The sequence below is a fragment of the Henckelia pumila genome, chromosome 4 (genome assembly GCF_033568475.1).
Source record: "Henckelia pumila isolate YLH828 chromosome 4, ASM3356847v2, whole genome shotgun sequence".
Lineage (NCBI taxonomy): Eukaryota > Viridiplantae > Streptophyta > Magnoliopsida > Lamiales > Gesneriaceae > Henckelia > Henckelia pumila.
Window position 1 is genome coordinate 205444530 of NC_133123.1, and position 144179 is coordinate 205588708.

The 144179-nt window shown below is 36.8% G+C and overlaps 6 protein-coding genes, 2 long non-coding RNA genes and 1 other non-coding gene across 12 annotated transcripts; 6 read left to right on the forward strand and 3 right to left on the reverse strand.

The window, feature by feature from the left end:
* The first annotated feature begins 8119 nt into the window (after positions 1 to 8119).
* On the forward strand, positions 8120 to 12221 carry LOC140866130 (chaperone protein dnaJ 10-like). Its single transcript, XM_073271031.1, has 10 exons — positions 8120 to 8277; positions 8796 to 8896; positions 8968 to 9027; positions 9605 to 9687; positions 9818 to 9980; positions 10069 to 10198; positions 10421 to 10579; positions 10698 to 10870; positions 11046 to 11126; positions 12020 to 12221. Exons 2-10 carry the CDS (start codon positions 8810 to 8812, stop codon positions 12107 to 12109), a joined length of 1026 nt encoding a protein of 341 aa, XP_073127132.1. The 5' UTR covers positions 8120 to 8277; positions 8796 to 8809; the 3' UTR covers positions 12110 to 12221.
* Positions 12222 to 22810: 10589 nt separating this feature from the next.
* Positions 22811 to 26050, forward strand: LOC140867736 (uncharacterized). 2 transcript variants are annotated; one of them, XR_012145251.1, is made up of 4 exons: positions 22811 to 22945; positions 23584 to 23737; positions 24922 to 25179; positions 25925 to 26050. It is a non-coding gene; the product is annotated as an uncharacterized lncRNA (long non-coding RNA). The 2 variants fall into 2 exon arrangements; XR_012145250.1 differs by having other exon boundaries at positions 22874 to 23737.
* Positions 26051 to 28691: 2641 nt separating this feature from the next.
* Positions 28692 to 32643, forward strand: LOC140867178 (uncharacterized). 3 transcript variants are annotated; one of them, XR_012145068.1, is made up of 5 exons: positions 28692 to 28900; positions 29070 to 29251; positions 30118 to 30248; positions 31466 to 32093; positions 32287 to 32643. It is a non-coding gene; the product is annotated as an uncharacterized lncRNA (long non-coding RNA). The 3 variants fall into 3 exon arrangements; XR_012145069.1 differs by having other exon boundaries at positions 31466 to 31626; positions 31941 to 32643; XR_012145067.1 differs by having other exon boundaries at positions 31466 to 32643.
* Positions 32644 to 42626: 9983 nt separating this feature from the next.
* On the reverse strand, positions 42627 to 45596 carry LOC140862657 (uncharacterized). The gene has a single exon (XM_073265687.1). The coding sequence runs from the start codon at positions 45594 to 45596 to the stop codon at positions 42627 to 42629; it is 2970 nt and encodes a 989-aa protein (XP_073121788.1).
* Positions 45597 to 51614: 6018 nt separating this feature from the next.
* Positions 51615 to 57291, forward strand: LOC140866150 (serine/threonine-protein phosphatase 7 long form homolog). Its single transcript, XM_073271055.1, has 6 exons — positions 51615 to 52035; positions 55167 to 55926; positions 56020 to 56135; positions 56216 to 56303; positions 56391 to 56825; positions 56922 to 57291. The coding sequence occupies exons 1-6, from the start codon at positions 51863 to 51865 to the stop codon at positions 57066 to 57068; spliced, it is 1719 nt and encodes a 572-aa protein (XP_073127156.1). The 5' UTR covers positions 51615 to 51862; the 3' UTR covers positions 57069 to 57291.
* Positions 57292 to 71733: 14442 nt separating this feature from the next.
* On the forward strand, positions 71734 to 80047 carry LOC140865053 (uncharacterized). Its single transcript, XM_073269550.1, has 7 exons — positions 71734 to 72094; positions 72313 to 72424; positions 72555 to 72729; positions 77962 to 78668; positions 78747 to 78893; positions 78966 to 79031; positions 79114 to 80047. Exons 1-7 carry the CDS (start codon positions 71787 to 71789, stop codon positions 79633 to 79635), a joined length of 2037 nt encoding a protein of 678 aa, XP_073125651.1. The 5' UTR covers positions 71734 to 71786; the 3' UTR covers positions 79636 to 80047.
* A 3210-nt stretch (positions 80048 to 83257) lies between these two features.
* LOC140862658 (uncharacterized) lies at positions 83258 to 86247 on the reverse strand. Its single transcript, XM_073265689.1, has 4 exons — positions 85508 to 86247; positions 84904 to 85066; positions 84062 to 84205; positions 83258 to 83944 (listed from the first exon to the last, which is right to left on the reverse strand). Exons 1-4 carry the CDS (start codon positions 86245 to 86247, stop codon positions 83258 to 83260), a joined length of 1734 nt encoding a protein of 577 aa, XP_073121790.1.
* An 8247-nt stretch (positions 86248 to 94494) lies between these two features.
* LOC140870236 (small nucleolar RNA snoR60) lies at positions 94495 to 94566 on the reverse strand. Its single transcript, XR_012147206.1, has one exon. It is a non-coding gene; the product is annotated as a small nucleolar RNA snoR60 (small nucleolar RNA).
* Positions 94567 to 117306: 22740 nt separating this feature from the next.
* LOC140862659 (uncharacterized) lies at positions 117307 to 117702 on the forward strand. Its single transcript, XM_073265690.1, has one exon. It carries the CDS (start codon positions 117307 to 117309, stop codon positions 117700 to 117702), a length of 396 nt encoding a protein of 131 aa, XP_073121791.1.
* The last annotated feature ends 26477 nt before the right edge of the window (positions 117703 to 144179 follow it).

Sequence of the window (144179 nt, forward strand, 5' to 3'; positions counted from 1 at the left end):
AAAACATTATAATCGAGAACAATAAAAAATGCCACCTAATCTATCATAAAATTTCATAAAATGAACAACATTCTTAGTAACATACGTATAAAGTGGATATTGGTAAGCAAATAAGTAAAACTATCGCAATTCACCAAATTAAACACAACCTCTAAAATCATAACAAAATCTCAAACAATTCCATCAATCGTGGATTCCGAAGATATTTCTGCACATTTTCTGCCTAAACTCACAAAAACATCCATCAAGCTACAACATATGAAGATTAGATGAAAAAATTTCTTCTTGTATTTACAGAAACCCATAACGTAAGATTGTTTGGACCAAAACAATTCCATCGATTGAACATTTTAAACACGAACACAATACATCAAGCTGTGACAAACTACTATTCGCCCAAATTTTATAATATTTCAAATCAAAATTCATACCTTCAAATATACGAAAAATTTACTGTGAGCAGTGGACACAAAGATTGATAAATTTCTTCAGTCAACACAGATCTACAAAAAAACCCAAGCCGATGGATTACTCGTTATTGGTTGAGGGAGAAGGCTGGGGAGAATCAAGAAGAACAAGGGAGGAAAAGTACCGATCGTTCTTATTTCGAACATTATTCTAAGCTTTCTGTTTCTTTGTTTATTTGAAAAATAATAATAGAGGGTATTTTGAAGTTTTCAAGCAAATTGGGGGTAGTTTGGTAAATTGGTCACAAATAAGGAGCTTAAACAATGTACATACAATTGTCAGGGAGTTGAAATATAAAAATCTTTACAAAGGGACTGAGGAACAAGTTATGAAACGCATACTACTAAAAACTTTTTTTTTTTAAATAATACTATAAATATACGCCCATACATATATGTATATAAAAATAACATATATTTCTTAAATAACCTGAAAAATATTAAATAAATAAATAAATCCTTAAAAATGTTTCATGCATCAATTTAAAATGATAAACAATGCTGCTGAAAAATCTCATATGCGGAATAATAATAAAATAAAACATGTTTCAAAATTCCATCATAATAGACTAAATAACTGCGACGGTCACGGGGTCCACTGCTCCGTGAGCTCATACGTCCTCACCACCGGTAGGAGCTACATAAATGTCATCATGCTCACCTGCACCATATAAGCGTAGTGAGCCTAGGGGCTCAACATGTCTAATCCTTTATAACAAGGTTAAAAATAATGCATCACGTAGATACTAATACATATACATGTACATGAGCATGCATGGAAATATTTTTCATAACATAAATGTTGAATCATAAATCATAAACATAACATAAATTTCTTCATCATACATAACATAATTGAGCATGTCATAAACATAAAAACTGAGTATGGTCATATCCATGAATGTGACTAATAACTGTGCCGACTGATCAGTCTAAAAAAATCATCGTACGTGGCGGTGGATAAATCCACCTCTATGCTGGTAGTAAACTACCTCTGTGCCAGTGGTAAAACCACTTCTATGCCGGTAGTAGAACTACCTCTGTGTCAGTGGTTAAACCACTTCTATGCTGTCACATCACTTCAATTTCCATAAAAATATTTTTCATGCTCAATTCTTAATCATAAACACATCATAAAATATTTCATGTATGTGTGCACTTAAAATATGTCCGTAATATATATTTAATTAATTTTAATAATAAATATACTTTTACTTAAAATAGAATTCATGCATAAAAATAATTAAATATATATTTCGGACTTAGTTTATTTTCATGGGTTGGTCCAGACTGCTGATCTCTCTACTAAACACCTTAACTGACTTAAAGCCTGTTAACTAACATAAAGCCCATAATTAAATAATTAATTTTTTAAAATTTTAATTTTTACTAAAATAAAATACTTAAATATTATTGGGCTTAAATAAAAATATTTAGGCCAATTAACTAATTAACTCATATAAACTCCTGGACTGGCCCAATAAAATCACTGACTGGCCCAAAAATTCCTATGGGCCTACGAGCCCATAAAAATCATTGGGCTAACTTAAAAATAATTTTGAAAGCCCAAATAAAATTATTTGGAAGCCCAAATAATTTTATTTCTAATTAATTTGGCCCAAAAATCAATTAAAACATAAAATACTTAAAAATTAAATTACTCGAGCCCGGCCCACTAAACCCGGACACACCTGACCCGACCCACCATGACCTAGACCCGACCCAGACCCCCAAACCCGACCCGGATCACCCAGACCCGACCCAACCCCACCCACAGCCCAAACCCGTAGCCCCCCCCTCTTCCCAGCTCTCCTCGGCCGTGAGCAGTAGTTACTTCCGGTGATTGGCCGGCCAACTCCGGCCACCACTGGCCGAAGTATTACCACAAACATCTAACCTACTCCTAGGCGGTTCTAAAAAGACAAGAATCAGCCCAAACGGTGGTCCGAGGAAGGAGAACGAAGCCTTGCAACAGGCTGTCCCCCAGCTCGCGCCCAGCCCTGAGCGGCTGCAGTAAATTCGATCGTTCTCCCTACTCCGACCATATTTTTCTGTGAAACCACTTCTTAATCCTAGCCAACATCTAGGGGGTTCAAACCCTTTAGACCTCACCCCAAACCATGTACTGAGGAGGGAGAACGAAGCCTTCTCCCTCAGAACCCAAATCTGCGCGATCTGGTGCACTAGAGGAGAAGTGCTTCGTTTCAGACCATCCATGGACAAAACCAACAGGACCACTCGACCACAAGGACCCTAAGACATGCCCTCAGATGTGGATTAGCCGCCTGGACCTTTACCATGCATAAAAAACGTTATCATACTCATGAAAGATCAAGCAAAACGTGAGAAAAAGGAAAGAAAAATACCATCTGCATATAAGTCTGAACAACAAACATATATACCACAAACTTTCTGCTGTAAAAACCAAAATAATAGCTTATATGGTGTTGAGAAAAGAATTAAACATGCCTTTCGTAATTTTCCTTGAATAACACGCGATTGCGGGAGCACCGGGACGAAGAACGAGCGACCAAACTTCTAAATTTCTTGAAGGAACGTCTATGGGATCTTGGGGGTTTTTGGATCGTGAGAATGGGGGAGGGAGACGGCTGATGGGGTTTGGAATAGATTAGGGAGTGTTTTAGGTTTAAATTTTGGGTAGATAATATATTAATAGTAGATATTACTCAAAATAAAGATATTATACCTTAAGCAAAATCTTTAAAACTCTTAAAAATAATAATAATCTGATACTAAAAACCATTATTCCGAAATTAAGACTTGAGGGATTTTTAAATATTAATAAAAGTCAATAAAATGACTTATTTTGGCCAAAAATTAATTATTAAATAAATATATAACTAAATACTAAAATTTTCTTGACAAAATACCTTAAAATAAGATTTTAAGGCTCATAAACTCATAAAATATTTTTGGGTAAGAATTTTGGTATCTCGTCCGTCCATGGTCCCGTCTACGCGATCAAAATAATAAATATTCTCAAAAATCCAAAAATACCATAACTGCGGGTTAAATGATAAAATAAATTTAAATCATGCATATAATTCACATAATAACACATAAATGTCATTTAACCCAAATATAAATTTTTAAATAATTATTTTCCCTAATTATGCATGCGAATTTACGTATTAAAATTTTCGGGTGTTACAATACTCCCCTCCCCCCCCCCCCCTTAAATTGAATTTCGTCCTCGAAATTCGACTGATCCAATTCTAATAACGGAGTTCTTCAAAATCCACTTCACTAAACCAACTATCACATATCTAGTTCCCAAGTTTCGGTATCCCAAAAGTCATGCTTCTGCTGCGCACTCTGATAAACCAAATATTTTTGCTTCACTAAAGGTTCCTTAAAAGAATAAGTTAGGGCATACCGGTGATCAAAGAGGTGTTTGGGTCTGCCTCAGCTGCTTGTATGACAAACACCCTCCCTGTGGTGCTCTTCTTCCTGGGACAATTCATGGACATGTGCCCCGGCTCCTTGCAATGGAAACACACATTCGACCCACTCAGGCACAGACCCGAATGTGGTTTCTGACACTTTGGGCAATTGGTACTCCTCCTGACTTAAGGGCCCCGCCCCTCTGCTGCTGTTGTGGCTGAACCTGCTGACTCTGCTGGTTAAGGTCCCTAGTTGGCCCTGTGAACTGTTTCTTCGCAGATGACTGCGAAGATGGTTGATAGGATTCCAGCTGGAATTGTCTCTTACGCTGCTGTTCCTTTTGTATATCTCTTCTCCCCTCCTCAGAGCGCAATGCTCTACTAACGGCAGCCTCATAAGTGGCGACATCCAACATACGAACGTCATGCTTAATGTCAGCCCGCAATCCATCAACAAACTGCCTCAGTTTATCCGGCGCACTGTCAGCAATAAGAGGCACGAAACGACACCCTCTCTCGAACTGGGTGATGTAATCCACCACAGTCTTGTCCCCCTGACGGAGACTCATGAACTCCCGGATCATGCGGCTGCACACATCCTCAGTAAAATACTTGGTATAGAACATACGTCTGAACTCTATCCACGTCAAAGTAGGTAGGTTCACGCCCCTAACAGCGCCTTCCCACCAAGAGGCTGCATCCCCTCTCATCATATACACCGCACACTTGACCCTATCAGCATCTGTAATTCCCATATAGTCAAATATAGACTCCAATGATCGAATCCACCCCTCAGCAATGAGCGGATCAGTGGTGCCTGTAAACTCCTTTGGTCCTTTCTTCTGGAACCGCTCAGCTACATCCTCATCGTGTGTGAGCCTAGGACGAGTAGCTTGCTGCTCTAACAAAGCAGTGATCCCTGCCATCATGTTAGCATTGGCCTGCTCCAATGCTGAGAGAGGGTTCTGCGGAGGTGGAGGTGGAGGTCCTCCGCGTCTATTCATCTGTCTGGGAGGCATTCTGTACCACCACATATTTCTTTACGTAAATCGCAATGCATAACTAAGGGTTTCAAAAGTCTTACTGAACATGAAATACTTTAAATTAATACATAAGCTCCTTCTAAATCTTAATAAAGCATTTAAAACTTACAGACCGGTAGCAGGATTTCTGAGCTTCACGTGACAGTAGACACCCTCCAAGGACCGTGCTCTGATACCAATTGAAACGCATACTACTAATAAAATGCGGAAAAACTTTTTTTTTTTTTAAAATAATACTATACATATACGCCCATACATATATGTATATAAAAATAACATATATTTCTTAAATAACCTGAAAAATATTAAATAAATAAATAAATCCTTAAAAATGTTTCATGCATCAATTTAAAATGATAAACAATGCTGCTGAAAAATCTCATATGCGGAATAATAATAAAATAAAACATGTTTCAAAATTCCATCATAATAGACTAAATAACTGCGACGGTCACGGGGTCCACTGCTCCGTGAGCTTATACGTCCTCGCCACCGGTAGGAGCTACATAAATGTCATCATGCTCACCTGCACCATATAAGCGTAGTGAGCCTAGGGGCTCAACATGTCTAATCCTTTATAACAAGGTTAAAAATAATGCATCACGTAGATACTAATACATATACATGTACATGAGCATGCATGGAAACATTTTTCATAACATAAATGTTGAATCATAAATCATAAACATAACATAAATTTTTTCATCATACATAACATAATTAAGCATGTCATAAACATAAAAACTGAGTATGGTCATATCCATGAATGTGACTAATAACTGTGCCGACTGATCAGTCTAAAAAAACCATCGTACGTAGCGGTGGATAAATCCACCTCTATGCTGGTAGTAAACTACCTCTGTGCCAGTGGTAAAACCACTTCTATGCCGGTAGTAGAACTACCTCTGTGTCAGTGGTTAAACCACTTCTATGCGTCACATCACTTCAATTTCCATAAAAATATTTTTCATGCTCAATTCTTAATCATAAACACATCATAAAATATTTCATGTATGCGTGCACTTAAAATATGTCCGTAATATATATTTAATTAATTTTAATAATAAATATACTTTTACTTAAAATAGACTTCATGCATAAAAATAATTAAATATATATTCTGGACTTAGTTTATTTTCATGGGTTGATCCAGACTGCTGATCTCTTTACTAAACCCCTTAACTGACTTAAAGCCTGTTAACTAACTTAAAGCCCATAATTAAATAATTAATTTTTTAAAATTATAATTTTTACTAAAATAAAATACTTAAATATTATTGGGCTTAAATAAAAATATTTAGGCCAATTAACTAATTAACTCATATAAACTCCTGGACTGGCCCAATAAAATCACTGACTGACCCAAAAATTCCTATGGGCCTACGAGCCCATAAAAATCATTGGGCTAACTTAAAAATAATTTTGAAAGCCCAAATAAAATTATTTGGAAGCCCAAATAATTTTATTTCTAATTAATTTGGCCCAAAAATCAATTAAAACATAAAATACTTAAAAATTAAATTACTCGAGCCCGGCCCACTAAACCCGGACCCGGACACACCTGACCCGACCCACCATGACCTAGACCCAACCCAGACCCCCAGACCCGACCCGGATCACCCAGACCCGACCCAACCCCACCCACAGCCCAAACCCGTAGCCCCCCCCCCTCTTCCCAGCTCTCCTCGGCTGTGAGCAGCAGTTACTTCCGGCGATTGGCCGGCCAAATCCGGCCACCACTGGCCGAAGTATTACCACACACATCTAACCTACTCATAGGCGGTTCTAACAAGACAAGAATCAGCCCAAACGGTGGTCCGAGGAAGGAGAACGAAGCCTTGCAACAGGCTGTCCCCCAGCTCGCGCCCAGCCCTGAGCGGCTGCAGTAAATTCGATCGTTCTCCCTACTCCGGCCATATTTTTCTGTGAAACAACTTCTCAATCCTAGCCAACATCTAGGGGGTGCAAACCCTTTAGACCTCACCCCAAACCATGTACTGAGGAGGGAGAACGAAGCCTTCTCCCTCAGAACCCAAATCTGCGTGATCTGGTGCACTAGAGGAGAAGTGTTTCGTTTCAAACCATCCATGGACAAAACCAACAGGACCACTCGACCACAAGGACCCTAAGACATGCCCTCAGATGTGGATTAGCCGCCTGGACCTTTACCATGCATAAAAAACGTTATCATACTCATGAAAGATCAAGCAAAACGTGAGAAAAAGGAAAGAAAAATACCATCTGCATATAAGTCTGAACAACAAACATATATACCACAAACTTTCTGCTGTAAAAACCAAAATAATAGCTTATATGGTGTTGAGAAAAGAATTAAACATGCCTTTCGTAATTTTCCTTGAATAACACGCGATTGCGGGAGCACCGGGACGAAGAACGAGCGACCAAACTTCTAAATTTCTTGAAGGAACGTCTATGGGATCTTGGGGGTTTTTGGATCGTGAGAATGGGGGAGGGAGACGGCTGATGGGGTTTGGAATAGATTAGGGAGTGTTTTAGGTTTAAATTTTGGGTAGATAATATATTAATAGTAGATATTACTCAAAATAAAGATATTATACCTTAAGCAAAATCTTTAAAACTCTTAAAAATAATAATAATCTGATACTAAAAACCATTATTCCGAAATTAAGACTTGAGGGATTTTTAAATATTAATAAAAGTCAATAAAATGACTTATTTTGGCCAAAAATTAATTATTAAATAAATATATAACTAAATACTAAAATTTTCTTGACAAAATACCTTAAAATAAGATTTTAAGGCTCATAAACTCATAAAATATTTTTGGGTAAGAATTTTGGTATCTCGTCCGTCCATGGTCCCGTCTACGCGATCAAAATAATAAATATTATCAAAAATCCAAAAATACCATAACTGCGGGTTAAATGATAAAATAAATTTAAATCATGCATATAATTCACATAATAACACATAAATGTCATTTAACCCAAATATAAATTTTTAAATAATTATTTTCCCTAATTATGCATGCGAATTTACGTATTAAAATTTTTGGGTGTTACAAGTTATGTTCTTGTTGGGAATTTATTGATAATTTTTCGATATTTAACGGCAAGATATAAATAAAACAAACAACCAATGAGTAAATTTGTACTTGATTTGTTGTTTTATATATATATATATATATATATACAGCTGACGCCAAAATCAACGGTCTACCCTAAGGCCGGGCAAATTTTTCCTTGAAGAAGATGGCAATCCAACATTCAAGAATCCAGCTTCTTACAATGAATTATTTCGAATTTCCACGGATCGAAATTCAATCTTGTTAGTGATTTCTTATTGCCTCACCATGAAATCTGAACCCGCGACGAAATTAATGTGAGATTCATCAAAATTATAAATTTTTCTTTTCGCGGTTTCGTTTTTTTTTTCTTCTCAATTCGTAATCATTTTTGGTTGTCCATACTCTTGAATAAATGTACGTTCTTCAATGCAATAAGGGATCAAGAATTCTGGCAAGATGGTTTTTATTTTGGGTGAAAAATTACACGCAGTTAGAAATTTTTTTGCCTTCCCTCGCGCATTTGTTTATATGAGTTTCCAAAGAGTAAGATTAAAGGGTTATTACGCATAAAGCGCCATTAGAATGCAACTATCCGGTCCAAAACCAAAAAAAACCAAGATTGGCAGTATCAAGTGTGCTTGATGAGCCAAAAAGCTCAAGCCAAGTTTCAATATTAATATGATAATGATTTAGTATCCACTATGCTTAAGCTTGTAATACTTAATGTTAGACCTTAATGTTTCGCCAAGTTTCGATCTTTTAGAATATCGGTTCACATACTTGAATAGTTTTGTGATTTAATTTTCGATTTGGTTATACTTTTTTCCCCTAGGTGAGAGATAAAACATGGTTTTGGATAAAGAGTATTATGATATCTTGGGTGTTGGAGTGGATGCCGCACATTCCCAGATTAAGAAGGCCTACTACCTGAAGGTGATCTTTTGGGTTGAATGGGCTTCCATTTTTAAACATTTTTTTGATTGTTTTGTACTTTTGAGTTTCAGGCAAGGGTTGTGCATCCGGATAAAAATCCTGGAGATCCCGAAGCTGCTAATAATTTCCAGGTAAAATGAATTAAGTACACTAACATGCAGCTAAGTTATAATCTGATTCCGGTTCGCTTACCTCTGAAAAATTATTTTGTATGCTCCCTTAATCCCAAGAATTTAACTCGGTCATAAGTTATTGTTGGGAGAGATGACCAACTCTTCTTTATAGTTTTCTGGCTTAATGTGGTGTGTCCATGAGATGGTGGAAAGATTAATAAAATTGTGAGCATTAACTTGTAATTCTAGAGAGAAATGGATACTACACAATAGTTATTCATCTTATCTTGAAACTTCTCAAGTTGATGTTAAGTAGCAATGTATACAATATGAAAAATAACATTAATTAGATGACTAAAAACGACATAAGGATACGTGCAGCGAGCATTAATAGTCATAGACGGAGGGTCCCGAGTCCTAGCTTTGCCCCCGAGGTAAGTGAAACTGTTTATTGCGAGTTTGCTTAGATACTGATTTCTCTAAGAATCTCCTTCTTGTGAGATACTTTTTCATATATTAGGCTAGTTTTTTAAGTTGATTATTCATGTTATATTATGGCAATTATATGCTTTCATCGGCTTCTATTTGTGTGCAGGTACTTGGAGAGGCTTATCAGGTACTTAGTGATCCTGGAAGGCGTGAAGCATATGATAAATATGGGAAACAAGGAGTACCCAAGTATATAAGACATGAAAGTTTTAGAATTCATTTGACATATGGGAGTGCTACTTTGATTAAAAAAAAAGTAATAAGTTATAAACATGAAGAATTTATTTATTTTTTTGTGTTTTTTTTTCTTTTTATCCAGCGACTCTATGGTTGATCCGACAGTTCTATTTGGTATGATGTTTGGAAGTGAATATTTCGAGGATTATGTCGGGGTGCTTTCATTGCTTTCTTCGCCACCCCCTGAATTTGATCCAGGATTACCCCCTGAGGTTCTGCAACCCAAACTTGAGAAGATAATGAAGGTTTGCAACAAGCTTGTTCTTGATTTTTAGGAAATATTTTGGTGTGTGATGCTTAAGTGGTTACTCGCTACTTTTGATCTACACGAAGGCAATGCAAGATGAGAGGGAAGAGAAACTCGCAAAAATTCTGAAAGATCGTCTTGAATTATATGTTAAAGGTGAAAAGGACGACTTTGTTGAGTGGGCTAAATTAGAAGCTCAGCGTCTCTCTCATGCTGGTAAGCCATTTTGCTGCCGTCCTGTCCCATAATGTGTTTGGATGAGTTTATTAGTCATAGGACAGAGTAGCACCGAAAGTTGGCTGACATTGCAACTGAAAACCGAATTAATTGGGGGACATTCAGTTAGTGTGGTGGAAGAATTTTGAAACAAATTTTGAGTGAGTCTCTGAGTGAAAATTTTCTAGTTCTGAAAGAGCAGACACATTTTTTAATCTCCAGCTTTTGGCGAAGCCATGTTACATACTGTTGGTTACATCTACACAAGGCAAGCTGCGAGAGAGCTCGGAAAGGGTAAGCGTTACATGAAGGTACCGTTTCTAGCCGAATGGGTTCGGGACAGAAGGCATTCCAGAAATACCCAGGCTGCAGCAGCTCAAGGTGACAATGCCCTCCCAAAAAATCAAATTTTATCTATCATCTTTCTAAAATCTTAATCTCTTTAGCCCTCTCTTTTGGAAGAATTTTAATTTGAAGCTGGTACATGTTGACATTTCAGCTGCTGTTTCATATATTCAACTCCGGGAGGAATGGAAGAGGTGTAAGGACGAAGAGAATAAAGATGAAGGGATTACGAAAACCGCTGAGGAAATAAAAGATGCCATGTTTGGTTCTTTCTGGCAGATGAATGTGGCAGACATAGAGTTTACCTTATCTCATATCTGTCAAATGGTAAGTTTTGTTCAGTCTTTTGCAACTTTCAAGACATTGCAATGTGGTTGAGGAAGTGTTAATGCATTTCATGCAAGTCTTGATATTTATTTAGCGGTTTCATTTCGGAAGTAACAGCCGAGTTGAGCACATTTGGGGTGCAAATTCTTGACAAGATCTTGAAATATTGCACCAGGTTCTCAAAGATCCTAGTGGTTCCAAGGATATTCTCAGGTTAAGGGCGAAAGGGTTGAAAAAACTTGGGACGATTTTTCAAGTAAGTTATTTCCAGTGAGTCTAGCACATATCTCATTGTATAATCTGTATTATTACAATTACCTTCAAATTATGTCATTGTTAAAATAAAATCACAAAAATTGTCACTTAAGTTGGCATGTTTTTGAGTTTTCTTCTCCTAATTAGTCTCAATGTGGTCTTATTCCTACACATTTTTTTTTTCTTTTTTCGCACTAGTAGTTTTTTGTTTTTAAGTGTTGACATGAGGCTGGACATATCAACAATATATGTGTCATGCTATCAGACATCATTTAACTGCATGTCAAGTCATGTTAACAATATCCGACGTCATCGGCTACATGTCTGTACATTTAGTTATGTCCGCAATATTTGATGTCATCCGGAAGCGTTGAAACTCAGTGTTCTAAATCGCGCCGTCTAGGCGTTGGACAGTCACCTACCACCTCCATTTTTGCAAAGGTGACTTCTCTAGGTGTTTCCATATTACTAGACCGCCTAGGTTATTTGAAATTCACTATATATATATATATAATTTTGACCCGGGTGCAGGATGATCGCAAAAAAACAAAAACAAAAGCCACTAAAATCTACTGGCGAGTTTTAGTGTTCGCTCACGAAAATCTTGCACCAAAACTATATAAATGTCATGAATTTTGAGTTTGAATTCGATACAGAGAAAGTATTAGAAATATATAAAGATGAACAAAAAAAATTAGATATTTAATCTTTAAAAAAAAACCGCCTAAGCGGCCCTAGACGGGAATGGTCACTCGTTTACCGTCTTTCGCTTTATAAACACCTTTAAAATACACGTTACGTTTTCCTTCATGTGTTATGTTAATGTTGCTTTGTTAATATTTATTCTCTTTCTATTAAAGAATTGCCTTTTACATATTTTCCTCGGTTCTTTAGGGTGCTAAAGCAAGGTACAGTAGAGAAAACAGCCTACGACTTGAAAGCACCAACTGCACAAGTGGGGTTACTCTATTTAAGCAATCCTAAGTTGAGGTTATTTTTGGATGATGTAAGTATTCAAATTTTGCATTTTGCATTTTTTTTTTATTTTTAAATTTTGGTTTTGGTTTTTCCCAATTACACCATTTCCAATCCTATTGACTAGATGATATTATATATCCTTTATTGGAGTATAGTTTAAAAAGGTCGAGATTCGTTTGATTCATGTTAACTGCAAGTTGCATTATTCTGAATAGTTTTAAAAAATGGAGTTTGATTCATACTAACTGCAAGTTGCATTATTAGGAGATTAAATTAAATGTCGAAAGCATCACTTGTTAGTTGTTACAGTCAGTAGAGTGCTTGAAAAGTAACACATATTACTATACGATTCAAAAGTTTTGAATATAAACCGTGTGAAATATGTGTCGTCCAAGTGATTATATTTTTTCCAATGCAACATTTTACATGGATGATTTACAATTCCTTCCATTTTGAAACACCATCTGATATCATCTTTCATAAAAATAAAATAAAATAAAATAAAATTTATAATTAAAATACACAAATAAAGTTTCTTGAGTTGTGCACATCTAGATTAATCTATCTGGTAATGTAATATTTGTTTCACAAAATTTAAATCGAGGGACTAAATTGAGTCGATATAAGAACAGATGACCAAATTAGGATGAGGTCTAAAATGAGGGACCAAGTTGGGAATTATCCCCCCATTTTAGCATTACTTTTGACTAAATGATTTTTTTTATCAGTTATATTTATAAAAATATTGTTTACCTAAATAAAAATATTTTATAAGAATTCAACACATGTCATATTAATATTATTTTTTTAAAATTTAAACACATAATAAAAATTCTCGTTTATATATAATTAAAATGTGAAAGTTTAATTTTAAAATTTTAAAGTATACTTAGTAAAAATAAATAAATATTTGTTAACAAAAATCAAAATTTTACAAAATAAATATTAATGATGACAATATGTTTTAAATATACATTTTTTTCAAACATAAAATATTTTCAGAATGAACTCATCTAGGTTTGTTAATATAATTGAAAAACCTTCATAAAAAATAATAAAAAGATATTTTTATTTATGTTAACCAATATTTTTATAAATATAACCGATCAAAAAAATTTCATTTAATGATTTTAATTTTTTATTTTCGTCTCCTTAATAATTTTTTTGATGGACATCAAAAACGAAATTTAAAATTAAAATTTATTAATTTTGAGAAACAAAATTCCACATTTATAATAAATAAATTATAAGTTTATAAAACTATTTTTGTGGATTTTTTTATCTCAAAATTGATAAATTTTAATTTTAAATTTCGATTTTGATATTCATTTTAAAAATTATTAAGGAGACAAAAATAAGAAAAGTAGAGTCATTAAATGAAATTTTTTTGATCAGTTATATAAATATGTATAAAAATATTTCTTAACATAAATAAAAATATATTTTTATTATTTTTTATTTTATTTATTATAAATTTTATTTTTTAATTACAAAGTTGTTATATCAGTTGTTGACTTATTTTAATTTGTTTGGATTTATGAAGATTTTTCAATTATATTAACAAACCTAGATGAGTTCATTCGAAAAATATTTTATGTTTGAAAAAAATGTATATTTAAAACATATTGTCATCATTAATATTTATTTTGTAAAATTTTGATTTTTGTTAACAAATATTTATTTATTTTTGCTAAGTATACTTTAAATTTTAAAATTAAACTTTCACATTTTAATTATATATAAACGAGACTTTTTATTATGTGTTTAAATTTTAAAAAATAATATTAATATTGTATGTGTTGAATTTTTATAAAATATTTTTATTTAGGTAAACAATATTTTTATAAATATAACTGATAAAAAAAATCATTTAGTCAAAAGTAATGCTAGAATGGGGGGATAATTCCCAATTTGGTCCCTCATTTTAGACATCATTTCTGATTTGGTCTTCCGTTTTTACATCGACCCAATTTAGTCCCTCGGCTTAGCAGGTCATTCTGTTCGTTTTGACGTTTAATTAAACGGATGGACCAATTGCGGAAAAACGACGAAAATCGAGGGACTAAATTGAGTCGATGTAAGAACGGAGGACCAAATCAGGAACGAGGTCTAAAATGAGGGGAACGAATTGGGAATTATCCCTGAAATATATATATATATAATATATATATATATATATAGAGTTTTGCTATGTCGCTCACCTATCATGCCCACCATAATGTGCCTACCATGAGGTAACACTCAAGTCTCAACTATTGGATGCATAATTCATTACATTGGATGCACAATTCATCACATCCAATGATTGATGGACATCTCATGTTGGGCACATTAAGTGGGCATGATAAGTGAGCAGCATAACAAAACTCTATAAAATTTAAATTATGGTAAATAATGTCATATGAGGCGTTCCTAACATCATTTTAAATTGTTAATACTATTCTAACTAGAATAATCGCACACAAGCGTCGCGTGTATAAAATCATATAATATATTTAATATTGTATGTTATGTATAAATATTATTTTTTTGATAATATTTAAATTTATTTATTTTTCATTTATAAAATAATATAAAAATATATTTAAAATTTATTTATCAATTTATCTTATCTATAATGTTTAGTTGAGAAAAATATGAAAATTTGAAATATAAAAATTTCAAAAAAAAAACAAATAAAAATAAAAGTGTAATATTTATATTACATAAGGGTAATTTTGGCAAATGAAAAGATGGTGTCTAAGAAAAAGATTTTTTATATATGGAGAGAGATATATTCAAATACATTGTTCACCTTCACAATCTTATATCTCGACCAATCTCATCAATTCCGGCAATCAAATATGCCTACTACTACAAAGTTATAAAACATATTTTAATCCTTTCAAAAAAAATAAAACATATTTTTAATAATTTCTAATTAAATAGTGGAAAATAATAAAAATAAAATGCGCAATAATTTTTAAGTGATAAATAATTAATTTAATTGTTATTAAAACTTTTGTAGTTGAACCATATATATTTATCTGCATGCCAATAATCCATTTCTATCCATCAATTGTTTTTCAACCTAAAAACGATACTTTGATTTATGAATTTTACATTTATATCCTCGTGTTTCTTTAAGCTTTCCACCTAAATGAAAGCTTCGATAGCTTTTTCCACCATTTTTTTTTGTATGTTCACGTAATTTTATTTGTTAACTTACTATTACAGTTAATTCCCATTGACTTATTCCAATAAATATTCATTATGTTTCGTTTTTGTGTTTTCGATATTCACATATCAAATTTAATTTAATAACAATAATAACTGATTGATGATTAATAATGATAACAATAATGAGCAATAATTAAACTAATTAAATTATAATTAAAAATATATAAAATAAAGAATTATTGATTAATTTATAATAGAGAACAGAACGTGTTTCTGATGCTGCTTCCAACAAGAGATGACCCGAGTCATTGTCGGCGGAAGATTGATGTTTATTAAGATTCAACTAGTACACCGGTCGTCTCAGGAGGTTCAGGCCTAATCCCTCTTCGGATAATTTTTATTTTTTCAATAAAAAGACCGTTGCCTCGTGAAAGGAATTTTTATTCCTTGATATTCTCGGCCCTGTGAATATTGCATATTATTTATTTAATTTTGCATTCTAGACAATTAATTAGATTTGGTAAATATTCTATGATTAATTCAAAATCTATGTGGAATATATTTATCATGATCATTTATATCTTGATAAGGAAAGTCTTTGAAATATTCTTATATGATATTATCATGATATAATTTATATGATTAAATAGAGTTTTATTCCTACTTATAATTGTTTTCTTATTCTTGTAGAACTCTATTTATGAAAATCAACTTTTCTTGTACTCTTGTCTATTTAAAGGGGATTTCCACGCACAAGTTAATAGAGCTTCAGACGACAATTCACAGAGCATTCATTGAAGAAATCCGATTGAAAAGTTGAAGGTTTCTGAAGATATTTTGCAATCATCGTTATTACTTGTTCCCGTGTTGCCGTTGGTGTTGAAGACATCGAAAGACAACTCTGTGGGAATAATGTCGTTTGAAGATCTTTACTGTCTCTTCAAATTTAGGCTACGGGAGTTGCATCTATTTGTTTTACTCTGATTTATTTAGGATGCAAAGTTTGATTTCTCAATCTGTTGAGAAATTTAGGATTTATTGATTTTTCGTAAAATCACTAGTATTGCTTTGTAAGACTGTTCTTACTTTTTTTTAGTGATATTTAGCCCTAAGACACCCGCACGAGTTTTTATACTCGTGCAAAATTATTTACTTGTGTTTTATTTACGCTTTAATTTTCGCTGCACTGTGTTGTCTCTGGTGTTACAACACCAAGTACAACACTGTCTGTTTTACACAACAAACTGCGTACACATCATTTTTCACGTGGCATCAGAGCCACCACTTGACTTTACTAAGTGATTTCCTGGTTATTGTTACAGGTTTGTTATGGATACTCCGTACCCCAATGTTGCAATTCGTCCACCAATTTTGGATGGAACAAATTACGGCCCATAGAAATTGAAGATGAGCATATACATTCAATCCATTAATTCAAGGGCTTGGCAATGTGTTCTTGATGGTTGGTCACCGCCAATGAGGGACGATGAGATACCCGGATACAAACCAAGAGCACAATGGACAGCTAATGAAATCTCTTCAGCAAATTATAATGCAAAAGCCATTAATGTTATTTTTACTTCTGTTGACATGAATATGTTTAATCTTATTTGTACTTGTGTTTGTGCAAGGGATGCTTGGGACAAACTTCAAACTCACTATGAAGGCTTGACAAATGTTAAGAAGACAAGGATGCGTCTCCTAACTTCAAAGTTTGAGAAATTGAGAATGGAGAAAAGTGAGACCATCATGCAATACAATACTAGATTGAAGAGCCTTGCTAATGAAGCATCTGTTCTCGGTGATCCTATCTCCAACGAACAACTTGTGTGCAAAGTACTTCGTTCTATCCCAAAAAGGTTTCACACTAAATTTTGTGATGAATCGAAGGATACATCTATAATGGGTTTGGATGAATTAATAAGTTCTTTTCGCAAATATGAGATGGAGATGGAAGTAGAAGATGAATATAAAGGTAAGTCTGTTTCTTTTCAAGTGTCTAATGATACTTACAATAATTTTTATGAGGTGAAGCAGGAAGTGAAGAAATCTGATTTGGGAGATGATTCAATCGCCTTAATCACAAAGAAATTTGGTGATTACCTTAAGGTGATGAGAGAAAAAAAGAAAAGTGAAAAAAATGCACAACTTTCAAAATTTCTTAGTCTACCTACATCTGAGAAGCCTAAAAAACCAGCTACTACTTGAGAACCACGACCGAAGTATGAGAGTAAGAATCAGCCCTCCAGTAAGAGTTTTGATAATGTTCAATGTAGCGAATGTAAGGGATATGGGCATTATGTGAATGAATGTGCCAATCGTCTTTAAAAAGGTATGAACACCTCCCTGAGTGATGAGGATTCTGAGGAAGAACGGGAAAAAACTGAATAGGTAGATCTTATATCTTTTACTGCTTTGCTGGAAAGTAATAAAAATTTTCAGATAAATCCACTCGGTTTTGGTTTCCGGTGTTGCAACACCTGGGCGCAACACAGTTCAAAAATCTGTTTGTTTTGTGGCTTCAAACTTTGATAATTCCAGTGATCATGAAGAACAGGTAGTTGAAGTATAAACTGTGAAAGGTATCCAGAAACTCTATGAGGAGTTGTACAATGACTGGATCAAGAGGAACAAGTTAAACACAACTCTCTCTAGAGAGAATGCTGAATTGAAAGTTGTTGTGGCTAGGCTGTAAGTTATCATAAGCAAAAAAAGACCTGGAATTTGGGCTGTTAAATACTGAACTTGAAAAAGCAAAAACAACTCTTGCCAGATTTAATTCAAGTTCGAACAAACTTAATTCTCTTTTAACTATGGACAAAGATGATAAGTTTGAACTTGGTTTAAAAACAGTGTTTTTAAAATTGGTGAATCTTCTAAATCACCAGTGTTTGTGAAGGAAGGTAGCAACCCTTTGAACCATCCTTCAGTCGCTTTCCAAGGTAAGAAACCTATTTCTGAGAAAACTGTTCCTGTCCCAAAGCCAAAACAATGGAAGCGTCCTTTTGTTTGTCATTACTGTCTCAAACCTTTTCATATCAGGCCATTTTGTCGTAAGCTCAAAAATGATTATCTTTTGTGGGAGTCTAAGCAGATGTTGCCTTCCGTGTTGCACAACACCAAGCGCAACACTGACAAAAAAAGGACCCACAGTAAAGAAAATTTGGGTACCAAAGTTTGATGTTAAGTGTTTTGTTATTTATACTTCCTTGAAAGCTAACACTACAGGAAACTGGCATTTTGATAGTGGAAGCTCCCGTCACATGACAGGTTTGAAAGATCATATCACGGACTACATCGAACAAATAGGTGGTAGAGTGACCTATGGAGGTGGTGCAAAAAAAATAGAATTGTTGGCAAGGGAACACTCAATGTGGAAGGGTTTCCAAAGCTTCATAATGTGTTACACGTTGAAGGACTTAATGCGAATTTAATCTCTATAAGTCAACTGTGTGATGATGAATTGCATGTGAAGTTTGATAAGAATACTTGTGAAGTTTTTGATAATGCTAATCGATGTGTTATGACAGGCACAAGATCAGCAGATAATTGCTACCAACTCGGTGAGGAATTGGCTTGTAGACACTCAAAAGTTGATGCTTTTGATATATGGTACCAAAAGCTTGGGAATGTGAATTTCAAGACTTTAAAGAATTTGAGTAAGCTTGAGGCTGTCAAAGGACTGCCAAATCTAAAGTCTGGTGTTCCATACATCTGTGGTGCATGCCAAAAAGGTAAGCAAACCCGTGTGTCGCACCCCATGTTACAACACTGTGAGACAACACGGTGTCTTGAACTTTTGCATATGGACTTAATGGGTCCAATGGATGTTGAGAGTTATGGAGGTAAGAAATATTCTTTGGTATGTGTAGATGATTTTTTTCGTTTTACATAGGTGAGATTTCTTAGAGAAAAGTCAGAAACTTTTGATGTTTTTAAGAAACTGTTCAACAAGATTACTAACTTGCATGTCTTGACAGTTGCAAGGATCAGAACTGATCATGGAAAGGAATTTGAGAACTCATTTTTTTCTTTTTTGTGTGATAAGAAGGACATTTCACAAGAGTTCAATTAATGATCAGGACTATGACCATCATGATCAATTGGGATTCTAAGCGATGGATTTACTTAAGTAAGTTTTCCTGTAAGAATTGAAATATGATTATTGGATTGTTAAGTAATGACAATTTTCATCAGGACACTGAGATGACTTATAGTGAGAGACGTGAACTGTGATTAAGACTAGACATGGTGGAGTATATTTTTAATGTTATTCTGGAAGTCTTTTGTACTTCAGAAGGTTATGGAAATTTACTCAGTCTAGATATCATTGCAACAGTTACGTTAAAATATAAATTAGTGTAAGTTTGATAACCTTGACAAGATATTTGATCTTATTGGTGGATAAGAACTGTGATGGGATAAGTATTTCCTGACTAGGAACATTTTGCATTAGAAGAGTTTGAGATCTATCAGATTATTGATCTAGTTAGTGTTTGACGGATGTGATGAGCCTGCTAAGTTACAACATGGATTCGGCAGTGTGAGAATACATTTGGATAGTGAAAGTTGAGCACTTAGTTGTTCATGTTTGTTTTGAAATAGTTAGTTAGACTGGTGCAAGATTACCCAGTGACTAATTGTGACTATCGTCTAAAGCAGTCAGAGATAGACGTAGTATGCTGGTTCAGCTTTTGGGTTTCCTTCTGCTTAAGAAAAGTTAATAAGAAGTTTTACTTTTAATTTATCTGTGGTAGATATAGATGTTGTAACCCCGTGAAGGGGGAGGTAAATGTTCTTGTATAGAAAGAACGATTTGAAATTGTTCATTACTTGGTGATTTGGAACTGAACTGTAAGATTTCTAATCATCGAAAGAAACTGATATGATGAGTACTGTACTCAGATATTCAGTTCTTATAAATGTTTCTCTAGTACTTCTGAGATTTCAGTGTCACAAATTGATCTAGCAAGTGTTTGAATTTCAGTGGATACTAATAGGATAGCATAAAGTGTTTATACATGGAAAAAGGATAGCAGCTGATATCTAAATTTATCAGGTCTAGAGGGATTGTTGTCACTGATTTTTCGGGATGTCTATTGGATGCGTTAGTCCATTATTATGTCTGATTCGATGGGATCGAGTCAGGGGTTAGCTAGAGTTTTTTGATTTAAGGACTTTTCCAAAGAGGGATGAAACAGTTTTGTTAATCTAGTAGCACAATTCAAAATTCAGAAAGGAATTATTATTATCCATGGCAGGATAATCAATATTCTTATCTTCAAGTGTTATCTCAAGTTATGATATAGATGTCATTATATTAGTACTAGGGATTGTATTAATCGACTTGTGAGTCAAAAAAATATAAATTGATATTTCCAAGAAAAAGAACCTGAAGAGTTCACAAAATCAGAATATTGTAGACAACGACGTTGTCACATGTGTTATGACAAGTGTTAGTCATTAGTATGATAATCCTTTCGGTATACAAGGACTTGTGTACTCAGTTCAGGTGGAAAGGTATAAAGTGTTGCGTTTATCAGTATGTTTCCTAAGTATCGAGTGTAATCAATAGATCTAGATCGAAAATTGACAACCTGGAAGTTTGTATCATAAATTACAGATTCCGGAGTAGAAATGAGAGTTATCACGATGGACTTTGTGACTCATTTGCTAGTATTCTCAATGAATTATGATACTATCAGGGTTGTGATGTATCAACTCACCGAGACAACACGTTTCGTTTTGTGTAATCAAGACTTCACTTTTGACAGTAGTGATAGGTTACACATTCGGGAAATTGCGAGTTTCCATAGCATACCAGTAGACATTGTCAGGGAATGGGACTCCAGGTGTATTTCCAAATTCTAGGGGAGTTTGTAATGTGATAAGGGTACTATTTATGGCTCGAGTGCTGCTTACCATCCGAAGACTGATGATTAAACGGAATGCACGATTAGTACTCTAGGAGATATGTTGCAAGTGTGAACTTTGGTCCAGCTTAACAAGATCAATTGCCACTAATTGATTTCGTGTACAACAACAATTATAATAACAATAATGATGTGACATCATTTGAGACGTTGTACGGACAATGATGTCGTTACTTCACTGTTTTGGGAAGAGGTGGTGGGAAAACGACAGGTTAAAGGATCAGAATTAATTCAACCAAGGATTGATACAGTTGATTTACCAGGAAAGATATCTATGGGGTTTATCGATCTAATTGGATTATTAGACAATAACATGAGATATAGTTCAAGCAAGTATCGCAGGTTTTTGGGATAAGGTAGTACGCAACAATATTATTTCCCTTGTTCTAATTCAGTGGCAGCATCAAGGCCCTGAAAAAGCCACTTGGAAACTTGAGAGTTGTATGTGTACAGATTATCCAGAGTTGTATCTTGAAAAATGTTAAGTCTGAATAAAAAAATTCTTATTCAATGATAACTGCATTCAATACTTAAGATTGTTCAAAGATGAAATATCTTAAGTAGGGGGAGAATGTAGTAGCCCGGTTCCATTTTTACAAGATTAAGGGATTTAAAAATAATTAATAAATTAATTAAAGGACTAAATTTCAAATTTAACTCGAACAAAAACAGAGCATCCGATCTGAGAACGGAGCGTCCGATGGACTAAATGGAGCGTCCGATCTAGTTAGGCCATGCAACTTTGACATAAGTTTGACTTATACACTACAAGAATATTTGCATTCAACCACACTTAATAACAACGGTTTTTCAAAAAACCGTTGTTTTTTTCCTTTAACAGCGGTTTTATTCAAAATCGTTGTCATTGGTTAAAAAACCCGCTCATAGACAACAGTTTTTAAAAAACCGTTGTCTTTTATAAGTATAAGACAACGATTTGTTAAAACCATTGTCTATGAGCGATTTTTTTAGTAAAAGACAACAGTTTTACTGAACCGTTGTCTTTTAACTTGGTTACAAGAATATACAACAACAGTTTTATATAAAATTGTTGTCTTTGATTTTATTTTATTTTATTTTTAAAAAAAAATTATTTTTTTAAAATATATTGATGGCTTGTGGAGTTGTGCCCATATACTTGCACAGTATCTGAAATCCCCACCCACTCTAATTCTCAAGTTCCGTTTCATGGTCCTACAAGGGTTTCCGATTCATCGCCTCTCGTGAAAGAAATTGTGGCTGCCCATCCCTCTTCGCTCCGTAACAGCTTTCCACTTTCAGTTGATGGGCGAGAAGGAGAATAATCTATGGTAAAAGGGTTGAATGCGAGCGAAGCAGAGAGGTACGCAATGCATTTGTCAGAATGCGCGGGTGAGGAAGAGAGCTCGATGGAGTCAAAAGCTGCCAAAGACATGTCAACTCCGTGTAGGTAAGTTTCTGGAGGGCGGTTAATAACCTTGAAGTGTTGGAATCGCAAGGCTTCATCTCGGTACTTGCACGACCAAGATTCTCGATTTTCCCAGTCACGATCCTCTTCAAATTTCCACTCGAATCTTGGTTAGTTTCTAATTATATATATATATATATATATATATATTTATTTACCACAAGAAGCCGACGATTACCTCACGGGAGATTCAGACTGCCGTTGGATTGGTGCTTCCCGGGGAGTTGGCAAAGCACGTTGTTTCTGAGGGGACGAAGGCTATTAAGAAATTCACCAGCTCTTGAAACTATGATCATGAATTAGGTTTCCTGTTTTCTCTGGCTTTTGTTAATAGTTTCCGTTTTGTTATGCTTGTGTAAATTACTAGACTTGTTTGCTTTATGAATTTGGTGATGGAAGTAATCATCTAGTTTTCCTGTTTCTGCCTCACTTTGGTATCCAATTATAATATCTGAATTCTAGTTCTCATCAAATTTTTAAATTCGTCGGTGTGGCTATGAAATGGTCTTCTGAAATGAATTTATGGCATTGTTGTCGATTTTTTTTATGAATCAATTTTTTTTGGATATATTTTCGTCTGATTTGTTGGTTTTGTTTACTTGACTATGGTTTAATAATCTAAAACAATCAATTGCGATCTTTGGTGTGCTTAAATCATGATTGGTTGATAAAGTGGAAAGGGTCTCAACCATGTGTGGCTTTGGATTCTGGATCATGAAACATCGAGGGGACTTAAAGGAGTTATTCATTTTATCTAGTAATGTATACACACATGCACACATATATATTTTTTTGAATGCTTAAAATCTGCTTTTTATCTTCTAGTTCGAACACATCTAGTATCTGTTGAATTGTTGTACAGAAATTTATTGGCGGTATGTGTGGTTCTACTTATCAGCTAAAATCAAGTTTAATGCCTATAAATATGTTTTGGGAGACAGAGATGCATAGGAGACGATGACGACGACTCCGGTAGGAATATCTTTTTGATGCTTCTTTTTCTTGATTTTGCTGACACGATTCATGGGAAGATGGAGCATGTAATTTTGTACTTGGAGAAATATGTGGAGAAAATAACCGAGACAATGGATGCAGGTGCAGGCATTAAACTTGATTTTAGATATTTTACATTCTTTTTTTTTTTCCTATGTGAATTCTCTGCTAATTAAATGTTTTGAGTAACTTTTTGTTACTGCTTGCTGAACTTGGAAGGGACCATTTACCCAATTGTGTACAATAATTGCTCAATTTCTTCACATTAACCAGGGTCTGCCCTTCTCTTGCGCTGCTTTAAGATCAATTTTTTGGTGGATCTGTTGCATTATGATTTATATGTTGTGCCTAAGTTCCAATTATAGGGTTTAATCTTTTTTCAGTATCATGTTCGTGCTCATATAGAGCTGATGTGGTTATTGAGTTCTACAACCCTAATAGGTTGGCTCAACCAGATGATACAATTTAACGAGAAATCACGAAAGACAGTGAGTTTTACGGTTGCAGCCCGTTAATATATCTAATGTTTAATTGTTTCATATATGTAACCTTAGAGTCCTCTCAAGTGTTACTTCTTTTTCTGGAAAATCTGGACCGAATACTAGATAGGTTGCTGTGCAGTTAATACTACTTAAGTCTTCTTCTTTGCCTTTTTTTTTTATGTATTTTCAATTTTCTGATAATTTATTCTCATCAGATACCTTAAGCCAATAAATTTTGTGTAAACCAACTATTTTTTCCTCTTAATAGAAACTATATGATTGAATAAGAGTATACACAATCTGTGATTCATGCTCTCTGCTTCAGCCCAAATAGGTATTGGTTGTGTACTGCCACAGAGTCTAGTATCAAGATTTGGGACTTGGAAAGCAAGAGTGTCGTGGTAGATCTTAAGGTTGATTTGGAAAGCAAGAGTGTCGTGGTAGATCTTAAGGTTTTTTGTATGCCCCAAATTTTTATATTAAAATATGCTAAGGATGCTTTGCACCCCTAAATTTTTATATTAGTTTTACCCCTTCAACATTAGTCCCATCTTTGATACTGCTGTGCTTACTAATGATTCAGCTCTTTTAACTTCATTAGTGTCATTCTTTTTTGTGCTTCATTGATTCAAACTTGTAGATACTGATATTAACCGGAACTAGAAATAATTTAAAAATGCCATACTAATGTACATGTGTAACAACAAAGAAATAATTTGAGAAACTTGTGTACGATTTACTTTGGAATATATTCAGGTTTGCATTTGTCGAATCATAGCTGACTCTCTGAATTGCTTGATGTAGATCAATTACTGCACTTTTCTTAGCTGGAGTGCTGATGGAAGCACACTTTTTAGTGGTAACACATATGGTGTTATTCGAGTTTGGGGCATTGGACACTACTAGAAATGCGATTTAAGTGGAGCTGCCAAATATTTTTAGCTGGAGCTTGCGACGCTGTTGATGTACTTTCAGTCGGAGAAGGATTTATGGACTACTTTTATCTTCTCGGCTCCGTTGTTTGTCATCCCCAAATCCGTGAAGCCCTTGAAACCCTCTAAGGTATTTTTTTGGCATGATTCTTTTGAAATCTGGAACTAAATGTTGAACGTATCTTGACTGATCCAAAATGGGATTGTCTCCACTGATTTCTTCTCTCGGTCGAAAATTCCTCCTATCTAATTGACTTGTATTTATATAACATAATTTCAGTACGTATTAATTTTCATGAATATTGTGATAGTAATTTACAATATGTTTTTGAAGGTACACTTATTGACATATAGACTGTTATTTGGCTTAAAAGGCTTGTTTTAGTTGCTCATGTCTTGTAATGAAAAATCATCCTTCATCAATTAACTTGTGAGATTTGGCTTAATGCTCAATTGAATGCCTTATCTTCAGCATTAGTAGGATATCAAATTTCTTGTTGTACATGTGGATCCTTATTAAACTTTTGCTTCTCTCGTGGATATCTAGGAGAATATTTATTTCTTATTTAGTGTTTGGTTTGCTCATAAATTTGCCTTTCCTTAAAAAAGACATGTTGTTTCCGATAACTCGCAAAATTCACCCTAATTGTTTTATGATACAGAGGAAATGACGTGCATCGCAAATTATAATGCTTTAAAAGATTGTTTTTATTGCGTGATCATGCTTCGATGAATTTTTGTTTTCAGCTTTATGTTATTTAATTCTAGAGTTTAATGAAAATATTGAAGTTTATGATCGAGGCAGTTGAATTATCAAGTATATATGTAGCTCAGTTCAGGAACAATCTACTTATGAGTTTGTTTATGATTTGCAGGTTTAAAAATACGCCATTTGGGAAGGTTGAAAAAGACACCAAGTTTATGATTTGTAGCGACGCCTCTTCGTCGACATCTGAAAAAAAATCATATGTTGTGTTGCTCTACTTTTATTTTATTAGTGTTGCTATTTTGTCTATTTCTTATTAAATTTATTTAGAATGTTATAGATATTATTTTCGAATGGTGGGAAATCTTGTATTTGAATGATTTATAATATCAAAAAATTGTATATTAAAATTTATTTTTTTTTGTTTTTTATTTTAAAAAAGACAACGATTTTTCACCGTTGTCGTAGGCTTTTAAAACTGTTGTTGAAGGTTGTCTTTTTAAATGTAACGCTCAAAGACAACGGTAAGAAAAAAACAACAGTTTTACAACATTGAAAAACCGTTGTCTTTTCCTTCAAAGACAAATATTTATACATTTAACAACACAGTCTTTAACAACAGTTTTAAAAGGCCTACGACAACGATTTTTCACCGTTGTCTTTAACCTTTTTTCTTGTAGTTAGGTCGAAAAGTTCCTCGGGTGCATGTGCTCGCCAAATTTTTTACATGTTAATTTTGTAAAATTTTGGATTAATTTGATATATTAATTTGAGTGACTAGATTCAAAAAATTAAAAAAAAATTAGAATTTAAAATTTTAATCCGAATATATTTTTAATTTTTAAAAGACCGTAATTTTGGGATTGGTGTCCCATGAGAAACTCCTCAGGGTGCATATGCGTAAAAATATATATATTAACATAGCGGAGGTAGTCGTTGAACACTACTGCATTGAACGTAGAGAGTACGTTAATTAATTAATATCCAAATTCTTCTAGGATGTATTTATATATTATAATTCGAACGAACGATTAGAGTCATTAGACATATCCATACATGCATGTGAAAAAATATATAAATAGTTTGAAATTCATGCGTGTGATAAATGCTGAAATTAATTGAAAAAATAAGGTTTAGATGTAGAAGCAATGACTTAAAAAGTGCTTAAATAAGTTCAATTTTTCTTTAAAAAAAAATAAAATAAAATAAAAGAAGAAATAATGACAGAAATTAGATAAAATGAAACATTAACCATAAATATAATATTCAATATATATTTCAGGTTCTAAACTTTAAAATAGATATTTATAAAACTTTGGAGGTTTTCGTTAAATAATAATTCCTTACAAAAAAATAATAATAATTTCGTTAAAGAAAAACAAACAAACAAAAACTTTCCCTGTACCACCCAATATTGTATGTACATGCTTACATGCATATTCACAAGTTCCCCGTCAACGAATCCCATATCAACTCCCAAATCCCACACAGAAGACACTTCCGGCGCGGCGGCGGACGTCGCAATCCAGTCGGCCTCATGGGTCGCAAGTATAAAAGAGCCGCACGGCTCACTATCCGATCCTCGCACGACTTGTCGAAATCGAAAAACGGCATTGTCGATGTATCCATCACATTCCGTAAAGATACATAATTTGACGTCGAATCTCTTTTGTTGTTTTTGCGACACATCTTGAATTTCTTTTTAATTTAATGAGACTTTTTTTGAGAGTCATTATGTCCCTTTTATAGGGAAAAGAGAATATATATCATAGGAGTACTTCTACTTGAACTCGATTTAAAGAGTTCAATAGGATTGAAACCTGTTAGGATTGAAACCTGTAGAAAATATCTTTGTTGTTAAATTTTTTTGGATAATTAGTTAGTATCTTTTTACGATTAGTCTTGTTTTTAAAAGCTTGATAAAATCAAGGATAACTGGAATCTATGGATATTGTCATATTTTAATTTTAATTAATAAAGCAAGAAACCAAATTTAAAAGCAAGAAACCAAATTTAAACTAATTATCTGCTAATATATATAATTTAAACTAATTATCATGATAATATATATAGGTTGACCCCGAAGGGACCCCATTCCACATGAGTCAGAGGCTCATTGGCTCATGCGGAGGGTAAATCGAGGGATGTGCACGAGCGGCAGGGACTTGAAGGAGGGAGCACATGGCCCAATCCCCAGAGCATACCCCCACAATATTTCAGCAGGGAATATGCTCCACACGAGGATTGAACCCGCAACGCTGGAGAATTTTTTCCCACGTCACCTCAAACCTTACCAACTCGCCTATGCCCTTGTGGGCTATCTGCTAATATATATATATATATATAGATAAATCACTTGCAGATATATAAATTATTGCTAAATCTACATATATCCGTACATGGTTTGAAATTAGATTTTAAAATATTCAAAATCTTATTTGTAATTTTCTTTTTGAAATATAAATTCAACTTTACACATATTCGAAATTAATATAGTTTTTTTTTTCTTTTTAACTAATATTAAATATATTTAATTTAATTTAATAAATGGATAAACGTTCTAAAAGAAAAATAGTCATCTACAACACTTAAAAAACAACACTTTTCGTAAAAGCGCTGTTGTTTTTTTAACACAACGCTTTTAGTGAAAATCATTCAATATATTCTTTTTGCTCTATTAAAGACAACGTTTTTTTGTAAAAAGCATTGTCTTTGAGTGTTTTTTTTTTGTCAAAGACAACACTTTTAAAAAAACATTGTGTATGAGCGGATTTTTTACTATCTACAACAATGTTTTTAAAAAAATGTTGTGTATGAGCATTTATTTTTACAATATATAACAACGCTTTTTTAAAAGTGTTGCAGATAATTTTTTTTTAAAATAAAACTGAAGAAACCTGCGTATTCAATAACGTTAAACAAATAAACCAGAATCCCCAACCCTAGCTTCGCCGCTTTCTTCCTCTCCATTTGCCCTCTTTCGATTCTTGCTGCTCTTCACGGATTTTTGTTACTTAATTCACGGATTTTGCATCTACTCCACACTCTATTTGCTACTGCTCGCTAGGGTTTATGTCGTGTGGATCTCAGCCTCTGCCCTTCAAATTTTCCAGTTTTTTTTTTTTTTTGCATTGCTTTCTTTCAGGTATTTTAAGTTTTCTGCTTTTCTTCTTTTTTTTTTAATAAAGACGAAATTAATTATATCTCGCCAATAATGGAGTTGTAGATCTCTCGGTTTCTATTCCACTGTTTGTTGGCGTGATTTGCTCTGCTTCTTGTGTGGGAACCTAATTGTGTTACCTTGTTTTGTTAAGGACCAATTTCTCATTTTGGGTCTCCAATGGGAAACTGAGTCTTTATTTTCTCTCCAGAAATTTTAGAACGCCGCGGTTTCAACTCTTCCAACGCCGCTCTCGTTCGTCGGCCGCAGTCGGTTGTCGTCGATCCCTGCAATCCCAGGACTGTTTGCCATAGCTCCTCCATTCTATTGTTAGAGGTTAATTTCTAAATTTCAGGGTTATTTTATTTTTCTCCTCTTTTGTGTTCTTTTCGGAGAAATTAAAAATCTTTATTTATATGTTCAAATTTGTGAGGTTTTGAGATGTTTGTATCGGTAATGGAAGAGTAAAATCTCTTAGTCAAGTTTGGAGGGTAAAGGACCAGGTGTAAACCCGCTTAGAAGCCTAAAATATTTACAGTAATTACTTGGGCTAAAAATAAATTTCAATAATATAAGATTTGTACTTGAGTTCGTAATAATGCTTTGCTTGTATTCTTGCAAATCACCACTTTGATCTATTGATTTCCGTTGCAATGCATGTTTTTTTTATGGCAAACACTTGTATGCAATCGTTGCACGGGTCATATTCGTGTGACGGGTCTCTTATATGGGTTATCCATTAAAAAGTATTACATTTTATGTCAAAAGTATTACTTATTATTATAAATATGGATAGGGTTGACCCGTCTCACGAATGAGACCGTTGCACAGGAGTGTTACTCTTTTTTTATTATTCTCAGTGGCCCAGTTTGATTCTTGATTACTAAATTTTAATTCAATGCTCTTCTCGACAATTCTGCTATTCCCTTTGCTGGTTCGATAGCGAGAGACTGAAATCGATATTAGGTTGTGCATCACTCTTGAAAATAACAGTGGAAAAATTAGAAAAGTTTATAGATCCCTTTTATCCTTCACTGTGCAAGCTATGATGTTTAAATATTGCAATTACAGAACATCGACATGTGAAACATGGGACAAGATAAAATTCCTATTTCAACTTGGAGATATATATATTATATACTAAAAATTTGTGTACTAATGGAAATTAAAACTTGTACTTATGGATTTGAATCGGAATACAGAGTGGTTCATGTATCCTGGTGTATGGACCATCTACATCCTCATATTATTCTTCTGATGGCTGGTCGTGCTCTCGGTCTATGGGTGTTCTCCGGGCATGGCATGGACAATAGTTCATCTCTCCTCTTTCGTCGTACGTTTCTTTGATTCCATTTTTTTTAATCTTTTGGTGGATTAATTTGCATCTGTTTGCGGATGCTTGTTTTAAATCTCTTGCAATCGCTCGTGATGGTAGGGAGTAGATTGGTGCTGATTTTGGCTTTCATAATTGCCTGTGTATTTTCTTTGGAATCATCGATGAGATGATGAATTTATGGTTGTGTCTGTTTCGTGCTGTTTAGGTTTGATTATTTGATATTTCTTTTTAGTGTTTTTGCATCTCGAGTATTGATTTAAGTGGGTGTAGTGTAATACTAGGTGAATGTGAATTTTCCGTGAAGAAATTGGCTCCTTTTATTATCACATTCTTTCTTTTTATTTTTTGTCTTTTGAGTAATTTGCTATCATATTCTACGATTGCATACATATTTATGTATCCATGTTTATGAAAATTTTAGCAGATTACTCTAAATCCGTTTAAAGTCGTACAAATCTTTCTTTCTGATAACACCGTTTGCGTAAAAATTTTCTTCTCAATGATACCGTTGCATCCTGCTCAGAAAGAAGAACAAAGTAATCTTTAAATGTTCTATGTGAAAAAAGGGGAAAGCCAATGTTCTTTGGCAGAATAAAGGGAATACTCCCACCTTTAGACTTAATTAAAAGGTAGTTGATTTAATAAGTCAAGAAATTGATATATTTGAACATGGAAATACAAGTTTTGATCAGTACTAGTACTTAATAACTATACCATATATGAAACCACAACTATATAATATAATATATTAAATTAACGCCTATCATGAATAATGATCAAGTTGGTATTGGGAATGGGAAGTGGAGGGGTCTCTAAAATTTTCTACATGACACAAATTTTCTAAAAAATTATTTGTGAATGTTCCTTTCATGGCACCATTAATAAATAATATATCCTAGGTAGGTCTAGCTATATATATGATAACATTTAGATTTTGTTTGGATTTATAAAATGAACTAAATCTCCATATATTTAACATGACTCCTAAAAATTCATCCCCCACATCCAACTCTGTAAGGCCCCCCTGCATGTCCACACTACAACAAACTAAAAATATCCAACAACAAAGTTATTTGATGTTATTGTACATAAAAGTAAAACCGATATGTTTAGTGATACTGTGAAATTTTAGCCATTCTGTTCCGGTTAGCCGCAAACTAAATTTAACAATTTGCTGGTTCTTGTGGCGGTGACTAACTACTGTTGTTGAATAGGTACGCAGCTGCTCCACCTGAGATTTGAACAGACTGGGACAAATTCACCAAGGTACTTCCTCAATCGGCCTACACTTGTCTCCGTTTTCCTCCTGATCGATGCCAGCATTCCCGCAAAAAAGATTGATCTCGATTATGCTAGTTGGTTGGGACAAAATCAGGTTTTAAATTTTTACTACTTCTAAAAGGCAATACAAAACAATATTTATTTTCTTTTATGTTAGAAAGCTTCTTGACATTTTTCTGTTATCCTTTTTGGTGGCTTTATGGAATGCTTTATGTCATACTTGGTGCTACGAGCGTTATACTTATTTGGTACTTGCGAAGAATTTGATTAATGCTTTTTGAATTCATGTAAACGAATATTTGGTTCAAGGTCATCTTTTCTAACAAGTAAATCCGCTAGAAATTTTGATAAAGAGGTTTGCGCAAGTGTGCGATCCTTCCTTGCTCTTAATGTCTCTTTGATTAGTAGGTTGATTGATTTTCAAAAGTTGGCCACTTGTTGATTTTTTTAAGAGTTGGTGGAGGACAAACTCGATTCATGTAGCCGCAGATTCAAAAATACTAGTATTGCGACAAAGTGATCGGGACTGGACCCGACCCTATCAAAGGACAGCTTATCAAGGTAATATATAAATAATCCAGGACTTCACTGCTTGCGTTGTATGAATAAATTTTTCATACTCAATCTGTTTTCCTTAATTCCTTTTAGCACTGTGTACAAATTTATATTTATGTATTTGAGTGGACTTTGTGCCTCCTTGCTCTCTACTGTATTTAAGTTCCATATTTTACTGAAATCTATTCTTGCGATCAAGATTTATAAGTAGATTTGAGAAAGATATGGAGTGGAGTACTCAGAAGTTGATATATATAGGCGTGCTTATGGTCAGCCTGGGGTAAATCTCGCCAGGTCTCATTCTCTCTTCTTTGAAAGCTCGAGACGCTAACATGTGCTGAAGGGAAAAATCAAAGTTTTTCGAGATTAATGCATGGTTTTTTCCTAGTGTTCATTGACATAGAATTCGATTATTTTTTATATTTGAATGATTTATAATATTGGATGATTGTATATTAAATTTTATTTTACAAATTTTTGAATTTTGAGTGATTTATAATATTAAAAATTTGTGAATTAAATTTTATTTTTTTTGTTTTTTATTCAAAAAATGACAACGCTTTTTCCGCGTTGTCTATGTGGCTGAAAAAACGATGTTAAATTCAGTGTTGTAAAAAAACCCGCTCAACGACAATGTTTTTTTCGCATTGCTTTTTTAGAAAAGACAATGCGGAAAACGCGTTGTCGTTGAGAAAAAGCGTTGTCGTTTCTTAAAAAGACAACGCGAAAAAAGCGTTGTCGTTGAGCAGGCTTTTTTACAGCACTGGTTTTAACTACGCTTTTTAGCCACATAAACAACGCGAAAAAAGCGTTGTCGTTGAACTTTTTTCTTCCAGTGGTTATCGAAAGAAATTGCTTCCATGGCTATAGATTTTATTTATAATTTATATTTAAAAATAAATTTAAAATGTTATACCGTGTTAATTCCTTACTTTTTTTTTTTCAATCACCTATAGCTCTCTTTCTAATTAGCTTAGTATTTTTTGAAAGTTAATTTACCATTATTATTATTAATGGATAAAAGTAACAACAGTATTAATATGGTCTAGAAAAAGATGACCTAAAGAACGTAGTAATTGTACATTTCACCTTTCACCAAAAAACCTAAATCACATTCAACAATTTTTCCAACCTAACTAATTTGTTGGGATTGAATCATAATTGGTACCAGTAGACTCTGAGCAGATGCGGTCGATAGCAAACCTGGTTGGAGACTTCATAGGATGATGATCAATTAACATGACTTGATCAGTTGCAGCATATCAATCCAATCCTAGCTAGCTTATTGTTTGACCGGCCGAGGTCGAATTAATCCATTGCCTGCTCTCCCATGCATGTATAACCAGACATCTAATTTTCCTTTGTTGTTTGATAATTTCCAACTAGATTTGTGCATTCTACAAACCAACCATGTACGAACCAAATTGTACTCAAGCCGCAAAATTACCAATTCAAAGCTGAAGTATTTGATGAAACAAAGTAATGGTGAGAACGTATATAACATGCATGGCATCATAATTTCCGATGGAGGCCGCGTAAACATCTATCTTGTATACGCCACGCGGTCTTCTCCCCCTTGGAGGATTTCCTCTGATGTACACCAGTCCCTTCCTATATCCAATAATTCTGCCATGGTAGCTCGTAGCCTTGTTAGCCACACTAGCTCTCCAATATCCTATTCTTTTGCCTTCTTTAATTTTCTATTTTTGCTTGTTTCTTTTAGATTGATCATGAAGGGTCTTGAAAATCCTTGAATAAGTGTAAGCAATTCTAGGATATTCTATATGATTAGTAGTGTTTAGATTAATCTAGAGTGTGGTATAGTCTAGAATCATAATAAATGTAATTTTATATGAAAAGACAACATAGTAGAGCACTCTAGAATCTTTTAATGGTATGTAAGTGTGGTATAAATAGGAGGCTAAAATTCTTCATTTGTAACACCACTCAAATTTCCCAAATTATAGTAACACCACATTTTCTGATCTTCAAACCCGTCTTCATTTCTCTTGTCGGGAAATTTGTTTTTTGATCCGATATGTTTGTCTCTTTGATATTTTGATATTCTATATTGTTGTCGGAAAATTTGTTTTTTGATCCGATATGTTTGTTTCTTTGCGATTTTGATCTTCTATATTGTCCAATTTCAATTTTAGTCTGTTATCTTTGTTTTTTTGACAATTTTAGTTTTTTTTCTGACGTGTGGAGCTGACGTCTGTAGTGTCACGTTAGTATTTTTTCAAATAATCTTTGTTCTCAAATAATGAATGAGTTCATGATCCTCCGGCACGAAATCGAACTCCGAGCGAGAAACGATTCATCCTCTCGCTTAATAAAACAGCTTCTGCTCTTTTTAATTAAAAAAAGCTCTTTAAAAAGCTGGACTTATTTAAGTACTTTTTTAGGCCAATGACTTTTGTACGTAGTTTATAAAACGTTTAAATAAGTTCAGCTTTTTTAACCATAAGTTCTTTTATTTTATTTTTTATTTTTTTAAAAAAACAAAAGCGATTTTGATGTTTAAGATAAATGTTTTAAAATATTTTTATTTAAAATTTTAAATATAATAAAAAAAAGCCCAAAAAACTAAAAATTCTAGCTTTTAAAAAATATTTTTTAAAGTGCTTTTTAAAATTGCTTTTGTAACCATACGTAGCAATTTTTAAGAAAATTTTTTTTTTAAAAAAAATGATTTTATTCTCTTAGCTTCCCCAACAATACTGCCTCTGAATCTGTAAAAGACTAAAGAATCTTATAGCTAAAGTGTTTGGATTAGTTAGTATATATTTTTTTTTACGCTTAATCTTGTTTTTTAAAAGCTTGGATAAAATTAAACCAAATCTAAACTAATTATATAAATTGATTTATCTAAAATCAGTTGTAGATATAACTTTTATATTTGTCACTAGTTTGAAATTAAAATTTTAATTTATCTTATCAACAAATTATCCTTTACATTATTTTATCCATCCCATGATTCTCTACATATTTTAGATGACGAAAAACGTGATCATCTATCATTATATTTTATGTACAAGTATTTTTTAAAATGGTTTTTATGATAAAAAATCAAATTTAATGGTTAATTACCATTATATTAAATCACAAAAAATATTTTATTACTGGTGAACGATGCTTACGTATTGCACATGTAATATATATAGTATATAAATTTTAATATAACACTTGAATCTTTTATGATTGCTGACAATGAGACATACACGATGCATGTGCAACATAATAATAAAAGCTACATAAATAAAAAAAAATTGAGGAAGATAAGAACAAAAAAATATATGGAGTGGAAAAAAGTTGATAAGCGGTTGATTTAAATTTTAAATTAACCATGATAATGGATTCTATAAGATAATAGATAGAGTATAATTTTGATTTCGACATTTTTTTCCCTCATTAATAAAAGTGGATGCCTATTTTTATAGGCTAAATATATAATTTAACATTGTTTTAACATCGAGGGAGAATATTTCAATTCGGAGCATGATATATATAGATGTCCTCTAATAAAAATAATCAAAATACATTTACCACCAAAACTGAAATAGCATTTTCTATAGATACAAAATTTCAAATACAGTGTGTATCTATTACATTTATTCAACATAACCAGGTCTAGTTTTCGCATAATTCGCATATACATATATTACATAATAAACGAGCATACATGCACCGTGTGATACTCTACAATAGAAAATTTCAAAATATGCATACATTGCTATTACAAATACGTCTTCTAGACAGAAACTGTACAATGAATTAATTCTCATGCCTTCTCTTCATTCACGGCTCACTTGCTTTCTTGAACGTACTGAAAATATATAATATAGATACCTGTATTATGAAGTTGGAGTGTAGTATGGTTATGCTCTTGACTTCTAAATGCTAGAAAATTTAAGAGCGGGAAGGGATGCGAACGAGCTCCTTAGTTCAAGATCAAGTATCTGATTGTGTTTTATTCACGGTGGCATCGACTACATTAGGCCTTGAAGAACTTGGCGGAGTATGGGCTTGCAACACACTGGTACTTATCATGGAATTATAATCTTCATCTAGTGTGTTCAAACTGTTCCAGTCGATTTTAGCTAATATTCAGTAGTCATGAAATGTAAATGAAAAATTAATTAGTGAAAATAGAAGAAATGAACAGCGCTTATTAAGTTAGGATACGTTCTATTCTCCACATGTTTGTGATGCTCACATCCGCATCAGACAATAGCCAATAATCAGCAATACTCTGCGAAAATGTGAAACACGAGCTCAATAATATTTGATTCTATTCAACTAATAAGGTAAATTTTCATTTGGCTTAATTACATCAATTTTCGGCACGACTTTCATGATTCCACTTACGAAATCATGTGATGCACTTGCATCTGAGCAAATTATTGGAGCTTCTATTCCCTGCACATCGACAGTGTTTCCTATGTTCTCATCTATGGGAGTTCGTGTAGATGCAGCCTCATCAACATTTGATGTTTCGAGGATATATGTTCGGTTGGGCCTCAACACTAGTGTTTATCGCCTCAAACTGACTAAACCCGAAATTAAGAACAAACCAGAAGGCAACCAAACTCGCTTCAGAGCGGACATCAGATAAAAATTACCTCTGATTGTTTTCATCTTCACTGAGGCCCGTCAATCTCTCTTGCATTTCTCTGAATCAAGATAATTTTCTAAATGTTTTCGTTTAATTTTTGATGGGTGGTTCACTCTAAATATTTTTGAGGTCCAAGCTTATTTAAGCATTATTTATGTTTAATTTAAGCAGACTCTGAATTCTACAAAGCCCATAAAATGCTCAAGCCTGTGAAATTCTTCGAATATATATATATATATATATCAAATCACCTTATTATTAAGGTACACACTTTCTTTAACACTATAACTCTCTACTCTCGATTATTATTCCTTGTGATGATGTCGAAATTTTACCTCGGGTTCGGTCTGGTAGAATGGATCCTCCAAATCCTTTAGAAAGTAGGTCGGGTCGGGTATGGCGGAACTACACAAGCAACAGCTAGGTCAAAGGGACGCCGAAAGTGTTTTCGGCGTGACCCCTCCGATGCCTAAGTCAGTGTCTTGAAGGCAGAAGGTATGATTAATGCGAAAACTGAGAGATATGAGTGCGTGAATGTAAAAGTGAGAGTGAATGTGTGATGAATAATGAAGAGTAAGTAATGAATAATTCATACAACCATAACAGTACCTGTATTTATAGGAGAAAATAGAATAAGTTACCTAGTCAAATTATAACATATCCTGGACTAGGACTCTTCATCCATTGGATCCTTCTTAAGTTTATCTCTATCTTGTGAATATTTGAGAAGATCCATACTTATCTCACATATATCAGAGTCTCACTCGAATTATAAAAAAAATGCGTGCGGCATACTAGGCCCAGCCCAGGTCGGCCCATAAAATACCAGTCCTGGTCATATCTAGTAGACCCATTATAAACGGGCTCGGGTTGAAATATTTTCTCGGGATAACAATAGTACCTCCCGAACTAGTCTAAAAGAAGAATGAAGTTAGACTAAGAATTTAATCCGAACCCCGATTTATGCATGTGTCATTCGACCAGTTCAGAATTTAATTCATGCAATGTGTTTTTTTTGAACGGTCTAGATCAGGATCCGCGTGATGTGTTTTTAATGAACGGCTCAGATGTCCTCTGACGGTTCTTTTCCCGAAGCCAAAAAAAACATGGCTTGTCCCGTCCCGAGCCGTAGATCATGTTAAAAATCAACGGTCCAGATCGATTCACCACCTCTATATATACTAGGCGGTAAAAATTTTGTTTTTTTTTTCACCTTTCACTCTTGTACTATTACGCTGCAAAAATTTCAAGAGCTCGCCCGACCCGGACTACTGCGTCTTTCTTGTTTGTGTCACTCCCGAGCTACAACTCTTTCACCTGTAAGTCCTACCGTCCTTACACTAGGTTGATTAATATGTCCTCCCCAGATGAGACTTCTGTTCGGGAAATAGTAGCCTTTTTTGAAGCATCTAATTCTCCCTCTAACAACCCCGAGCCCTCCGATTCCAATAATCCAAGCTCAGAGCTGGATCTGTCGGAGACTCGTATAGAAAAATTAAAGCGACTGCACAAACTCAGGTCGGATGAAGCCCGATTATCTGCCAAAGGGAAACAATGGTATGAAGTCCTGGCCTCCCATATAAGTACAGACCTAGGTCCCCTTATTAGGGAGAAATCGGGAATGCCCGATACCTATGATCTTATAATCCCGGGCCGTAAAGACCGGGCTCACAGACCCCCCCTAATTTCTTGAGCTTCAGCTTAGATCAAATCAAGACGGGTTTAAGATTTCCAGTCCCGAACTGCATTTCCTACTTATGTCAATACTTTTGTGTGTGCCCGAGTCAATTATCCCCGAACTATTTTAGTTCAATTCTATCATTAGGTGTACTTTTCTGTTTCTTCCGAATTCCCTTAGACATAGGAAATTTCATTTACTTTTTGCAAATTAAGAAAACCGCCCCGGGCCGCTTCTATATTTCCATGCGACCCGAATACCCCTTTTTGAAGGGTAAGCCTAGCTCACACAAAGGCTGGACAAACAGATACTTTTTTGTCAACCCCAACCAGCCATGGGAATGCCGGTCTAACTGGGCTATGAACTTTACCAGTCCTGAACTGCCAGCCCTGCCTACTCACAACTTTACCAATTTTATCAATACCATGTCCGCGCAAACTTTTGATATTGAGAGCCTGATTGAGGAGGATCTGCTCTGTCATTATGGCTTCAGTGGGAAGGGAGTAGAGATCCAAGGGGATGTAGGTAGTACCCCTGTACCCGTGCTATCCTTATCTTAGACTGATTCCCCTTATGCCTTTGATTTACCGTATTTTTATATATGTATATATATATTTTTTAGACGACAGGATCAAATCTGTCGCTATGCCTGCCAACTTCAGAGCTGCACTGAAGAACTTGAAGAGGAAGAAAACAGAGGACAGTGAGGCCAGAACTCATCCCGAACCTCCTCCCACTGAACAGTCAAAAAAGAAAGCTTCCAAAACCAAGGAAAAACCCAGCACTAATCTTCCCGAGCTTGAGCAGCCGTCCATTGTTTCCTCGTCCCGAGCCCGTGGCAAAGAACCCATAATAGAGTTCGGGTCCCTACCTGACGCTGAACCTCAGGGCATGCCCGATCAGCTCGGGGTCTCAGAGATGTCATTTTTCTCGAAGCTCGACCCCCAAGGGTGCCTAGGCATAATGCAGAACCTGATTTCTCGTTCTGATTTAAAAATCCTTCAAGGAGTGCCTACCTTGGAAGCTGAACAGAACTTCGCTCTTTCATCTCTGCAGGTATATTGCATTTTTCGATCTTACCTTGTATACGGAGCTGTCATGTACCGAGCTGGGTTTTACCCTTCGTGTTTTCACAGGCTCTAGCTTGGGGAGGGGAGATCACCAGCCGAGCTTTCAAAGACCGGGAAGAACACAACCTGAACCAGGAGGCCTTCGTTGCTCGGATTTCTGAGCTCACACTAAAACCCGGGAAATGAAGGCTGATCATGATGAAAAGGTGACCGAGATGAGGGTGGAGATTGAATCCATACGGGATGCTCTGGAGGCTACTCATAAAAAGACTGCCGAGCTGGAAGTGGATAAGATTGAACTAAAGAACCAAGTACGGGCCCTGACTTGGGAACTTGAGGCTGCGAAGGAGGTCGGGAAAAGAGAATTCTTGAATTCCGCCGATTTTGCTAACGCCGTAGCTGAGAAGGCGGCTACTTTCTTTGATGAGGGTTTCAAGGGGTGCTTAGCCCAGTTCAGGGCTAATGGGTACTCAGAAGCCGAGCACCCCGCCCTTTTCCTAGATTGTACCAAGGCTCTTGATGACATGCCCGATGAAGACTCGGAGAAGGCCGAGCAAGAGAAGCCAGAAGATCCCGATCAGAGCTCAAAGTCACAGGACGCCCCCGCCCTTTGATTATTTGTATAAATATTGTTTAAAAACATGATCTAAATGGTAGACCCTGCGAGGTCATTGATTTCGGTTATTGCCCAGGTAGGGCTGATACATTGTTTACTCTTTCACATATGAATGTTTTTGCCCAGTTCATTTTTATTTAAGAATTTTCCTTTTCTAACATTGTTTTACTGTTATAAATGTGCATGCAAATCCAGCCACAAAATTTATCAAGTATAAATCATTTAAGAGCCCGACCTACATATATACCCGGACTGGTTGAATTCCAGTTGAGTCAAACTTTACCGTGTAAATTACTGAAAGCCCGTACTAAATATACCCGGACTGGCTGGATGACAAAACCACACCCTTAAAAATTTTAAGGACTTATCCTATATGCACTCGGACTAGCTGAATCAAGTCATAATTAATCCAGTGTATCCCTAAAACCCGAGCTATATGTATCCGGACTGGATGAGTGAGAATTGAATTCCGACCTTCAAGGGTGCCTGGACTAGTTGGATGCAAATTAGTACTTTTTCTAAGCTCTTTAAACTCTACTGTGACCCTCGAGCTTGAATCATACTAGGATTTTCAATTACCCACCAAAATGTGGGTGTTAGTATTGCTAATTGCTAATTTTAAGTACCAGACCTGTCTGGGTTTTGAATTCCATTGGTGGGCCACTGAGGTGGACTTTGTGTGCCAGACCTGCCTGGGCTTTTAGTTCCACTGTTGTGGTCCATGAGTGCCACTGAGGTGGACTTTGAGCGCCAGACCTGCCTGGGCTTTTAGTTCCACTGATGTGGCCCTTGCGTGCCACTGAAGTGGACTTTGAGTGCCAGACCTGCCTGGGCTTTTAGTTCCACTGATGTGGTCCTTGTGTGCCACTGAAGTGGACTTTGAGTGCCAGACCTGCCTGGGCTTTTAGTTTCACTGATGTGGTCCTTGCGTGCCACTGAAGTGGACTTTGAGTGCCAGACCTGCCTGGGCTTTTAGTTCCACTGATGTGGTCCTTGCGTGCCACTGAAGTGAACTTTGAGTGCCAGACCTGCCTGGGCTTTTAGTTCCACTGATGTGGTCCTTGCGTGCCACTGAAGTGGACTTTGAGTGCCAGACCTGCCTGGCTTTTAGTTCCACTGATGTGGTCCTTGCGTGTCACTGAAGTGGACTTTGAGTACCAGACCTGCCTGGGCTTTTAGTTCCACTGATGTGGTCCTTGCGTGACACTGAAGTGGACTTTGAGTGCCAGACCTGCCTGGGCTTTTAGTTTCACTGATGTGGTCCTTGCGTGCCACTGAGGTGGACTTTGAGTGCCAGACCTGCCTGGGCTTTTAGTTCCACTGGTGTGGTCCTTGCGTGCCACTGAAGTGGACTTTGAGTGCCAGACCTGCCTGGGCTTTTAGTTCCACTGGTGTGGTCCTTGCGTGCCACTGAAGTGGACTTTGAGTGCCAGACCTGCCTGGGCTTTGTAAAGAATGTCTAAAAGTACTAATGCGTTATATAAGAAAAATTGGCTCCTACTGCGCGATTGTTTTTTTTTTAAAAAAAAAAAAACAAAATTGACACAAAACAAGACTGACCCTGAGATAAATAAAAACAGGACTGACTTTCATAACGTAAAAAGAAAAAAAAACCCACTGGTTAAGGACCAGCTTGATGAGTTATAGATACTGTGGTGAAAACCCGGGCTGGCCTGCTTAGGGATAGTATTTTTTCAAGTGCTGAGCATTCCAGGGCCTTTTACCCTTCTTGCCTTGGGCATCTTCCAGATAATATGCCGCAATTCCAGCTTTTCCTATTACTTTGAATGGGCCTTCATACTTGGCCTCCAGCTTTCCTCTTTCCCCTGGATGTTGTATCTTGCGCATAACCAGATCTCCCTCCTGAAAAACTTTAGGGTATACTCTTTTGTTGTAAGCCTGGGTCATTCGTTTACGATAGGCTGCGAGCCTAAGTGCTGCTCGGGACCTGTGTTCTTCGAGTAAGTCCAAATCCATTGCTCGTAGTGCTTGATTGTTTGCCCCATACGCCATTATCCTCGCACTCTCTTGTCCAATTTCTACCGGGAGAACTGCTTCCGTCCCATACACCATACTGAAAGGAGTTTCACCTGTACCAGATCGAGTTGTAGTTCGATAGGACCATAATACAAAAGGGAGTTCGTCTGCCCATTTTCCCTTAGCTGCATCTAGCCGTGTTTTGAGAGCTTGGACAATCGTCCTGTTGGTAACCTCAACCTGTCCATTCCCTTGAGGGTATGCAACAGAGGTGAAAACTTGTTCAATCTTCATCTCTTGACACCATGCTCGAACTTTGGAGCCACAGAACTGCCTCTCATTGTCCGAGGCCAACCTGCGAGGGATTCCGAAACGGCATACTATATTTTTCCACAGAAAATTGAGCACTTCATTTTCTGTAATTTTAGCTAGGGGCTCGGCCTCCACCCATTTAGAGAAATAGTCGACCGCGACCAATAAAAACTTTCTTTGCCCCGTGTTAACAGGGAATGGTCCTACAATATCCATTCCCCACTGATCAAAAGGACAAGCAGCTACTACTGCCTTCATGTATTCTGCGTCTCTACTGTAAGTTAGCATGTCTCTGACAATTATAACATGAATTAACCAGAGCTGATGAGTTTTTTCGCATGGTAGGCCAGAAGAATCCTGCCAGAAGTGCTTTTCGAGCTAGGGCAAGACTGCCCAGGTGACTGCCACAAGATCCCTCATGAATTTCCCGCAACACATAATTGGCCTCATCCGGGCCCAAGCATTTTAACAAAGGCTGAGAGAAGGATCGCTTGAACAGAATTTGATTGATCATGACAAAGCGGAGGGCCCTTCTTTTTACTTCCCTTGCTTTTTTATTATCACTTGGCAGTTCTTTTGTAGTTAGATATTTGTGTATATCATACCTCCAATCCCCTTCTGGTACTTGGGCTAGCATGTCATCCAAAGTTTCCAGCTGGGACACGAGCTCCCGACCCGTGACAATGGGATCCGGTTGGTCACTCAAAGTGCTGGCTAAACGGGCCAAGTGGTCAGCCTTGATGTTCTTGGTTCGGGGAATTAGCTCTAATTTCAGATCTGTGAATCCTTCTTTGGCTTTGTCCAATGCATTGGCATATTTTCTCATTTTATCGTCCTTGACTTCAAACTTTCCGTTGCCCTGTTGAATAGCTAATTGGGAATCGGAATATAGGATAGCTCGGGAAACCCCCAAATTACGCGCTGCCTTAAGGCCGAGTAACAAGGCCTCGTATTCTGATTCATTATTGGAGGCTCTGAAGTCTAGTCTGATTGAAATTTTAGTCTCTTCACCCCAAGGTGAGATTATTACAATTCCTGCTCCGCTCCCGGACTTGCATGATGACCCATCTACAAAGATCTTCCATAGTTCTTCTTGTTCTAGCTGAATTGTTTCTGCCAAGAAATCAGCTAGGGCTTGGGCTTTTATAGCTGTTCGAGCTTCATATTTGATATCGTACTCACTCAATTCTGTGATCCATCTGACCAGTCTACCCGATACATCCGGGTTAGCCGCGATCTTTCCCAAAGCACTATTGGTGAGTACAGTGATAGGATGTGAGAGAAAATAAGGCCTTAATTTTCTTGTTGTGATGATCAAAGCTAGAGCAAGCTTTTCCTGAGTCAGGTAATTGAGCTCGGGCCCCCTCAAGGCGTGACTGACGAAATATACGGGCTGATGATTTATTCCGTCCTTTTTGACAAGGACCGAACTGACTGCTCGGGGTGTAACTGCCAAATATAAGAACAATTCTTCCCCTTGGGTAGGTTTATTCAATACGGGTAATTGTTTTAAGTAAGTCTTCAAGTCTTGGAATGCTTTATCACTTTCTTCATTCCATTCAAAATTCTTCGTTTTCCTTAATGCTTTAAAGAAAGGGAGGCTTTTATCTGCCGATCTGCTTATAAATCGGGCCAGTGCTGTAATTCTTCCCGTTAATCTCTGTACTTCCTGTATATTCCTAGGGGAGCTCATAGAAATGATAGCTTGAACTTTTTCAGGATTAGCTTCTATTACCCTTTGCGTGACCATATAACCCAAAAACTTTCCAGCTCGGACTCCGAAAGTACACTTGTTAGGGTTTAGCTTAAGCTTGTAGCGCTTTAGGGTCTGAAAGGTTTGAGTTAAGTCAGTAATAAACTGGTCCATAGTTCGGGTCTTGACCAGAATATCATCTACATAGACTTCGATATCCTTCCCAATTTGTTGCTCGAATACTTTATCCATCAGCCTTTGATATGTAGCCCCAGCATTTTTGAGCCCAAATGGCATAACTACGTAACAATATGTTCCTGTTGACGTCACAAAACTTACTTTATCCTTGTCCTCTCTGGCTAATGGGATTTGATGATATCCTTGATAGGCGTCCAAGAAGCAGAGCAGCTCGTGTCCTGCTGTCGAATCGACAAGTTGATCAATTCTGGGTAACGGATAACAGTCCTTTGGACAAGCCTTGTTTAGATCCCGAAAATCCACGCACATGCGCCATTTGCCTGAGGACTTTGGCACCAGCACTATATTGGACAGCCAGGTCGGGAAGTAGATTTCCTCAATGTGTCCCGCTCTGAGTAATTCGTCCACTTGTTCCTTTATAACCGCATCCTTTTCGGGACCGAAGTGCCTTTTCTTTTGGATAATAGGGCGACAACTCTTTATTATATTGAGTTTGTGCTCTGCCATTTCCCGATGTACCCCTGTCAGGTCGGAAACCGACCATGCAAAAACATCCTTATTTTTTTCCAAGCATTCCAGTAGCGGTTGCTTCAACCGTGTTTCAAGGGTGTGAGCAATTTTCACCACCCCAGAGGGAGGTGATATCATGATTTCCTCAATTTCTTCTTCAGTGGTGACAGATGTGTCCTCTATCAAGTTGACCTTTTCCATCACAAAAAGTCCAGGTCTGCCAACATTATCAGTCCTGGCAACTTTTTGCTCTATTCTGACCTCCTCTACATAACATTTGCGAGCTATGATTTGGTCCCCTTCTACCTCACCAACCTCATTTCCCACCGGGAATTTTATTTTCTGATGCAGGGCTGATGCCACGGCCATAAAAGTGGTCATGGCAGGTCTGCCTAGTATGGCATTGTAGGCAGACGGAGCGTCAACAATAATGAAACTCACAATCCTGGTTTTGCGGATGTTGCTTTTACCCAGAGTTAAGGGTAAATGCACTAACCCCACAGGTCGGATGGCATGACCTGTGAAACCAAAGAGTGATGTTACGACTGGTTCTATCTTGTACTGCCCCAAATCCATTTGACTTATTGCTTCCTGAAATAGAACGTTGACAGAGCTGCCTGAATCCACAAATATCCGGGCTACATCATAATTTGCGATCATAGCTCTTATTACTAGTGCGTCATTATGGTTTCTAGCCACCCCTTTCATATCTTCCGGTCCAAAAGAGAGGGTCGGGCCAGTATGAACAATCTGATTGTCGATCTCCATATTCATTAACTTTCTGCTGCTAGTCTTCCTGGCTCGGTTGGAATCACTATCAGTAGGACCTCCAGAAATCATGTTGATAATTCCTCAAGCGGGCGGGGCTGGTCTCTGATGAGCTCGGTCATCCCTGGGCTGTTCTTGATTGGGTTGGTTGAAATCTTCATGGGGAGGAGCAGTCCTGGCTCTTTGTCTTGACCTTCCTCCCTGTCCCCTGTTCGGGCGATACCTTTCCTGCCGAGTCAATATGTTTTTTAATTCAGAGTGTTGCTGTATTATTCTTTCAATTTCTTGATCTAATTGACGACAGTCCTCTGTCGTATGCCCATACTCATTGTGAAAGTGACAATATTTATCTGATTCCCTATTACGAGGTCCCTTCTCAGCCCAGGGAGGCCTCTGCGTGAGTTTACGATCGTCACAAATTTGTAAAGCTCGTACTTTGTTCATGCGTAAAGGGGTGAGAGAAGTGAACTCTCCCAACAAAACGGGCCGAAATGGCTGTCCCATTCCCGAATTATTGTTAGGAACCCTATTACCCTTTGGACTTTTTGGTCGTTCCCTCTTCACAGCAGCTCTAGAAACCTGTATTTCTTCCATGTTGACATATTTCTCCGCTCGGGCGAGTAGTTCCTCGTATGTTTCCGCTTAGGGATTTGAGAAAACCTTTTGTATCCAGCCCTTGCATGAAGGCACTGATAAGCAGATCTGGTGTCGCAGTGGGTACCTCAAGAGCCAAGGCACTAAACCTGCGGATATATGCTCTCAAATTTTCATGCTCCCTTTGCTTGATTGCGAAGAGACTGAAAGTAGTGGTAGGATGCTTTTTGCTACTGGCGAAGTGGTGCACGAAGGATTTGCTAAAATCCTTGAATTCCTTGATCTCTCCGGAGCATAACATATTGAACCATTGCTGGGCTGGTCCTATGAGAGTAGTAAGAAAAGCCCGACACTTAATCTGATCAGAATATTTATGCAACAGAGCTGCATTCTCGAAGCGCGCTAAATGGTCTTCAGGATCTCCCTTGCCATCATATTCTCCAACATGAGGCAATTTGAACTGCTTGGGGAGGTCGGCGTCCAATATCTCCTGAGTAAAAGGAATGTTTCTGGTTGTGGTAGCTAGGTACCCGGCCTGCTTCTTCCTTAACTGCTCCATCTCCTCCTTCAACTTTTTTATCTCCTCGAGGTGGGCATTATGATCGGGGTGCGGAGGATTGGCCTCATCCCTTTCCGCCAAAGCCCTCTGAACAGCCTGAGTTACTAACTCCTCTAAATTTGGGTGATTTCCATTCTGATTAGCCATCGAAACTCTTTTTCTTCAAATTCCCACAGACGGCGCCAATTGATGATGTCGAAATTTTACCTCGGGTTTGGTCTGGTAGAATGGATCCTCCAAATCCTTTAGAAAGTAGGTCGGGTCGGGTATGGCGGAACTGCACAAGCAACAGCTAGGTCAAAGGGACGCCGAAAGTGTTTTCGGCGTGACCCCTCCGATGCCTAAGTCAGTGTCTTGAAGGCAGAGGGTATGATTAATGTGAAAACTGAGAGATATGAGTGCGTGAATGTAAAAGTGAGAGTGAATGTGTGATGAATAATGAAGAGTAAGTAATGAATAATTCATACAACCATAACAGTACCTGTATTTATAGGAGAAAATAGAATAAGTTACCTAGTCGAATTATAACATATCCTGGACTAGGACTCTTCATCCATTGGATCCTTCTTAAGTTTATCTCTATCTTGTGAATATTTGAGAAGATCCATACTTATCTCACATATATCAGAGTCTCACTCGAATTATAAAAAAGATGCGTGCGGCATACTAGGCCCAGCCCAGGTCGGCCCATAAAATACTAGTCCTGGTCATATCTAGTAGACCCATTATAAACGGACTCGGGTTGAAATATTTTCTCGGGGTAACACCTTGAGTAATCAAGGACTTGAACGTCGGAGTGCCTTCACCGAGAACCCTCCCAGCTCCTCTGACTTTGTTTGACGTAGGAATTTGTTTTGTGACGTAAAAACAACCCATTGAAGATCTCGACAGAGAACATACAAGGAATTGTTGATACTCCGGATTTTGCGGAAGCAACTCGTCGGGTCCAAATATTTTTTGGCTACACCAATTTTTATTTTAGATCGCCCATATTTTCACTCTTTGTAGTAATTATAAACCCGAGTAACTTGAAATTTCTATGAATATCTTAAAAAATATAATTTTCGATGAGTGAACACGTACGATATGTGAGTATATTTTATTTATATAAATTTACTAACAAATAAAATTATCTTAATCTTATCCAAATCTTATATACTTTTAATCATTTATCATTTATCATTTATCATTTCATGATTATTATAAAAGACCGGTTCATAAGCTTTATATAAATAATCTTTACATATTTTATTTTTAACATGATCTCTAAATTTTATAATATCTATATATATAAAGTACGTTACTGTTTACAATTCATTCACATAAATACATTTTATTTCTTAGAAGTGAGGTTCTTAGATATGAAAAATATTTTTTTGGTCCATTAACTTGTCCATTTTTTTGTTTTGGCTCACTAATTTATCAAATTTTGGTTTTGGTACACTAACTTTTAGTTTTCGGGTATTTTAGTAACTATGTTAAGTGTAAAGTAATTTTTATTATTTCATTAGTTGTTTAAAAAATTAAAAGAGTTAAATGTTATATAGAGATAGAATTCAGGTGAGTGAAATGTGGGAGAAATTAAAGGGATATTTGTGCAATTTTTTAAAAAGTTTCATCACCCTACCTCTAGGTTCTTATGCACAATGTGCTTATACAGCTAAATATTTATATAAAAATGATAAATTTTTTTGTTATCTTCAAATTAATGATTTTTACAAATTTTTATTAAAAGTAATAGATTATCTAAAATTTTTAAAATATAGATAAGATATATGATTGAATTTTAAATATAGATAAAGTTATGATTAAATTTTAAAACATGGATGAAAATAATATTGAAGATTTGAAAGCAATATTATGGGTATTAATGTAATTTTATTATAGGTTTCACCAAATTAATTAAGAATCGGTTATTAAAAAGGGTAGAATCGTAATTACATATACTATGTGATTGAAATATGAATATTATTTATTGTATAAATATTATATGTTTATTAAAAATCAATTTAAATTTGAAAATAAAATGAGTTGCGTGTGCGATTAAAATATGAATATTATTTATTGTATATATGTATTATATATTTGTTTCAAATCAATTTAAATTTTAAAATAAATGAAATCACAAATTGAAGATTATAATGGAAAAATGAAGTTTAAAATGAAGATAGAGATTTGTTCTTTTTTTTTTTGGTTTTTTGAAGGAAGGATAGAATCTTAATTATATATATATTAGTACTCTCGTGCATGCAACTACCTTAATTACATATATATTAGTATTGTCATGTACACATTGCGTACTTGTAAAATAAAAAAAAATTTAAAAAAAAAGGCAAAAAAAATTAAAATTAAAATTAAAAGAGATAATGTTTTTCATAAATAAATAATCACTGAAACGTAACAAATAGATCATTTTATATGTGTGTGGCATTTTTGTAAATAAAATGATATCAAGGATCACAAAGTTAATGTCGTTTTTAAAATCTCCTGGGTCCTCCAGACCACCTGGTTCCTTGAGACCCCGGGTTATCTTACCAGGATATCACCATACCTCCAAAAAATAGTCGGGCTAGAACCTGCTTCGCTGTCCCGAGAAATTAGCATCCATGTGGCCTTCTCAAGCTGGAGCCCGGGTCAAGAGACAAGCCTGACGTCAGCCCTAAAATGCTTCGTAGAGCGTGTGTCAGAGGTCTTGTCAGAGGTCGCTTCAACTTCTTGGCACGCTTCGTGCATCTCCACCGTTTATTTCAAAATACACGACCCAGATTGCCCAGTTCTTAAAAGTATTTAATTCTCGTGTCCCTTCATTCTTCTCTTCACCGTTTTAAAAAAAAAAATTTAAAAATCGACTGGTCCACCCAGCCTTGGTCCAACCGATTTTGCTTTTTTATATTATTATTAAGTTGAATCCGAAACAGTCTGTTCCGGATTGTCATAGATTGGTAAAGATTTGTAGAATGCACTATTTTCATTATTATTTTTTTTATTTTATAATAATTTACTAAAAAGCCGTTAATCTTGCGGGTTGCTCTAGCCTGGAGCTTCAGGTTAGGTTGGAATAAGTTGACTAGAAATGTACCAGCTCAGCTTGGAACATTGCATAATCTTCAAAGATTTCAGCTTCATTTCAATAACTTTACTGGAGAATTCCCTCCAAGTTTTGGTAATCTTTCTTCGATTAGGTCTCTTTCGTTTGCTGCTAATAGTTTTCGAGGTTCTATTCCTTCTGTTCTTGGCAAGTTAAAGACTTTGAATTTTCTTGGATTGGGTGTGAATCTGTTCAATGGCATGATTCCTAGAAGAAATGTAAGATGCATATTATTTTCGGGGAAGATGGTGATTTACAGTTCTTGGATTCTCTAGCTAAATGTAAACAATTAATAATGTTTGATTTGAGTGATTTCCGCTTAGGAGGTACATATCACCTTATTATGTAGCTAACTTATCACATGAAAAATGCGTATTATTTTTCGGGGCTGTTCTAGAATGAACAGTGCTATAATTTATGTTTGGTTAACAAACTAACATCACTTCAAAAATTATGGCTGGTGCTTGTTTTCGCAAGCAATTGCAATGGCAGAGAAATTAGATCAAACAAGCTACCAACATGTTTTGGATTGATGTGCGCAGGTCACATTTGTAGGTGTACTTTTTGGTTTTGTAAACATGTGCCAAAAGTTTGTGGATTGTGGATATATATTTTATGTTTTTTTCTTGGTAGATTATATTGTGATCAGTCTAGCTATGATACACATTTATATTGGAGTTCAATTTCATGTGTTCTTAATCAATTGTTATCTCAATTATTTTTATTTTTAATTAATTAAATAATACATGGTGTAAATACAATAGACAACAATTTTATAAATTGATTAATTAAATAAGGTCATGCTTTTAAAATGATATAAAAAACGATCAAAGACAACAGTTTTTAAATGTTGTAAACTGTTGTAATTCTAATGAAAAAGAGACAACATTTTTTTGTTGTCAAACAATTTTATATCTTAGTCAAAGACAACAGTTTTAATTTGTTGTCACAATGTTGTCTACCACGCTAAACAACAACAGTTTTAAAATGTTGTGAAACTATCGTATATCACTCCTAAAGACAACGATTTAAAAACGTTGTGAATCTGTTGTATATCACTTTAATAGACAACATTTACAAAACGTTGTAAAAATGTTGTCGTAGCTGAAAATACACCAGTTAAAAATTGTTGTCGTTGAGCTGACTTTTTACAACGATGGATTCTACAACAGTTTTAAGTAGGCTACGACAACTGAAAAAAAATGTTGTCTTTAGAAGTGTTTTTTTTAGTGATCATAACCAATCTCAGTAGATAATAGATACGTCGCCTTACACTAATATATGTATGTATATTTAGAGATATGAACAAATTAATTAAATTACTCACAACCGATTTTGTTCTCAAATTCTACATACAATTCAAAAAAACATAAAACCAAATCAGCCATAGCTTCACGAATCCGAAATAACACATAACTAGATTTGCCTGTGCGCGAAGGATCAGATGAAGGAGCTCGACGAGCACCAGAAAATCGCTAGAACAAACGTTTTGAATTCGAAAATCTAACGGTGAATCCGAAGAACTGTGGAGAAATCTGATCATTTCTGAGGAAGAAAGAGTGAAGAATGAGAGAAGATCTTGACCAAGTAAATTAATTAATATCCAATTGATTCTGGATCGGATATTTTTATTTGTATTGGGACTCATCTCACGGGACGAGACCTATCTTAGGTGTGGGTTTTCGGTATACCGTACAAAAAATACGGTATGAAAAAATTCATATCAATAACGATACCGAAATTCCAAAATTTTGGTATGAAAAAAATCTATAGATACCGAAAAAAATTTGGTACACCAAAAAAATGTAGGTATATTGAAAAAATTTCGGTACGCTATCCCAATAATTTAGTATTTTGATACGGTATCTCAGCCCTAACCTACCCTCGGTTAGCTTATTCTTAAACAATAATAAATTCAACAAGTTTTGCAAAATACACAAAATATAAAAACCTTTGGGCCCCCTCCAAAACTTTTGAATAAATTAATGTATCCGACTTTTCAGACCTCGGATTCTCCGCTCTGTGAAACTTTTCAATTATTGGCTCCTAGTTTCCCAAATGCCCAAATCCTTGCTGCTTTTTCTCACCTAGCATAGGATGAGTGAGGGAGAAATCGTCCGGCATCCCGAGCTGCGAGCAGCCACCGCTTCCGCCGTTCGACGCCGACCGGAGGAGGAGCTTGCTCTCGATTTGTATGGCCGCGGAGGTTTCATTTCCCTACGGCAAGCGGAAGAGGATGGAGCAAACGACGTCGTAGCTGTTGGGCAAAGGTGAGACCCTTTTCCCTCCCTAATTTTCCTTATTTTTTGTTTAAACATATAATCGGTTTAGTTGAAATGAAGTTTATCAAATGATTTATCTGGTTATAATTTTAAAATTGTGGATAAATAAATTATTGAGAAAAAAAAATTGGTGAGAGATGCTGAAAATATGAAAAAGTTCTTGTCAATAAAAAAAAATATAATAGTGTTAGAATTAATGTTTAGTATTATTAACAGTATCATTCACAATTATTGTTTCTAGATGTATTATTATTTATTCAGTATCATTTGTGGTATTATTATTTAAATCTCTATTACCATAAATATTGATATTTATTGTTATTACTAGTATTGTACTACAAATATATTTATTCGCATCGTTATGGTGCTGTTATTATTATCATTAACATTATGTCATGTAATGTGTGTGTTGATGGTTAGTTATTAATTAAGAAAGAGATTCTTAGGTTGTGTTTAGATCGAGGGCTTTGTATTTTGGGATTTAAAAATGTATTTTAAATCACAAAAACTTTGGTAAAACTGTCTCACAAATAAATTTGGTGAGACGAATATTTTATTTGAATCAATCATTAAAAAATATTATTTTTTATATCAAAAATACTATCGTGTATTGTAAATATAGACAAGACTCATTTTGTATACTTCAATATAAAATAATTCCAAATACTATATATTGTATGCAAATGCAATGCACTCCTTGTATTATATAAATAAAGATCCAGAAAAATATTAATATTATTTAAAAAAAACAAATATATAAAATTATTAAATATCACATTCATAAGCTAAAAATATCAAATCCAAACCGAACAAAATAGAAAAAATAAAATAAATATTTGGCTCGTATAACATATCAACGAAATATAATTAGGTGGGCGCGCCGCGCGACGAATGTGAAGAAGAGGCTGGATCGAGGGTAAATTTTCAGACCTAGGATTTGAAATGACGCATAATACGGGTGAGTTTTATATCCATCTAAAATGTGTGGGTTGAGATTTGAATCCAATAAGCCTTAGCCCACTTCATTTTTAAGGGGAGTGGATTTGGGATAAGGATTTTAAATCCAAATCCATCCTCCTAGAGGTGGCAATAGACACAGATGTAAACGAATCGAATTTTTCGTGAGCTATTCGGAGCTTGGCTCAATAAAAAACTCGTTAAATTATATAAATATATATTTAAAATATCAATTATAGTAATGCATTTTTAAAAAATTAAATAAATTAATTAAATAAACTTTAATATTGCTAAAATAATATTTTTAACGAAGTACAAATTTTAAATAATCAAGTATATAACAAAATATTAAATTTAAGGTTTTAAAAATAAAATTTTTTTCAAAAAAAAAAAAAAAAAATCAAAGAACCGGTTCAATCGGTTGAACTTGTCCAAAAGGTTCTTTACATGTTTGACCATTAAAATGGTTTTTTAGTGTGTTGTGGATTGGACTTGTGATCGGTTTTTGGTCAAGTCCGGTTCTGAAAACATTGATAATTATTATTGAATAATATTGTAAATAATTAAATATCTTTTAAATTTATATAATTTTTTAAATATTAAAATAATATTTATTTTGCATACACATTGTGTGTGCTTAAGTCCTAGGAATAGTATTTTATATTTAAGTATTTAATTAAAATATATTTTGAAATTTTATGTTTATCCAAAAACATATTTCAAAAACAAGGAATTTGAAATAAATGTTCATCCAGACAAAGGATTGAAATACCTCCATCCAAACAAAATCTATAACAATTATTGCAATTACACCATTGATTGTCATGTGTTCAAACACAAAAACTTATGTGAGATGGTCTCACAAATCAATTTTGTGTGACGGATCTCCTATTTGAGTTATATATCCAAAAGTACTAATAAAAATATTGATATGATTGACTCGTTTCACGGATAATGATTCGTGAGATCGTCTCACAAATGACCTACGCTTGTTTGAAATCGTAATCATTTTTCTAAGAGGCCTCTAACAATTGTATCATAATCTATATTTACAATATATTATGAGGTTAAGGAGTTGATAATTAACTTATTTGTAATTTATCTACAATTACAATATGTTATGTACTTTCTAAAATTTTAAATTACTACTGTATTATTATTTATTCATCTAAAATTTTGAATATTTAATTCATCATATCATCTTGAAATTACCACGAAATTAATTAATACAAACAATTTATATTTATGCATACATCTAAACTTTTGAATATTTAATTCATCATAATATCTTGAAATTAACACGAAATTAATTAACACAAAAAGTTATATATTTATGTATATATATGTACGAATCGCGTGGAAAAGATACTAATAAGTGATATCTATAATGAATTTGGTCTTACATTGAGTTGGTTTTAAAACTAGCTTAATTATATTAATTTCCAACTTCCACGTGTATCCTTCGAGTCACTTTTACAATAACACACACATTAAATTGAGTAAAATAAGAGGGATTACAATCAAACATAATTATAAATCCTTAGATTGCTTGTAAGTCCACTTATGGTAAGGACAACCTTATATAATTTTCAATATCACTATTTTGTATCTGGATCCTCTGCTGTGGGGAGAGAAACAACACAGAATACTGTGCAATATATAGACTTCTGTAATTCATATTACAGGATTAAATAATTAATTATTTAATTAATTACACACATGGAATATTGAAATCATGTATATTTTAATGCACAGTATCCTGTGTTGTTTCTCTCTTCACAGCTGAGGATCTTTTTCCCCACTATTTATTAGAAATCCCTAGAATGTTAATGATTTTCCATGAAAAAATAGCTATTAACTAATTTAACTTTATATGTTTTCAAATTTTGAGCAAATGGACTCTTATCCATATCACGTGTTTTCAGGGATATGTGTGTTCAAGATTTAAAAATATAGGAAGTTAGTAGATCCCCCTTTTTTTTCATGAGAGGTTGTTGGCAATTTCGATAGTTTTCGGGGTTAGTCATGTAATTAATCCTAAGAATGATGAAAGTTTGTTTTCATGAATATTAGTTTCGAGTTACCATTTTTCTTGTTATTTTTAACTACTTCATAATTCAAAAATTTCCCCAAATAAAACAAGTTTTTTTTTGGTACTATAGGAAGGCTGTAAATCTCGGGCCGAGAGATCCTTCTGTGTTATACTCACAAGCCACACACATATCAACTATAATTTCCAAGAATAATTTGGATACCATTCTAACGGTCAAGCGGTCGGACAACCTCATTTGGGAGTTGTTCAAACATAATTTGATCCATAATCGTGTACGTGAATGTCTGCACCGTATGGGGTTCTATGGCATCTTCCGTTGCGGTTATCATGGCTTGGACAACCACTTGATCACCGCTCTAGTTGAGCGTTGGCGTAGGGAGACACACACCTTTCATCTACCTGTCGGCGAGACAACCATCACATTGCAAGATATCGAGATAATTTGGGGATTGAAAGTTGATGGTATTGCTGTCACCGGGATAGATACTCTTCGTAAGCGCCATGAATGGCAGCAAATATGCTTCGACTTGTTAGGATTTGCACCCGCGCTAGGACATTTAAAAGGTGGTCATTTGTCGTTGACCGCTTTGAACGAACACTGCATACAAATGGTGATTAATGATGACAGTACGGAGCAAGAAGTTGCACAGTACTCTCGTTGCGTTGCCCTTATGACCATCGGAGGGTGCATGCTACCAGATAGTCAGGGAGGTGCCGTTAAGCTCATGTACCTACAACATCTCCAAGATATCAATCGGGTCTCTGAATATGGTTGGGGTAGCGCTACATTGGCATATTTGTATCGTGAGCTGTGCAATGCATCAACTATTGGGAAAAACCAAATAGCTGGCCCTCTTTACATCCTGCAGGTACATTTGTTGCTTTTAAACTTTTGTATACTCATTGTGCATATATATGTATATATATTTATATATATTTTTACACTCAGTGGTTCACTGCAGATATGGGCTTGGAGCAGGATGCCAACATTGAGTCCGGGTATACATGAGCAATTCCTAACCGCGCCAAGGGATGATCACCAGGATGTTATCATGCCAGTTGCCCCATACGGTGCACGGTACTAGTGCAAATATGTATATCAATATCATTTTGCTATAACTTGGTGATAATTGAATTTTAAAAATAATCCACTTGCAGATGGAAACTTGTGAATACTTTCACGCACACGGCGTCTCATGCTGTAAGGATCATACGAGACATACTCGACCATATGGAGGAAAACCAGGTTGATACTGATTATCACCATATAGTATTGAAATTGTTTTCGTCGCTTTTTACATTGTACATTATAATATTGTTTTGGTTCTTGCAGTTTTTGTGGAACGTGTATGACCCGAAAGCACCTGATGTGCGTTCATTGACACCAGACGAAGAATTAACCACAGTATGGCGATCCGTTTGTCCACTTGTATGTTTTGACATTGTCGAGATGCACAGGCCAAATAGGGTCATGCGACAATTTGGTATGAGACAGTCAATACCCATACCGGCAACTAATGGGGATGAATTGCATAGATTGACACGTCAAGGGCGACGCAATTATGATTGGGCAGTACACCATCAAGGCTACTTGGCTCAGTGGGAGAATAGACATGGTTTGGTTGTGTCTAGTGGATATCACCACGGTGTGCACCCCACGACGCGTGACTACAAACGATGGTATGACCAAATCACTGTGCGTTTCATATCTCCAACTACACGAGGAGCAGGTTACCGGACAGGAGATGCACCCTTCCGCAGTTTAGTGGTATGGCTTTTTTCCCCGGTAATTTGTATATATATTGATTGTTGGTTATATTGTTGATGTTACTAATATTAATGTTGACAAATATTATATTTCCAGACAGAAGAAGCTATGATATTGATGAGTCGGTTTGAAGGGCTATCGTTACGAGAGCAAAGTCATGAAGCCCTTGTAGAAGTCGTGAACGATAGTAGGCGTATCGGTCGACGCCTTTATGAATTGGCTAACAGAGATCAGCAGCATTAGGAGGATGGAGATTTGGGGCAAATTGCATCAGCACCATGGGTAAAATTAATTGCGTTTAAAACCGTGTTTTAAAATCAGACACAAAACCTTACAAATGTGGTAAAATGTGTTCGAGATTTTTTAATATAGGTTAAATGCACCTGTTTCCTAAAAAAATAAGTGTATATCGATCTATTAATATTTTTAGGAGGGTTTTATATGTTTTACACGTTTCACGAGAGGGTTTGATGCAGATAGCCTTAAGATTTGAGTCGACTTAATTAGCATGAACAAAGATTATCTCTTCTACACAGGAAAGTCACATGCACTTGGGACTTCACATCGACATATAGTTGGTGCATCGCGCATAACCATTGAAGTGTATCTACCAGTGGCGAACCTACATGGTTTCGAAAGGGTGCACCACACCACCCCCACCCCCGTGCCCTTTAAAATTTTAAAAAAATTTGGTACTATAATATATATATATATATATATATATATAATATCCTTTTTATATACAAATTTCATTGTGCAACCCCCTCAACAACAGAAAAGTCACCTTTATTTTGACTATCATGAATAACTATGAATAGATAACAATAACATAATTGGATATCACGACGAAATACTGAAAGAATTACCAATGGTTTTAACAAGGTAAACATAAATTTGTTGTTATGTATGATATGTTTTGACCCATCAAATTTTTTTTTTTTTTTTTTACTTATGATAAAAAAAAATTGCTTCAATTAATCGCTCGATTTTATCATCTTATTTATCTTTAATAGAGTTAGTACATCTTGCACACCAACTTCATAACTTTATCTTTGACATATGAAGTAGCAATCAATTCTCCGATGCTGCAGAAATTAGTGAGACTGCTAAAAAGATCATTTAATCGAAGAAATAACAATTATTTAATTTGATATATTTACTTTTGAGTTAGCATTATTGTTATCTGCTGCAACTGTAGAGAGTTTTTTTAATAATGAAAATCATCAAAACATCACTTTGTATAAATCGGTTGGGAGATGATATATAAATAATTGTTTAGTACCGTATATTGAGTGATATGTATTTGATTAGTTCATAATGAAAAAAATATTCAATACTTTCAAAGCATAAAATTTGGGAGAGTGTTATTGTAAAAACGTATAAAGTTAATATATGACATTTACTGTATATTTTCTTAAATCTGTTGAATTCGTCCCCTCTAATCGATAATTTTGGGTACGCCACTGCCCACTGGTATCTACTAATTACTTATTATGCATATGTTTCATTCTCCATATTTATCAAACATGCAACCAGATGAACACACTTTAACATGTCGTTGCTTTCATTATCCGTACTAATACCCTGGAGCATGCGTTGCATGCTTATGCAATACATTTTTAGAAGTAAAAACGAAAAAAATAGAAGAATTTTGAAAAGTGTTTTTTGTAAATAAATAAATTAATTTTATAAATGTGGCATTTTCGTAAATAAGTAGTTATCAATGAGCAAAATAAAATGGTATTTTGATAAATAAATATATGCTAAAGAGTAAAATAAAGAGAAGTTGACCATACAAACATACCAACCCCTTAACTTTAATAAAATAGAATAGATATGCATGTCAAACATGAAACTGGTCAAGGACACTTATTATCCATAACAGACATTACACGGTCCATTTTCAATTGCTATGCAATCATTCATTAACCTATTGAATGATGACTATAGATAACATTAGAGCGGAAAATAGTGATTTTTTGGTATAACGAGGTTACCGTACCGAAAAAATACCAAAATTTTGGTATACTAAAGATTTTGTTAGTGTACGATATAATAATGATACCGAAATTTTCAGTACGGTGATGGTATGAAATTTGAAAATTTGGTATGCCGACATACCGAAATATTATATAAAAATTTAAAAATATATAAAATTTTTAAATAATAAATTTTAAATTTTAAAATATTGTTGCGTGATTTTCGCTCGCAAGCGTACGGTATCAAGTTCTAATATAGGAATTAAGTTCAAGTAGATCCCGCAGAGAACGAATAAAATAATATTATATTAAATATTTGTAACTAATAAAATCTTAATCCTATCTAGAGCTACGACGATGATTTGAATTTAATTAACTTACAAATTTAGCAAGTAAAATTAACCAACGATGGGTTTGCAAGACAAAAAATCAATGATAAATAAATTTTAGAGGATCACATTCACTTGACTATCTACCATGATTAATTTTCTATTGATTTCTTAATTATAAATTTTTTTAGTTTATTAGCCAAGAATGCAATTATTTCTTACTCCTTTTTCCAAGTGATAGTAGAAGTTTGTATCTTATATTAAACTCAATATTTCTATCAAAGTTTGAATATTAAATCCGATAAACTGCACAATGATTTTTCTAATGGCTTTAATAGAGTTATATGCCTTCTGAACATTATAAACACCAAAAATATATTTTCTTATGTTGTATTCAAAATTCTCTCTCTCGGATGATGAATTCTAAACAATAAATCATTCAATCTATGACCAATAAATAGAAAGAATTAAGAACAGGAAAACACAAATAAACTGTAACGCGTTCAACTGATGAAGATGTTACAAAACTAACATGACCTTAAAACTGGCGCGGAAAAGAAAATTTTTGAAAGATGTATCCATACATCAAACCTTACTTAAAACATTTCAAAATAGTTTAAAAACAAAATCCAAATCTTAAAATTTATAAAACTTGTTTTCAACATTAAAATACATCATAAAGTTGCAAATAACTCAAGACATAGCACACTCAACACATAACCCACTCATGCATCGCCCGTCGGTTTGACTCCTTGCTCTTCTTCATGCTCGGCATTGAACTCGTCGACATATGCATAAATGTCATCCTCATTACCTGCACCATTCAAGTATGATGAGTCTAAAGACTCAGCAAGTGTATGCAATAAAAATCATGAGATTTCAATTATCATTTAAACGTAACATAACATAACATAAACTTATCATTTGGTGACGAATTATGCGAAATTTTGGCAACCGTCATAATGGACACATTCAAATTTTCTTGTTGATCAACAATCATATGGCATTACGTCTCGTAACATTCGTTCATTTATTTTCGAAGGCCCCTCTGGAGCTCATCCCGGAGTACCAAACCCGTACATTGAGCCGTATTTGGGAGGGCCCCTCCGGAGCCCAAACCGGAGTACCGTTACCGTATTGCCACCACAAAGACATATAAGACATCAAAATATTTTCATGCATCAACATATCATTCATTTTTCATATCATATCATTATCATCTCATCATAATATTCCATCTGTGCATGACTTGTATGCCATAAAACATTCATCATAACATCATGATTCCTTTCATAAACTTTTATGTCGTGATCTTAAAAACTTACTCGATAACTTCATGCATATCATAAATGATTAAAAATCACACTTGCATATTGAACATAGCTTTCATGAATGAACATAGACATGTACATGCATCACATAGCGTAATCGGTCCACGTAAGTCATTTTTTTCGTTCTTAACGTAAAACTTAAAACTTTTTGCATATGAACTCTTAAAAATAATTAAAACACCTTCATACATCATAAACATGCATTTAGAACTTAAAATCATGCATGACAACATTTTGGGACAGAAACATCCTCGCTCGAGCGGCACTAACTCGCGCTCGAGCGAGACCCATTCTGGAGTGGCATTTTGCAGGCGATGAAACTCTATTTTTCATTCAAAATTTGGAAAAGTGGTAAACATAAAAGTTTTATCCCTTGATCTGTTCTTTCTAATTCCGAAAACTTCACCTTAATTGAATATTTCAGTAAAAAGTTATGCTCATTCTCCCAGGATTGGTCAGTACAGAAAAATCAAACCAATCAATACACTTCGGGGAAATTTTGGCCAAACTTCCAAAATGATTTGGACAAAACTCAAAACATGAAAAGTTGTAGATATATGAGTTAGCTTTCAAGTACAATTGGCCTCATCTTATTTGGATTAATACAATAGACTTAACCCACAAATGTGCAACAAGTGTCGCTAATCCGAGACAACCCAGTACATGCAACGTTTCAAAGTTTTAACTCAAACTAACTCAAAACTTTAAAATTCAACACAATCCTTCAAAATCAGTCCTTTCCCAACTCTAACCCATAAGAATCTATCAACACACATTATTTATCAAGAATTTCACAAGAACGACTTACATATCTCAATATCATAAACTTCATGCTTTTATAAGCCTCAAATCTTTAAAATCATGCAAAAAAAATCATCAACACACATCATTTCTTATCAAAATAGATATATCTTTAATTGTGGTTTAAAATTCTTTAAAAACTTGCCTTGAATGGAGGAGGAGTTGATCCGGAACTTCGGAGACGAGCTAAACCTTGGACGAACTAAAAACTGGTACCAAAAACTCACTTGAATCTTGAAGGATTTGATGAAGATGATAATGAATAGTGATGGGGAGGAGAAAAATGTGCAAGGGAAGGAGGATAATGAATAAATCTAATAGAATATGTCAAGGGAACCATTAGCATGTAGGGTATAAGGTTGTTAGGTGTAGCTTTCACAATTAATTCACATCGTGTGTTGATTGCTTAAAATGCAGTCAAAGAAACACATCTCGACTCGCGAGTCGAAAACGTAACTGTTAGGAATCAATCCAAAATTTGGTAATCGAGAATTCACCAAGCAATCGAACACACAAGAACAACAACACAATCCCAGAACAGATAAAACCAACGCACACAGATCAAACTCACACACTCACGCGAAAGCAATAAACAACGCAAGTATTTACGTGGTTCGGCAAAGATTTGCCTACGTCCACGGGAGAGCAACACACACACTTTTATTTAATCACCAACAGAAACAACCAAGCTCAAGAACCGAGCTTATTACAGAGATGGACTCAGATAAACTATCAAGCTAGATACAGACACGATTCAAGCTATTGATACTTGAATCTTTCTGTCACAATTTACACTTAGTTTTCTCCTCCAAAATCTCTTCTTCTTCTCTCACAATATATTCTGAAGAATTTTGATTTTCTGTTATTCTCGTTGCGGCCAGCTTCCATCTGCTTATATAGAGAATTACACCGACTTTCATCTTGGGCTTTAGGTCAACAGTAACTTACGACCCAAATATAAAGTCAACCTGGTCCAGCCCGATAAGCCTTCATTCATCGGTCTGATCTGCCCTCGTATTTCGATCTGCATCGATCTGCCTGCAAGCTTTCAGCTTTACGGAAACTTCATCTGATTTCTAACCAAGTCACAATACTCGAGCAATCTATTTGCATGAACTCATCCGAAGACTCATCTGACCATCACATCGATCTAATCCCAGTATACGATCTGGACCATGAACTCATCTGAACACCGAGCTCATCTGATCTTTACTATTCGATCCGATCTCTTGTCTATTCCCATTCAATAAGATAGAAGCATACTTCAACAATCTCCACCTTGATTCTTTCAGGTTGAATGCTGCTCTCCATCCTAGCCTCCTTGGCTAATTTCCAATCACTGCATTAACTAAGTCCAAACATTTCTTGAACTAAGCATACGGCAGTGACTTCGTTATAGCATCTGCAAGGTTTTCTTCTGATGCTATCTTCACAAGGATCACATCTCCTTTTTCAATCACATCTCTCACGAAATGCATCTTCACATCTATGTGTTTCGATCGTTCATGATAGACTTGGTGTTTTGTCAAGTGTATTGCACTTTGGTTGTCACAGTGTACTACAACTTGATCTTGTTTTACACCCAAATCCGCTATCATCCCTTTTAACCACAATCCTTCTTTTATGGCCTCGGTAACAGCTATGAATTCTGCCTCAGTGGTAGAAAGAGCAACCACTGACTGTAAATTTGACTTCCAGGTGATCGCTGTGTCATAAAAGGTGAACACATATCCAGTCAACGACTTTCTCGTGTCTAAGTTCCCAGCAAAATCTGAATCCACATATCCAACTACCGGATCAATCCCATCTTGCTGTTTCTCAAACTTCAACCCCAACCCAGTTGTGTTTATGAGATATCGGAGAATCCACTTAAGTGCTTCCCAATGATATGTTCCCGGATTAGCCATAAATCTTGACACTACACTGATTGCATATGCCAGATCCGACCTACTACACACCATTCCATATATGAGACTCCCTACTCCACTAGCATATGGAATACCAGTCATCTTCATCTTGTCTTCCTCACTTTCAGGTGACTGATTCGCAGATAGCTTCAAATGTTGTCCCAGAGGGGTCAAGACAGATTTTTCTTGATTCATGTTATACCTCAGAACAACCTTCTTCAAGTAGTTCTTCTGACTCAGATGAATCTCCTGTCTTTTCCTGTTTCTCACTATATCCATGCCCAGAATTCTCTTCGCTTCACCCAGATCTTTCATCTCAAACTCTGTGTTGAGCTGTTGTTTCAAGGATGATATCTCTGCCCTACTTTTACTTGCAATCAATATATCATCAACGTAAATCAGTAGGTACAAGATAACCTGTCTTTCATCCTTCTTCAGATAGCCACATATGTCATATTGGCTTCTCACAAAACCAATATCAATCATGAACTCATCAAACCTTTTGTTCCACTGCCTCGAACTTTGCTTCAGCCCATACAATGATTTTCTCAGTAAGCAGACTTTGTTCTGGGTTTTCTGATGTATGAATCCCTTTAGTTGTTCCATATAAATGGTTTCTTCCAGGTCACCGTGTAGAAACGCAGTTTTCACATCCATCTGCTCAAGCTCCAAGTTGAGCTGGTTCACCAGTGCTAACATAATCCGGATGGAACAATGTTTGACCACTGGATAATAGACCTCATTAAAATCTATCCCTTCTACTTGACCAAAACCCTTTGCAACCAATCTTGCTTTATACTTGATCTGATCTGTACCAGGAGTTCCTTCCTTCTGTTTATAGATCCACTTGCATCCCAATGTCTTTTGATGCTTCGGTCTGTCTACTAGCTTCCAGGTTTGATTTTTCTCGAGTGAGTTCATCTCTTCATTCATAGCTTCAATCCACTTGGTTTTCTGTTTACTCGTCATAGCTTCATCATAAGTATTTGGCTCTGAATACTCCACCTCCTCAGCCACTGTAAGTGCATACCAAGCCAGATCAGCTTCACCAAACCTCTTAGGAGCTCTGATCTCCCTTCTGGTTCTGTCCCTTGCAAGATTGTAAGTGCTCAAATCCTCTGTTTGATCTCTTGCTGTCACAATCTCATCTTGCATCTCTTCTGACCCTTCATCTGGCACAGAAGACTCCACCTCAATTGGTAGTTTATCATTCACACTAATCTGATTGTTCTTTCCATCTGTATTCATTTTATATCCCAGTTTGGATTCATCAAACTTTACATCCCTGGTGTTGAAGCACTTTGGACCTCTTGATTTCAGGTTCCAAACCTTATAACCCTTCACACCATCCGGATACCCAATGAATATACATCTGACTGCCCTTGCTTTCAACTTGTCCTGTTTCAGATGAGCATATGCAAGACATCCGAATACCCTCAAGTTTGAGTAGTCTGCAGGTGTTCCACTCCACTTTTCCAATGGTGTCTTGAAACCAATCGCACTGGATGGACACCTATTGACCAAATAGCACGCAGTAGATAATGCTTCTCCCCAAAAGGACTTAGGAAGAGAAGCATTGATCAACATACATCTGACCCTTTCCAGAAGAGTTCTGTTCATTCTCTCTGCCAGACCATTTTGCTGTGGCGTTCCTGCCACTGTTCTGTGTCTAGTAATGCATTTCTCCTTACATAGCTTGACAAACGTATCTGATAAGTATTCCAGCCCATTATCTGTTCTCAGGTGTTTAACTCTTCGATCACTCTTGTTCTCAACTGCCAGCAACCATTCTCTAAACTTGTCATATGCTTCATCCTTAGTCTTTAAAATGAATATCCATACTCTCCTTGAGTAATCATCTATCAAAGACATGAAGTATCTGCCTCCACCATGAGTTTTTGTCCGAGAAGGACCCCATAGATCTGAATGAATGTAGGCCAATGGTTGCTCAGTTGTGTGACTTCCTTGACCAAACGATACTCTTTTTGATTTCCCAAGAGCACAACTATCACACAGCTCAAGTGATTCGATCTTATCTCCACCTAACAGACCCTGTTTAGACAGCTGATGTAATCCCTTCTCACTTACATGTCCAAGCCTCAGATGCCATAGCTTGGTTCTGTCTTGTTGTTCCTGAATACTTGCTGTACTTCCAATAATCGTTTCACCTTGTAGTACATACAAGAGGTTCCTCTTGACAGCCTTCATCAAAATCAGAGATCCTTTAGACACTGAGATACTGCCTGCTCCTGATTTGAATGAATATCCCTAAGCATCAAGTGTTCCCAATGATATCAAGTTTCTCTTTAATTCGAGCACATACCTCACCTTGGTGAGTACTCTGTTGATCCCATCATGCATCCTTATTCTGATATTTTCAGAGCCCTTTATTCTGCATGATTTATTATTCCCCAACAGTACCATGCCCTGATCCGATTCCTCCAATTTTTCAAACCTAGATCTTATAGGACACATGTGAAAGGAGCATCCTAAATCCAGTATCCACTCGTGGTTCTGATCACCTTTAGAAACCACCAATACTTCTGCTGAGTCATATCCATCTGTAGCTACGGCCAGAGTACCATCATCCTTGGGTTTTTCATGTTGCTTCCCTTTCCTTTCCGGACAATCTCTTCGCAGATGTCCAACCTTCTGACAAGCATAGCACTTCATATTACCCATATTTATGTTCTGGTATCTTCCTTGACTCTTCGATCTGGACTTTGGCCTGTATTTCCCACTGGATGTCCTCTTATCACTTCTGCCCCTCGCCGTAAGACCTTCTCCCTGTGATTCAGTGTTTGTGTTTGATTTTCTCTGAAGTTCCTTGGATTGAATAGCAGACATAACTTCTTCCAATGTTATCGTCTGTTCTCTTCCATATAGCAAAACATCTCTGAAATTTTCATATGCTTTTGGAAGAGCATTCAGAAGTATCAAAGCCCGATCTTCATCCTCAAGCTTTACTTCAATATTCTCCAAGTCATCCAATATCTTGGTAAATTCTTCGATCTGGTCTTCAAGGTTCTTCTCATCCTTAATCACAAAGGAATACAATCTCTGTTTCATGTACAGACGATTAGCCAGGGATTTCGTCATGTATAAATTTTCGAGTTTAAGCCACACCGCCGCTGCAGATTCTTCTCTGGCCACCTCCCGAAGAGGCCTATCACCGAGACAGAGAATAATTGCACTGTGTGCTTTCTCGAGTAATTCATCCTTGTTCTTTATCTCATCAGACATCTACTCCTTCTTCTTAAGAGCTTCCACCAATCCTTGTTGTATCAGGATTGCACACATCTTAATTCTCCAGAGCGAGAAATCGTTCTTGCCCGTAAACTTCTCAATATCAAACTTCATTGATCCCACCATCTTTTCTTAGTTTCCCACAGACGGCGCCACTTGTTAGGAATCAATCCGAAATTTGGTAATCGAGAATTCACCAAGCAATCGAACACACAAGAACAACAACACAATCCCAGAACAGATCAAACTCACATACTCACGCGAAAGCAATAAACAACGCAAGTATTTACCTGGTTCGACAAAGATTTGCCTACGTCCACGGGAGAGCAACACACACTTTTATTTAATCACCAACAGAAACAACCAAGCTCAAGAACCGAGCTTATTACAGAGATGGACTCAGACAAACTATCAAGCTAGATACAGAAACGATTCAAGCTATTGATACTTGAATCTTTCCGTCACAATCTACACTTAGTTTTCTCCTCCGAAATCTCTTCTTCTTCTCTCACAATATATTCTGAAGAATTTTGATTTTCTGTTATTCTCGTTGCGGCCAGCTTCCATCTGCTTATATAGAGAATTACACCGACTTTCATCTTGGGCTTTAGGTCAACAGTAACTTACGACCCAAATATAAAGTCAACCTGGTCCAGCCCGATAAGCCTTCATTCATCAGTCTGATCTGCCCTCGTATTTCGATCTGCATCGATCTGCCTGCAAGCTTTCAGCTTTACGAAAACTTCATCTGACTTCTAACCAAGTCACAATACTCGAGCAATCTATCTGCATGAACTCATCCAAACACTCATCTGACCATCACATCGATCTGATCCCAGTATACGATCTGGGCCATGAACTCATCTGAACACCGAGCTCATCTGATCTGTACTATTCGATCCGATCTCTTCTCTATTCCCATTCAATAAGATAGAAGCATACTTCAACAGTAACAATATCATACTTAAAATACTCGTAAAAATGTACTTTATCACCTCGTTCATAGGTTAGCCTCGTCCCGCGAGTCCAGAATCAAACTCTACCTGGAATCATTTACTTAATCAAAATTGTTAAACGTAAAATAAACATAATCATGAAATCATAATCATTAAATCATAACTTAAACAATTTAAGGCATAAAATAATTAAAAATTATTTTTAAATCATCGTGAGCGAGTTTAGTGGATTTTGACCTTACATAAACTATGTGAATAATTCAAATATATAAATCAAAACATCAAATCATGGGTTCAAGTCAAGATCTGTCTACCTTCTATAGACCAAAAGGTTAGTTCATGATGAATTTTTTAAAAAAATTAAGCATATTTTTCCAACAATTCATCAAAATAAAAATCTTGAATGAAATAGTAACAAGAACAAAGTTAGAATAAACTTCTCCGTCCCTGGATGTTGCCGTCTTCCGTCTTAATACCGATTTATCTGGCTTCTATGCGCTCCAAAAGTCTCCTAGTTGCCTTCTCTTCTGCAAACACTCGATAAGTCTACCAAATATGCCAAGGAATCCTTTTAAAATCTGACTCGAAAAGTTTTCAAAAATATTACAACTTCCAGCATGGGTGCGCTTGCCTACGAGCGCGGGTGCGCCGTGCTTTGAATGACCGGCGTGGGTGCACCTAGCTTGAGCGCAGGTACGCCACACACCTTTTGATGAGAGTGCGGGTGCGCTGATCGGCGTCAAAATTTCTTCGGAACTACACTCGCCTAGCTCAGGTGCGCCCTGTATGAACTTATTTCTTGCTCCGATTTCGATTTTCACACTTCTTTCACTTCGATCTTGCCTCTTTCTCCTCATTTCACTTATTTTACATAAAAAATGATTGTTACTTAAATTCCAGCAAACGACACAAATAAACACAAACACGCATAATATCACTCGATACATAACAGAAGCTATCATATAAAATATAAAGCGCAAAAATTTTCCTTCCAAAAAATATGAGTTTTTTTCTCGAAATAAAACGGTATATACCGATAATGTATCAAAATCTCGGTAACGGTAAAATTTCAATATAATTGGGATGCTAGTTATATGAACCGAAATTTTCGGTACGGTATTGGTATAAAAAAATTTTATATCATAATTTTCGGTACGATATATATATATATATATATATATATATATATATATATATATATATGATATACATTTTTAGGTACGGTACGATACAATATGTTACCCCTAGATAACGCCTTGATAGGATGAACTTGAATTACACAATATCATTTGTTCTATTACTGCAGAGGAAAATTTGATCATACAGATAGGGTACTATAGCCTCTGTACTACGAGAATATATGTTTTAATGACATTTAAAAGTGTCATTGTATACTACTTATCTTGATACTTTTGATATAGTGATATTAAGTTAAAATATAATCAATAGTGATGTCATCTAAAATCTTGTGACATTTTCTAGTTTCACTATAACATAAAAATAGTCACACCACTAATGTCATGAATAAGTAATTTTGAATTTACCTGCTTGACAAAATTATTATCCACTAAATGTTTCAAACAATAAGCATGGTGACTCCCAAGAGAAAAAATGAACTCGTCGAATAGAATGCCTTAAGAAAGTAGCACATTTCTCAAATGGTAACAAAACCAATCCTAGTTCATATCATTTTTAGCATATACTATAGCATAAACTATTGTGAAAAGATAATCGTTCGCATCTTTTGACACAACAACTAAGATATATCCTTTATACTTATTCTTTATATGAGTACCATCCAAAAAAATCAATGGCCTACAACCACTAAAAAAACCAACAACACATGCATGAAAACAAATGAACAACCATCTAAATTTTTTAGTCAAGAGATCGATCTCACACTCAACAACACTACCAAGATTAGTCTTTTTAACAACATGACAGTACCATATTAATATATCATAACATACTTCATCTGTGCCATATATCATGCGTCGCCAACTCCTTTCCCTTCTACACTTTGCGGTATCTAGCTCTACCCTATAATATTTTTGCAAATCCTTTTGTATAGTACAAGGACGATAAGAGGGTCTTCATCTCAATTTTTCTTTCACAACATTCGCTATCCAATATGTGTCTGCCCTAGGATGCACTCTGCTATGTAGATTGTTCTCACCACAACTATGTTGCAGGTTACATTTTTGGATGACAAAAAGATTGTCTGCTTTATGTTTTGAAGTATAAATTCTCCAACCACATGTATTTTCACTACAAACGACAATAACCTTTTCACGGTAATTTTTAAGATACACAAATGAACGTATGATACTGAAAAAATAGTTTTTCAAACATTTCATAAAATCAGCCGCCCACCCTGGAATGTTTGTCCTACACCACGAATGCAATTAATCCAGGCATCTATCGTATTGGAGTAAAGGGCCTGTTTAACTTCGTTAGCACTCCTCGAAAGCGTGTCTTTCTCATCAACCCTTACTAGTTTAATATAAAATCAATAATATAAATAGTAACAATAACTACAAAAACTAATATAAAAGTGTCGAAATTTAAAACAAAGTAGAAATAATCAATTAATAATATATACAAAACAATATACAAAATTTCCTCTTTCATTTTTTGTTATTAAAACGAGTACTAAAACATTACCAAAGCATGAATATAAAAGTCCAATAAAAAGTAAATATATTTTACATCACATCATTCAAGTTGCTGAGATGCTCGTTTGTTTTCTCTGCCCTCAATTCAATCATCGTAAGATTCACACATATATGAAGATGAGTTATATTCAGGACATCATCATCATCATCGTACACGAGCATCTTATGTTGTAGAGCAAAGTATTAAAGAATCATGGATTCGAGAGAAATTTTTGCACATATTTTGCCCAGGCTCACAAAATATCCATCAAGCTAACTACATATTGAAGAATCATGGATTCGAGAGAAATTTTTGCATATTTTTTGCCCAGTCTCACAAAAATATTCATCAAGCTATACACATTAAAGATTGAGATCACAAAAAGCCGCTTCTTGTATTTACAACAACTCAAAAACAAAAATATTGCAAAGCCCACTTTCAGATTCCATTTTCAAACTACAAATAAACAAATTATATTCAATACAATGAAATCGAATAATAATACATTCATTTTTATAACACATTACACACACAAAAATAGTACACAATAACAAATTTAATAACCAAATTTGGAATACAACACTAAAAAAACAAGAATTTCAAATCACAATATATAAGTAATAATACAACACTAAAACTAGAATATTTGGAATTAAATAATTATAATCAAGAACAATAAGGAATATAAACTAATCTATCACAAAATTCCACCAAATGAACAACATTTCCACTAACAAATGGGAAAATTGAGATTGGTAAGAAAATTTGTAAAATGTAAAATGCACACAGTGCACGAAAATTTAACGCAACCACTAAATCATAACAAATCTTAAACAATAGCTCAATTGAACATTTTTAAACACAACCTCATTACAGCAAGCTGTGACAGTCTTTTCTCGGCCAAAAAGTAAGAAATTTCAAATCGAAAATCTAACCTTCGATTATTTGAAACAATGAGAGCATAAAGATTGACAACATTTTTCAGCTCAAGTCGACACAGACATACAAAGAGATTGAGGGAGAGGGTTGGGGAGAATCAACAAGAACGAAGGAAAGTACAAGATGATCGTTCTCACATTTATGCTTAAAAAAAATCAGAGGGTAGTGTTGAGTTTTACATGGAATTGAGGACATTTTAGTAAACTGAACTGAAATAGGGAGTTGGAAGAAATGACAGAGATTTTTCAAAGAGCGAGAACTCATAAATTCTAACATGGGGACTGATAGTCAACTTGTGTTTGCGGTTAAGAATTTATTTATCATTTCACATATAAAAAAATATATTAACAATTTAATTTTGTTTTTGAGAACATATTTAATTGAAGGAAAAAGTGTTTTTTTTTCTTTGTCATATATGTTTGCTTGTTTGCGATTTGATATTCTATATTGTAACATTTCAGTATACGTCTTTTGATTTTGACAATTTTGATCTTTTTTTTATGGATTGCTGATATAACACTACATATATTAACGCCGGTGAGAACTACAAATATTGTGATATCAGTCCAACATAAAAAAATATTAAAATTATAAAAAAAACATAATAAATCAAAATTAAAATTTGACAATATATATAAATAAATAATTAAAACCGCAAAAAAAAAGATAATCATAATAATCCAAAACCTCAAATTTCCCGTAATTGAATTCTACAAATAAAAAAACATAATTAATTCCAAAACTTTGCCATTAGTTTTTCTTAGCTGTCATGTTTTTGGGCTTCCCACACACACTGTGACACTGTGATCCATCCGGCCATGCTCACGGACTCCGAGCTGCTGTGTCGGCTGCGAGAAATCGTCCGATGTTCCGACCAACGAACAACCACCGGTGCCGCCGTTCGGCGCCGTCTTGAGGAGGAGTTTGCTGTCGATTTGTACCATCGCAGAGCCTTCATCAATCAACAAATCGACATTTTCCTCCAAAGTGTTGTTCCGCAATGCGAGACAGGAGAAGTGGATGAGAGTGTGAGTGACGGCGTCGTAGAGAATCAGAGTGCATGTGATCGAGGTCAAGCAAAAGAAAAGAAAAGAAACGATTATGAGATTTGCCGGAGAAAGAGGAGGTACCCTAAATTTCCTCTATTATTGGGCGCTACAAACGGCTCATTTGGGAAAGAAATTGTCCCAACGAAGAAAATATAGTTAATAATAAATAATTAGAACGAAAATTTTGCCTGTTTTTTGATACCCCTGCTGTACTGTGCTAGTGTTACGGTAAAGTTTGTCTCAAAAACTTCATGTAAGTTGTCATTTATCGTATCATTTGATATTCATCTGGTAGGTTTACGGTTATGGATGCAAAGGAAAAGAATAGAGCGGGCATCTTTAAACTTAGTGTCCTTTCTCCACAACTACAGAAACTTGTTGGGGTGCCTGAGCTATCTTGGACAGAGGTAAGCCGAGGCCCGAGGGTGATTATTGCCATTTACTTGTCCGCTGATAAAGTTGTTCCTCTATCATGGGAATTGGGTGAAAACAAATAAGCGTTTGTGACATGATCTTTTGTTTTTTTTCTGCCGTCAGGTTGTGAAGAAAGTTTGGGAATATATCCGAGAGAAGAATTTGCAAGATCCAAAATACAGGAGACGGATCTTGTGTGATGAATCTCTACGCCGAATTTTCGGTTCTGATAGTGTTGAAACATTTCAGATGAGTAAAGAATTGTTGAAGCACGTTTGGCCACCAGATGAAAACAGAGGTACAATTCTATGCGAGTTTTAAATTCCTCTTGTTCGTCTGCATGCATCTAATAGTTTTTCATGTTAATTGCTAATCATGTTGACCCTGGATTTCTTATCTTTTGATGCGACGATCATAAAAATGTTTATGGCCCGGGTGCTGCGTGGGTGAGAGCCCGGGTTGTTTTCTATGCGAGTTTTAAATTCCTCTTGCTTTTGGGTGTTTTCTGCGCACACGAAACAAGAGAACTCGTAAGTGGGGTGCTGGAGGGTTCTCCGGCGTCGCCACTATAATGCTTAAGTCAGCTTAAAATATATAGAGTGGGCTTAGGAAAAGAAGTGCCAGGCCCGAAGACCTGGTATTTATAGATGACATTCAAGGAAGCTTGAATGATTACATGGTATGGGTTGTCTGACAGCATTAAATGCGAGGTGACAACATTTAATGCGAAATGATGGCTCCCGTATTTTCTGGGGAGGCCCATGCCGTTACAACGTGGTCTCTGAGCCACTTTTCTGTGGAGAAAGTCAAACCACGTTCAGACGACGTGTCTCTTTCTTGACCGCTAAAACCATATGAGCCCGGTCTCTCTGATAACCTGGCTTTCATCTACTAACTCTGGCAATGCTGCCATCCGGGTTCCATACCTCGAAACACAGATCTCAACTTCCCTGTGAATAAGTCCTCTCGCCGCTCTCCCCTACCTGGGAGTAGCTTTCCACCCGGGCTTTCGCTAATCACTCGGGTTTGGTGATATCATGGGAAGCCTTGCCTTACCGGGGTATCATCTTTATTTAAGGTTGTGGGGTTAAATGATAAGAGGAGATAAAACTAGGTTTCCTTTGAAGAGATCCTGAATCTGAAGTTTTCCAAGTCGGATGAACCATAATGTATAATGGAATAACTGATGATGATGTCAATATTGGTTCGTATGATGGTTCATTTGTAGTATGGTGTAATGCCGCTGAATGAACCATTGGACCCTTAGTTAAGAAATTCGTGATATCCTTGTGGTTTAAGCTAATTAGAATAAGGAGAATGAATAATTTGAAAAGCTGCACTTTTCCCCAATAGCATTCTCGCAATGGTAGTGATGTAAAGGAGAATTTGCATTAAATTATGAAGAAAAAATGTTGAACGAAGGTCAGATATGGCTTCGAGAAAAAAAATTAAATAACTAGAGGCTTTCCTATTTATACACCTTTCCTCCTGCGGAAAAGCTCTTAGGTGCATAAGGATATCCTAAATTCCATGGATATTTTCTATTGGTGCCAATGATGGCCTAATTAAGAAACAACACGTCAATCGTCATTCTGCTGTCCCTTCCTTTCCCGGCCTAGTTGATAGCCATGCCATGCAACCTACTTTTAAATGCGCTGTATTGAAATTTGAAACCACAAGTGTCTTCTCAATCATATCCTGGCCCAGATGCGGATGTAAGCGTTATAAAACGTTTATGGCTGATAGCCCGAGCATGCGAGGTAGAGGGTAATACGAGTAGAAGTTGTCGAGGGGCCACAACTCAGGCACTCATCTAGTAAATGGGACGAGCTCCTTAACTTCCAGGAATATTTCGTGTTGGTGTCAATGATGACCTAAGAAAGAAATGCCGCATCATTTTGTAGTTCCTTTCTTTCCCTTAGTTGATAAAGACGCAACCTGCTTTTCATTACCCTCTACTGCACATGCAGGTAATATTTTGGCCGATACCACGGATGTGAAACATTTATGGCTGTCAACACGAGCAAGCAAGATTCAGAGGGTCAGACGAGTATCAGGTGTCGAGGGGCCACAACCCAATCACTTGTCAAGCAAGTTGTGACGAGCTGGTCGACTTTTATGAGTTCTCATGTTATCGTAGTGCAGCACGTGGGGTCTGCCCGGTATCATGAGAGGCTTATATGGCATCTAATAACCTTCTTGAATATCGAGTAGGATGAAGTTTCTTTTATGTTCCATCTTTTTAGTCTCCTAATCATCCCCCGAGTCCTTTCTTTTGAGCCAAAGCCTTCCGCTTTTCAGTGATTGAACTTTGCTGTCAAAGTTAAGTAGAAATCTCTTTTTGGATTCTGGGATTAACTGGGCACGGGCATATTAATAGGTCAATAGTTTGTAATCTTTATACAAAGGATTGCCAACAAAGCAACCTCCAAAGATTGTGTGCTACTGCTTCATGCTTCAATAACTCCTGGCTTTTCAGGTCTCAGTCTTGAAATTTAGTTGTTTACTCCATACGCAGCCACTCGAATAGAATCTCGAAAGAAAAAGAAAGGAAGACAAATTTTGAAGGTCTAGACATGTTAAAATGCTTCGACTATTTAATGCTTAGCTGAACTGAAGATGAAACGAAACGAAACCAAACCAAAAATTAGGATCAGCTCATTGCGACACCTCCTCTACCAAATGCTCTGGTGAAGTTCTTCTGTACAGTTGAACATTAATTATCAAGAAATGATGCTTTCAAGAGGATTGATGATGCATAAAAGAGAAGGAATTTTAGTTTTGTTGCTCGTCTAGATCAAGGTGTTTTCATGTACCGGGCTGTTGCCTGCTTGTAAAATCTCAATAGATTACTAACAAATGACAATCAGCAACACATCCCACTCAACATTCGACTCTTCTTCCTTCTGTATGTTGGCTCTGTTTTCGTTTTCGTTCTTTTACAGGATCTGTTGTGTGATGAGAAATTGAAAGGCGTGTTGAAGTTGAGTTGATTTTGATTTTTATTGGACAGTACACTTCGAATACGAGCGATTGAGAATAGGATAATCTTCTCTTTGGGAGGTGAGGATCCTTGTCATGATTGTGTTTGTTCTATGGTTATGTTTAGCTTACCAGGGAAACTCTAGTGAGAATGGTCAAGTTTGGGACCCTTTTCAAGAGGACGACTTGATGAACACTGGGATAAAATATAGATTTTTGCAGAAACAGAAATTCGTAACTTAAGGTTAAACATTTTTTTTGGGTGTATGGTCTTTACATTAATTGCCATGCATATTATATCTATATAATATTAATTAATGAGAGATACATGATGAGTAATTTCGGTTTTTTATTATGTTTTTCAAAATTTTAAGAAATCGTTTATAAGAACTAACTTGGAATCTTTTTTTCTTCTTACATTTTTGTAGATAAGTATTTTTAAAAAAATTAATGGTATAGTTTATTAAATTCTGATATATGTATTAACTAATTTAAATATATGAAAATCAATTTTTTATCAAAAAATTAAAAAAGGATTATTAATGAGTTATTGAGTTGGTAGCATGTGTCCTTTAATTGATAGTTGTGTACTGTCACGTCATTTTTTAATTATTTAATTAGTTTAATATATATATATATTTTTTATTATTTTGTCGTATTTTGAGATAATTTGATGCTAATGTCTTCTATGTCATTATTTTTTCAGGTTCCCGAATTTTTGGGTCAGGTTCCCGAATGTTTTCCAAAATAATGACAGAAGAAATTACCCGAATTTTTTCAAAATAATGACAGAAGACATCTATATCTTCGAATGTTTTCCAAAATAATGTCTTCTATGTCATTATTTTTTCAGGTTCCTGAATTCGGGTAATGACTTGAAAAAATTCCAAAATTTGGGAACCTGAAAAACTCGGGTAATGACTTGAGAAACACCGTACCTGAAATTACCCGAGATGTTTCAGGTTCCCGAATTTTTGGTTCAGGTTCGGGTTGTCATTTCCCGGCAAACCTGAACCTGACAATATTTGATACGACGCCGATCCCTGATTGTTGCTATGGACAATAAGTGATTTTCTAGCATGTGCATGTTATTTGGGTGGAGCACAGCTGGTAATAGGCATGTCAGACTCTGAGGCTCACACTTCGACATAGTGGGAGGACCTCGTGGTTTGACAGTCACAGAAAGTTTCTGTGGGAAGATCACACACTGCGTCACAATATGCATGTGTTTATTTGAGGAAAAAAATGCTACACTTCATGCCTACTATTAGAACATGAAATGAAATACTCTCTGATAGTGAATGTTTTGGTTTTAGGTGGTCATACGAAGTTAATTCTGAATCGAAAAACAAGGAATTGAATAAAAAACGTATTTGATAACGTTTTCATTTCAACACAATTGTGAATATTTTCAGACGGACTTCAAAAAAAAATCTAAGGTGGATCTTATTGGTACGTGTATCAAGCCAGAGTTACATTTGCAGACAACTTTTGTAGCCTTGTTCAAATACGTGTAAGATTGTATTGATGTATCAATTGAAACACTTATTTGCCTTAAATGCTTATATGGTTTAAAACCAAGTAAATTTTTTTTTTCTTTTTTTCTTTTTTCCCTTTTGGTACCAGGCAATGAATAACATTCAGACATGATGTCTCATGTGATTAAACAAGTCACATTCGGACTACTGCATAAAGTGGACACTTATTGAGGTTATCGTGACAACGAGTTCAAGTTCCACATTGTTAACGAAAACATGTAAAAAGCTTCCCTGAACTGAGGGGATCATGTATGCGATCATTCAAGTGATGGCATCGATAACAATTATTAGGATGTTTTTAAGAGAGAATCAAGGTTGAATTCTTGGGTCTTGTACTTAACAAATTATGCTTTTCAGATGTTCTTGACTTCTTGTTGATTTATGTTGGTTCATTTGATTTGTGGTAGTTTTTCTTTTAAATTATATTGGTTTCCCTTGAATTTGTATTGATTCTAGAGGAAAACTTATTTTTGTTTGATTTCAACAGCATATTATTGGTTTGCTGTTGGTAATAGTTCGATTTTTTGTTTCTCGAATTGTCGTTGGTTATTGTGCGATTTTGGCAAGTTTATGCATGATTTGCTTGTGGTTTGTCGTCGTAGTTTATTGGCGATTTGCCGCCGTATTTTTAGTTTTATATATTATTTTGTTAAATTTGTCGCCTTTTTCGTTCGATTTGTTCTGGTATGTTTGATCGTCACTAGTATCTATTCAATTTAGGCCAGTTTCATCAAATCCTGTTGGTTTCTATACGAGCTGTGCTGGTTTATCTTTGAATAATGCTAGATTTTTTTTCGCTAGTTGTTTGATTTATCTCTTTTGCGTATTGTGAATTTCTGGTTTATGTTCTTGGTCGAAGATTTCAATGACCATTTTTTTTTCTTGCGTATCGTGTTCCTTTGTTGTGTTTTTATGTTACTAAGTTTGATGCTACACATTTGTACGAAATTTAGAAGTTTATGTTTGTATTTGAATTGATTATGATGATTTTTTTTTTCCTTTTTATGCAGAAATGGTTAGAAAAGAAAATAATGTTGTGGAAAATGAGGCCAATAGACAGAGCAAAAAAGATGCAATGTCACGATGTTCTGCTACCTATTTTAGAAAAGTAATGAACAAGCTTGAACCAAACCTCAATGACAAGCAACGAGCAAGAATAATGAGTACTCCTTTTGGTAAATGGTTGAAAATGCCTAAACTCTCCATCTACAGTACCAGAGTTGATGCAATATTAAAGAGTTTCAATAGTGACTCCTCGTCTTTCATATTTGGGAAGAACATTGTGGTCCCTTTTACATCATTTGAGTTCTCCATCGTCCTTGGTCTGCCCTATGGGGGCCAACCAATATACCAAGACCTCCGAACAAAGTTAATTTTTTTATCACGTTATTTTGCAGGGAAGCGTAGCAATGCGACGAGGAAGATAATTTCTAAAAATCTCTTGTTATTAGCGGAATCAGATGATGAATCCCGTTTGGACGATTTTGTTAGAATGTTTATTTTGTTTGCCATGAATTGTATAGTATTTCCTTTAAGTACCTATATGACACCTAGGTTTGTTTTTTCTTATATTGATGATTTGTCGAACTTTTTTGGATATTCATGGGGAGAAACTGCGCATAGGTTTCTATGCGATAAAATTGCTGCACATCTTGGGGATTCAGAAGGAATGATTGGCAGGAAAACATACTTAGATGGTTGTGTTGTTGGGATGATGGTGAGTTTTTTTTTTTTTTTTTATTAACTAAAATTTAATTATGTTTTGATCATTACATCTGTATCTTTGTTTATCTAGGCTTGGGTGTACGAAAAAGTTCCTTCCTTAGGAGTAGTATCCGGCTCTCCACGTATGTTTCCCCGGTTGTTTAAGTGGGGAGAAAGCAAGATGCCACTAAAATTCAAAGATGCAGAGGCTTTACTAAAAAAAATAACTCGCACTAAGGTATTTTCGTTTTTTGATTATTTTTTAGTATTGTGGAACCGACAATTTTTTTATATTATTATTTATGGATAGGTGTTTAACATAATTCCATTTGGTGAGGAACTGAGGTTAATTAGTAAGAGACAGAGAAATACAAAGGTAATCAAATAAATTCACCAAATGTATTTTTAGGTTGCAATTGAGAATTGATGCTAATTTTTTATTTTTTTTTTAAATGAAGGAGGATACAAGATGCAAAATTAGGAGTTCGGAGAAACTTGTGGAAGACCAACTCAATGAAATTAAAATACTTAGACAAACGCGTTGTCAAATTGATGGAGCGAGGACAAATGATGTTGGTGTTTGGGTAAAGGGCGAGCTGGATGACGAAAAAAATAATGGCATGAATGTTCTTTTTGCAGATGAAATAGAAAATTTTGTCAAAGATTTAGGTGGAGACAACAAATTATATGATGTTGATGTTGTCGCGGATTTTATTGAAGGTGATGGTGTTAATTGCAATAAGTTGGATGTGGAAGGTAATAAGGTTCGCACAATGGATTCTTCGAGAGATGCAGATGAAAGTGATGATGTTGGTGGTGTCGTTGGTTCGCAAGTGGAAACGGTCAGTAATGTTATATCTTCAGTTGTGAATAATGTGATGACAAGGTTTGATCGTGTGAAAAAGAGAAAATCAAATATATTCGTCACTTCTCCAAGTTCCACCTCAAGACGTAAAACAAAGTCAATCGTGGAAGGTTAAAATTTATTTTATGCGGATGTCACAAGGGTGGAAACAATTTCGGTTTGATGGATTGATTTTTTTTTTTTTTGTTGTGACGTGGGAACCCGCAGCCGCTACTCTTAGGTGCGCTCTGGGTAAACCCCCGAACTAACGCAATAGCCTACAAACTACGTTAGTCAGGTAAACCACACTGGGCAAATCCTGTGTGACAGGCTAGTCCAAGAAAGTGTTGATAGGGAGAATCGAACTCCTAACCTTTGGTCAAGAGTTCACCTGCTCTATCAACTTGAACACCCTTTGGGGACTGATGGATTGATATCTTGCTTGAATGAATAGATGCGTTGGTGTTTGAATAATATTAACTTGTAGTCTTTTTGGATTTAGCTTGATGAATGTATGTTTGTTTGCTCTAATAGTGCAGTTTTCTTGTCTTTTATTAGTTGGAGCAATAGTTTATTTAAAACTAATGTTTGAATAGTAGTGTCCTAGAAATATCATCAATATTGGGAAAAAAAATAGAAATTCTGGTATAATATATGCAAATTAAGAATTATTTCCTTTAAATTTGGGTACATAACTTGAGAATCTGGTATAAACTTTTCTGTAAGAAAATAAGCTCTTATAAAGATTTGTAACTAAAAGTAAATGACACTATAAAGATCTTTATTAGCACAAAATGTTACAATTCTAGCACAATATATTGAAAATTCGGTAGTATTTGTATTTGGTTCAGATCACACACAAAACATGGAGATTTAGGTAGTGTTTGAGAGAGCTTCTTAGAAGTATTTCTCAGCTTTTTATTAACAAAATTTTACAAAATTTTAAATTTTTATTAACGAACAAGCTGATAAGTGTTTTTAAGAAGCTCTCTCAAACACTACCTTTAAGTATGAATTTTGAGGGCATGGTCATGTTGTGTATCCAAATCCTTCGATACACTTGATGAGCAAGACTGCAAGAGATAAGAAACAAACTCTTATAAATAGTTTTATTTTAACTACAAAATAAATGAGCAAAACGTCATTATTAGCACGAAATGTAACAATTCAAGCATAATATATTGTATATGAATATTATTTTGTTCAGAACTAGATTTGAATATAAAGTTCGAGGGTATCCTCATGTTGTGCATCCAAATTCATTGATACACTTGATGAGTAAGATTAAGAAAAGCAATTGTGATTGAAAATGATATAAATTGAATTTTTTTAAATTGAAAATATCGTTTTTCTATTACAATTATGGATTTTTGTTATCTTCATGGTCCTCAAATAAATCTACGTGAGAGGATTACGTCATTAAACTAAGAAGCATGTGGCAAAATATACATTCGAACATTTTTATAAAATTTGAGAAAATAAAGCATAAACTAAGGATTTATTTAACTAAATAACCCTTGTTTGACCATGATTTGGAAATATAACCTTCTCAATTTTTTTCTTTGTTTTGTTCATGCATTTTCTTTGTATTTGAAGGTCATTTTGCAAATTTTTTTTGAAGGAAGATCATAAATCAAAAAATTTCGTTGACCAAGGTCATTTTTCAAACTCTCTCCATAAACTAATTATAGATAAGCTAAAAAATTATTTAAATATTAATATATTTGGCCCTCGGATTTCCGATATATGGTGATAAAATTAAATGCATTTTATTGTCTTCGTGTTCTTTGATTTTGTGTAATCCACTAATTGAATGAACTGACAAGAGGACCATTGGCACAAAGTACAAAATTTTGGGCATGTTATATGACAATTGCAATACTAATTTGTTTCAATTGGACACAAAACATGATAATTTGAATCTTACCATTTAATAAAGCCTCAACCCCTTAAGGCATGCTTGGTATGAGGAAATGAGGTGAGAATGGAATGAGCATTCCCATCTCATTCCATATACCCGTGCTTGATTTGGTATTGGAATGGGAATGCTCATTCCCAATAATTGGAATGGTTATTCCCATGAACATGGGAATAGTCATTCCATTCAATTTTTGATGGAATGATCATTCTCACTTCCCATTCTCATATTTATTTGCAAATCTTTTCCTTATTTAGATTACTTAAACTAATATTTACTTATATAATTATAACAATATATTATAATATATATAAAAATAATTATGTTATTATTTTATTATTATATTAATAATAATATTTTTAATATTAATTATTAGTATTATGATTAATTATTATTATTATTATTATTATTTATAAAAGTATTAATAAAAAGTATTATTATTTATTTATTATAAAAATATTATTATTATTTAATATTATTTTGAAAATAATAACTAATATTATTTATTTATTTTAAAAATTAAAAAATATTATAATTGTATCTTATTATTATAATAAATTTATTATTATTATTATTATAAAATAAAAATTTAAATTAGTTAAACTATCTAATGATAATTTTATAATAATTGATACATCTTCAATAATAATAATAAAATGCTTATGAATAACTATTATTTTAATACATATAGTTAAAATATGATTTTTTTATTAAAAATAATTTCATTCCATTCCATATTCATTTCAATAGTACCAATCGTTGGAATGGAATAAAACAATCATTTCATTCCTAATCTCATTCAATTTCAAAGTTAATTACATTTCTATCTTATTCCTTTCCAACGTACCAATCATGCTCTTATAGTAACTGATTTGACAATTTATGTGTGTAGACTAAAATACCTTTAAATTTTATTTATTGATAAAAATAATTGAATGACAATATGGTAATTTACATGACCCATTTTAAATACAACTTCTCATCCCAAGCTCATGTTCTCTCCACTTTTTCTACTACCCTTTATTTTCTATACATTATTGTAGAAAAATATAGCAAACATGACAAGGAGAAAGTATTCTCTTTATTTCTGTTGTATGTTAAAGCCATGGATTGGTACACTTTATATAGATAAAATCAAATCCACTAAATATGGAAATATCCTATTATTCCAATAATATAGGATCCTAGTTCAGAATAAACCCTATCAAATCCTAACTACTCGACACTTCCCCTCAAGTTGGTGTGTAAATATCAATCATTCCCAACTTGCTCACTTGTTCTTCAAAGGTTTGTTTGGATAGGCCCTTAGTTAGGATATCTGCAACTTGTAATACGCTTGGAACAAATGGAATACAGATTACTCCATTTTCAAGTTTCTCTTTTATGAAATGCTTGTCAATTTCGATATGCTTAGTCCTCTCATGAAGAACTGGATTGTGAACAATGCTAATGGCTGCTTTGTTGTCACAGTACAACTTGATGGGAAAGTTCAGAGTTATTTTCAGATCCTCCATGACGCGTTTAAGCCACAATACTTCACACACTCCTTGTGCCATGGACCTGAATTCTGCCTCCGCACTACTTCTTGCAACTACTCCTTGTTTTTTGCTTTTCCAAGTTACCAAGTTGCCCCACACAAATGTACAATAACCAGAGGTTGATCTTCGATCAGTGACTGATCCTGCCCAATCAGTATCTGTATACATTTCAATTTCTCGTTTCTCATTTTTTTCAAAGAGCAGCCCCTTCCCTGGAGTTCCTTTTAGATATCTTAAAATTCTATATACAGCTTCAAGGTGTTCTTCACACGGTGAGTGCATAAATTGGCTCACCACACTTACTAGAAAGCAATGTCAGGACGTGTGTGAGACAGGTAAATCAATCTTCCAACCAATCTTTGATATCTTCCTTTATCCACGGTAGCACCATTGTTGATATCTCCTAGCTTTGCATTGGATTCTATATGAGTATCTGATGGTTTGCATCCACTCATCCCCGTGTCTTGCAAGAGATCCAAAATATATTTTCTCTGGGACACCGTGATTCCTCTTTTGGATTTTGCTACCTCTATTCCAAGGAAATACTTCAACTGCCCCAAGTCCTTCATTTCAAACTCTCTGGACAAGCTTTTCTTCAACCTGTGTGTCTCTTCTATATCATCACCTGTCAATATTATATCATCAACATATACAATTAATACTGAAATCTTTCCACTATTGGACCTTTTTGTGTAGAGAGTATGATCAGATTGTCCTTGATAGTAGTCTTGGCTTCTCACAAACTTTGTAAACCTTTCAAACCATGCCCTGGGAGACTGTTTTAGTCCATAGAGTGACTTCTTTAGCATGCACACATTTGGTCTAAACTGATCAGTAAATCCAGGTGGTGGTTCCATGTACATTTCCTCCTCTAGATCACCATTTAGAAAGGCGTTCTTCACATCTAATTGATATAATGGCCAATCTAGATTAGTAGCGACAGAGAGAATAACTCGAATTGTATTGAGTTTGGCCGCCGGAGAGAAAGTCTGTGTGTAGTCAACTCCATATGTTTGGGTGAAGCCTTTGGCAACCAACCGTGCTTTATACCGTTCCAAAGATCCATAAGATTTGTATTTTGGGGAAAAAACTCACTTGCACCCTACAACAGATTTCCCACTCGGTAGATCAGCTTTCTCCCAAGTCGAGTTCTTTTCTAGATCTCTCATCTCCTCATAAATCGCCTCTCTCCATTCCGGTATCTCTAGAGCTTCCTCATGTACACTGTTAGGAATACTAATGGCATCTAACTGAGAGACAAAAGAACAATAGGAGAAGGACAATTTTTTATAAGATACAAAGTTTGAGATTGGGTGTTTTGTGCATGACCGAGTACCTTTTCTCAAGGCAATGGGAAGATCAATGTTGGTTTTAGGAGTTGTTGAGACATCATTCTGAGTTTCATGATCAGACCCACGTACTAACTCTTGGCATTGTTTAGCGACACGGTCTTCCCCTTTCTTGGCACCCTTCTTCCTTGTGTAAACCAACCATTTGAACTGTTTCTCACTTGTTTCCACTATTGTGTAGGATTGATTAAAATTTTACATTTCATGGTTTCCTAGTTCTATATTAAAATCAGACTTAGCTAAGTGGTCATCTTCACTAACCCTGGACTCCCCCTGAAGATGAGGGGTGCAAAAGGATTTGCCTTCAAAGAATGTTACATCCATGGAGATAAAAAAATTTTTGTAACAGGGTCAAAGCATTTGTACCCCCGTTGGTTTGCTGGATAGCCGACAAAGATACACTTCCGTGCCCTTGGGTCCAGCTTCGAAATACTACGATCAAAGTTATGAAAAAATTCTAGACTACCAAATATTTTCAGAGGGATTTTAGTCAAAAGGCGAGTATTGGGGAAGCTTTTTTTAAAAATACTCATGGGCGATTGAAAATTTAAGATTCTGGATGGTAGTCTATTTATTAAATAGGTGGCTGTCAAGAGTGCCTCTCCCCAAAGATACTTAGGCACTTTAGTTTCGAAACTAATTGCTCGAGCAACTTCAAGGAGATGTTTGTTTTTCCGTTCAGCCACACCATTTTGTTGAGGGGTATGGGGACAAGAACTTTGGTGAATGATCCCTTGCTCTTGATATTTTTTTCCTAGTATACTGTTAAAGTATTCCCGCCCATTATCACTTCGAAAGATTTTGATCCTAGTGTGAAATTGAGTCAGAATCATTTGAATTTTTTTTTAAATGTGACCCCTGCATCAGACTTATCTTTCAAGAGGAAAACCCACGTCATACGTGAATGATCTTCAATGAAAGACACAAACCACCTTTTATCAGTAATTGTTTTTACTTTGAATGGGCCCCAAACATCACTGTGAATCATTGTAAAGGGTGTGGATTTTTTTATAAGGGTGAGACGAAAAAGTAGACCGATGATGTTTGGCTAACTCACAAAATTCACAATGCAAAGTAGTAATATTTTTATTGATAAACAGCTTCGGAAACATTTTTTTCAAATACAGGAGGTTCAGATGACCTAAACGACTATGAAATAATAAAATATCATCAACACTCGAGTAGGAAACAGAGTTGAGACACTTGTCAGGATCACGGCTGCCAAGAAAGGACTGGGCAGCAAGGGAGTAAAGGCCACCATCCTGTCTAGCATTGCCAATCATCGTCCCCGAGGCCAAATCCTGAAATTCACAATGAGAAGACAAAAATATTACACGACACTTAAGATCAAAAGTGAGTTTGCTGATGGACAAAAGATTATAGGATAGAGGGGGAACGTGCAACACATTTTTCAGAGTCAAAAAAGGGGAAATAACAACAGTTCCCTTCCCTGCAACCGAGGCAAGGGAGCCATCAACAATTTTAACTCGTTGGTTTCCTGCACAAGGGATATAGGAGGAGAACAATTGCGAGGATCCTGTCATATGATCTGTTGCTCCTGAATCCATAATCCAGACACTGTTAGGGACTGAATTTGCAATGTTTGCACAGGAAAAAATACCTGTTTGGACCAAAGAACACGAAGAATTGGATGTATCACGTCGAGAATCAAACAGTTGGAATAGTTTCTCTAATTGATCCTTTGTGAAAGGGAGGGAATCTGAGGAAGAAGAGGGCACTCCAGAATCTTCACTCCTTACTTGAAGAGCACGACCACCGGTATTCGATCTGTTGCTGCCAAATTTTTTCTTAAGATGGGCTGGTTTCCCATGTATTTTCCAGCATGTTTCGATATTGTGCCATGGTTTTTTGCACTTCTCACAAAATGGCCTACCTGCAGCACCCATCTCTCGACTTTCAAGGGCCGAACCTTCAGAATCCATGGTGGATTCAGTATGTTTTAGCATCACATGGCGGCGAGTTTCCTCACGGCGGACCTCGGAGAACACTTCCCAAAGGCTGGGCGGAGGTTTTCTCCCAAGTACACGGCCTCAAACCTCATCCAGATCCTTATTTAATCCAACAAGGAAGACAAACATCCTTTGTCGGTCACATTTTGCCTTGTACCGCGTACAGTCCTTGCTACTTTCCCACTCATCTACATCGAGGAGGTCCAATTCCTGCAATAGAACTATTAACTCATTGTAATAATTTGTGACATCTTTGTTTCCTTGTTGCATCTGCCACAAACGAGTATTTAGCTCGTACATTTGGGAGTAGTTTTCAGAATCTGAGTAAGTTTCTCAGACCGCTTCCCAAACCTCACGGGCTGTGGGTAAAAACATGAATGGTTTGCCGATTGCAGGCTCCATAGAGTTGATTAACCATGCCGTGACCAACGAATTCTCGGAACGCCACTGCTTATATTTTGGGGGTCAGTCGCAGCCGGGGCTTTTACTTCACCATTTACAAACCCTAGTTTACCTTTCCCATCAATAACAAGACGGACTGATTGTGCCCACTCCAAGTAATTCTTCCCATTCAATTTGTGAATCGTTATTTGAGGGGAAGAATCTGATGGAGCGACAGGTGACTGGGTTACACCAGTGTCACTGCTGGAACCCGTGCCGACCATGGCTGCTTTAAAATTCATGGTTGATCCATAGCATCTCTGATACCATGTAGAAAAATATAGCAGACATGACAAGGAGAAAGTATTCTCTTTATTTCTGTTATATGTTAAAGCCATGGATTGGTACACTTTATATAGATAAAATCAAATCCACTAAATATGGAAATATCCTATCATTCCAATAATATAGGATCCTAGTTCAGAATAAACCCTATCAAATCCTAACTACTCGACAATTATATTTCATACACAACGTGTGTGCGTGTGTAGCTAGTATAAGTAAGGTTTGAGGGGCACTATCTTTGTGCTTTTGATCCAAGATCACGGATAGTTAATGAGTAAATAAGTAACTAGTATCTTCTATTTTTTTAATATACCATGTAAATGCACTAGCATGAGGACCATTAGTGTCACAAAGCACGATATTCGGGCATGTTATGCGACAATTTCAGTATTAATTTGTTAGGAGCACAAAATTTGATAATTTTTTAGTATAAAGTTTGAGAGACACTACTGTTATGAACTTATGCTTTTGATTCAACATCACAAGTAATTAATGACTAATAAGTAAGTAGGAAAGAAAGTTCTTCCATAATTTGAATCAACCAAGTAAATTCCCTAGCAATAGGACCATTGATATAAAGTTATCAAACATGCAATTACAATATTAATTAATGACTTTATTACTTTATTGCACCAAAATCCCTTGTATTGAAATGCACACTTCTTTCATGTGAAATTTTAATAGACATCCTAGTCCTTAACCTATTTAATAGTTGCACGTTTAACCCTTGTCATGACGAGTTATTTAACGCGCTGTTACGATGCCTAAGCAACCTTTTTTTTTTTTTTACAATATTAGGTGTATAGTACAATATTAGGTCTATAGTACGAAAATAACCTTATTTTATTGTAGTATTTTTCATATTTACTTAAATACATCACGTATATTTGTGAAAAACAATTATGTATTCTGATGTGGGTGATGTATTTGAGTATATATGAAAATTATTGTAATAATAGAAGGTCATTTTCATATCATAATTCTAATATTATAAAACATATGGTTATTTTGGCGCAAAAACAACACGTGTTTAACAAACTCATCGTGGCAAGGATTAAACGTACAACTATTACAAAAGGTTTAGGGCTAGTGTTAGGATCGGTTTTGGGGGTGAATTGAATTTACTCTAGGGGTCAACTGATTGGCCAGTTGACTGATGTTTCTTCATCTGTGAATTCAGTTGTGGTTAGTAACTAGACTCTTTTTTTCTCGTGTGTCGATGTTAATTGACCAACAAATAATTATGTGCAGAAATATGTCAACTAACAGATTAGAAGTACTAATAGCAAATGGCAAGACCAAAAGGCAAATTGAAAGTAAGAACACAAGAGATGTTTCTGTATGTTCGAAAACTCAAATGCTCCAACGTCACCTCTTATTCCCATTGAAAGGTTTCCATAGAAGATTTTGAGTTTTACAAGTAATTTGCAACATCCCGATTCAGCCTAGGACTTGCCCCACTGCCTACAACTAAAACTCCTAACAACTTAACTAAATTCATTCTCGAATGAATTCACTTATAACAGAATGTGTGTGTACAACACCTAACTGATCTATTACAGAGTATTAAAACTCAATATAGACTTAGCACAATTTATTTTATACTTGATCAAATATAACTTGAAGTGTGTGCTTGATCAGTTTACTTTAGTAGCTCTTGATAGCTTTAGTTGACTTTGTGAGAGAATAAGCTTGCTTGAATTTCAGAGCCACTAACTCGCTAACATTCTAACCTTTTTCTCAACTGATCTTGGTCTGTTATTTATAGCTCCCAACTGCAACGGTCATAGATGTGCGTCCAAGTAAAATATGTGTTGCTTTGTCTTTTAGCTCACTGACATCGATACTCTCTGTAGTGCTTCTGCACAGTAGCCGTTTGTACGGGAAACTCTATCATAAGTTTGGACACAAATGATTGTCCTTCTCTACTGATGGTCTCTGAGGTAGACTGATTGTACTCTATCAATTTTAGTCGAGCTCACTTCAGTTTTCTTGACTAGTTCAATTTGAGATAGTTTAGTTTGCTTGTGGTCAACTTGCAGTAACTCGTATTCCATTTTACGAGTTTAAATGATTAAACATGATTAAAGAATTTTAATACAATTAATTGGACTAAGAAATCGACACCAGGAAGTCAGAAAATGGTCCAAGAGTCAAAGTTGACTCGGTAGATCGGAAGGTCCGAAGAGTTTGAACCAAGTGATGTAGTTTGGAGCAGAGGGTGTAGATCGAAACAACCAATCGTGAGATTGGAGCTGAAACGATCTAAAACAAATACTGATTTTTTTTATTAAAAAAACTATCTAACACTAAAATAATGAATATAAATATATATATGCCCATACATAATACTTAAAAATAACTTTTTTTAATTTAATATACATATACACAATAAATACAATGAAAGTACACGCATGAAATTAAATACTTAAAAATTAATTACTAAATATTCATTTATAAAAATTCCATAATGAAATTTCTAAATAATAATTCTACACCAAAATCCATGCAAACATTAAAATAAATAATTAAATCTAACATCCATGCATATACTAAAAACCTAAAGTACTAAAACATGTGCGAAAATAAGTGTTCTAAATCTCAACGTTAAAATAATCATAGAGATTGTCACGGGATCTAGCCGCTTGGAAACTCATACGCCCTCGCCGCCAGCCGGAAACACATTCTCCTCATTAATAACTTGCTCACCAGCACCATTTAAATTTAATGAGCCTAGAGGCTCAACACGTTCTATCCTTATGTAACAACATGAAACCACACCCAGACACACATCATATAAAATACATGCATAATAATTATACGTGCATGATCTTAAAATATTATGCATATAAACATGAAATAAAATTATAATGCTTAATCATCATGCTATAACATATATCATCATACTTAATAAATCTCATAAAATGACTTATCGTAATTTCTTAGTTCTCAACAGGTCGTATCCATGTCGGTTGCCTTATACTAAGCGATTGATCAATCTTAAACCAACGTACGCGGCGGTGGGGTTTCCACCTCTGTGCTGCCACTTCTCAGCCCTCTCAGCTGGATCCATAAGCTCATCATACTTATACATCATTAGGAAGGTCACCGGACCCAGGTATCCCGGCCTCCAACCACATCACTTTCCACCTTCACTTCAACTTCCATAAAAATATTTTTCATAACATGCTCTTAAACTTATCATAAAAATTCTTAATGATGCATGAACTTAAAATTCTCATTTATTTCTTTATTTCATGAAAATTTTCCCGTAAATATATACTTAATTTATTTTCTTAAAAATCATACTTATATAACTAATAAAATACATGCATGAATTAAATATATATTTACGGTTCATTTATTTTTCCAAGGACTTGTTCGAGCTGCTGACCACTAGACTTAAACTCAAAAATTTTTAGGCTGGTCCAAAAACCCAAAAGCCCAACCTGACCTGGCTCATTAAGTTTCATGGGCCCCCAGACCCATGAAAAACTAATGGGATAACTTAAAAACATAATTTAAGCTCATTAACTAATTAACTTAAAATTTAAATAATAAAATTAATAACTAACCATTAACTTATAAATTAGACCGATAAAATTTCTAAACCCGACACAACTTGACCCAATAATTCTCATGGATCACACGGCCCATGACAAATTAGTGGGCTCACTTCAATAATTATTAAATCCCATAAAATTAATTCAATTAATTAATTAGTCAAGCTCAACCCATTAATTAACTACTTAAACTCTTATTCAATTTAAAATAAAACTACCCGAGCCCAACTAATATAACCCAGAATCTGACCAAAATAACTTGACCCATTATATTTTAGACTAGACCCGGACCCAAAAAGCCAAGCCCGTCCCGCCAAAACACAAGACACAACCCTAGTTTACCTCTCCCTAAACCCAACTCTAGGCAGCCCTAATCGGCTTCAAAAAATCTAATCGTGCTGCTTGGTCAGGCCACCTTTGACTGTGAAACCACCGCCCATACTTAGCCAACATCCAGGTGGTTCTAACCCAACAAATTTGACCTCAAACGGAGATCTGTAGAAGAAGAACAAACCAAAACAATCACACTCTAGTTTCTGCTCGCTTGCAGAATGCAACCACCGCATTCCGGCCGTTCGGCCGCCCAGCTCCGGTCATTACCGGTCAGGGCACTACATGGAAAAGCTTTCCTAAGGTCTTGGGGTTCTAACCCAACTATAATCACCCTAAAACACGCCCTGTGGACCGCGAACAATCCAATCTCCCAACCTCGCTCAACCTACGCAATCTTCTGCGCATCAGGAGATATGCCTCGATTCTAGCCCTTTCCAGCCTGAACCACCCATCCAAAACAGACCCTAAGGACCCTATCTTGACCCTTGAACCATTGGTTAGCCCCTCGAACAGCCCTTGGATCAGAAACTTGCAAAAACAAGCCACCGTGTCATAAAAACGTGAATAACTATGCTTGTTCATGAAGGATTTCATTCTAAAATTAAATGCACATGCAACATCAAATCTTTTATGCATAAATCAGTGTACTATGATTTAAATGGTGAGCAAGAAGGGATTCGAGCGTGCCTTGATAATTATTAGCAAGAAATAATGCTTATGTCGTGCGCAAGGCCTTCCGGGACGAACGGATCTCCAAACTAAAATAAAAAACCTTGAAAGCTCGACTATGGTGGATGAGTTCTCTGCTAGAGAACGTGAGAGATGGGGAAGAAGGATGAGGGAGGCAACTAGAAGGTTTTTAAGTAGGTTAAGGGGTAGGGTTTAGGTTAATTCTTTAATAAAAACAAGTTTAAGATAATAGCTAATTATTAAAATAATTAAATAACTTAAAACTCTTAAACACAATCATAAATATGATATTTAACCTTAAATCCCAAAATATAAAATAAAATGATTTTTAAAGGTTAATAAAAGTCATTAAAATGACTTATTTAACCTTAAATCCCATAATTTTCTTAAAATCTTACCATAAAATAATATTTTAAGGCTCCTAAAAATCTCATAAAATATTTTGGGTGAAAAATAACATCTCGTCCGTCCACGGTCCCGCCTACGCGATCATAAAATAACTTTCTCAATTAAACTCATAAATTAAAACCTAGCGGTTTAAATTCTGAAATAATATTTAAAACATGCAATTAAATCACATAATTCACATAATATCCCATAAAATCAATTTAACACATTTTCACATTATTTTAAAATTATTAAATCTCCTAGTTATGCATGCGAATTTACGTGACAAATTTCTGGGCGTTATAGGAGCTTTCGAAGGTTAGGTCATGCGCACTAGTGATGTGTCACCAACGTTTTTACTCGCAATCGCATGCATGAGATCGAAACGTTCGAAAATGGGATCGGATCTTCCTAACAGGGCAGTTTAGAATGTGGCATACATGCAGAGATTGGAGCTTCCGAACCGAGGATCAGAGCTTCCGATAGAGGTCTATAAATATGGGTCGTAATCCTCACAATTAGTGTATGTTGGGAGATTTTTGAGAGTGTATCAATATATATTCTTAGGGTTTTATCCTTATACTCGAGGGTCGGGCATTAGAGAGGTGCTACGGGGCTTGTAGCGTAGTTGTTCTTGGGTCAGGACCTTTGATATCAGTGGACTGACGAAGGACACAGGTATAGCCCGAGATCTCTATTAGTATTAGGGAGTATATATTAGCTAATTTAAGGATTGTAGACCAGTATTGGTGATATGATATTATCTTGACTTGTAGGCTTGGACTGTAGATACTTGTAAATCTAAGCCAGTGATTGAGGTACGTAAGTACTGACTGAGATAGCCAGCGATTATGCATGCTTACATGTTGCATTTTATGAGCCATGATACGTCAAGAAAATTGCAAAACGACAACGGATATTATCCGTTGTCGTAGGGGGGAAAAAAACCGTTGTAACTGGGGACGTTGTAAAAAGCGTTCCCTATTACAACGGTTTATATCCGTTGTCATAGATATCCTACCACAACGGTTTCGCAACAGTTTGTAACCGTTGTCGTAAGTCTCCAAAGACAACGGTTCTGCAACACCGTCAATCTGTTGTCATTGACAATTTAAGACAACGGTTTTTATCCGTTGTTGTTGCTCAAATAAAAAACAAAAAAAAATTAATTTTAATATACAAATTTTCAATATTATAAATGAAACAAAATTTAAAATTTCTAAAATAAAATTTAAATACAATTTTTCAATATTCCAAATCAATATTCTAATTCTAAATTCTAAATCAATACACACTAGAAAATATATAAATCGAGTTATGAACTAATCTATATAAATTAACTTGAAACACTCCTTCTAGATTATCCCCTCATTGTAGAGTATTGTGTATGACTAATTGTTTATTATTCATTGTACTTTCCACAGCAACAAAAAGCTTTGTGGTAGTGAAAGCAGAAGGCAAAGAGATGGAATGTGTTGGAACCATCGAACTCACAGTCTGCAATGCCTAATGTTTGTTTCGCACTTTTTCCTCGGAAGACTGTGAGGCATTTTCCGGTGCTACCCGAAACCCAGAATCTGAATTCACGATGGTTCAAATGCGGGGGCGGGTTGATTGATTTCCAGTCTGCATCAGCTAAGTACTTCAGTGATTTCAATGCTTGGAGTCTAACTTTGCCATGCTTGTCAACTGTGAGGTAGCTACCCCCATCCGAGCATTTGTCCATGTAGTTCCTAAATCTGCTTAATTTTAAGACAAGATAAAGGTTATACCTTTTGGAATTCAAACAAACTGTAGCAGGACAAATTCGATGTTGTGTGGACGTGTACTCGACTAAAAGTCTCTAAATGTAAACGTGATGATTCGATCTTGAGTTCGTTTTTATTTGGGGCTACATGGGTTTGGCTCATGAGGGGATATCCAGTGCATCCATGTTTGGTACGGATCATTGGACTAATTTATCTGACAGATCACACTCAAAACATAACCAGAAACACTAACCTTAATGGAGAGATGACAAAATGGCCTCCAGATTTCAGGAAATAGGATGCATTTAGAGCTAAAATTCTTGCCTGAAAAAATTACAAGGAGCATGTCTCATGGAATTATCGATGAGAACAAAACTTAGATGTCTCTTGGCACCCAACTTAATCACAACATATTAAACAGAAACTAATCAATAACACCAACTATAGGCTAAAAATCGTAAGATAACCAAAATCTTAGTGGTAGTTAATTATTAGCATGCATATCAGGTAACAGAGGAAAGTCTCAAAAAATGCAATTGTTCCCTTAATATAATCTACTACATAATAAGAGATACTAGTGGTTTAAAGACATGAAAATAATTTAAAAAAAGAACTCAAACTCAAGTACTTCCACCCAGTACAAACTTTAACTGAGCTGCAGGCGAGCTCCACACAAGTAACTCAACATTTACAAAGTACTAATAAAGGTGAAAAACAATGATAAAATATAAATATTCAAGGAACCAAGTAATTAGTATATTAAATTCAATGAACACATCAAAGACTCGGTTTTTGCATCACCCATAATGTCTTGAAGGGGAATCCGAGTAGCTCTTCATTTGTTTGTTCATAGATGTAAATCAAGAAAGATAATTTCAGAAGTCAATTTTGGAGATAAGCACTCCCATGAAGAACCAACAAGGTAAACATAAATATACAAATATTAAAACTTTGGAAGTACCAAAATAAAGGGGCAAAAATGTTACCAGTACCCATTAAAATATAAAAGTAAAAAAAAAAGGTTAATGGTGTGAAAATCTAGACATTCAATCGAGAGATCAAGAAAATGCAGTAGCTAAATTAGTAGACCTTATCCTCAATTAGTTCAATGAAATCCTCACTTAAGGAAAGAAAATCTCTCCTTGTTTCTCTGAAATTCAAGATCCATATTTGCTTGAACATGATTTTCTGATTTGGAAACATCAACTTGAATAGAGTGATCAATTGCAACAGGACCTGCAAGCCACCAAGGATATTGGAATCAATAACTGTTGTATAATTATAGATGAAACTAGACAAATTTAAATAAGGTAAACATAATCACTTTTCTTACAATAGTCCAATTTGCAAGCATATATCATATGTGAAAGTATTGCGTTTCTGAACCAGTTTACAAGATATTCTTTTATGTGAGGATAAACAGTTTGCAAAATTCAATTGAAATGATTTAATGTTTAGTACCTGTTACTGATGATTCAGAATCATCTGGTGCAATATTTCATGATCCTACGAGCAAGCACGATAATAGAATAAATTCACGAGACCCAGAAAAAGTATATTACTTCAGACGAAAGTTATGAATTAGTTGCTATAATAAGGTCATACATACCTGAAAGCTTGAAAATCACAAAAGCTTAGAATAAGGTAAGTAATAATGGATTTTATCAAAAAGAATTAATTTACTATTGGATAATTTGAAGATTGGTGTTTTTGGGACCGAAAAGTGTTTGATCAAAGTTCCTATAGAAAATGGAGAGGAAACGGGTTTTAAAAAAAAGAAAAAAAACAAATTTGGGGGTAATCCAATGTATTTATATTTGTAATCTTATTATAAAATTATAAGAATGGACAAAATTATATTTAGAATGATATCTAAATACCCTGTTAATGCTTGATAACTGAAAGTCATAATAAAAATTTAAATTTGACTCCATCAAACGCAAACATATTTATACAAAACTCCACAATAAGTTCCATAAGTTCATCATACCAATTTCCAACGTATGCAAGATATAATGGTGAGGATAAATATTTAATAAAATTCAACTGAAATTATTCAACATTTGATACCTGTTAGAATCATCCTTCTCCTTCTAATGGCTTCCTTTTGCTTTTAGGAACCTACAAGAAGCCAAAAAATCAGGTAATAACTTCGTTAAATTTAGAAAATGATATTTCACGTAGGACACACGAATCTACCTCACTATTATTCGATCATGTCAATTATATTGAAATACCAACTTTGAACATGGTATACTCAACATGCATCATCTTGAAAATATTCATTTGATAGAAAATAATCATAGGGCGAAATTATAAAAGATTTTGAAACTGTATAATAATATCTAAAAACTTGGAAGTTAATAACAAAAAAATGAAGGAAATAAAATTAGTAATTGCTAGCGTTGTTATTCATTTCATTTGAGAATTGTGCCCTACACCTCGATTATCTCCTACTAGAAGATCACACCTGAAAAATGAATCCTAAGTACGCCACGAGCCCTTCGGTTTACGATCCGTATTCATGATTCGAAAGCCATCATTTTTGTAGCTCGGTTGCTTCTCCAGTATTTCATTTGCTGAAGCCGAGACAGAAGCATTGCAATTATACAACTCAAATGTGTTGAGCGTCGGGCTTTCCCCCACCCACATGGTATCTGCCGCAAGTTGCTGCACTGTTGGATAATGAGGTGCCCCAGGCTTGGAAAGTGGTTAGAATCAGCTTTCCAATGCTTCAAGTCCAAATCTTCAAGTACCAAACCTTTTAGTTGACAGAACTCGTCTTCATTTGGTTCCCACTCTATCCCTACGCAAGCACGATCAAGATTAGGTAATGAACCTATGATTGCTTAGAATTAGTAGATAAAGGCTAGGGAACTTAGACTTAACAACCCATCAGCTAACTCACATTAGATAAATCAACGAAGTCCTACACATGTTAAACAAAAATTGATTCAATCTATCGTTGGTAGCTGCTCTCCAAAAGGGGACAACAAGTGATAATGTCACTTCATCAAATGTTAAAAGGTTCATCGTAAAAAACATTGAAATCTGCTCTCGCTTTCTCAGGTTTTGAGAAATAACAGCTTTGCATTAATACCAAATGCTAAAAGTAACACGAATCGGCTGTGATTTTCTAAGATAATTACACAAACGAGATTGAGATTCAAATCTAAAAACTTGCAATATAAGCAAAAGACAACATGAATCTCTGAAATTAACAATCAAACGATTTGAAAACAAATTCAAGAACTTAAAAAAAAAATGGAGAAATTAAACTGGAAAAACAAGCAATTTACCATTTCTGTGTATCCGTACAGGAATTGGGTAGAGAAAATTCACAGCAAAATTTTCTTAGATTTTGAAATGGATGTTGAATTTAAACATGAAAGGTGGACATTGGTTGGGTCTGCTTGGACTCGAAGAATAGGCAGTATGCTTGCATATAGCTAACCTCATCCACTGAAAATCCAGGATTGAGTCGATGGGGGTTCAGATTTCACCCATCATCATCGGAGAAATATCATCAAAATTCCGAAAGGCTCCTTCGAGAAAAAAACATCGACCGAGGAATCCCAATTGCTACCATCAGCATACGACATCTGAAATAGCTTCATCCGAGAGTCAAATCTGCGGCATCGACCGAGGAATCCCAATTGCTCCTCTCGTAAGTCTATGTTTCTTGCCTTCATGGAACTTTCACCACCGATTTTTGACGAGGGTTTTGGGGAAATCGAGAGAGGAAGAGCTCGCAGTTACATCCAAAATCTGAATTTTCTCGGAGCTATGAAAATGAATGTAAAGGTTGTGCGATTTGCTCGGAGGAGTGGCCAGTTGGTGAGGATGAGGAGAGAGAGGAGGCGAAGAATAATCGTGGGTGAAAGGGGCGACAGAATATTGTTGGGCTAGGGATTGTGTATTATATGTGTATGTGTATATGTATATATATATATGTGTATAAAAAAAATAAAAAAAAGGAAAGCAAAGACAACGGTTTTTATTAACCGTTGTCGTAGGCCTAAAAAACACGCTCATAGATAACGGTTAATTAAAAGCGTTGTCGTAGGCCCTAAAAAAACACGCTCATAGACAACGGTTAGTAAAAACCGTTGTCGTAGGTTTAAAAAAAACACGCTCATAGACAACGGTTAATTAAAACCGTTGTCGTAGGCCATAAAAAACCTGCTAATAGACAACGGTTTTAAAAAACCGTTGTCTTTGACACATATAAGACAACGGTTCTTAAAAAATCGTTGTTGTTTTTCATTAAAAAGGGGCCAACAACAACGGTTTTAGTAAAAACCGTTGTTAAATACCAAAAGACAATGGTTTTTCAAAAAAACCGTTGTCTTTTAGGTGTTGTTGATAGCATTATTTGGTGTATATACATGTTTTAATGCTTTGATATATTATGATGCACATGACTATTCATGTTGAGTAGAGTTTCCTTCGAGATAACCTTTGTAGTAGGATCGTTCAGCCCTTCATTCTTTGTTATATTATCAGACATTGTGAGGACTGACTCTACGGTGATCTTGACGAGTGTATGGATGTACCCAATGGAGTTGAGCCCAGATAGTACTGCATACTCATTAACGCCTAGACTGAGCAGATATCGTGAATACCAATACCCAGTAATTTTCATGTCTCATAGTATGTTTGTATACTCGTGCTTTACGTTCTGAGCATAGTCTCTCACGTTCATGTTGTTGTATTTATTGGACACCCCACTCGATGGGGCAAGTATGCAGGTGGATCAGGAGCGAGATTAGTGGTTGGTCGGTGACCAGGGCTTGGTAGCAGGGGTCGCCGGTGGTTCAATATTAAGCTTCTATTTGGTATATATTTTTATTCCGGTTGTTTTCCGCTAAGTTGTTAGTTTTCGTAGTAACTCTGATTAATTTTTCTGGTTCTCAGGCTATCATTCAGCAACGCCACAAAAAACTAAATCTCACGGTCCATCTACTTTGTGCCCACGAGTTTAGGGGCAATTTTTTGCACTCAACCAGGAGAAATCCAACGCCGAGAGTGAAAGCATTATTACAGGTACTTTTAGCTTATGTGGTATACCTAATTTTGTATTTATTGACACTGGTGCATCATATTCTTTCATTTCTGAACGATTTGTCAAGATCTATAAGTTGCTCTACATTAGCTTAGATGTTCTCTTAGCTATATCAACCCCGATGGGACAAGAATATTTAGTTAAGCGTCTAGTCGTAGGTTGTACCTTGGAGTTTTAGGGTCATCAGTTGTGTGTCAATTTTATGGTTTTAGCGATGGATGATTTCGAATGCATCATCAAGATTGACCTTCTGACTACCTATCGAACCATAGTGGATTGCTCCTAGAGATTTTTCCAGTTTCATCTTGAGGATGGTGACACTTGGTTTTTTCTACGGTGAGGGAGCGTGACCCCTGATGCTAATTGTATCTGCTCTAAAAGTTCTTTGTTCTTTAGAATCTGGCGGGTAAGGTTACCTTATATATACCATGAATGCATCCTGGGAGATTTTGGATATTCAGGATATACCAGTGGTCCGAGAGTTTCTGGATGTATTTCTTGATGAGATTCCATGATTACCTTGTAGTAGTCCGATTTTCTAATTAAGCAAATTAATTTGTTAATCATGTTTAATTGATCAAAACATGGTTAAGGGATCCTCGTTTGGATAATTAGAGTTGAAAATCGAATTCAGAGCATCCGAAAATGGTCAGGTAGCCATCAAGGGCTCGAGCGGTTCGGAAGATCCGAGTTCCGAACCCTTCGGAAGGCAATGATCAAGACCGTAGCTACCGAGCAGTTCAGAAGTTCCGAACTGCAGATCGAAAGCTCAAACTTCTTCTGACAGTCAAGTATGTGTTTTTGATTGGTGATTAGATAGATGTGAGATCGGAAGCTCCGAACACACAGTTTGGAGGTCCGAAATCTGTCGGCAGTTTGAGTTTTCCAATCACAAACACGTGTTTGGTGGATAGAATTCGGAAAGGTAATCGGAAGCTCCGAAGTGCGATCGGAACGTCCGAACTTGCGATAGGAAGGTCCGATCATGGTCTATATATAGGGACCGAAATCTCCATTTTTCCTTGCTCATTCCAGCCTCCTCTATCTCGGTTCTAGCATCGTTTGGGAATATTATCTGCTGTTATCGCAACCAATAGTTATGTACGTTTGAGGATTTGGAAAGTTTTTCAACAGACGATGTGTTCGTATATATTATTTCAGTTATTGATAGTCTGATTCAATAAAAATATATATGATTGAGATATTGTTCCGTAGGAGTAGGACATCGTTTGTCGTGATTGGTGATACATAAATTTATCACAGCATCCTTGTTTTGTCAACGTTTGAGTACTCAACTTCTACAAATTATTAAAACTATAAATCATTATGTTATTTGTATATATAGATTTCTCGTACACAAAAACTAATCAATTACACATCGTCGATCATTTTATTTTTGTTAGTAATATTAGGCTGTTAGCATGCAGTGATTTAATAACTATTATTGTAATTATATTTTTTGAAGATGATTTAATGACTATTATTTGTAGTATTGAACGCAATATTGATCAGCAACTATTCTTTTTATTATCATTATGATATATTCTTATTGTTACCCTGAGAAAATATTTCAACCCGAGCCCATTTATAATAGGTCTATAAGAGATGGTCCAATTGCAAGATCATTGTTATATGTCAAGGCCTGGCCCAGTCCTGTATATATTGGGTCTTACCGTGACCTGGGCTATTTTTAATGAGCCCTACTCTAGCTGGGCCTAATGGGCCGCACACACTTTTTTTAGTTCAAGTAGGACTCAAATGCATATGAGATAAACTTGGCCATTTGCAGATATTCGCGAGATAGGGATACTTTTAAGGATGGTCCAATGAATGAGGAGTCCTACCTCAAGAATAGTTCTACTTCGACTAGGTAACTTGCTTTTTCTCCCCTATTAATACAGGTACTGCTATGGTTTTATTCATTCATCATCATTCATTATTCACTTACACATTCACATCCTTACATTCTTCAGTTTTCGCCTTCATCACACCCCTTGTCTTTTGGGTACTGACTTAGGCATCGGAGGGGTCACGCCAAAAACACTTTCGGCGCCCCCCTGACCTAGCTGTTTCTTGTGCAGGATTCATTAAACCCGACCCGACGTGATCTTGGATAGGAACACGTGGATCTATTCTACCAAACCGAACTCGAGGTAAAATTCCGACATCATCAATTGGCGCCGTGTAAGGTCTGAATCCAATAAACTCGCTCACGATGATTTTAAAATAATTTTTAAATGATTTTATGCCTTAAATTATTTAAGTTATGATTTAATGATTATGTTTATTTTACGTTTAACAATTTTGATTAAGTAAATGATTTCAGGTCGAGTTTGATTTTGGACTCGCGGGATGAGGCTAACCTACGAACAAAGTATTAGAACGTATTTTCACGAGTATTTTAAGTATAATATTGATATACTTTGAATAAACGAGTTGGAAGATAGTATTTTTATCAGTTTAGTCAAGAAAGAATGGTAGACTGCAATTTAATTAGTCACCACGATGCGAATTAAGTGTTGAAAGCAACACTCTTTTACCACATTCCCCACTTCTTTATGAGATTGTCTCCCCATGCTTCCCCTACTTCACGCCTATCTTCTTCTTCTTTCTTTTTCTTTTCATTATTATTATCCTCTTCTCTCCTGAGCACTACACAGGTCCTTCAAGAAATTTCAAAGTAAAACGCCAATCTTGCTCTTCTTCGTGGTTAGTTCGTCTCCGAAAATCCGGATCATCTTAACCTCAATTCAAGGCAAGTATACTTTAAAGATTTCTTGAAAACTCACCATTCAATATATATTAATTTGAGTATGAAATGAAAAGTGTATAAATTTTTAGATTTGAAGAGCATGAAGCAAAGTTTAATGGAATCGTGAAGCTTGAATCGTTCTTGTTGAGTTCTTGAGTTTGATTCAAGAGATTCATATTTATTTTACATTTTGTTGTGTTCTTGAAGTTTTAATAGATGTTTTATCCAAACTTTACAGCATTAGTAGTAGAAAATCTCATATTTTTAAGTTTTAAGTTAAAATTTTGAAATGTGACATGTGTTCGGTTGTTTTGTATTAGCGACACTCCTTACAATTTTGAGGTTCAAGACTAGTGTACTAATCCAAATGATATGAGATCAAATTTATTTGAAACCTAGTTCATATATATACAACTTTCATGTTTTGAGTTTTGTCAAAATCATTTTGGAAGATAGGCCAAAATTGCCCCGAAGTGTGTCGCGTGTTTTGAATTTCATGCAATGACATATTTCGGGAGAATGAGCATAACTGTTTACTGAAAAATCCAATTTAGATAAGGTTTTGGCATTATAAATCCAAGATCAAGGGCTACAATTTTTATGTTTACCATATTTCCAAATTCAGAATTCAAAATAGATTTTCATCTCCTGCAATATGTTAGACCAGAACAGGTCTCGCTCGAGCGGGAATATTTTACCGCTCGAGCGAGTTGTGCTCTGTCCAAAAATATTTCTTTCATCTTTTTAAGTCCTAATTTCATGTTTATGATGCATTAAGGTGTTTTAAGTATGTTTAAGAGTTCCTATGTAAAAATTTTCAAGTTTTAAGGTCAAGAACGAAAAAAAATGACTACGTGGACCGATTTCATTATGTGATGCATTGTGTATTAGTATATCTCATGAAATCTATGTTCCTTATGAAAGAAAGAAAGTTTTATGGCATGCAAGTTGTGCATTTATGGAATAGTATGTTAAGAAGATTAATTCTATGATGATGAGACGATACGACATGTTAATGTATGAAAACGCTTTTGATGTCTTATGTGTATTTGTGGTGGCAAACACAGGATTGGTGCTCTGGTTTGGGCTCTGGATAGGGTCTTTCCAAACATGGCTCATGAGACGGATAAGTACACGGGACTGGTGCTCCGGGATGAGCTATGGAGAGGGCCTTTCCAAAGAATGAATGTTATGAGGCTTAGTGTCATATGCTTGTTGATCAACAGAAAAAGATGAATGTGCCCATTTTGTCGATTACCAAAATTTCGCATAATTCGTCACCAAATGATAAGTTTTTGTTATGTTATGTTACGTTTAGATGATATTTGAAATCTCATGATTTGACTGCATACACTTGTTGAGTCTTTAGAATCACTGTACTTGAATGGTGCGGGTAATGACGATGATATTTATGCATATGTTGACGAGTTTAATGCTGAACATGAAGAGGAGCCAAGATTCAATCCAGCGGGCGATGCATGAGTGTGTAATATGTTAAGTTTTATTGGTTTGAATAATGTTGTATTTAGTGAACAAGTTTAAAGTTTAAGATGTTAAGTTGGTTTGTAAACTATTTGAAATGTTTTAAGTGAGGTTCGATGTATGCATAAATCTATTAAATTTTTTTTGTGATTTCGCTTAAATTTTAGGTCATGTTAGTCGAGTAACATTTTCATAAGTTGAGGACGCTACACGCCGTCTATGGGAAATTGAAGAAAAATAGTTCAGATGGCTGAAGAGAATGGAGTAAACGTCGAGCTGCAACAACTAGTGGCTCAAGCTGTCCATAGGGCTTTTTTGGAAAGGGGTGAGGCCAATCCCTTGCTTCCAGATCAGAATGCTCATATGGACGAAATCAAAAGGTTGAAAGAAAAAATGGAGCAACTTAAGAAGAAGCAGGTCGGGTACCTAGCTACCACAACTAGGAACATCCCTTTCACTCCGTAAATATAGGACGCCGAACTCCCGAACCATTTCAAATTGCCTCATATAGGGGAATATGATGGTAAAAGAGATCCCGAGGAACATTTAGCACGTTTCGAAAATTCTGCGCTGTTACATAAGTATTCTGACCCGATCAAGTGTAGGGTCTTCCTCACTACTCTCGTAGGGCCAGCTCAGCAATGGTTTAACTGAAAGAGTGGGTGCCCGGTGAGCCAACTTGTGGCTAAGGGCTTTGATGACTCTTTGTATAAACAATCTTTTGTTAAATATAATTTACACTTTTATAATGGCAATGAATTTATCTTTCTTCATATTGTTATATTGTGATATACTATTGTTGTTTTGATAAAGACCTTGAATATACTATAGTGTATGTAAGATGTGGTAGTACATGGGGATGACTATCATGAAACACATCTTATAGTCACTGTATATTCTAAACAGTTCCTAGTCGATTGAGCCGTCCGTTAATAAGGATAAGGATCGCTCGAGATTGAGACTAGCATTTGCGATGCCGAGTACCATGTTTCATTGGTATGGAACATAGAGATGTTCAAAGCATGCAAATGGATATTCATACGATGAATGATCGAACTACCCTATCCGGACTTTCCAAGTGGTTATCACTTATCGAGTGGATAAAGTCCGCGGTTTTGGTTGTACACCATTAGTCCTTACTACTTGAAACATCATTGAGACTCTATATGCTAGTACTGTACTTTGACTCGTTTACCGACTCTATTGGGGTCATCAGGTGTCGGGATTGGGTACAGTTACAACACATATAGGAGTCGATGCTTTGTTGTCAAGGATTCACCACATACTTGCGAGTGTGGATATCCTATGCAATCTGAGGAGATATTAGTGTGACGAATCTTTGGCCAGAGTACATGATGTGTTTTAAGAAATGGTTTCTTAGTATGCGATGTCACTATTTGATCTTCAAGATGCATTGCATAGTTATCGAATCTCGAACGACTCTCGATTTACCAATGGTTGTTGATTCGATCGGGATATATGGATGAAGGGACCGTACTGTACGCTAACCAAAATCTATTGGTTCTTGCAGGCACTATCAGTGATACCTAGGGAATTATGGGGCGATGTTGCTAGGCGCTCTTACCATGATTCGATGGGCAAGTCGGAAATTGTTGTTCCGAGTCACAAGGAGTTGTGAGCCCACGGCTAGCTGTATTCTTGAACCATTGAGGGTCACACAGAGTAATGGATTTTTAATCCCCGTTGAGATAGTTAAATTTAAAGAGTTAAATTTAATGAACAAAGAAGTGAGACTTCTTATTTAAGAGTAGAGGAGTAAGATTTCCTAAAATGACATAGGGATGGGCATTTTTGGAAATCACTGAATTCGAATTCAGAAAAATTTATCTTGACTCTAAAATATGCAGAAATGGTTTCTGTGAACATTGGTGAAATTGGTTTATCAATCTGAGTCACGATGAATTTTATATTAATTTCTAAACATGCGGGCTTTGCTTGTCAGGCTTGAACTTATGACTAATGGGCCCTAAGCTGTTAGCAGCCCACATTATAAATAAGTTATTGCAGTACAGAAATTACACAACAGAGGTCACAATTTTCGAAAACCCTAGTTTTTCTCTCTAAAAGTGGCCGCCCCCCTCCCCTCTGCTCGGGAAAAATCCAGCCTGTGAATTTTGAATTTGCAGTCTGGTTTAACAGATCAAATTCGTTAATTCTCTTCGTAGAAACTTCTGATAGATTTTCTAGTGCAATCTATCAGAGGGATTAAATCTCTGTTCGTGGACCTGATTGAAGAACAGTTCGTCCATCAGTTCCAGGGATATACAACAAGAGCAGAGTAATCTGTTGGTGTCCATAATCTCGATTCGAGATTGGAGGTAAAAATTTATAATTGTTATTTAATTTTTACACACACAATTTAATCGTAAAGTTTTGATACCCATTATGAAATCGTTCCATATAAAATTTTTAAACTTCCGCTGCACCGGGTATCAATTCTGATTGATCTGATTGCAGTTCTCCAACAGTGGTATCAGAGTCAGGTTGCTTAGATCAAGCGATTAAATTAATCGATTGTACAAAAATTTTTTAAGCCTCGATCTTTGAAACAAAATAATTTTTTTTAAAAAAAATAAAATTTTTCGGGCAAAACACGGGCAGCGATTGGATCGCTGCCCGGGGGGCAGCGACCGGGCAGCGCACGGCACTGCCCATGGGCGGCGACGTGATCGCTGCCCAGGGCAGCGACGGGCTGCCCGGCCCGAGCCCCTTTGGGGCGCGGGCAGCCCGGGAGCGTCCCGGGCTGCCCGCGAAAATTAATTTTTAATTTTAAAATTAAAATTTTAATATGTTAAAATTCTATTTTTGGTCCGATCGAAAATTGTTTTTGATTGGTCCACGAGGCGTCGGATCGAATTGTTCGAGTCCGAAAATTTTAAAATTGATTTTTGGATAAATTTGAATTTTTGGAAAATTTATAGATTTTATCCGTTAAATCAGATTTTATGAAATTAATTATTTTTGGTACAATTGATGATAAGATATGATCTTATGGAAATATTGAGTAAAATATGATTTTATGTATAAAATTGGATTTTATATGTAAAATATGATTTTATTTGATAAATAGATAAAATATGATTTTGTATGTAAAATAAGATTTTATATATGGAATATGATTTTATCCTTTTAATTTAAATTGTCATTGCATGTTATCCAATAAATTAATTTTGAATTAAATATTATTGGATAAGGATGATCGATTGCCATGACCAATTTTGTAAGTGTATGTTAGGAATTTACATTTGTTTTTATTGTTGTTGGATTTATTAATGGGCCTGGTTTATGGCCCAATATGAATTGTCATATGTAATAAAAGTGGGCCTGGTTTATGGCCCGTTCCCACCCCTTAAAATGTATCCCCTACTTGTCATGGTTATTTATTGTAAATACATTAGACTTAGTGGGAGATGAAGATTTGAAGACGGAGGTGGGCCCAGCAGACAATAAAGACTGAAGAAATGTAAATTGGAAGCTCAATGTAATAGGATTGCATTGCATACCTGCATATTACCTAGGATTGGACTTAGACTCGTGATTGGCAACCACGGGTCGATTAGAAATGGAATCGATCATCCTATATAATATATGATATTATAGTTGTATGCATGTTTTAGACAAAATTGTATGAATCCCGCAAGCATACAAATTTTTAAAATGATGAGACAAATTTTCAAAAATAAAATCCCTCATTTTAAATATGATTTAAAATTGATATCAAGATAAATAAAGGAAATTTAAAATTGTTTAAATGTTCCTACCTTCCATCAACGATCAATGTATGAGATGCTACCCGCGGATACGGTCCGGCTCATATTATTGGGGGGGCCCGTTCGTCGGAAAGCTGTACATTGGATCGACACATGTTATAAGTTGGGTGGAACTCCCATGAGATCGGCTCATATTATTGTGGGATCCACATGGCGACCATCCATCACAACTTAATATTGATGGATCATCTTGACATGTCACAATAAACGGCGTCATATTATTGGGCCCTTATTGGACATGAGGTAAAAAACGTGGAGGTTGCTTTGGAAGCAATTGGGCTCTACCTTTTGAAAATTATGGTTGGCTGATATTATTCGGGACCATAGTTTGTCAATTGGACTCCATGTTCCCACTAAGGAAAACAGTTTCCCGTTTTCACTAGAGGGTAGTGAAACCGTTAAAATAGTGGGAGTGAGATTCATAAAATAAATTTTGCCTATTTTATGTCTTAGTAAATTAATTAAACAATCACTGATAATTGTCTATTTCTTTTCAGTATTTCATAAATATGAATTCGCGCAATCCACTATTCTCTATCCTCGAACAAAATAAACTGACTGGCGCAAACTATAAGGAATGGTTCCGTAAGTTGAAGATTGTCTTGACTTCGGAGAAGATGCTCTACGTGTTAGAAAAATCTCCTCCGAAGGAAGCACCAGCTGATGTAAGTTCGGAAGAGTTGGCCAAACTTGATACATGGTGGGACCATGATATCAAGGCCAAATGCTATATGCAAGCCTCGATGTCTGATGAACTCCAGAGGCGATTTGAGGATACCGTGAATGCTGCTGACATTCACGTACAACTCAAGGAACTTTTTGGGGCTCAATCGAGATCTGAAAGGTTCGCTACTGTAAAAGAGCTAATGATGTGTCGCATGCGTGAAGGGACTTTGGTCCGTGATCATGGGGTACGAGTGATTTGGCTCATACAGAAGTTGGTAACGCTTGATTTGGTGTTGGAGCATGAACTCAACGTGGACTTATTACTTCTATCTCTTCCTTCTTCGTTTGACGGATTTGTGGTGAATTTCAATATGAACAAGATAGAGGCCTCCCTTGAAGAGATGGTCAATATGCTTGTAACATATGAATCCACTTTAAAGAAGGATAAACCGGCTTTCTTGGTGGGCTCCTCTTCTTCTGTTAAGAAGGGGCCAAGTACAAAGGGTAAGAAACGTTCTGCCCCACCCAAGAAAACCGAACCGGAGAAGAAGTATAAGACAAAGGCTTCAAACATGGAAAAGTCCAAGGATGTTTGCCATTACTGCAAGAAGCCCGGTCATTGGAAACGTAAATGCAAGGAATATCTAGAGCAGTTGTGAACTGCGAAGGGTATGTTCTATATTGAAATAAATGTTTCACTTAATACTACTTCTTGGGTATTGGATACCGGATGTGGATCTCACATTTGCAATGATTTGCAGGTGATGACAAGAAGTCGCAAGCTTAGAATGGGTGAGACCCAGCTGAGGCTCGAAAATGGTTCTAGAGTTGAAGCTAAAGCTGTGGGAGATGTTTATTTAATTTTGCAGAACGATTTTAAGTTACTTTTGAGAGATGTTTTATTTGTTCCAGATTTGATTAAAAACATTATTTCTGTTTCTATGCTTGATAGAGATGGTTATTCTTGCAATTTTGTGAATGAGATTTGCAATATTTACAAGAATGAATGTTTGATTGGAAATGGACAACTTGAAAATGATCTATATAAATTAAAATTAAAAGACGTTCCAATAAATTATGTTGATAAACCGGTAACAACAAACAAAAGGAAAATCGATAGTCAAAACCCGACAAACCTTTGGCATGCTAGGCTAGGTCATATTTCCTCAAGGAGGATGAACAAGCTAGTGGGAGAGGGCATGTTTGATATGTCTGATATTAACTCTCTACCTACTTGTGAATCCTGCCTGAAAGGAAAAATGACTAAATCTCCTTTTAAGGGGAAACCTGAGCGTAGTCAAAATCTGTTGGATTTGATCCATACAGATGTTTGTGATCCATTTAGAATTGGTACTCAATTTGGCCACACCTACTTCATTACCTTTACTGATGATTATTCAAGGTATGGGTATTTATATTTAATGAAATATAAGTCTGAAGCATTTGAAAAGTTCAAAGAATTCAAGGCTGAAGTAGAAAACAAGCTAGGTAAAAGTATTAAAGCACTTCGATCGGATCGAGGTGGAGAATACTTAAGTACCGAGTTTTTGGACTATCTGAAAGAGAATGGGATTCTCTCTCAGTGGACTCCTCCTATGACACCTCAGCTGAATGGTGTATCGGAGCGTCGTAATCGAACTTTGTTGGACATGGTTCGATCCATGATGAGCTTCACTGAGCTTCCACCTTAGTTTTGGGGCTACGCGCTTGAAACGGCGGTATTGTTGTTGAACAACGTCCACACCAAAGCAGTGGACAAAACACCATACGAGTTATGGAATGGCAAAGCTCCTAAGTATTCGTACTTGAGGATTTGGGGATGTCCAGCTTACGTGAAGCAGACAGTGGGAGATAAGTTGGATAGTCGATCCACCTTGTGTTATTTTGTAGGGTATCCGAAGAATTCAATCGGATATTATTTCTATCATCCTGCTGAAACAAAGGTGTTTGTTTCAAGGAATGCCACCTTCTTGGAGAAGGAGTTCTTATTGGATAAGAAAGGCGAGATGATGGAACTCAAAGAAATTCGAGAAGAACCCGAAATACAAAATAATGATCCTACACCTCAGGAACCATTGATGCACACGCCTATACCTAGAAGATCCGAGAGGACTTCTAGACCTCCCATTCGATATGGTCTTCTTCTTGAAGGGGATCAAGATGAACCCGATGTTGGATGTGATCCAAGAAACTTCAAGGAAGCAATTTCTGATGCGGATTCAAATTTATGGCTTGAAGCTATGCAATCGGAAATAGATTCGATGCATACAAACCAAGTTTGGTCTTTAGTAGATCCTCCCGATGGAATTGTTCCAATAGGGTGTAAATGGATCTACAAGAGAAAGCTTGGGCCTGATGGTAAGGTATTGACCTACAAGGCGCGATTGGTGGCGAAAGGTTATACTCAAAGACAAGGAGTTGACTATGATGAAACCTTTTCACTAGTTGCAATGTTCAAGTCCATAAGAATCCTTATTGCCATAGCTGCTTGGTATGACTATGAGATATGACAAATGGATGTGAAGACTGCATTTCTTAATGGAAACATTAAGGAAGAGATCTATATGACGCAGCCTAAGGGATACACATCCATGGGAAGCGAGCATAAGGTATGCAAGCTTCAGAGATCGATCTATGGTCTCAAACAAGCGTCAAGAAGTTGGAACCAGAAATTTGATGAAACAATAAAGTATTTTGGTTTCATCAAGAACCCGGAGGAACCATGCGTGTACAAGAAAGTAGTTAAGGATGCTGTGACATTCTTAGTACTTTATGTTGATGACATCCTACTCATTGGGAATGATGTAGGGATGTTGCAGTTAACAAAGATATGGTTATCAGTAGATTCTCGATGAAGGATTTGGGTGAGGTATCCTATATTCTAGGGATACAGATCTATAGAGATAGATCTAAGAGAATGATAGGACTCACTCAAGCAACCTACATCGACACCATATTGAAACGGTTTTCAATGGATGGGTCCAAGAGAGGACATCTACCTATGTGTCATGGAGTTTCTCTATCCAAGTCTATGTGTCCCAAGACTGATGAAGAGATAGAGAAAATGACACATGTACCATATGCGTCAGCCATAGGTAGTATCATGTATGGGATGATATCTACCAGACCGGATGTAGCATTTGCTCTGAGTGTCACGAGCAGATATCAAGCTAATCCCGGTCAAATGCATTGGAAAGCCGTGAAGGACATTCTTAAGTACTTACGAAGGACTAAGAATATGTTCATGGTATATGGAGGAAGAGAACTAAAATTGGAAGGCTATACCAACTCTAGCTTCCAAAGTGACGTGGATGACTCGAAGTCAACCTCTGGATTTGTGTTCATGCTCAATGGCGGTGCTGTCTCTTGGAAGAGTTCCAAGAAGGACACCACAGCGGATTCCACCACTGAGGCAGAATACATTGCAGCATCAGCTGCTGCTAAAGAGGCCGTTTGGATGAGGAATTTCGTCCAAGAGTTGGGCGTCATTCCTGAAGTTGTTGGTCCAGTCCCGGTGTACTGTGACAACACGGTGTCGTTGCTCAGGCAAAGGAACCAAGGTCTCATCAAAGATCAAAACACGTACTGAGAAAATACCACATCATCCGGGAGATTGTGGAAAGAGGAGACATCACTGTTGAAAGAGTGGCCTCTGCAGACAATATCGCTGATCCACTTACTAAGCCCTTGTCAGGACCATTATTTGACAAACATCGCGAAGCAATGGGTCTACGCAGTATGACTAGTTGGCTTTAGGGCAAGTGGGAGATTGAAAGAGTGGGTGCCCGGTGAGCCAACTTGTGGCTAAGGGCTTTGATGACTCTTTGTATAAACAATCTTTTGTTAAATATAATTTACACTTTTATAATGGCAATGACTTTATCTTTCTTCATATTGTTATATTGTGATATACTATTGTTGTTTTGATAAAGACCTTGAATATACTATAGTGTATGTAAGATGTGGTAGTACATGGGGATGACTATCATGAAACACGTCTTATAGTCACTGTATATTCTAAACAGTTCCTAGTCGATTGAGCCGTCCGTTAATAAGGATAAGGATCGCTCGAGATTGAGACTAGCATTTGCGATGCCGAGTACCACGTTTCATTGGTATGGAACATAGAGATTTTCAAAGCATGCAAATGGATATTCATACGATGAATGATCGAACTACCCTATCCGGACTTTCCAAGTGGTTATCACTTATCGAGTGGATAAAGTCCGCGGTTTTGGTTGTACACCATTAGTCCTTACTACTTGAAACATCATTGAGACTCTATATGCTAGTACTGTACTTTGACTCGTTTACCGACTCTATTGGGGTCATCAGGTGTCGGGATTGGGTACAGTTACAACACATATAGGAGTCGATGCTTTGTTGTCAAGGATTCACCACATACTTGCGAGTGTGGATATCCTATGCAATCTAAGGAGATATTAGTGTGACAAATCTCTGGCCAGAGTACATGATGTGTTTTAAGAAATGGTTTCTTAGTAGCACATGCGATGTCACTATTTGATCTTCAAGATGCATTGCATAGTTATCGAATCTCGAACGACTCTCGATTTACCAATGGTTGTTGATTTGATCGGGATATATGGATGAAGGGACCGTACTGTACGCTAACCAAAATCTATTGGTTCTTGCAGGCACTATCAGTGATACCTAGGGAATTATGGGGCGATGTTGCTAGGCGCTCTTACCATGATTCGATGGGCAAGTCGGAAATTGTTGTTCCGAGTCACAAGGAGTTGTGAGCCCACGGCTAGCTGTATCCCTGAACCATTGAGGGTCACACAGAGTTATGGATTTTTAATCCCCGTTGAGATAGTTAAATTTAAAGAGTTAAATTTAATGAACAAAGAAGTGGGACTTCTTATTTAAGAGTAGAGGAGTAAGATTTCCTAAAATGACATAGGGATGGGCATTTTTGAAAATCACTGAATTCGGATTCAGAAAAATTTATCTTGACTCTAAAAGATGCAGAAATGGTTTATCAATCTGAGTCACGATGAATTTTATATTAATTTCTGAACATGCGGGCTTTGCTTGTCAGGCTTGAACTTATGACTAATGGGCCCTAAGCTGTTAGCAGCCCACATTATAAATAAGTTATTGCAGTACAAAAATTACACAACAGAGGTCACAATTTTCGAAAACCCTAGTTTTTCTCTCTAAAAGTGGCCGCCCCCCTCCCCTCTGCTCGGGAAAAATCCAGCCTGTGAATTTTGAATTTGCAGTCTGGTTTAACAGATCAAATTCGTTAATTCTCTTCATAGAAACTTCTGATAGATTTTCTAGTGCAATCTATCAGAGGGATTAAATCTCTGTTCGTGGACCTGATTGAAGAACAGTTCGTCCATCAGTTCCAGGGATATACAACAAGAGCAGAGTAATCTGTTGGTGTCCATAATCTCGATTCGAGATTGGAGGTAAAAATTTATAATTGTTATTTAATTTTTACACACACAATTTAATCGTAAAGTTTTGATACCCATTATGAAATCGTTCCATATAAAATTTTTAAACTTCCGCTGCACCGGGTATCAATTCTGATTGATCTGATCGCCGTTCTCCAACATTAACTTGCTACGCACGGGGGAAATAAGGGAATTTAAAGATTTTAGCAAGTCTTTCCTGCATCACTTTGCTAGTAGCAAAAAGAATCATAGCACCACTTTTAGCCTCTTTGCAATAAAGAAACGTGAACAGGAGAATTTGAGGTCATATATTCACAGGTTTAGTGCTTTGGCCCTCGAAGTACTAATGGCTACAACCGACCTACTCATTAGCGCCTTCACGCAAGGGCTTGATACAAAGGATTTTCTCAAATCCTTAATTAAGAGGCCGCCTGAGACCTATGAGGAATTACTTGCCCAATCTGAAAAATATGTTAATATGGAGGAGATACAAGCTTTGCGAGCGAGTGTGAGAAAGGAATGGCCCAAGAGTCCGAAGGGTAGTAGAATCTCGAATAATAATCCCAAGACAGAGCGGTCGTCTCGACATGCACTCCTGGGGCAATTACCTCTTTCACTCCCTTGCGCATGAGCAAGACCCGAGCCCTACGAATTTGTGACGATCAACAACTCACACAGAGACCTTCGTGGACGGAGCAAAGACCGCAAAATCGTGAATCAGATAAATATTGTCATTTTCACAAGGAGTACGGGCTTACCACCGAGGACTGCCGACAATTAGAGAAAGAAATTGAAAGTATAATTCAACAAGAGCCGGAAATAAAAAAATATATTGACTCGCCAAGAAATATATCGCCCGAAGAAAAGACAACGAGGGGGATCCGGTCAACCTAGACAGAGAGCAAGGACTGCCCCTCCCCAAGGGGACTTTAATCGCCCAAATCAGGACCAGGTCAAGAATGATCAAAGACCAGCTCTGCCTGCACGGGGATTTAAACATGATCTCTGGGGGGCCAACTGATGGAGATTCTAACAGAGCTAGGAAAACTAACAACAAAAAATTAATAAATATGGAGATCAATAATCAGGTCATTCATACCATCCCGACCCTCTATTTTGGGCCGGAAGATCTGAAAGGGGTGTTTAATAACCACAATGATGCATTGGTGATAAGGGCCATGGTCTCAAATTATGATGTGGCCCGGATATTTGTGGATTCGGGAAGCTCTGTCAACGTTCTGTTCCAAGAAGCAATAAATCAAATGGACTTAGGGCAATATAAGATGGAATCAGTGGTGACATCGCTGTTTGGTTTCATAGGTCTTGCAATCCGACCTGTTGGGTTAGTTCATTTGCCGCTAACTTTGTAAAAAAATAATTCTCGAAAAACCAGGATTGTGAGTTTCATCATAGTAAATGCTCCGTCGGCCTATAATATCATACTAGGAAGACCTGACATGACCACTTTCATGGCTATAGCATCAGCTCTACATCAGAAAATAAAGTTCCCAGTGGGTAATGAGGTTGGCGAAGTACAAGATAATCAAGTTATTTCTCGCAAGTGTTATTGGAAGAGGTCAGAATAGAACAAAAAGTGGCCAGGACTGAAAGTATTGACCGACCCGGACTCTACGGTAGGGAACAAGTCAATTTGATAGAAGACACATCTATCACTACCGAAGAAGAAATAGAGGAAATCATGATTTCTCCTCCCTCTGGGATGGTAAGGGTTGCCCGCACCCTTGAAGCACAGCTGAAGGAACCGTTACTGGAATGTCTGGATAAAAATAGAGATGTTTTTGCATGGTCAGTTTAAGACCTGGTAGGAGTACATCGGGAGGTAGCAGAACATAAGCTAAATGTAATAAAGGACTGTCGCCCTATTATTCAAAAGAAACGTCACTTCGGTCCTGAAAAGGATGCAGTGATACAGGAACAGGTAGAAGAGTTACTTAGGGCTAGATACATTGAAGAAATCCACTTCCCGACCTGGTTGTCTAACATAGTTTTGGTTCCAAAGTCTACGGGAAAATGGCGCATTTGTGTAGATTTTTGGGATTTAAATAAAGCATGCCCTAAATATTGTTATCCTCTACCTAGAATCGATCAGCTTGTCGATTCAACAGCAGGACATGGACTACTCAGTTTCATGGATGCTTATCAAGGATATCATCAGATTCCTCTAGCAAAGGAAGACAAGGACAAGGTGATTTTTGTTACTTCAACAGGAACTTACTGCTACGTGGTCATGCCGTTTGGGCTCAAAAACACTGGGGCTACATATCAAAGATTGATGGATAAGGTATTCAAGCAATAGATTGGAAAGAACATCGACGTCTATGTGGATGATATCCTGGTCAAGACCCGAACTGCCAACCAGTTCATTGTAGACTTGACGCAAACCTTTCAGACCCTGAAAAACTATCAACTGAAGTTAAATCCTAATAAATTCAATTTCGGAGTTCAGGCTGGAAAATTCCTTGGTTACATGGTTACAAGTAGGGGAATTGAGGCTAACCCTGAGAAAGTCCAAACCATCATCTCTATGAGCTCGCCCAGGAATAAGCAGGTTTGCAGACAAAAGCCTCCCTTTCTTTAAATCACTACGAAAAGCAAAAAATTTTGAATAGGACGAGGAAAGTGAGAAGGCATTTCAGGATTTAAAGGCCTATTTGAAACAATTACCGGTGTTGAATAAGCCTGTTCAAGGGGAAGAATTGTTTTTCTATTTGGCTGTCACTCCCCGAGCCGCCAGCTCGGTCTTGGTCAGGAAGGAAGGAATAAATCATCAGCCAATTTATTTTTTCAGCCATGTCTTGAAGGGAGCCGAGCTCAATTATTTAACTCAAGAAAATCTTGCCTTGGCTTTGGTTATCACATCAAGGAAGTTAAGGCCCTATTTCCTGTCACACCCTATCACCGTACTCACCAATATTGTTCTATGAAAAATTGCAGCTAACCCAGATGCATCGGGAAGACTTATCAGATGGATTACATAATTGAGCAAATATAACATTAAATTTGAACCCAGAACAGCCATAAAAGCTCAAGCCCTAGCTGACTTCTTGGCAGAGACAGTTCAGTTAAATCAAGAAGAGCTATGAAGGATTTTTGTAGATGGGTCATCATGTCAAACAGGAAGTGGGGCTGGAATTATAATCATATCGCCTTGGGGGTGAAGAAATTTATATCTCAATTAGATTGGATTTTCGAGCCTCCAACAATGTAGCAGAATATGAGGCACTTTTACTCGGACTCAAGGCTGCACAAAATCTTGGTATTTCCCGAGCTATATTATATTCGGATTCTCAATTAGCCATTCAACAGAGTAATGGGAAGTTCGAGATCAAGGATGAGAAGATCAGAAATATACTAAAGCATTGGAAAAAGCTAAAGAAGGATTTACCGAGTTGAACTTGGAGCTCATACCTCGAGCTGACAATATGAAAGCCGACCACTTGGCTTGCCTGGCCAGTGCCTTGGGCGATCGTCCTGACCCTATCATCCCAGGTCGGGAACTTGTGTCTCAGTTGGAAACCCTTGATGATATTATAGCTCAGGTACCAGAAGGGGATTGGATATATGATATACATAAACTCTTGACTAAAAAAGAATTACCAAGCGATAATAAGAGAGCTTAGGAAGTGAAACGGAGGGCCTTGCATTTTGTCATGGTCGATCAAATTCTTTTCAAAAGATCTTTTTCCCAACCATTGTTAAAGTGTTTGGGCCCTGACGAAGTGAATTATGTATTATAAGAAATTCATGAAGGTTCTTGCGGAAGTCACCTAGGCAGTCTTGCTCTAGCTCGGAAAGATCTTTTAGCCGGTTTCTTCTGGCCTACTATGCAAAAAGACTCATCAGATTTGGTCAATTCATGTTATAATTTCCAAAGACATGCCAACCTGCAATGGAGATCCGCTGAATACATGAAGGAAGTTGTGGCTGCTTGTCCTTTTGATCAATAGGGGATGGATATTGTAGGGTCATTCCCTGTTAGCACAGGGCAAAGAAAATTCTTGTTGGTTGCAGTTGATTATTTTTCTAAATGGGTTGAGGCCGAGACCCTAGCTAAAATTACAGAGAAAGAAGTGCTCAATTTTCTATGGAAAAATATAGTGTGCCGATTTGGGATCCCGCGCAGGTTGGTGTCAGACAATGGGAGACATTTTTGTGGAGCTAAAGTTCGAGCATGGTGTCAAGAGATGAATATCAAGCAAGTTTTCACATCCGTAGCATACCCGCAGGGGAATGGACAGGTGAAAGTTACCAACAAAACAATAGTTCAAGCTCTTTAAACATGACTGGATACAGCCAAGGGTAAGTGGGTAGAAGAGCTCCCTTCTGTGCTCTGGTCTTATCGAACTATGACCTGATCCTCGATAGGTGAAACTCCTTTTAACATGGTGTACGGGACTGAAGTTTTCCTTCCAGCGGAGATTGGACAAGGGAGTGATCGGATAATGGCATATGGAGAAAACAATCAAGAGTTAAGGGCAATGTATCTCAACTTATTGGAAGAGAATAGGACCCGAACAGCAATAAGACTGGCAGCCTATCGAAAAAAAGTAACTCGTGCTTACAATAAAAGGGTGCATCCTAAGGCTTTTCAGGAAGGAGATTTGGTTATGCGAAAGATTCAACATCAAGGAGAGAGAGGAAAGTTAGACGCCAAGTATGAGGGACCATTCAAGGTGATAGGAAAATCCGGAATAGCCGCTTATTACTTGGAGGACTCCCAAGGCAAGAAAGGGAAAAGTCCGTGGAATGCACAACACTTGAAAAGATACTATCCCTAGCAGCTCAAGTCAGGTCTATTTTTTCATGTAACTCACTGAGCTGGTCTCCAATCAGTGAGTCATCTTTTTGTGCTATTTATTTCTCGTATTTAGTTTAATAAGTCAGTATTTTAATTTACAAGAGTCAGTCTAAAAGTCTTGAATCCGAATATTTTTTGTAGTGGCCCATATCCAGAATTAACGATAATGAGTAATTATCGTGTGATCATGTTAGATTTAGTAAAACGTGATAAAGGAGACTTCTAAATGGATTAACGAAGCTCGGAAATAGACCCAAAATGATCAAAAATGGTCCGAAGGGTCAGACAGATCGGAAGCTCCGAAGTTAGGATCGAATGCTCCGAAGGTGATCGGAAGCTCCGATGAACGATCGGAAGCTCCGATCGAATTACGTCATCCATGACGTGCGGTTGATCGGAAGCTCCAAATAGGATCGAAAGCTCCGATCACCCCTATCCGAAGTCAACTAGTGAGATTTTGACACGTGGCAGATGAGGATGTTCGGAAGCTCCGATGGCATGATCGGACGTTCCGATCAAGGATCGGAAGTTTCGATCGAGGATCGGAGGTTCCGATCGATGCCTATAAATATAAGGTCCGAGGCATTCATTTCTTACCAATTCCAAATTCCCTCCTTCGCCCTCGTGGTCCTATTTTAGGGCTTTGGGTACTCTTATTTTAGAGTTGGAGTAGGACATTTGTTTTAGTATAGTCAGACAGTGTCTGACATAGTAGCGGAGCAGTGCTTGTGTTGTAGAGCCGTGTTCGAGGCTGTGGATTCGCAGCAAGGGAGTGCCCTAGTTGCGGGATAGTCGCCATCAGTGGGCTGACAACGGACGTAGGTATAGCTATGGTCTCCTTAAATTATTTAGGAGTATGCAATAGCTTAGTTAAGACTTTTAGAGCTTATTGAATGATGCATGGGTATTTGCATTGTAGACTTGATGATAGGCTTGGAACCTAGAGTGGGACTACTAAGACTGCCTTAGAAAGGTACGTAAGTACTGACTGAGATTGCCAGCGGATATGCATGCTTATATGTTGCATTTATGTGTTTGCATGTTATTATTGTTATGCGACATGTGCATTTCATCTTGTGCCTGTACATCTGTATATCTTTTGAGATGAGCCAGTTAGGGTTGCTCAGCCCTGTTAGGACGTTTGATATCGAGTACCATTAGGTACTGATACCTGAAGGACTCCATGGTCCGCGTCCGTGATTCAGGAATGAGTGGTCGCACACAGTGGTTAGCTACCCCGATGTGACGAGCTTATATCCCAGGCGCCAGTCTGAGCAGTTCGTATACAGTTATCCCATATATGGATACCCTGTCATTTGCATACATCATATTTGTATGTTTATCCATGCTTTCGTATTGAGCTTAGAACTCACATCCAGTATTTTCTGTGTATCTGGATACCCTATTCGACGGGGCAGGTGTAGGTGCAGGATTGAGCACCAGGAGCCTGGAGGAGCCAGTGACCTTGAAGACAGCAGTATTTAGCTGTAGGTTTTTATCTAAGTAATTCGATTGGGTTGTATAAATCGAGTTTGTTAGCTGGTTGTATTCTGCCGGTCTGCTTGTATTTATGTCATCCGCAGCGATTTTATTTAATGCATGCTTAATTTTGCTCTTAACTCTGATTAGGTAGTGGATCCGGGTCAGGCCGCTACATTTATGGTATCAGAGCTGCATGCAAGGGATTTAGGAAATTGATAATAAGACTTCTTGATTATCCTTGTAGGATTTATTGAGGCCTAGCGAAAGAAGATTTGTTCTTCATTGCCGAGGTTTGCGGCATAAGTTTTTACAATAAGGAATGCAACAGTGATGAGAACACCAGTAGTAGCATATCGATAGATAGACTGACTGCTGTGGACGGTTCATCATTCGATGCATTGGGATGTTGATCGAAGAACATATGGATTCCAGCCAGGGAATACTGGAAGAGAAGATTGGGTATATCGCGTCAGATATCTCTGAGGGATTTTTGGAACGAATGGTGTATAATAACCCATGTGGTTTCAGTCCAAAGAGATTCTCCACTCGTAGCTGGAGAGATTGTCAGATAGACCTTCACAGGAGATACCTTGAGTGCATAAGGCATGACAGGTTTCGAGCGTAAGGTCTGTAAACTCGTGCAGAACATGGTTTTGCCGGTATGCTTGTATCGATGCTTTTGGTAGGCATATGGGAAACTTCATGTTCAAAATCATGATTTGGTTACAAGAAGAACGCTGATGGTAGATCGTGAGCAGAAGAAATCGACTGACATGCACAGACGCAGAGCATAGCTGGTTAGCTAACACGTGCCATTTCTCCGGAGTTCTTCGCAGGAGGACATGTAGAGAGACTTGGACGGAAGTATGCTTGTATCGATGCGTGTGTCGATTGGAAGCTTCATTCTCAAGGAGCGAAGACAAGTTCGATGATTTTAAATACTGTATTGATGTATTTGTAAACAGTATTTCAGTTGTAATATATCATCAGAATTTAGTTGTATCATATCAAGTTTGTTAGAACCTAATGGGGGGGGGGGGGATTTAGGTTCTATTGGAAACTTTAGCAATTTAAAGCGATTATGCAAATACGCAAGCGGAAGACTTAAAGCAATTAATAATAAGTGCAGTAAATAAATGCGTAATGTAAATAAAGCAGTAAAAGGGATAAGAGATATTTATGGAAGTTCGACGATAAATCGTCTACGTCTCCCCTTCTTGGTTAAGATCGATTAACCAAGGATCCACTAGCACTTCGAACGACTTGGCTTTGATGGCTCCAAGGATAGCCTTACAACTTGACACGATCACCGCGCCGATACTACTCAACACTTGGCCTTAAGGGCTCCAAGGATAGCCTCAACAATCACACAACACTTGGTTTCACACTCAAGTATTTACACCAACGATTTTCACAACCCCGGATACAACTCAATATATGAATATATTTTGAAAGCTCAAAGGGGCTACAAATTGCTCAACAAATATCTCAAATAATGCTTAAGAGGATTGAGAGACTTGAAGATGTTGGGATGCTTGAAATGGTCTCGGAATGCCTTTATTTATAGTTGGAAATTCGGCATCGATCGAAACTTCCGTTCCCAGCATCGGAGCTTCCGAAATTTGAATTCTGAGTCACGCGGTTTGTACAGGATCGGAACTTCCGATCTCACTTCAAAGCTTCCGATCGGCGCATTAAATATGTTGTCGGGAAAAAGTCTTTCGGACAAGATTATCAGGCCGCCGTAGTAGATCGGAACTTCCGATCTCGTCACTTCGTAGCTTTCGTTCTGTTTCCGAACAATATAAAATTCCTTGAAAATAGATCGGAGCTTCCGAACCATGATCGGAACGTCCGATCGTCCCTTACCTTCCGAAGATCCTTCTATTCTGGATCGGAGGTTCCGAACTCCAATCGGAACTTCCGAACTCATAGTAGTATAAGTCTTTGAAATTTGTTTCTGATCTTGAATAAACTTGAACAAAATTGAGCCTTGAAAATTTTAACTCTGTAATAAGCTCATTGTAAACATTAGTAACATTTTAACCTAGATTTGTTAATCATCAAAACATAAAAAGGGCCTTGTTAATGCATTAAAAACATTAATCTCACAATCGAGATTTATATGCGTTTAAGGCGTAACAAAATTATTGGATGTACATGTTGTTGTATTTTCGGAATACTGTAATGATATTACATGGGATTGTAATAAAGAAATTGTACAAACTTGAAGTAATGATACATGTGTTACTTATTCAGCAATTCGTGATTGATTGCAAGTAATTTTATAAAGTTTGGCTTGGAATTAGTTGATTGGTAATCAACTAGGATAGCTCATGGATTTTGAGTAAGCCAGCGGTAACGGATTGACATGGGGTTAGTCTAGGTGTTTTCCTAGGATTGACCTAATTAGTCGTTAAACTGGGTTAGTGCCAGTGATGAGGTGATTCATCTGGGGGCATGGGAATTTTGATCTTGTTTGAAATTTTGAGTTTCGTTCTAGGTTGTTTCCGTAGAACAGTAGCCTGATTGACCTTCATAGGTTGGGAATTCGTGATGATGGGATTTCATCAGGAACCAGTTGAGTACATATCGAGAGTTGTGGACTATGATCATGACTAGACATGATGGAGCGCGACCCTATACCAGTGTTACTCTGGGAGTCTTTTGTACTTTGGAGAATACCTGGAAGCCTTCGTGCTTCAGGATTGGCGGTGGGAAGGCTACCTAGTCTAGAGTTTTGGTAACAGTCATGACAGGGTATGAAATTGGATTAGATGTCTGGTTAGGTATCAGCGGTTTAGATATCGACTGACTGTCGTCAGAGATATTGGTTTGTAGTTTTGTCATAAGGACCAGTCTTGGAGGGATTTCCTTGACATGTGCGTGCTCTGAGCAGATAGTTTTAGCCTATTGGATACTGATAGACTAGTGGATCTAGTCGGTGTTTGGATGCTCTTGTGATAGGGTCTATCCAGGAGATGGTTTGTGAACTTCTGAATCGGGGATGAGTATTTTTCAGCAATGATGGTTTCTTTCAGTGATAGATTATATCCGATGCTAAGGATTGTACATGACTATTTGAGGCATGAGGATAGCGTGATTTATGCCAGTGTACACTTGGTGGTGATTTCAGGTGGGACACCGCGGCAAGTAACCTCAGTCTCGATTTGTTGCATTCCTAGAAAGAGATATAGTTATCAGGAGTATGTTCAGCAATAGTTGAAATCTTTCGGACTTGTATTGCGGCTTGGGTTGAACGAGTCCTTATGATCATCTTGAATGAATATAGACAGTGGATAGTATGTCTAGACTGGTGCAGGTTAGCACTAGTGACTACTTGTAACTGTTGTCTGACTTTGTCAAATATGAGTGATTGAATCAGCGGTGATTATTTTGATTCCAAGTAGTTGGGATCTGCGGACGTGTGGCAATGAGATCATCGATATTGATCGGCCATGAGAGTTTCATCGATCAATGATTGTCTGATTAGAATTGGTACCGTCAGGCATGGCGAGAGCTACAGTATATCGATTTGATTGATCAGATTATTCCAATCGGTACTGATTGGGATATAGTGAATCAAGAAGTACTGGGAATAGTACTTAAGTATGGTATGCTTTGATATAGCGATTCGAGTGAATTTAGGGAATTCTTTAGTCGCTAAGGAATCTCCAGGGATGCTAGAATCGGGGATTTTGGATTCTGCAGATCACGAGAGTAGCCAAGGATGGCTCTTGTGATCATTTTCTAGTTAATAGCATTACTGAGATTACCATTGACGGATTTTGATCTGAACATTGCTTGGTTTTAGCAATGATTTATCCAGTTTGCGGAAATAGGATTCAGTGATTGTCCCAGGATTGTCAGTGGACAAATTTTGGGGACTGTTGGTCAGAGTGTTTTGCTTGGGGTGCTTCCAACAGATTTCTCGAGAGTTGTTCTTAAGAGACGATTCGGCAAGTGCTTATGGATTTCAATGAGCATTAGCAGGTTAGCATTAGTTGTTTCATGGGATGAGACAGCAGCTGAGACTTGTGTTTCTGAGTCTGGCAGGATTGTTGTCACTGATATCCCAGTCCATTTTGATATGCTGTGTCATTGAAAGGATTAGATAACGTAATTGCCACTAGTATTGATAGATTCTGTACGGGATCAAGGTGAATTAGTTTGGTTATCCCCGCTAGCGAGCCAAGGGTTTGGTTATCTGGAAGAGGATAACCGGAATCATTTTCGTCGATACTATCTCTAGTTCCGAGATAGAAGTAAGCATTCGATATAGGCTACTAATGCTGAGGGTGGTGTTGGTCCATCTGAGGGTTTCAGCAAGATGGTAGTGAATTTCAAGGTGACAACCTCGAAGGATGCATTTAGACAAGAAATTGTGTATCAAGATTTTGTCATCTGTTTACTTAGTTGGTATTCTTTGGGAAACATTCATCGGGCAGAGTGAGTACTGAAAGTACGTACTATGACGCCAGGAATTGTCAGGATTTTGTTGTTATCCATGGAAGGATGACTAATGCGATCGAGTAGATGCTATCTACGATAGCGGGATTCGGATCAAGGTTTATCGCAATCAGTCTGAGGATTTCAGATGGTTAGAGTGGTGGCAGTGATGCGATTGCTTTGCGAACTGGTGGCCGGTAGTTATCCATTTCTATTCGCATAAGGTACTGTTTTGGGAAGAAATATTTTATCCTTAGTGATAAAGAGTAACTCACATGAGTTCTTGGAAAAAGGATATATAGGATTTGACCGAAAGTCAAATCTAGATCAATTTGTTTAGAACTTTGCGATAACGTCAAGGGATGCGATGTTACCGTTAGACCAGTGAAATACAATGTGTTGTATCTGGTTTTATCGTGGGCAGCGATGGAGTTCGTGCATGTCTAGAGAATAGCTGATGGCTAGTTACGATCTTAGCAGGAGTGTCATCGCTAAGATTTGTAGGCAGTGTGGCTGATACAGTCGGCAATTTGGACCGAAGGTGCCGTGTTGTTGTGGTTATCGATGGATAACTGACGATAGTCAATAGTGTTACTCGTTTCTCGAAGGATTGCTGATAAGAAGGCAGTGATTTCCAGAGTGATCGTTAAAAGCGTGCGAGTTTAAAATTAGTGCGAATTATAAATCGAGTTTATGTTCTGATGTGGTTCAGTGAATGAACAGACCCTGCAGGTTTAGCGAGGTTTGGTATTGTCGAAGGTTATTTGACCAGATATTTTGAATCGGAACTATTAATGAATTGGACGAATGGTTTATACTATAGTCCCGAGTTTTACCTTATATTTCGAGGACGAAATCCTTTTAAGGTGGTGGGAATATAGTGGCCCATATCCAGAATTAACGATAATGAGTAATTATCATGTGATCATGTTAGATTTAGTAAAACGTGATAAAGGAGACTTTTAAATGGATTAAAGGAGCTCGGAAATAGACCCAAAATGATCAGAAATGGTCCGAAGGGTCAGACAGATCGAAAGCTCCGAAGTTAGGATCGGATGCTCCGAAGGTGATCGGAAGCTCCGATGAACGATCGGAAGCTCCGATCGAATTACGTCATCCATGACGTGTGGTTGATCGAAAGCTCCAAACAGGATCGGAAGCTCCGATCACCCCTATCCGAAGTCGACCAGTGAGATTTTGACACGTGGCAGATGAGGATGTTCGGAAGCTCCGATGGCATGATCGGACGTTCCGATCAAGGATCGGAAGTTCCGATCGAGGATCAGAGGTTCCGATCGATGCCTATAAATATAAGGTTCGAGGCATTCATTTCTTACCAATTCCGAATTCCCTCCTTCGCCCTCGTGGTCCTATTTTAGGGCTTTGGGTACTCTTATTTTAGATTTGGAGTAGGATATTTGTTTTAGTATAGTCAGACAGTGTCTGACATAGTACCAGAGCAGTGCTTGTGTTGTAGAGCCGTGTTCGAGGCTGTGGATTCGCAGCAGGGGAGTGCCCTAATTGCGGGATAGTCGCCATCAGTGGGCTGACAACGGACGCAGGTATAGCTATGGTCTCCTTAAATTATTTAGGAGTATGCAATAGCTTAGTTAAGGCTTTTAGAGCTTATTGAATGATGCATGGGTATTTGCATTGTAGACTTGATGATAGGCTTGGAACCTAGAGTGGGACTACTAGGACTGCCTTAGAAAGGTACGTAAGTACTGACTGAGATTGCCAGCGGATATGCATGCTTATATGTTGCATTTATGTGTTTGCATGTTATTATTGTTATGCGGCATGTGCATTTCATCTATTGCCTGTACATCTGTTTATCTTTCGAGATGAGCCAGTTAGGGTTGCTCAGCCCTGTTAGGACGTTTGATATCGAGTACCCTTAGGTACTGATACCTGAAGGACTCCGTGGTCCGCGTCCGTGATTTGGGAATGAGTGGTCGCACATAGTGGTTAGCTACCCCGATGTGACGAGCTTATATCCCAGGCGCCATTCTGAGCAGTTCATATACAGTTATCCCAAATATGGATATCCTGTCATTTGCATGCATCATATTTGTATGTTTATCCGTGCTTTCGTATTGAGCTTAGAGCTCACGTCCAGTATTTTCTGTGTATCTGGATACCCTATTCGACGGGGCAGGTGTAGGTGCAGGATTGAGCACCAGGAGCCTGGAGGAGCCAGTGACCTTGAAGACAGCAGTATTTAGCTGTAGGTTTTTATCTAAGTAATTCGATTGGATTGTATAAATCGAGTTTGTTAGCCGGTTGTATTCTGCCGGTCTGCTTGTATTTAAGTCTTTCGCAACGATTTTATTTAATGCATGCTTAATTATGCTCTTAACTTTGATTAGGTAGTGGATCCGGGTCGGGTCGCTACATTTTTTAACTTTTGTGAAGCATTCTTTCTTAATCAAATATTACTACTTACATAAAAATCCACTTCAGTGGAAATCAAAATTCCAGGCAGGGCTGGTATCTAAAGTCCACATCAGTGGCATTAAAAATCCACTTCAGTGGTAATCAAAATTCCAGGCAGGGCTGATATCTAAAGTCCACATCAGTGGCATTAAAAATCCACTTCAGTGGTATTCAAAATTCCAGGCAGGGCTGACATCTAAAACTCCATGTAAGTGGCATAAAAAACCTACCTCATGGTAATCAGAAACAAAAACAAACTAGGACAAGATCTGGAAAAAATCTGTCATGATTAAGCAACTATTGAACATATGCTTGAAAGCTATGTTTTTCCACGACACAAAACAAGTTAATTTCCAGATCGGGTATAAACTTGGCAACTCTGCCAAGTCTTATTATCAAGGGTTTAAATTCAGGATTGAACTCCATCCCACATACTATTGGAGTTTCATCATCTAGTTCAAAAATCGGTGATCCGGGTATTTTAGTCATATTTCATTTGATTGCAGGACTGGTTAAAAGGGTGGACACGGAGTATATTCATATTTCATACTTTCTAAAGATATATGTTAAGCCACATTGGGCTCGAGATTTTGTATCACCGGTTTGTAGTCAGAAAAGTAGGGCTTGGAATTTTTTGGTGGGTAATACATGAAAAACCAAGCTCATCATATTTCAAGCAAAAAATGTATTAACCCGAACTGGGCAAAAATCGACCACGCAGGGCCTTTGGTATTAAGTGTTCATCCAAAAAAAATACAAGTAAAATAGCTAAGGGGCAGAATCATCATGTTGCTCGGTAGTTTTTCCTTGATCGAGTTTTCTAGGTCCTCCCTGGTCGGTTTCTTCCTCGTCATCTGGCATGTCGTCCAAATCTTTCACACAATCCAGGAAAGTAGCGGGGTGCTCGGTTTCAGAATAACCATTAGCTCGGAATTGGGCTAGGCACCCTTTGAAGCCCTCTTCAAAGAAGGTTGCAGCCTTCACAGCCACCAGCTCGGCAAACTCAGAAGAGTTTAAGGACTCTTTTTTCTTTTCAGCCCATCCAGCCTCTTGAGAAGTCTCAACTTTCTTGGTCAGATCCTAGACTGTGGTTTCCAGCTCAATATTTTCAACTTCCAGCTCAGCAATCCTGTTATTGGCAGACTCCAAAGCAGTGCGACTGGACTCAACCTCAGCCTTCATTCCGGCCACTTCTTCATCATGTTTATTCTTCATAACACGTGTTTTCCGTGTAATCTCAGAAATTCGAGCTACAAACGCCTCCTGTGATATGAATCTTATGTATGAAAGGCAACACGATTTCAACGAATCGCACCTTAATTCGATAACAAAAGAATTCAATAATGTTGTCCCGATTTTGAAACAAGTAACATATTTTGGAATCTCCACCTCTAGTTGAACCTGTAACTAGCAACAGAGAATTCACGATAGAAAACAATCAAAGATTCAATTAGACCTTCAAAGGAACCTGTCTTTGACAACCCAATTGAAAAATCGATTGACAAATGCCACAAAGCTATGAAACTTTGATAAGTTTGATTTTGGGTAAAGCAAAAGTTTTGATAAAATTCTAAAGAGAATTTTTGTATTGAATAATCAATAATCTGAAAATATTAGTTATCATTAAAATAATGAATGTTGTAGTATTTATATTACAACCCAAAATATTTATATTACAACCCAAATTCTAAAGTTCCCTAGTAGGAATAAAAGACCTAAAATAAACAAAACAATACCAAAATATTAAAAATCCCGAACACACACACAAACACCTTTGGTGTGTGTAAAAACTTCGGGGCGGGCGGGCTAGGGCTAGGCGCGGGCGCGCCTATGGTTCGCTGTTGGAAAACTGGCGAGTTCCCAGACCAATTACGATTGATACCCGGTGCAGCGGAAGTTTAAAAATTTTCTCATGGAACGATTCCATGGTGTGGGTATCAACCATACAACGATTGAATTATTGTGTGTGTAAAATTTAAATAACAATTAAATAAATTTTACCTCAAATCTCGCAACGAGATTAATGGACACCAACAGAACAATTCTGCTCTTGTTGTCTCTCCCTGGAACCGATGAACGCCTTCAATCAGGTCCACGAACAGAGGTTTAATCCCTCTGATAGATTGCACTAGAAAATCTATCAGAAGTTTTCTGCGAAGAGATTACACGAATCTGATTCGTTATTCCTGACCGCGATTCAAAATCACAGACCGGAATTTTCTCGGGCAGAGGGGAGGGGTCGGCCGAAAACGTTTTTGAGAGGGGTAGGGTTTCGAAAATCCTGTCTCAAAATTATGACCTGTTGTGTGTAATTTCTGTACTGAAATAACTTATTTATAATGCAGGCCACTAACACCTTAGGGCCCATTAGTCATAAGCTGGGGCCCGACAAGCAAAGCCCACTCGTTCAGAAATTAATATAAAATTCATCGTGACTCCGATTGATGAAACGATTTCACCAATGTGCACAGAAACCATTTCTGCACGTTTTAAAGTCAAAATAAATTTTCCTGAATCCGAATTCAGTGGTTTCCAAAAATGTCCATCCCTATGTCATTTTAGGAAACCCTACTCCCTTACTCTTATTTAAGAAGTCCAACTCCTTAGTTCATTAAATTTAACTCTTTAAATTTAACTATCTCAACGGGGATTAAAACTCCATTACACTGTGTGACCCTCAATGGTTCAGGGATACAGCTAGCCGTGGGCTCACAACTCCTTGTGACTCGGAACAACACTTTCCGACTTGCCCAACGAATCATGGTAAAGCGCCTAGCAACATCGCCCCATGATTCCCTAGGTATCACTGATAGTGCCTACAAGAACCAGTAGATTTTGGTTAGCGTACAGTACGGTCCCTTCATCCATATATCCCGATCGAATCAACAACCATTGGTATATCGAGAGTCGCTCAAGATTCGATAACTATGCAATGCATCTTGAAGATCAAATTAGTGACATCGCATGTGCTACTAAGAAACCATTTCTTAAATCACATCAAGTACTCTGGCCAGAGATTTGTCACACTAATATCTCCTCAGATCGCATAGGATATCCACACTCGCAAGTATGTGGTGAATCCTTGACAACAATGCATTGACTCCTATATGTGTCGTAACTGTACCCAATCTCGACACCTGATGACCCCCTCAGAGTCGGTAAACGAGTCAAAGCACAGTACTAGCATATAGAGTCTCCATGATGTTTCAAGTCGTAAGGACTAATGGTGTACAACCAAAACCGCGGACTTTATCCACTCGATAAGTGATAACCACTTGGAAAGTTCGGATAGGGTAGTTCGACTATTCATCCTATGAATATCCATTTGCATGCTTCGAACATCTCCATGTTCCCTACCAATGAAACGTGGTACTCCGCATCGCAAATGCTAGTCTCAAACTCGAGCGATCCTTATCCTTATTATCGGACGGCTCAATCGACTAGGAACGGTTTTAGAATATACAGTGACTATAAGATGTATTTCATGATAGACATCTCCATGTTCTACCACATCTTACATACACTATAGTATATTCAAGGTCTTTATCAAAACAACAATAGTATATCACAATATAACAATATGAAGTAATATAAAGTCATTGCCATAAAAGTGTAAATAATATTAAACAAAAGATTGTTTATACAAAGAGTCAACAAAGCCCATAGCCACACAGTTGGCTCACTGGGCACCCACTCTTACAATCTCCCACTTGCCCTATAGCCAACTAGTCATACTACGTAGACCCATTGCTTCGCGATGTTTGTCAAACAATGGTCCTGGCAAAGGCTTAGTAAGTGGATCAGCGATATTGTCTGCAGAGGCCACTCGTTCGACACTGATGTCTCCTCTTTCCACAATCTCCCGGATTATGTGGTATTTCCTCAGTACGTGTTTGGATCTTTGATGAGACCTTGGTTCCTTTGCTTGAGCAACGGCACCCGTGTTGTCGCAGTACACCGGGACTGGACCAACAAATTCAGGAATGACGCCCAACTCTTGGACGAAATTCCTCATCCAAACGGCCTCTTTAGCAGCAGCTGATGCTGCAATGTATTCAGCCTCAGTGGTGGAATCCGCTGTGGTGTCCTGCTTGGAACTCTTCCAAGAGACAGCACCACCATTGAGCATGAACACAAATCCAGAGGTTGACTTCGAGTCATCCACATCACTTTGGAAGCTAGAGTCGGTATAGCCTTCCAGTTTGAGTTCTCGTCCTCCATAAACCATGAACATATTCTTAGTCCTTCGCAAGTACTTAAGAATGTCCTTCACGGCTTTCCAATGCATCTGACCAGGATTAGACTGATATCTGCTCGTGACACTCAGAGCAAATGCTACATCCGGTCTGGTAGATATCATCCCATACATGATACTACCTATAGCTGACGCATATGGTACATGTGTCATATTCTCTATCTCTGCTTCAGTCTTGGGACACATAGACTTGGATAGAGAAACTCCATGACACATGGGTAGATGTCCTCTCTTGGACCCATCCATTGAAAACCGTTTCAATATGGTATCGATGTAGGTTGATTGAGTGAGTCCTATCATTCTCTTAGATCTATCCCTATAGATCTGTATCCCAAGAATGTAGGATGCCTCACCCAAATCCTTCATCGAAAATCTACCTGATAACCATATCTTTGTTGACTGCAACATCCCTACATCATTCCCAATGAGTAGGATGTCATCAACATAAAGTACTAAGAATGTCACCGCATCCTTAACTACTTTCTTGTACACGCAAGGTTCCTCCGGGTTCTTGATGAAACCAAAATCTTTAATTGTTTCATCAAATTTCTGGTTCCAACTTCTTGATGCTTGTTTTAGACCATAAATTGATCTCTGAAGCTTGCATACCTTATGCTCGCTTCCCATGGATGTGTACCCCTCAGGCTGCTTCATATAGATTTCTTCCTTAATGTCTCCATTAAGAAAAGCAGTCTTCACATCCATTTGCCATATCTCATAGTCATACCATGCAGCTATGGCAATAAGGATTCTTATGGACTTGAACATTGCAACTGGTGAAAAGGTTTCATCATAGTCAACTCCTTGCCTTTGAGTATAACCTTTCGCCACCAATCGCGCCTTGTAAGTCAATATCTTACCATCAGGCCCAAGCTTTCTTTTGTAGATCCATTTACACCCTATTGGAACAATTCCATCGGGAGGATCCACTAAAGACCAGACTTGGTTAGTATGCATCGAATCCAATTCTGACTGCATAGCTTCAAGCCATAAATTCGAATCCGCATCAGAAATTGCTTCCTTGAAGCTTCTTGGATCACATCCAATGTCGGGTTCATCTTGACCCTCTTCAAGAAGAAGACCATATCGAACTGGAGGTCTAGAAGTCCTCTCGGATCTTCTAGGTGCAGGCGTGTCCAGCAATGGTTCCTGAGGTGTGGGATCGTTATTTTGTATTTCGGGTTCTTCTCGAACTTCTTCGAGTTCCATCATCTCGCCTTTCTTATCCAATAAGAACTCCTTCTCCAAGAAGGTGGCATTCCGTGAAACAAACACCTTTGTTTCAGCAGGATAATAGAAATAATATCCGATTGAATTCTTCGGATACCCCACAAAATAACACAAGCTGGATCGACTATCCAACTTATCTCCTACTGTCCGCTTCACGTAAGCAGGACATCCCCAAATCCTCAAGTATGAATACTTAGGAGCTTTGCCATTCCATAACTCGTATGGTGTTTTGTCCACTGCTTTAGTGTGGACGTTATTCAACAACAATACCGCCGTTTCAAGCGCATAGCCCCAAAACGAAGGTGGAAGCTCAGTGAAGCTCATCATGGATCGAACCATGTCCAACAAAGTTCGATTACGACGCTCCGATACACCATTAAGCTGTGGTGTCATAGGAGGAGTCCACTGAGAGAGAATCCCATTCTCTTTTAGATAGTCCAAAAACTCGGTACTCAAGTATTCTCCACCTCGATCCGATCGAAGTGCTTTAATACTTTTACCTAGCTTGTTTTCTACTTCAGCCTTGAATTCTTTGAACTTTTCAAATGCTTCAGACTTATATTTCATTAAATATAAATACCCATACCTAGAATAATCATCAGTAAAGGTAATGAAGTAGGTGTGGCCATGTTGAGTCCCTACTCTAAATGGACCACAAACATCTGTATGGATCAAATCCAACAGATTTTGACTACGTTCAGGCTTCCCCTTAAAAGGAGATTTAGTCATTTTCCCTTTTAGGCAGGATTCACAAGTAGGTAGAGAGTTAATATCAGACATATCAAACATGCCCTCTCCCACTAGCTTGTTCATCCTCCTTGAGGAAATATGACCTAGTCTAGCGTGCCAAAGGTTTGCCGGGTTTTGACTATCGATTTTCCTTTTGTTTGTTGTCGCCGGTTTGTCAATACAATTTACTGGAACGTCTTTTAGTTTTAAATTGTATAGATCGTTTTCAAGTTGTCCATTTCCAATTAAACATTCATTCTTGTAAATATTGCAAATCCCATTCACAAAATTACAAGAATAACCATCTCTATCAAGCATAGAAATAGAAATAATGTTTTTAATTAAATCTGGCACAAATAAAACATCTCTCAACAATAATTTAAAACCATTCTGCAAAATCAAACAAACATCTCCAATGGCCGTAGCTTCAACTCTGGAACCATTCCCGAGCCTCAGCTGGGTCTCACCCATTCTAAGCCTGCGACTTCTTGTCATCACCTGCAAATCATTGCAAATGTGAGATCCACATCCGGTATCCAATACCCAAGAAGTTGTATTAAGTGACATGTTTATTTCGATATAGAACATACCCTTTGCAGTTCCCAACTGCTCAAGATACTCCTTGCAGTTGCGCTTCCAATGACCCGGCTTCTTGCAGTAATGGCAAACATCCTTGGATTTTCCATCGTTTGAAGCCTTTGTCTTTTGCTTCTTCTCGGGTTCCACTTTCTTGGGTGGGGCAGAACGTTTCTTGCCCTTCATACTTGGCCCCTTCTTAGCAGAAGATGAGGAGCCCACCAAGAAAGCTGGCTTATCCTTCTTAAGTGTGGATTCATATGTAACGAGCATATTGACCATCTCTTCAAGGGTGGCCTCTATCTTGTTCATATTAAAATTTATCACGAATCCATCAAATGAAGAAGGAAGAGATAGAAGCAGCAAGTCCACATTGAGTTCATGCTCCAACACCAAATCAAGGGTCGCTAACTTCTGTATGAGCCAAATCACTCGTACCCCATGATCACGGACCGAAGTCCCTTCACGCATGCGGCACGTCATCAACTCCTTAACAGTAGAGAACCTTTCAGCCCTCGACTGAGCCCCAAAAAGTTCCTTGAGTTGCGTGTGAATGTCAGCAGCATTCACCGTGTCCTCAAATCGCCTCTGGAGTTCATCAGACATCGAGGCTTGCATATAGCATTTGGTCTTGATGTCATGGTCACACCATGCATCAAGTTTGGCCAATTCCTCCGGACTTATGTCAGCTGGTGCTTCCTTCGGAGGTGCTTTCTCTAACACGTAGAGCATTTTCTCCGAAGTTAAGACAATCTTCAACTTCCGGAACCATTCCGTATAGTTGGCGCCAGTCAGCTTGTTTTGTTCGAGGATCGAGAATAAAGGATTTCGCGAATTCATTGTATGAAATACTGAAAAGAAAAACAGACATATATCAATGATTGTTTAACAATTTACTAAGACAAAAAATAGGCGAATTTAATTTTATGAATCTCACTCCCACTATTTTAACGATTTCACCACCCTCTAGTGAAAACGGGAAACTTTTTCCTTAGTGAGAACATGGAGTCCAATTGACAAACTTATGGTCCCGAATAATATCAGCCAACCATAATTCTCAAAAGGTAGAGCCCAATTGCTTCCAAAGCAACCCCCATGTGTTTACCTCATGTCCAATAAGGGCCCAATAATATGACGCCGTTTAAAGTGACATGTCAAGATGACCCATCAATATTAAGTTGTGATGGACGGTCGCCATGTGGATCCCCCAATAATATGAGCCGATCCCATGGGAGTTCCACCCAACTTACAACATTTGTCGATCCAATGTATAGCTTTCCGACGGACGGGCCCCCCCAATAATATGAGCCGGACCGTATCCGCGGGTAGCATCACATACATTGACCGTTGATGGAAGGTAGGAACATTTAAACAATATTTAAATTTCCTTTATTTATCTTGATATAAATTTTAAATCATATTTAAAATGAGGGATTTTATTTATAAAAATATTTGTCTCATCATATTTAATTTATTGCATGCATTGCCGGATTCACGCAATTTATGTCTAAACATGCATACAATCATAATATCACATATTATATAGGATGATCGATTCCATTTCTAATTGACCCGTGGTTGCCAATCACGGGTCTTAGTCCAATCCTAGGTAATATGCAGTATGCAAATGCAATCCTATTACATATGCTTCCAATTTACATTTCTTCAGTCTTCATTGTCTGCTGGGCCCACCATCTTCAAATCTTGATCTCCCACTAAATCTAATGTATTTACAATAAATAACAATGACAAGTAGGGGATACATTTTTAGGGGGTGGGAACGGGCTATAAACCAAGCCCACTTTTATTACATATGACATTCATATCGGGCCATAAACCAGGCCCATTAATAAAACCAACAACAATAAAGACAAAATGTAAATTCCTAACATACACCTACAAAATTGGTCATGGCAATCGATCATCCTTATCCAATAACATTTAATTCAAAATTAATTTATTGGATAACATGCTGTGGCATTTCAAATTTAAACAAGATAAAATCATATTTTATATATAAAATCACATTTCACATATAAAATCATATTTTATCTCCATATCAAATAAAATCATATTTTATCTATAAAATCCAATTTTTACAAATAAAATCATATTTTACTCAATATATCATAAGATCATATCTTATCATCAATTGTACCAAAATAATTGATTTCAAAATTCAATTTACGGATAAAATATTAAAATTTTCCAAAAATTCAAATTTATCCAAAATCAATTTTAAAATTTACGGACTCGAACAATTCGATCCGAAATCTCGTGAACCAATCAAAAACAATTTTTGACCGGACCAAAAATAAAATTTTAACATATTAAAATTAATTTTTAATAAAATATTAATTTTTCCCGCGGGCCACCCGGGACACTCCCGGGTTGGCCCGCACCCGGGGCGCGGGCCGGGGCAGCCCGGCTGCCCCCTTAGGGCAGCAACGCTTGCTGCCCTGGCGGCGCCTGGCGCCGCCGCTGGGCGGCGCCGAGCGCTGCGCTGGGCAGCGCACAGCGCTGCCCTGGGCAGCGCCGTGCGCCCCCTTTGGGCGGCGCCGTGCGCCGCCCCTGGGGGCAGCGACCATCGCTGCCCCTTCCGGGCAGCGATCCAATCGCTGCCCGGGTTTCGCCCCCGGAAAAAAATTTTTTTTTTTTTATTAAAAATATTTATTTTGTTTCAAAAACCGAGACTCAAAAATTTTGTACAATTGATTAATTCAATCGATTGATCTGAGCAACCTGGCTCTGATACCACTGTTGGAAAACTGGCGAGTTCCCAGACCAATTACGATTGATACCCGGTGCAGCGGAAGTTTAAAAATTTTCTCATGGAACGATTCCATGGTGTGGGTATCAACCATACAACGATTGAATTATTGTGTGTGTAAAATTTAAATAACAATTAAATAAATTTTACCTCAAATCTCGCAACGAGATTAATGGACACCAACAGAACAATTCTGCTCTTGTTGTCTCTCCCTGGAACCGATGAACGCCTTCAATCAGGTCCACGAACAGAGGTTTAATCCCTCTGATAGATTGCACTAGAAAATCTATCAGAAGTTTTCTGCGAAGAGATTACACGAATCTGATTCGTTATTCCTGACCGCGATTCAAAATCACAGACCGGAATTTTCTCGGGCAGAGGGGAGGGGTCGGCCGAAAACGTTTTTGAGAGGGGTAGGGTTTCGAAAATCCTGTCTCAAAATTATGACCTGTTGTGTGTAATTTCTGTACTGAAATAACTTATTTATAATGCAGGCCACTAACACCTTAGGGCCCATTAGTCATAAGCTGGGGCCCGACAAGCAAAGCCCACTCGTTCAGAAATTAATATAAAATTCATCGTGACTCCGATTGATGAAACGATTTCACCAATGTGCACAGAAACCATTTCTGCACGTTTTAAAGTCAAAATAAATTTTCCTGAATCCGAATTCAGTGGTTTCCAAAAATGTCCATCCCTATGTCATTTTAGGAAACCCTACTCCCTTACTCTTATTTAAGAAGTCCAACTCCTTAGTTCATTAAATTTAACTCTTTAAATTTAACTATCTCAACGGGGATTAAAACTCCATTACACTGTGTGACCCTCAATGGTTCAGGGATACAGCTAGCCGTGGGCTCACAACTCCTTGTGACTCGGAACAACACTTTCCGACTTGCCCAACGAATCATGGTAAAGCGCCTAGCAACATCGCCCCATGATTCCCTAGGTATCACTGATAGTGCCTACAAGAACCAGTAGATTTTGGTTAGCGTACAGTACGGTCCCTTCATCCATATATCCCGATCGAATCAACAACCATTGGTATATCGAGAGTCGCTCAAGATTCGATAACTATGCAATGCATCTTGAAGATCAAATTAGTGACATCGCATGTGCTACTAAGAAACCATTTCTTAAATCACATCAAGTACTCTGGCCAGAGATTTGTCACACTAATATCTCCTCAGATCGCATAGGATATCCACACTCGCAAGTATGTGGTGAATCCTTGACAACAATGCATTGACTCCTATATGTGTCGTAACTGTACCCAATCTCGACACCTGATGACCCCCTCAGAGTCGGTAAACGAGTCAAAGCACAGTACTAGCATATAGAGTCTCCATGATGTTTCAAGTCGTAAGGACTAATGGTGTACAATCAAAACCGCGGACTTTATCCACTCGATAAGTGATAACCACTTGGAAAGTCCGGATAGGGTAGTTCGACTATTCATCCTATGAATATCCATTTGCATGCTTCGAACATCTCCATGTTCCCTACCAATGAAACGTGGTACTCCGCATCGCAAATGCTAGTCTCAAACTCGAGCGATCCTTATCCTTATTATCGGACGGCTCAATCGACTAGGAACGGTTTTAGAATATACAGTGACTATAAGATGTATTTCATGATAGACATCTCCATGTTCTACCACATCTTACATACACTATAGTATATTCAAGGTCTTTATCAAAACAACAATAGTATATCACAATATAACAATATGAAGTAATATAAAGTCATTGCCATAAAAGTGTAAATAATATTAAACAAAAGATTGTTTATACAAAGAGTCAACAAAGCCCATAGCCACACAGTTGGCTCACTGGGCACCCACTCTTACATTCGCAAGAACATCGTCAATTTGGTTTCCGTAAGCGCGGGCGCGCGATCAGGAGGCGCGGGCGCGCTTTTTCTCCAAAAAATAATGGCACGGGCGCGCCTTGGCTTCGAGCAGGGTCTTCCATTTCTTCACTTTCTTGACCTCTTTTGACCTCAATAAGATTATAACTTCCTCCAAATTGAATATCAAGAATTCCAACGCCCTCTTGTGTCTTCAACAACAAATATTGAAGTGCTTCCTTAAACTTCTGAGCTCGGCCTCTCGTAACCGGTCCTCGTGATATCTCCAACGGATCCTTAGTCACTTGATCAGCATGCGAGTCATCCATGATCGCATCATCCTTCCCTTCTTGAAAAGGATTTGTCCTCAAATCTTGATCATCACCTACATCAAACGGAGATAAATCAGAAACATTAAAAGTAGCACTGACATTATACTCACCTGGCAAATCTAATTTTTAAGCGTTGTCGTTGATGCGCTCCAATACTTGAAATGGTCCATCGCCTCTAGGTAGAAGCTTTGAGCGCCGTTTTTTAGGAAACCGCTCTTTCCTCAAATGCAACCACACCCAATCTCCTGGTTCAAACACAACTCTCTTCTTTCCCTTATTTGCTTGCTTTGTATACTGCAAATTCTTTTTCTCAATGTTCGCCTTCACTTTTTCATGCAAATTTCTCACAAATTCCGCCTTTTTCTTACCATCCATGTTAACCCTTTCACTCATAGGCAAAGACATCAAATCCAACGGGATTAAAGGATTAAAACCATACACAATTTCAAATGGTGAAAAATTTGTAGTAGAATGCACAATACGATTATATGCAAACTCAACAAATGGCAAACATTCTTCCCAACTCTTCAAATTCTTTTTAATTATAGCACGCAACAAAGTTTCTAACGTTCTATTAACAACTTCAGTTTGACCATCCGTTTGAGGATGACATGTAGTTGAAAACAGTAGTTTAGTACCAAGTTTTCACCATAATGTTTTCCAAAAGTAGCTCAAGAAACGAGTATCTCTATCAGACACAATACTCCTAGGCATGCCATGCAATCTAACAACTTCATTAAAGAAAAATTCAGCAACATGAGAAGCATCATCAGATTTATGACAAGCAATAAAATGAGTCATCTTAGAAAATCTATCAACCACAACAAAAATTGAATCCCTCCCCTTCTTAGACCTCGGTAGTCCTAAAACAAAATCCATAGAAATATCTACCCACGGTTCACTAGGAACGGGAAGTGGAGTATACAAACCATGTGGTTGTTGTCTATACTTTGCTTTCCTATAACTCACACATCTTTCGCAAATTTTCTCAACATCATGCTTCATATGTGGCCAATAAAAATGTTCATGCAAAGTTTCATAAGTTTTAGCCACTCCAAAATGCCCCATTAAACCACCCCCATGTGATTCCTTAACAAGTAATTCACGAATAGATGACTTAGGAATACATAACTTATCCTCCTTAAACAAATACTTATCATGCATGAAGAATTTATCTTTTGGACCATGCAAACATGACGCATATATCTCACCAAATCAAGATCACTAGTATATAACTCTTTCACATACTCAAATCCTAAGAATTTAGAATCTAGAGTAGATAAAAGTACATACCTTCGTGATAGAGCATCCGCTACCACACTTTCCTTCCCTTGCTTGTATTTGATAACGTAGGGAAAAGTTTCCACAAACGCCACCCACTTAGCATGCCTCTTGTTCAGCTTGTGTTGTCCTTTGAGATGCTTCAATGATTCATGATCCGTATGAATCACAAATTCCTTTGGCCTCAAATAGTGTTGCCATGTCTCAAGTACTCTTACCAACGCATAAAACTCCTTGTCGTAGGTAGAATAATTCAAGGACGCCCCACTAAGCTTCTCACCGAAGTAAGAAATCGGTCGCCCACCTTGCATCAAGATACCTCCAATTCCTACACCTGACCCATCACATTCAATTTCAAAAGTGTTAGTAAAATCAGGTAAAACAAGTAAAGGAGCATTAATTAATTTATGCTTGATAATATTAAAAGACTTCTCTTGCTTCTCGTCCCAATGGAATGGAACGTTCTTCTTTATCACTGCAGTCATAGGTGCCGCCAAAGTACTGAAATCTTTCACAAATCTCCTATAGAAACTTGCAAGACCATGAAAACTTCGAACTTGACCAATAGAAGTAGGCGTTGGCCAATCTCGAATTGAACTTACCTTGTCCTCATCAACTCTGACACCTTGGGAACTCACAACAAAACAAAGAAACACAAGTTCTTTTGTACAAAACACACACTTCTTAAAGTTAGCATACAACTGTTCAGCTTTTAGTGTGATTAGCACAATTCTCTAATGTTCGACATGCTCATCCAAATTTTTGCTATATACCAAGATATTATCAAAATATACCACAACAAATTTTCCAATATAAGCACGCAACACATGATTCATCAATCTCATAAAAGTTCTAGGTGCATTAGTTAGTCCAAAGGGCATAACCAACCACTCATACAAGCCGTATTTAGTTTTAAAAGCAGTTTTCCACTCATCACCTTCTCTCATCCTAATTTGATGGTAACCACTTTTTAAATCAATTTTACTAAAGACGCTAGAACCATGCAACTCATCCAACATATCATCTAGTCTAGGAATAGGATGCCTATACTTGATGATAATGTTATTAATGGCTCTACAATCCACACACATTCTCCATGAACCGTCTTTCTTAGGAACTAACAAAACAGGCACAGCACACGGTGACATGGACTCACGCACAAAGCCTTTATCTAAAAGTTCACTTACCCGTCTTTGCATCTCTTTTGTTTCCTCCGGGTTGCTCCTATACACTGGATGGTTTGGCAACGCACTTCCGGACACAAAATCAATTTGATGTTCAATCCCCCTCAAAGGTGGTAATCCTTGAGGCAAATCCTCCAGAAATAAACCTTCAAATTCCTGCAAAAAAGAAACAACATTGCTCAGAAGATTTTCGGCTATATCACTTGTGTTAAGGAGAAATTTCTTATAGAAAATCAACACAAGTGGAGTATGCTCATGTAAAATCTCTCGCAACTCACTCTTTTGGGCCATAAAAATTTTTTTATCGGCCTCTTTCCTATCAATTTTTTTTTCATCTTTTTTTTTCTCAATATTTTTTCCTAAGGCCATCTCACTTTTTTGTTCATTCTTTTTTTCGGCCTCTTCTTTCTTTTTCTTTTTCAAATGGTCCTCCAACACTTGCTTTGGAGTCATCGGTAACAATACAATAGGCTCCTTTTTCAAGGTAAAAGAATAACGATTTTTAAAACCGTCATGTATCACCTTTCTATCAAATTGCCACGACCTACCCAACAAAATATGACAAGCTTGCATAGGCACCACATCACACAACACTTCATCTACATACTTACCAATGGAAAATGGTACTACCACCTGCTTATGCACTCTCACCTCCGAGCTATCATTAAACCACTGCAATTTATAAGGTTGAGGATGCTTTATAACAGGCAAACTCAACTTTTCTACCAGCTCATAACTCGCTACATTAGTGCAACTCCCACTATCAATAATAACACTACATACTTTGTTATTCACAAAGCATCTAGTATGGAATAAATTCTCCCTTTGAGTTTCTTCCTCCTCCTTTTGTTGTACATTCAACACTCTCCTGGTCACTAGCAATTCTCCAACCATCGCATCATATCCCTCTTCATCAGGATCCTTCAACGCAGGCATACTATCATATATCTCATCCTCACTCTCTGACTCAATCTCACCACCAGCATTCATAATCATAATTTTTTTATTAGGACTCTGACTGGCAATATGACCAATTCCTTGACATCTAAAACATTTAATATCCCTAGAACGAGTATTAGTAGTTTTAGGTGTACCTTTACCCACTTGTTTTGGTGCCTCCAATTTGGTGTCAAATTTTGGCTTGGACACCGACTTGTTGTCCTCCCGTTTTGCAATGCTTGGATGCCAAGGAATTGACGATTCTCCACCGGTAGGAAGTCGACCAGCTCCTCTCCTCTTGAGCTGCTGCTCCACCTTCATGGCTGTCTGCACCATCTCATCCAAATCAAAACAGTGGCGAAGCTCCACTTGATCTTGGATTTCTCTATTCAAACCGCACAAAAATCTGGCCATTGTAGCTTCATTATCCTCCTCAATGTTGGCCCGGATCATCGTGGTTTCCAACTCCTTGTAGTAATCCTCCACGCTTCTTGGACCTTGCTTCAGAGTTTGTAATCTCCTGTACATGTCATGATAATAATAGTTAGGCACAAATCTCTTCTTCATGACACGCTTCATCTCCTCCCACGTCTCAATAGGTGGCTCTCCACACCTTCTTCTAGTGGTCACTAATTGATCCCACCAGATCAACGCATAGTCTACAAACTCAACCACTGCCAACCTCACTTTCTTAAGGTCAGAATAGTGATGGAAATCAAACACAAACTCCACACGTTTCTCCCATTCCAAATACGCCTCTGGGTCAGACTTCCCATGAAACGCTGGAATTTTCATCTTAATACTACTAATATTTCCATCCTCCTTACTGTACTCCGTATGTTTTTCTCGTACCGCTTCTCGCCTATGTCTAACCTCTTGTACTCTTCTCCCTCCATCCCAATTCTCATCAAAACTCTCCTCATCTCCTTCAAAATTATTTCCCTTCCTATCTTTATTTTTTTTCCACTACCACTACTCTCCTTCAATCTACTCATCCACTCATAAAGAGGTTCCAACTCCGACCTCATCACCCTAGTAAATTGACCCATCAACGCATCCATTTGAACCTTGGAAATTCCTTGGTTCACACTTTCACTAGCATCTTTATTAGGATTCATGGTACCTGCAAGAAAAAGGTTAGTAGTAAAATTCCTCACACAAGTTCTCACAGATCACTCCAATCGAATCACTCCAACACTCTTTTTTCTTCACTCAATTTATGTAGGCTTTTGCTTATGTAAAAGTGAATCAAACTCTCAATTTCACAACTTTTAGACGCTTGAAGATCGACTCTCAAAGATTGACAAAAACAAGAAGAAGAAATTTAGGGATGCTCGAATTTTGACTTGCATCCAAGGATGAACAAGAAAGAAAATTGTCCACAAGTTATCTTGCTTCTTCAATTATTATTATTTTTTTAAAAGCTTTTTCGGTCTCTATTTTTTTTTTTTTTTTGAATTTTTTCGAGATAACTTGAAGAAGGACGAAGAACGCGAAGAACACGAATAACAGATAGTCACAAAGATGTGAAAACTTACTTGTTTCAAACCTTTGCTCTGATACCAAATGATTTGAATCTTATGTATGAAAGGCAACACGATTTCAACGAATCGCACCTCAATTCGATAACAAAAAAATTCAATAATGTTGTCCCGATTTTGAAACAAGTAACAGATTTTGGAATCTCCACCTCTAGTTGAACCTGTAACTAGCAACAGAGAATTCACGATAGAAAACAATCAAATATTCAATTAGACCTTCAAAGGAACCTGTCTTTGACAACCCAATTGAAAAATCGATTGACAAATGCCACAAAGCTATGAAACTTTGATAAGTTTGATTTTGGGTAAAGCAAAAGCTTTGATAAAATTCTAAAGAGAATTTTTGTATTGAATAATCAATAATCTGAAAATATTAGTTATCATTAAAATAATGAATGTTGTAGTATTTATATTACAACCCAAAATATTGAAAGATAACGCAAAACAAATCAAAAAGATATCAAAGATATCTCCTAAAGTTTCCTAGTAAGAATAAAAGACCTAAAATAAACAAAACAATACCAAAATATTAAAAATCCCGAACACACACACAAACACCTTTGGTGTGTGTAAAAAGTTCGGGGCGGGCGCGCTAGGGCTAGGCACGGGCGCGCCTTTGTTGCGCAGGACACGGCGCGGGCGCGCCTATGGTTCGCAAGAACATCGTCAATTTGGTTTCCGTAAGCGCGAGCACGCGATCAGGAGGCGCGGGCGCGCTTCTTCTCCGAAAAATAATGGCGCGGGCGCGCGAGTCTGGGGCACGGGCGCGCCTTGGCTTCGAGCAGGGTCTTCCATTTCTTCACTTTATTGACCTCTTTTGACCTCAATAAGATTATAACTTCCTCCAAATTGAATATCAAGAATTCCAACGCCCTCTTGTGTCTTCAATAACAAAGATTGAAGTGCTTCCTTAAACTTCTGAGCTCGGCCTCTAGTAACCGGTCCTTGTGGTATCTCCAACGGATCCTTAGTCACTTGATTAGCATGCGAGCCATCCATGATCGCATCATCCTGGTTCATGGTATGTTCTTCACAGGCTTTGAAATCTCAGCTGGTGATCTCTCCTCCCCAAGATAGGGCCTGTGAAATAATATATGAGGATAAATAGTGGCTAGGGGTGCAAGATAGGGAAGTTAAAAAGTAATAACATACCTGCATAAAGGTCAAGGAGAAATTCTGTTCGGCCTCCAGGTTTGGCACGGCTTGCAGAATTTTTAAATCAGCTCGGGCTATTAGTTTCTGCATTATGCCTAAGCTTCCCCGCGGATCAGGTTGAGAAAAGAAGGACATATCAGGGCTCCCAGTTTGGGGGGTGAAACCTCAAGCTGCCACGTCAGTCATGGGTCTGAAATCAGTAACAAGGCTTTTTCGTGAGGTCGAGAGGAGACGTGAGATCGGGGCCTAC

What these genes read in the sequence shown, in the direction of transcription:
- LOC140862658 (XM_073265689.1), bottom strand. Translation starts at nt 86,247, where the DNA reads ATGGATTCTGAAGGTTCGGCCCTTGAAAGTCGAGAGATGGGTGCTGCA. An exon ending in CTAAGTATCTTTGGGGAGAG is followed by an intron (nt 84,206 to 84,903) that starts GCACTCTTGACA and finishes TTTGTCTCTCAG; the next exon opens with TTAGATGCCATTAGTATTCC. An exon ending in TACCGAGTGGGAAATCTGTT is followed by an intron (nt 83,945 to 84,061) that starts GTAGGGTGCAAG and finishes GACTACACACAG; the next exon opens with ACTTTCTCTCCGGCGGCCAA.
- LOC140865053 (XM_073269550.1), top strand. Translation starts at nt 71,787, where the DNA reads ATGCTCACGGACTCCGAGCTGCTGTGTCGGCTGCGAGAAATCGTCCGA. An exon ending in ATTTGCCGGAGAAAGAGGAG is followed by an intron (nt 72,095 to 72,312) that starts GTACCCTAAATT and finishes TTCATCTGGTAG; the next exon opens with GTTTACGGTTATGGATGCAA. An exon ending in CTGAGCTATCTTGGACAGAG is followed by an intron (nt 72,425 to 72,554) that starts GTAAGCCGAGGC and finishes TTCTGCCGTCAG; the next exon opens with GTTGTGAAGAAAGTTTGGGA.
- LOC140862659 (XM_073265690.1), top strand. Translation starts at nt 117,307, where the DNA reads ATGGTGTACGGGACTGAAGTTTTCCTTCCAGCGGAGATTGGACAAGGG.
- LOC140866150 (XM_073271055.1), top strand. Translation starts at nt 51,863, where the DNA reads ATGAGTGAGGGAGAAATCGTCCGGCATCCCGAGCTGCGAGCAGCCACC. An exon ending in GTCGTAGCTGTTGGGCAAAG is followed by an intron (nt 52,036 to 55,166) that starts GTGAGACCCTTT and finishes TTGGTACTATAG; the next exon opens with GAAGGCTGTAAATCTCGGGC. An exon ending in CACCCTTCCGCAGTTTAGTG is followed by an intron (nt 56,826 to 56,921) that starts GTATGGCTTTTT and finishes TTATATTTCCAG; the next exon opens with ACAGAAGAAGCTATGATATT.
- LOC140862657 (XM_073265687.1), bottom strand. Translation starts at nt 45,596, where the DNA reads ATGATTTCTGGAGGTCCTACTGATAGTGATTCCAACCGAGCCAGGAAG.
- LOC140866130 (XM_073271031.1), top strand. Translation starts at nt 8,810, where the DNA reads ATGGTTTTGGATAAAGAGTATTATGATATCTTGGGTGTTGGAGTGGAT. An exon ending in AGAAGGCCTACTACCTGAAG is followed by an intron (nt 8,897 to 8,967) that starts GTGATCTTTTGG and finishes TTTGAGTTTCAG; the next exon opens with GCAAGGGTTGTGCATCCGGA. An exon ending in CCAGGCTGCAGCAGCTCAAG is followed by an intron (nt 10,580 to 10,697) that starts GTGACAATGCCC and finishes TTGACATTTCAG; the next exon opens with CTGCTGTTTCATATATTCAA.